The 144179-nt window shown below is 39.5% G+C and overlaps 1 protein-coding gene across 1 annotated transcript; it reads left to right on the top strand.

The window, feature by feature from the left end:
- The first annotated feature begins 46752 nt into the window (after positions 1 to 46752).
- On the top strand, positions 46753 to 130119 carry PREP (prolyl endopeptidase). The gene is made up of 15 exons (XM_056487077.1): positions 46753 to 47008; positions 48293 to 48367; positions 54006 to 54139; positions 56691 to 56821; positions 60294 to 60503; positions 61718 to 61839; positions 69877 to 69982; positions 85171 to 85362; positions 93913 to 94110; positions 96964 to 97067; positions 116593 to 116729; positions 120693 to 120787; positions 123871 to 124002; positions 128339 to 128495; positions 129283 to 130119. The coding sequence occupies exons 1-15, from the start codon at positions 46787 to 46789 to the stop codon at positions 129575 to 129577; spliced, it is 2310 nt and encodes a 769-aa protein (XP_056343052.1). The 5' UTR covers positions 46753 to 46786; the 3' UTR covers positions 129578 to 130119.
- The last annotated feature ends 14060 nt before the right edge of the window (positions 130120 to 144179 follow it).

The following is a 144179-nucleotide window of genomic DNA, read 5'->3' as shown; positions in this document are numbered from 1 at the left end:
CACGTCTCTCCTTCCCTTCCCCTTTTATCTTCATCTTGCTCCCCCTCACTTCCTTTTCCCATCTAACTCTTCTGCACCATTACCCTATCCCACTCTTCTCCCAGACGCATATTCATCGGCGGGTTTAAATCAGCATTGGTACATCGATGCCAATGAGAGCGCTGTCAGCTAAAAATCTGGCTGACAGCACTTGTTTGAAATGCAGGAATTCCGTCTTGCACCCGTGCCTCCTGTTGCGAACGCTGTGCTTGGCACAGCCTCTCCTTGCCAGCTCATCCTGCTAAAGCGTGAGCCATTCACACACAGGGCAGGTAAGCAGGACCTGACATCCCCAGGGAGCAGCTTGGTGCTGCTGTAAGGCGGCTGCCAGAGCAGACTGGGGCTGCTCTCTGGAGTACATCAGGCACTGTAACCTCTCACCTCTGCCCAGCACGGCAGCCAAGCTCTCAGGCTGCTGATAGCCTCGCCGCTATTTCCCGAGTCCCCAGCAGCATCAAACACTGATTGCAGGCTGGCAGCCTTGTCATGTTAAGAAAGCCGTGGCTCAGGTCCAAGCTACAGTGTTTTTCTTTCTGTGGGATGATCAAAGGGCTCTAAACAAAGGCACGGAGAAATTCTCCCAAACAAGTTTCTGCAGCGATTGCACGGAGGTTGCAGACAATGGGCGAAGTACGGTAAAGTCAGTGAAAGTGAGAAAGGACCGGCAGGGAACACGACCATCGCAGCTGACTGAGAAGCAAGCCAGAGAGCTAATGCAAAGGTGATTTAGTTATGTGCAACTAGCCCCCTCTAATTTCGGATTAACTCAGCGACACGCCTCATCAAGAGAGTTCGAGCTAGCCTGTTTCATTTTGATCTTTTTATCTCTTTTACCTTGTGACACCATTGTTCCAGCCTGCAGTCCCGGAGAGATGCCACTCACTCCACACCCCCATCCCCCCCAGCCATTGTACGAGGAGTGGTGGATCCAAGGGTGTTGGAAAAGCCTGCGGCATTGTTTTGCTGTCATGCAAACCTGGCTGCATTATCATTATTATCATAGACTGACATCTTTCATTGCCTTTTCTGTTTTCCAAGACAAAAGAGCCAGCTGAGACTGGAACAAAGGAGAATACAGGGAAAAGGAGAGAATATGTCAAGCAAGAATAGTTTGGAAAGGGCCAAAAGTGGAGAAGGAAGTCTAATTCTAGCCTCATCCAGAGGAAAAAAAGTTTTTTTGAGAAATGTAAACAAATCAGGAAATCCTGGCACTTACTCCAGTTCCGATTTGGCGAAACACACCAGCCCTTTCCCTATGTATGAGCTGCTGTTTGTGAATGAAATCCAGATTAGGTTATTCATTGAGCCCTGCCAGTCTCACAGTTTCCAGGTTTCCTTTTGCTTATGGCATAGCTTAAACCTTAAAATAATAATAATAAAAAAACATATGCATGTTATTAACTCTCCATATTCAAATGGAAATACAATGCTATCATAAATCTCTATTTTTTTCTAATGTAAATTCCTCTCTTCAGCATGAAGCTGCAGGAAAGCCATTGTATCTGCACAATCTAAACTTGAAAGGGAATTTTTGTTAAACTAGTTATGATAGGGGAAACATGTTTTTCACTGAGTTGAAAGATTAAAGTTGGCCATAAAAAGGGGTGGAGGGGCTGGAGAAGGATTATTGGTTGCTCAACTAGTGATTAGATACAGGACTTCAAGGACAAATTAAGGAGCACAAAAAGAAAGATTTCTAAAGATAAGTGAAACCAGTTCCAATAATATCAAATAAAAGATGCCTTGTTTATCATGGTTCTTAATCTCTCCCAGTTCTATTCTACCTCTATTAGTCTAATTAGACAAAGAGAGTGTAAACCCCAAAAGAGACAACCAATCTTTTTTAGACCTTGAAGTCTGCCCAGCCTATCTGTCTCCCAACTTGCCCTTCTTTTGCCTGTCTCCCAGCTCGAGTAATTTCCCTCTCTCTTGTGATTCCAGCTTAAACGGCTTCTTTGTAACATTTTTTTTTTTCTCCTCTTGATTTCGTTTTTGATACCTTACAGAAATAGGTCTCTGGTTGCCAAAATTCCCTTTTTCCTGATTCAGAACAGTTTCTGGCTCATTAACGCTGTCTGCTTAGGGCAGGGAGGGGGAACAGGGGGAAGAAAGGGAATTCGGTGGGGTTGTTCTTATGTCAGGCAGGGTTTATCTGTGCTGCAGGAGGGGACTTTTGGGGGCTAAACTGAAGTATCCATCAGAAGCCTTAAAAATAAAGGGCTTAAACAGCTAAACCAGGGTACCATGCCCATGGAGACACAAGAGAAAGTTTCATGGATGCCAAGTGGTAGCAATGATGAGCTCTCATTTGTCAGCACGATGAAGAGCGAGGAGTGAGGGGAAAAATCACCTCTATCCCAACTGATTTGAGACTTATGAGTGGCTTTGGCTGAGGATTGAGGAATACAGGAGAAATTCAACCCTGCTCTGAGGTGGGCATGCATGGAAAGATGCAATTGAGATGTTGGTTCCGTGGCTTGCCTGCTCTCAGTAAATTCCTTGTGAAATCCAAATGTCAGAAGAGCTGCTTGGATGGCTGAGGGCCTGGAGCAGATCTTGTGTTCAGCAAGAGCCTTGCTTGAATGTTTAATTCTGTCATGAGTGAGAGAAAGGCAGTATTTGCACAGTTATCTTTTCTGCAGAAAAATTATTGCATCTTCCACCAGATATTCAATGGCTGTGAGTCATGCTGAGATAAAATCACAGTGAAAGCATGGTGTCTTCATTTTTCTGTGATATTACCATACTGTAATTGAGTGTCTTTTCCTTGTGGGAGCTAGACTTTATGGGGATTTACATGAAGTGACAGTATTTGATTTTGGTTTCTTTTTTTTTCAGGTAGATGTGTTCTTTTAGAGGTAAGAGCTAGAGCTCCATTTAAAAGTGATATGGGCCTAAAATAAAATTATTCAAAGTTTCTTGAATTTTACTTTTCTGACAGTTTTTTTGTAAAACTTACATTTTTTTAGCACAAATATCTCTGTTGAGATAAGGAGAGCTTATTTCAGGTTATCATTTTGGGGACCATCTCTTGCATTTCAGTAGAGGTAGACCCCCAACTTCTTTCACATTAGCAGAGGGTTTTCCATCCCCTGCAGAGGCAGTAGCTGTGAGTCACCTGTCTTGAGCATAACACTGTAGATGCATGTCTACATCCAACACAGACATTTGTAGAACCTGTAAAAATGGATATAAAATGCACTTTTTTTTTGGTTTGTCTTTACTGCTGTCAGGGGTATAAAAACTTTTTCTTCATGCCAGGGCATGATCAATCATGAATAAAATAATCTGGAAAGAAATTACCTTACAGACCCGTCTCTGAATGCTTTCTGTTGATCTGGGGAAAAAAAAAAAAATTAAAACCCTCCAACACATGTGTCTGAGCACTCAGAGGAGAGCTTGCAAAAGCTGTAGATGGTACATCTCTGTTACCCTGTCAAGGGAAAACTGCAGCAGCAGTGCTATTAATGTCAGGCTGTTTCTGTAGCCTGCATAGTGCTGTATTCTCCAGTGCAGAAAAGAAGGGAAACAGGTGCTCCATCTCCTCAGCATCTGGTTTGGATGACCACAATACTCCAAACACCTGCACTCTGCAGTCCTGCCAAGCCTTGCCTGCTATTGTATTAAGCAGGACTGTCTGCCTATAGCAATAAAAAACATTGTTTATCAGTTGTACCAGAGGAACACAGGTTGTGAGGAGGGGACAGAACAAACAAACCTGGGGGGGGGGGAAAATTAATAGGAGAGAAAATCTGTTCTGTAGCTTGAATGCTATGGACTGTTAAAGGTTGGAAGGAGATGGTTGTGGATTTTTTTAAGAGGCTGGAAAAGGGACACCAGGTTTTTGGCAGGTTTTCCTGTCTGAACAGATAGTTGGCACTTGTGTTAAGAGGGTGATATCTTTTTAGTATCAGGTATCAGGTTTTAGAGCTTGAAGAGGAACTGCAGTTTCACATTTTAATACAGAATTGTTTTTACAGACTGTGCTGCGTTTTATCTCTCTCTAGCTCTGACTATAAACATGATGATTCACATCTTACTAAGAAAGGATTTAAGGCTATTTAGGATTTAAACTGAAACTTTGCCCAGAACCTTAGATACTGAAGCTTTTTCTATTTTAGGTTTCTTCTTCAGGGCTGGCAAAGCCATCTCCCTGGATGTGAAACAACAAAGACATTCAGAAAACCAAGTCAGGGCAGCACATTTCAGAGGATGCTGCGGCGTGAGCTGTCCCAGTGTAGTCACTGGTATCACTTACGTCCTTAAAACCGCGCACAGATTTCAGGACATTTTTAAGATGACAAATCACGTTTCCAAAGAAAATAATTGCTGATGACGGTCTAGATACCTGTAATAGTCTTATTTCCTGAGAAAGGCGCTTGATTTAGGGGTATTCTCCTTTTCCCTCGGTGCAAAGCAGGGATGGCAGCTGTGTGGGCTGTTTAGTGGGAGGCTTGGGGGCCCTTGTGGCTCCTCGGGGGGGGTTCTCCTGGGAGAGGCAGGCACGGCGCCCTGGGCAGAGCGGCGGGAGCGGCGGGCCGGTGCCTTGGCCGTGAGCCCCGGCTAGCGACGGCCGCGGGAACGGCAGCTCCCGCTCCGATGGGCCGGGAAAAACCTTAAAAACCGTGCCTGGGCCCCTTGGACCCTGCCCTGAAAATGTCCGTGGCGTTGGACTTATGTGCCAGGGTGCGCTCGCAGCGCTGAAAGCGTCCAGAGCTGGGCGAGGCAGGGAATGCTGCCCCTCTGCTCTGCTCTGCCCTGCTCTGCTCTGCCCTGCTCTGCTCTGCTCTGCTCTGCTCTGCTCTGCCCTGCCCTGCTCTGCTCTGCTCTGCCCTGCTCTGCCCTGCTCTGCTCTGCTCTGCCCTGCTCTGCCCTGCCCTGCTCTGCTCTGCCCTGCTCTGCTCTGCTCTGCCCTGCCCTGCTCTGCTCTGCTCTGCTCTGCTCTGCCCTGCCCTGCTCTGCTCTGCCCTGCTCTGCCCTGCTCTGCTCTGCCCTGCTCTGCTCTGGTCTTCCCTGCTCTGCTCTGCCCTGCTCTGCCCTGCTCTGCTCTGCCCTGCTCTGCTCTACCCTGCCCTGCACTGCAGTGGCGTGCTCTGCCCTGCTCTGCTCTGCCCTGCTCTGCTCTGCCCTGCTCTGCCCTGCCCTGCTCTGCTCTGCCCTGCTCTGCTCTGCCCTGCCCTGCTCTGCCCTGCCCTGCCCTGCTCTGCCCTGCTCTGCTCTGCCCTGCTCTGCCCTGCCCTGCCCTGCTCTGCTCTGCCCTGCCCTGCTCTGCTCTGCCCTGCTCTGCCCTGCTCTGCCCTGCTCTGCTCTGCCCTGCTCTGCCCTGCTCTTCCCTGCCCTGCTCTGCTCTGCCCTGCTCTGCTCTGCTTTGCTCTGCCCTGCTCTGCCCTGCTCTGCTCTGCCCTGCCCTGCCCTGCTCTTCCCTGCCCTGCTCTGCCCTGCCCTGCTCTGCTCTGCTTTGCTCTGCCCTGCTCTGCTCTGCCCTGCTCTGCTCTGCTTTGCTCTGCCCTGCTCTGCCCTGCTCTGCTCTGCCCTGCTCTGCCCTGCTCTTCCCTGCCCTGCTCTGCTCTGCCCTGCTCTGCTCTGCTTTGCTCTGCCCTGCTCTGCTCTGCTTTGCTCTGCCCTGCTCTGCCCTGATCTGCTCTGCTCCGGTGGGACCCAGAGCGCTGCATCCAGAGCTGGGCGAGGCAGGGAATGCTGCCCCTCTGCTCTGCTCTGCTCTGCTCTACCCTGCTCTGCCCTGCTCTGCTCTGCTCTGCCCTGCTCTGCTCTGCTCTGCCCTGCCCTGCTCTGCCCCGATGGGACCCAGAGCTCTGCGTCCAGAGCCGGGCGAGGCAGGGAATTCTGTCCCTCTGCTCTGCTCCGGTGGGACCCAGAGCGCTGCAACCAGCCCTAGGAACCCAGCATAAGAGGGACGTGGATCTGCAGCAGCAGGTCGAGAGGAGAGACGCGAAGATGATCTAAAGATGGGCTGAGAGAGCTGGGGTTGTTCAGGAGAATAGAAGGCTCTGGGAAGACCTTAGAGCACCTTCCAGTACTTAAGGGTGGCTTATGAGAAAGTTAGCAGGCTCTGCAGGGAAAGGACAAGGTATAATGGCTAAACTGAAAGGGAATCTATTTATACTAGACATGAAAAAGAATTTTTTTACAATGAGGATGGTTAAACACAGGCTGCCCAGAGAGGTTAGTGGATGCACTATCCATGGGAACATTCAAGTTGAAGATGACCCTGCTGACTTTGATTAGATCACCTTAAAACAATCCTCCCAGCCCAAACTATTCTATGATCCTATGAAGATAAATTCATTTTCTCTCATCTTTTTGAAAAATGTTTCAGGATGAGAGAGAAGTTGACACTTGAGAAGTATGGCTTTGCTGAGAAAAGCACCTTCTCTGACTGGCATTAGGAATACTTTACTGAAAGGAAATTCTTTTGTGGAGGTTTGGACATGACGATATAAACAGGTAAAGAAAATCTGACAGTGCTTATGCAAAAAGTAGAGTGCTTAAGTACTCAGCTCAAAAACATAAAGGGACACCTGCAGGACAACATATGGAGCACTGGATTTTGTTAGATAACAGCTCTTTTTCTTTTTCTCTGCAATGTTCCATCTAACTGCCCCATTTGCTACATCTCACACATAAATGCCAGTGTTTAAGATCCACAGCTATAGTGGAATCATGGTGTCGGACATAAAGTTGAAACAGACTGAAACATAGAGTGGGAAAATGAGAATAGACAGGAAGTATCATTTACTAGTCAAAGGGTTGATATATATAGCACGTGCACTTCATCCACTGCTGTGCTCCATGGGTATGGTTAAAGAGAGAAATGCGTGCTCAGAGAATTTAGTTTTTTCTACACAAGTGAAATTACACAAAAAAGTACTTGCAGATCCTTTTTTTTTTTTTTTTTTCTGTCTAAACAGATGCATCTTCTCAGATTTACTCTGTTTTTGCAGCAGCCACTATGACTAATTGCATATTTGGAAAAAGAATGGGGAATCTTATTTCCAGCACATGAAGCATGGTGATTAGCCATCACTGAATTAAGTTCCAAGCCTGAATAGGCAAAGCTCTTGTTGGCCCCTTTGTAAAAAATGATGAAATTGAAGGTTAAGAATATCCATATATTGTACATGGAGATGAAGATATAAAAATATGCATATTTAACAGATAGGAGATCATATCTTAAGACTGACACTCTGAAGGCTGCTTATAATATTAAAACTGTCATTGGAGGCTTCTAAATCTGTGGCATTGTTTTTCAAATTGCTTAAAGGATGCAGTTGCACTCAAAAAAGTAGCTAAACAAACTTCTGATCCCTAGGGATTGTGCACACTTACTATCGCTCGTGCAGCCAGGAAAATCCAGTTCTTAGCAATGACCACTAATTCCTGGTAATGATTAAATAGGTTCCACAAGATCATTTGAGAAGTGGTTTGTTTAAATATAATTTATTTGAAGGCCATTAAATCTCTCAAGTTCAAGGGTGGCAAGGGAGATAATGTCACAGCAATGATATCACATCTCTATTTTATGACACCAACCATGCCATAAATCTTACTTTGTGCATGATTTAGGTGTGGGGAAATGCTATTTTATTAATCCATCTTATCCTTCACCTCCTATCAAGGCAGCTCATATTAAGGAAGGAGGTTGGGAGGATAAGGAAGTTAGGATCTTTGCCATAAGCTGTCTCTGTCAGGTACAGTCACTGCACTGTGAGACCTTTTCTGCAGAGTGAATTTCATGTCAAAGTGCCATTATACCACAGACCCTAGATTCTCCTAAGAAACCAATTTGTGTATTTGCTTAAAATCAATCACCTGCTCTGTGATGATTTTGGATACTGTTTCAAGGTTCACTCTAGGAATGCTCTCCACAAGTTGTTTATCTAGCCAAAAGCAGCCAGGGTGGAAGCCTGGCTCCGTGGAAGTGGGTGGCAGAGCTCCAGCTGTATGAATTGAGGTCAGGATCTCTTTCCCCTCATGTTCCCATAAAGTGAATTAAAAAAAAATAATGTGAAAGTACAGAGTAAAGCTCTTCATGATCATAAATTTGCACCATATCCTGCCATTCATACACAGGCACCAATGCCTTTGAAATCACTGAGTCAATGGGAGACTTGTCTGACAAAGAATTACAGAATTACATCCTCAAATTGTTGAAGTTTCATGTGCGTAACTGAACAGAATTTCCTTTGCAATGAAGAAAAAACCCCGTGTAAGGTTAAAAAGTGAATCTGATTTTCATATTTTTCTGAGTCTGTAGTTCTTGCATTGGGTCTCATTTTTGGAAAAACAGACTTGGAAGTGGCCCAAGACTTTTTCAGCACCTCATCATTATTAACTCAGCATTTCTGTGTGAATGTAATTTTTCCAGACCTCACTGACTAGACAGGCAGACAAAGCTTAATCAGCTGGGGCATGCTTGCCATATCTACTACAGCAAAGGAAGAAAAGTGGAGGAGTTTTAAAACTGAGCACCAATACACAAAGTAGCTAAAATGAATGCCCTCACACTACCAGGGCAGTATCATAGAATCAATTAAAATGATGCCTGATAAGATAACTATAGGAAGCAGCACGAAATTAAGACATATACAAGTAATGGGATTTATTATGAAACAGTATTTGGATTTACCAGGGACCGTGTGGACTGAGACAGATGCTATGTATGAGAATGATACTCATCTAAATAGATGGTTTACCAGGGGTTTCCTTAGTTTGCCAGAATTTTGCAGTGTTTATAGTTCCTCTGTGGTGGCCACATAATTTCTGACCAGATCATCACATGCAGTCAGCTCAGTTTCTTTTTCACCTTAATGTCTTGCCCACAATTTTGAGCACATAGAGATTTGACAACTTAGGCAACTCAATATTTCAGGGATTGTGGCTGGAAATCTGTTCCCACTAGTTCACTGCAGCTGCCAGACCTTGCATCCTGTCCTGGGAATGAAGTGCATGGAACTGAGAGGGGAGTGGGACCAGCAGTTGGTGAAAAACCTGACAGCTCCCTTTTAACACTTACACTCCTTTTTGCAACTCTTCATATCCAGATTTCCATTTGCTTAAAATTGTCTTTATCTGAGAAAAAAGCAATGCCTCTGAGCGTGTCCTCTGAGCTTGTTATAATCCAGCTTTGACTAGGACGTGCTTTCTGTCAGGGAAACAACCACTGGCCCAGGCCAGTCCTTGTGCCTGATAGGTAGCCACAGGCTTGGCCATGAGTGGGTGTGAACACACACTGTCTGGAACTGTCAGTGAACTTTGTTCAGGGGCTACTGTTTAACACCTCCAGGCATGCATTTCATACCACAGGCTCATCACCAGCTGCCAGAAGAGAGGTGGAGGAAGCTGCTGAGCTGCCATCCTGCCCCAAACCACCACTCATGCCCTGGGCTGTCCCCTGCCTTCTGTTGGCTCAAACATTTGGGAGGACCCTAGTTCAGGGAGCCAGAACATATTGCAGTTGATCTGGCCCACTCTGTTGAACTGATCCATTGGCTTTTTTTAATTCAGTTTGTCTGGACAACTCAGCTCTCTGCTCTGGTCCCATGAAAGCCTCCAGGGAGCAGAGACTATTGAGTGGGAAGGAATGACTTGGGCATACACACAACCAATGTTAACTAAATTTGTTAGCTGTAGAGAGGTCTCAAAGGATGGGGAGGAGAGATTAAAGAAAAGAAAGACTATTTTCAAGAAATTCAGTTCCAGGAAGTCAGGTGTCATGGTTTCACCCTTCATGAAGCATTAGAGAATTCACGTGAGAGACAGCAATAGCAAACAAGTGCTTCTCTTAAAACTTCAAGCAAAGCTCACACCTTAATAGACATCAGAACCCAACCACAAGACACAATTCCTCGCAAACCAGGCTGCATTGGCTCTGCTGTTCACAAACCTACTCACTTCTTTTTAGTCTTTGATAAGATCTGGTGGTTCACTGCTGTCTAACCTCTACACAGTAGATGAGTGAAAAAGAACCAGGTGATCAGAGCATTTTCTGCTCTTGCGTAATGAAGCACAGTAATTCCTGCAGAGGTGTCAGGACTGGTAAGCAAACTGCTCAGGCTGCCACCCCTGCAGTTTAGGAAAGGTCCTGATGGGCTCTGTTTTCACCTGTTTCTAACCTGTCTGTATCAGATATGCCCTGCTTGTTCCCCTGCTTCCTTTTGAAAACAAATGAGACCTTTATGAGAGGAAAATCATGAAAGAAGGAAACAATCAATATTATGCAGGATTGCCATGGGGCCTGGTATTAGTCAGATCTAATGAAATTTACTATTATTTCACCAGTTATTGTGGGAGACAATTCCATGAGGAACTGTGCATCCTACTGTATAGAGATTTTCCTGCAAATCTCTTCCCTTTTTTGATATACATATCTGCACTACATAAAGGTCTCAGTTTTTAGAAATGGTCTTCTTTTTAAAAATACACTTAACACCTCCTATCTAAATCTTCTCTCATAAATTAATCCCTTCAAGTCACACATCCTTTTTCTTGTAGTTTAATCTAATTACAGAATGTGGTTTCAGTGAGCAGAGAGGGGAATTATTTCAATGACATGTCTGTGCCCTATGGCCAAAGTTTGATTTGGTCCTTTCTTGTGACTCCATTCTTGAAAAATCATGCCTAACATTTTGTCCATAAGGCTAGCCAAAAATGATAGGATCCATGGTAATTTTTGGGAGGACATAGTGACTAATTTCTGAGGTTTTGATCATCCAAGATTAAATTTTAGAAAACACTTGTTTTAAGGTTTTCTTACTGTCATCCCTACTCCTTTCCATCTCATGCCCTTTTAGAGAACTGAAAAAGAAGAAAAACTAGAAAGGGCAGAAAACCTGTTGAATTACTTGTCTTTTTCTACTCAGTTCAGAGACTAGAGTCTTCTTTTTCCCCATAGATGTAGTTACTAACCCAAATAAATGTTAATTCTGCAGCCTCTTTAAAACTAAATTATTATTCCCTGTTCTCATGGAGAAAACCTTTAACAAGCCCAGACTATTTTCCACCCTAATTACTAGAATCCTCTCCTCCTGGATCTTCTGGACCTTCGTCTTTGCCTGTTTCAAATTACCCAAAATACATCAACGGGACACACCAAAAAAATAAATGGGTAACTGAAAAGCTAATTTGTAAGTAAATTTGTAACTGAAAAGCTTTCTTAATGGTACCTGGAAATGACTGGTTCCTGTTCAAATTGGCAAGGGAGGTGACAGATATGTTGTCAGGTTGCTAGAAAGCAGATGGGGGAGTAGGCAGATGGAGACCTTCTGGCCTGCCTCATGAAGCAGGCTCAAACTGATGCTGCCTTGAGACCTTCCTTAGTCAGTGGGAGATTTGTACCAGTTCAATCAAGCCTCAACTGTGCAGCTGAAATACAAATAAGCTATTCACTGGGTATGCTGAGTTAAATACATGGATTTGGATTATGTGCCTACTAAAAAACCTGTGGAGATTGCCAGTTCCCATTATGTGTTCCAGAATCTGGCTCTCCATCCAAGGAATGGATTTACTTCAGCCCTGCCTTGGTTTTGGTACTTGAGTTGTCAGCCCTGGTCATCTCTGGCAGTAAAAGCTACCAGAATTTTGTGCAAAACTGATACCAGCCAAGATTCCCAGCCAGACGCTTATTTGGTTTGTAAGTATTTCTATTCCCCTTCTTTCTGGTTATTCCTCCTGACCTCTCATTTAAATTATTGACAGAAGGGGCGGGGGGGGAGGGGGGAAGAAAAAACCCAAACCACAAAATTGAAACACCTATTGTCCCCAGGAGAAATGCAGCAGAGCACATAAGCACTGCCTGAGTCACTATATTATCCACCAGTAGGTTCCAGCAAAAGCAGGGGATGGGGAAAGCACTGGCCAGACAGGAGAGCTGTGGGCCAGCCGCCTTCTGCGCCCTTTCCCCAGGGCTGTCTGTGCCTCTGCCCAGCCGCCCACAAGGACACAGCAGCCAGGCTCCACCTACACACCACTGGCCTGTCTGGCTGCCTGCATGCACTGTAGGTAGAGAAATCTCCTTCTTCTTCTCCCCAGGCTTCAGGGCCAGGAGGCTGGGCACAAGCAATGCATGGGCACGGGCTCTCTCTTGTTGTCATCTCCGAGCAGTGGTGGTGACCCTCGCTGGTGCTGCACACATCTTGGAGTGAGAGGAATTGTGACTCATCCTTTCCCACCTCACCAAGCTGGGAGATGAGATGCAGGTCAGTAACCTGACATAGCTTCCCAGCCCAAAAGCAAAGCCTGTTAATACTGCCTGGGATAAAACACAATAGTGTAGGCTGGGACCCATGAACTGGCAGCTTTATAGTCCGTCCCCATGGGTCAGGACATTTGTAGGTGATGCTTCACAGTCCTCCAAGATCCACAAAAATACTCTGAAAGGGGGAAATTGCCCTCACTTTCCAAGATCCTCCCAGGATCCATGGAAGACAGGCATTTGCAAGAGAAACTGTTCTTCCACATTGCAGTGTGCCAAATGCATCAACAGCATTTGGTCAAGAACTAGCTCAAGCCAGCCTTCAAATCAGGACTGGCTACTTAGCCATGAGACCTGAAAAAATGGCATAAGGCAATGCATCTTTGATTAGAAAAACCCTTTCAAAAAATAGTATCCCCAAACCCTCCCTATGGCCCACGCTGTTGGACCTGCTGCCCTAGCTCCAAAGGCTCCAAAGGCTCCAAAGGCTCCTAGCCCCAAAGAACTGTGTACAAAGAAATTAAAGAAATTTACTTTGCAGGCTGCCTGAGGCAGCTCTGGGAACATCTCAGACACACTGAAGAACAAAGTCAGTAATAACTTGAATTATTACTAGGAAAGCCTGAGCACCATTTTTTGAAAAAAAAAAAAAAAAAAAAAAAAAAGAAAAAGAAAAAAAAAAGGACTGGCAAAAGGGTTGCAACTCCCAGGGTGTTCCCTCTGGGCTGAGGCTCTCCCTCTCTAAGACAACTTCCCAAGACATCTCTCAGGATGTCTCCTCAGAGGCATTTCTTAGAAATCAAAAGAGCACAGAAGTATGGCTCCTTCTCTTGCCAACACAGCAGCCTGAATGAATTAGAGGTCCTGGGAAAGGACAGTTGAGATGAAGGTATCAGTAAGAGCATCTGGGGAGTGTTCTGGCTGCAATTTTAAGACGTGGAAGAAGTGGGGAGAAAGGTGAGGCTAGGAAGAGAGCACAAAATAGGTCCAGACTAACTGTCTACAAAGGTCAGATCACTTCTGGAGGATATTTCTCAGTCTTTTTAGGCTCTCTCCACCCTCTGATCACCAGATGTCTGCCTCTGCATACTGGTCCTGGGGGTTTCTGGAGGAATTGAGCCCAGCACCACCATGCTAGCAGCAGGAGGCCAACTGGCTTGAGGTTTACCTCTCTGAGATGAGACTCATGCCTCATTGAGCCCCACCAAGGCCTTTTCAGAAGCATCAGCATCACTTTTGCCTCTTCAATACCTTCTAACCTTGAAAAGGCTGATGCCAACACTACGACTACCCAGGTGCAAGTAGTGCACGCCAGGAGTCAGCTCAGCACCCTGCCCACTCCCTGGAAGATCTCCTGGCCAGCTCTCTGTCTCTCTACAGCACAGACAGGTTCAGAGCCTGCTTTTCCCAGGAATCTGTCTGAACCAAGACCACTGGGCTTGGCTGGCTGGTGGAGGACACAGGAGGCAGAAAGTGGAACCTCTGCCTGGGAGTGTTTGGCAGGACCTGGGGGAAAAGGATGAGTCCAAATGTCTCATCAAGGGTGAATCAAAGGTCCTGTGCTGGCTGGCAAGGAGAGAGACTGTCAGGTTAGGGTGCTCTGGCATGTGTTTGTGACAGGTCCCAGGAGCTGGACAATCAGGCTGAAGCACACAAGTGTGGGCAAAAGTTGTTTCACCCCTCTACAGACCATTCTTGCTGCTGCTCTGGGAGTGAGCTGGACAGAAGGCAACCAGCACGTCAGAGGACCATATCCCAAAATCCATACCTCATGGAGAGTATTTTGCATCCAGTGAAAAAGCACACCCTTTCATATTTTTCATTTGCTGCCTGCTGGTGCTGCAGGCAGTGCTTTTGCACATTCACAACACCAGGCTGATGGGACCAGCTTCTGCTGGGCATGAGGAGGGGATGCAGGAGTGTGCTTGACCAGCCCATGCCAGTGGAGCTGCACCAGTGCACAGGCACCCTGCAAGAATCATCCTCATCTCCATCCTCTCGTGGCCGGTGGCTCATCAAGCATGGAAAGCCTGGGAGGGGTGCAGAAGGGTGTCAAAGTGCTTTGCAAACCAGGGTCCAGGAGGGGAGTGGGCTTTCTGGCTGTGGGGGCCCCACTGCATGGTAATGGGGCTGAGGAGAGCCCTGCTTCCATGCATGGATTACCTTTGCAATGAGACTGGGGGTGCAAGCAGTAAATCACTGTCAGGGTGACTGTGGTTTCTGGGGGGTTGGCAGTGACCCTGGTACAGAGCAACAGGGACAAATCTGTGTGGATAAAAATAGCCAATGATGGACACGAGCTCAACAGCATCTTGGCCATGAATTCACAACAAATAAATCTCCTTTCAGTCAGGGGAGAAAGTCTTTTGTTTCAGGCCAGAGGCTGAAAATCTATCCATAGCTAAGGTCAAGTAAACATCCACTGACTTTCTCTTTTTTAAAAAGGTGTTTCAAAAATCATGTTTGAAAGTACCCAAGAATTTGTGCCAAGAAATTTCCATGGGGAAAACATTTCTTCATTCATTCTTTTAAATTCTAATAAGATATGTGCCATAAGTTTAATTTATGAATACAACTGATAAACACCAACACAACATTATGTGAACTTTGGCACACATCTGTTGGAGAGCTGAAACTTAGCTCCTCATGCTAGGGCTGAGTGCATGGGTAAAGCATTTAGGAATATCCCTTCTTATTTCACACCATTACAGAACTTCTGCCTGGATTACCAGTTTACAGAATATTTTAATTTCTCTGATGACTAGCATTTGAGGAAGGATTTGCCTGTTAGGGGAGAGGGCAGAGGCTGATCTGCTGACTCATCTTGTGAGATTCCTTTTACAGGCAAATATTTTTCTCATTCTCCAGTGACTAATTGCCCACTGACACTAAGTTCTGGAAATAGTAGATACAAGCATAACTGTGCTGTTTTTGTTTTGTGGATGTGCTGAAGTTGGGAAAACCAATGTGCATCCATCAGAGCTCCCCACTACCCCTCTAGTGACAGCTGAATCCAGCCTGGCCTTTGACCAAAGATCAAACAAATGGTTTCCAGCATTCTGGATAAAAAAGTAAGGCTAAAGTCACAAAATAATTGACCAGTAATGCTTTGTGTTGACCTTACTCTGATTTCAGCCCTTATAAGGCCTTTTTAACAGCAGTCCAAGCATTTTGATGGCAACAGGGGGTTGAGCAAACCCACTCTGGGAGCAGAGGAGGCTGGCCCCACATGCCCCTCGCAGTGGCAGCACAGGAGAGGCCAGGCTGGCTCAGTGAGGCTTTCCAGTGCCAGGGTGCCTTGGAGCCCTGTCAGACAGCCCTGCCTGGCGAGCCAGCCAGTGCATTCCCTTGGGGAGCAGGCACATGTGGGCAGGCAGCTCCTCTGGGGAGGGAAGGGCTGAGCTGCCCTGAGAACAACGTGGGTGCGTGACACCCACACCTTGGCATCCCAGGGCCAGACATACAGCCTTTAATCACCCCTGACCTGCGTCTCACCTTGCAGCATGCATTTACCTGAAGAAACTTTGGGTTGATCTGTAGGACGTACCATACCTGGCTAAACAACGGCTGTCAAAATCAATGCAACTCCTTCTGAAGATTTAGTGAAATCAGGGGTGAAATTTGTTGCCAAGCTGTCAAAGAGAGAGTAAACACTAGCTTATTTGTATGTAGCTGGATCAAAGATTTGTTAGTTTAGCCCCCAGGGCTATGTTCCTAACTCTTCTTTCAAAGCTGGGTGAACAAGGCAAAAAGAACAGTGTGGAGAGTTACACCATTTTACATGACATGAAATTGTACTCTTTGACTTATGTAGCCCTACATTAGAGGTCCCTATGACATTTACTTGCTATCCTGATAGAGTGTTGCTCAAAAACTGCAAGACGTGGGTATATCCAGGATATGTAAAGTGACTTTGGAAGGAAGAACGAATTAAGGGAAAAAATGTCTCCTATACAGAATAGTTTCTGTTAAGTAGCCTTTGGTTAAAGCGTAGCATCTAGTGCTTAGAGTCCTTCTTACTACGTGTTGCCACTCTGAAAAACCTGGGGTGTTTATAAAAATGCTGTTCTTCTTCATCAGAAAATAATCTACTGTTTCCATTAAAAGATTGGATTGTGAGAGCTTTGAAAAATCTTTCCAGGGGTGAATGAAATAAATCACGAAGGTAGGCAGGCTGCTGATTTGGATTCAATTATTTTTGTGTGCACATACTATGGTGGTTATCCATGAAGCCAAACAAGACAGGAGAGACTACTGAATAACACAGCTCATTCAAATTTATATTAATAAACTTCTTTGACCACCATATATTGTAATGGGATAAATTTGTTAAGCAGACTTTAATACAGGCAGATTAAAAGAGCCCAAACTTTGAAATGTGCTGGGTATTAGGATTATCTGGTCACCAGCGTGCATGAAGAATACTCTGTTTTCCATGTAAAGAGAAATAGGAGGTGCCTTTACAACATGAAGGTATATCTAAAAATCAAACACACATCAAAGGTTGTTGCTGGCACCTTCCAAAACCATCCATTTGTTCATCCCCATGTAGCTGAGATCTGTTAAAAATATTGCCTCAGAATAAAATAAACCCCTCTTTCAGCAGATTTAGTCCTTTAAGATGCACTAGGTTAACTTACCTGAACCATTGACAAAAACTGCAGTAGATCAAATGAATTTATTTAACAGGGTGTTTCACAGAAGTGATGTGCTAATTACCAGAAAGGACATATGGAACTATGCAAAATTAACAGGTTTTTAAAATGTTTTTCTTTCAAACTCAGGGAGGAGTGTCTGACACACCACAATCAGCTTAATCATTTGGAAGGTTTACATCTCATACCAAATAGCTGCTGAAAGCCTGTGAATGTTTTTTAACCTAAGGTTGTGATGGCTATTTTCCTGCAAATGATCTGATTAAGTAAGACATATTGCCTGCTGACACAGCCATCCTCCATTTCATTGGAACTCCATACAGAGAGAAGACCTCAGTATCTGGGACCTCTTCATCACTAAGAACATAATTTGCTTTTGCAATTACTCTCACTCCTTTCTCTCATGACCAGTGACAAGACCTGAGGAAACATCATGAGGCTGGATCAAGGGAGGTTTAGATTGGATATCAGTAAAAGTTTTTCACCCAGACCATGGTTGAACACTGGAACAGGCTCCCCAGGAAAGCAGTCACAGCACAAATATAATGATGTGTCTCCAAAAAGTAATTTTGCTGAAGTGTCCTTGAAAATACTAGGCTCTACTACCCATAGGCACACATCTTTGCTTTGTACCATGGCCATGACTCCATGTGGCTATAGCATCTCTCTTTTATTTGAACCAGTGCAGCTTCCATGTTATTAAGCCCAAGCTGCAGCCATTTATGAAGGTGGTTGAAGATCACCCCACCTAAGTTTGCACGCCTGCACACATAATTCCTCTGACTTTAGACACGAAAAGAGCTGAACCCCAGAAGTGCCCATTTCTCTAATAAGAGCCTTGACATAGTTGCCTACATGGTGGACCTCTAACTTTGGACCAGAAGATACCCAGTATAGTAATGCATCTGATTGCTACGTGGCTCTGTTCTGAGCTAGCCAGACACAGTAGACCAGGTCTACTTTGAAAGTCATGAGGCTGTGCTATCATGGCAGCAAGCCCAGCCTAATAAACCACATTGCTGGAAGAGTATGTGGCAATAATAAAGTGGCTACCTGATTTCTGGAACAGAGTGAGCTAGGTAGGCTGCTGTCTGCTCTAATTATAAACAGAGGGGAAAGGCAGCTGTCTGCACTTGTTTGTGTACCTCTTCTGCATTTTTTAGTCTTTATAAAAACTTGTGATTGGCACTGGTTCTGTTAGGGATGCAAGATTTTGATTTAAGCATCTGAACCAAGCGCCTTCTCCAGTGTGCTCATTAGGTAAATTCTACTGTATCATCTTAGTGCAAAGCAAGTCAAGAAGCTCACGCCTTGCCAACTAAAATGTTATCCTGCCTACAACTTAATAACCCTTAAAAGTCTTGCCAGCTTTGTTATGATGTGTGAAAAATTCACCTGAAGCACATAGTGATGCCAAAAGGACTCTAATGTAGATATAATTATTTCAACCAAAAAAATATCCTTCAGCAAGTGTAGTTTATTTACGTCAATAAAAATTATAGTTGCTTATAGGTATATTTAATATGCATCCTTGTGTACACACTCTATTATATATCATACATACATCAGCTGCTGTGGTATAGGTAGGCATACAGCAGACTATCATTAGTGAGCACTAAGATTCTGCTGAAGGAAGATTCCTGGGTTTGCTTTTTGAGATGTTTGAAATGTGAGCATTGTGTTTATGGAAAGAGTGTTCACTTTTCCTATTTTTTCTTAACATAATGTAGATATAGTGTTTCCAGGGCGGGTTTTTAACTTGTTGGGGACTTTTCATATAAACTAATTCAGTTAAATTTTCCTAAGTGAAGGGATCTAAGTTATTCATAGCTTTTCTAGTAAATGTAAAATGAAAACAAAGTATGGTTTGAGACTCGACATAAAACAATTCAAGTATATGAGTTTATTGGTTTGCCCTAGACTAATTAGGGCCTGATCCAAAGCCCATTTGAGGACAGTGGGAGTCTTTCCACTGGCATTAGTAGATTTTGGATCAGGCTTGGAGGGCTATAGAAAAAAATAAAGAATGTTGTCACAATTCAGCCAAATAAATTAAAGCGTCTGTCACTTATCATGATTTGAAACTAATTGCATGGAAAATTAGATTTATGCCCCTTAGAGATCTATTATTGCTTGAATCTGGATTCAGCATGTTCTTGTATTTTGAAATACTGTATTTTCACTTTGTTTTGCTCATTTTCAAGAAATTATCTCCGCCCCTTCCCGTAAAAAGAACAGCTTCATCCTATAAGAGCCAAAACTAGAACTGATATTAAAGATTTTCCAGAAAAGAAATTGAGTTTCAGCTTTGTTATTATGATAATTACAAGCCTGGTTTTGCGTGTGAAGAGGGAGAAGGGAGAGAGCAGAGTAAACAATGGGTGGGGGTGGGCGTTTGCTGCTCTTGCATGCAGTGGCACAGCACTGGCGCCTGTGTCTGAGCCCCTGCCCCACTTGCTGTGCCAGGGGCAGGGACCCTCTGCTCTGGGACCCTCTGCTGCTCCCTGCTGCCTGGGAGCCCCCACATCCCTGCAGCCCTGGGGACACAGGGGAAAGTGTCTCCTGCTCATGGCTCAGACTCCAGCACCCTGGCTTTGCTCGTGCTGACTCTGTTTAAACTACTTTCTAAGCAAATAAAATACACTTTGGACCCAGCTTGGATGTGATTTTTGAAGACAATTAAGGGATGGCACATGACTTTCTTAGGCAGCCTTAAGAAATTGTTTATAAAAAGCAAGAAAATGAAAACTGGGGAGTCCTTTTAATTTTGTTTTCTCGCTCATGAAAAAAAAGCTCTGTTTGGTTGTTTGGGACAGATTTTCAACTCCGGCCAAGCAGATTTGCCAACTAGTCTATTCATTACTCTAAAAAATTACTCCACTTAAGCAATCAACAAGACTCATCCTGCCATTTCCATGCTCTCACTATCAAAGAAGGTGAGCTTAAAAACCCTGTATATGAGATGTGTGTGGGGAATCCAGGGTGTCCTTCTAACAAACCATGTTGCAACAGGCTTTTTTGGTACCCAGCCACATTCCAGTGTTTCCCTTATGAAAGGGAGACATGCAGCAGCACATCTTTCTGCACACTAACCCAGGAGCTAGAGCAAGCTGTTCATCAGGGTCCTAAACAGGGGATGGGTGAAATTGTTTTGTCTAATTTCCAACCCACTTGAATGTCATGGGTTTTAAAGTTCACCAGTCTTGAATGGTTATTTGGTTTGCATTCCTCTGAGGTGAGGCTGCAAGGGTGGGGTGAAGCAGAGAGGTCCTGGATGAAAAATGGGGCAGAGAAGACAAACAAAAACATAGAGATAATGAGAACAGGAGCAGAGAACAGGAAGAAAAACAGTTTAAAAAATGAAGCATAGCCTATAGGTATCCCCTATATGGCATCTTATTGTATGGGGCTGATATGTGCTTCAAAGCCAAATGGAATTGTATTTATGTTTACAAGACTTGAGGCCTTAGGGGAAGTTAGGGGGTGAGAGGTAGAAAGAAAAAAGGTAATAGAGATTTAGAATAGAAACAGGGAATAATGGGCTTTTCCCACCTCAACAGATTAGGGTTTTTTTAGTGTATGTAAATAAACTAGAGATGGGGTAAGGGAAAACTAAAACATAAAACCAGGGAGAGCAGTGATTAATGAGTTTGGGAGTTTGGTTTGTAGAATAGGGTTTAATTAGGAAGAGATTAGTTACATAGAAAGACAAGGAAGGGAGCAGAATCTCAGGAGAAACTCCAAAGGCAAGGGAAAGAATGGGAGGGAAGAAGAAGGTAGAAATAGTGAGAGCTCTGGCTGAAAGTGGATTACCTGGACTGGCAAAGAATTGGCAATGAGCTGGACTAGCAATGAATTGACTGCCAGCTAATTACAGCATCCCCATTTCTCCTGCAAATTCTACTGTCATGTAATAATTGCTACCAGTCTGGGGGCATCATAAGGACTCTTCCATGGATGGTTTCTTCCTCTATATCTTCTTCCTCATGTTCTGCAGGAGAAATGAAAATCTGTGCTTAACCAGATGAACAAACAGGGTCAATCCACGCTTGCAGAAATGGTTTCAAATTCTGGGAAAGGAAAGCTCTAAATCAGTCTCCTGAACAAGCCCAAAGTGGCTCTTGTTTTCCCACTGCCAGGACTGTGACTTTCCAGGAAAAAAAAACCCCTTGGAATGCAGGGAAATGCCTTTCTCCTGCTCCCGGGGGACTCCGGAGGGCAGAGCCAGGACAGCAGAGCTGTCCTATTGTGTCTTCCCCTTTGACTTTCCTGCTCTGGAAGACCCACACAGCCTGAATGGGTGGCACGGCTGCAGACCCTGCCAGGCACCCTTGGCCCCTCCTGCATCCAGGAGTCAGGAGAGGATGAATCCTCACCCTCCTGTCTCCTTCCCCTGAGCTGCCCCAGCTCTGCACCACCCTTGTTGCCAGCCTGTGTTTAGGGAGAACATTATGTTCCTAGCTATTAGAGAGGGGTCTGTGGGTGTCGTGTGTGCTCTGGGACACGTCTATCACGAAATCACTATTCAATAGAAGGAGTACCATTAGCAGCAGCTGGCAAGAACATACACTTTTTTGGTAGGACCCGAGCAGAGCTCTTGATCACCGGCAGCACTTGGCTGTGCTGAGCAGGGCGTACCAGGCACCTCTCTGCAGCCTCACCTGCAGCCTGCACTTCTCCTTGGCGTGTGGCTGCCCTGGCTGACTGCAGCCATCAGCACCTTTCCTCACTCTGCAGGAGGGGCCGGTATGCAGAGGTGCTGGAGTTACCAGCTATCTGCTTTCTGCTAGGATGCTAATGAGAGCTGACAGCAAAGTGGGTGCAGTAACAGAACAAATGTTAATGGGATAATGCCCTGCTTTCATTATCTCCACCTGCCTTCTATATTCACTTACCTTCAGAGATAATCCCTAGCATTTAATTTAATGAGCTTTTGTGTACGCATTGTAGCTTTCCATTGTATTTTTAAAGCAGAAAAGCAAGCTTATCAGGCAGGATTTTTCAGTCTCTTGCAGCTGCAATTAAAATGTTTGCAGAAAAGAATAACCATGTGGTAAATTTCTGATTATTTGTTGTGGTCTGCATTGTTTTCTGGATTTAAAAAAAACAACACTCTCACCTCACGTCTCAAAACCTGACAGAGAAGAACATCTATGCACGATGTCTTCCATATTCTCCAGAGCAGAGATTTGGAAGCACTTAATTGTTTATTTTATTTAGCCTTTTGAATGAAAGTTTTTAGATTACCTTCACCTACTGAAAACATTTTAGGAGGCCCAATAAAATGACATTAGAGAAACTCTCTCTTATCTTTGTCCTGCTTATCAGTGGATATTTGGGTAACATATGTGTTGAGGTCTCAGCACTTTCCATTTCTGACATTCTTGTGCCTTCAACAAAGACCTTTGTTTTTTAATCATTAACTTCCAACTAGACATCAGAGAGGCTGGCAAAAGTCTGCTACTAAAAATGAAACTGATTATTTTAAAGATCTAGGGTTTGATAGATAAGTTCATTAATTAGCAGTAAGGCAGACGGATGGAAGAGTGTCTCTCTGTTATTGTTATGGCAGTGTGAAATCTAGAATTGCTGTGCCACATGTGGGGTATTAACACCCAATGTGAGACAGTGCCTGACACAAACCTCTTGCAGCTGAGTGTATCATTTAAAGGACAAGGAGAAGCAAGAATTCTAGTCACTGGTAGAAAGCTGAGAATTCCAAGGATTCAGTCAGTGTAATTCTGTATCAACACAAAAACCAGGAAAAGTCCTCTAACTTCCCAGTCAGTGCACTTGGCTTAATTTTGATCCCCACAGATTAATATTGCTTTAATGATTTGGGGTTATGGCAGCAAGAATACTGTCAAGTACTTTGACACCCTAAAAGCAGACCTGGGCAACTGCAAATGTTATCTGAATGTCTTCTGAAATGCATGACACCTCTTGGAATTATTTTTTGACCAAAGGCGTTGCCTCAGACAACCCAGAGAGAGGAAAGTGCTCACTGCTCCTCAAAGGAGCAGATGTCACTTACTGCTGCCCTCTTTGCCTGCTTCCTATTTCTCACAGCAATTGCAGAGGATTGCTCCTGTCCTATCAGGATGTGTCTGTGGCAGTGTTCCAGGCAACTAAACAACTCTGGACAGTTTGGGAATATCAGACCAGGAAGGGTTTAGGAGCACCATCACGGGCTGTCTCCTTCATTGTGTTAGCGGCTGAACCACCCAGGGCTGGTTTCCTCCAAATAGCAGCCCTATAATTGTTTCCTCTTGTCTAGTTCATTTTTAGAACTGTTTTAATTTTGCCTATTGTTGACCCTCCTAGTTTAGTCTATCAAGCTTTATATACACATGGAAAAAAATAACAGTACCTAACTTCCTGCCTTCCACTAGCCTCAAGAGTAACTCTCAGGGTAGCAAACATAAGGAACAAGGAAAGATATATTTTAAGCTGTGACATGACCACTGTGGTAATTTGGAAGGTTAAGATAGGCAGGATTTAAAGTATGAAAGGGCAGCTCATCTCGTGTATTGTTGACTTTTGTCACACATTCAATGCGTCTGGTCCCAGTATCTGCAGTTTGAGATGCTGCCCAAAGACTGGCTTGCTGCAGCATTGTACTACAGATTTATCAATCTGCTCTGGTTTTATTTCACATTCTTTTTTCCCCTCAGGACAAAAAACCCCAGGAACCTGGTGAAATTCTTGGAAGATGCTGCCTATTTCAAAATGTTAAAATATTTAATATTTTATCCAAGCTCTCTGAAAATTTCCTTTAATATGTATTCTTATCTCTACTGTAGTGTAGTCAATTTTAAAGATGTTTCTTTTGATTTCCCAATAATCTTCATGTGAAGTCTGTTCTAAAATTTTAATAGTGAAATGGCTTAATGTTTTTGCACAGCTGGCCTGTGCTGAAAAGAAGAGTTCATTTTTTTTCTTGCATCTAATGGAGTGGGTCCTTCACCCTGAAGACAGCAATATCTGTTTTGACTCTTATAGGCTTTGGGTTGGATTCTGGTTACTGCAGATCTGAGATTTTCTCTTGCAAGAGCTCTGTGTCCATCTGCATGTCTGGACTCATCCATATCCAAATGCCCTTCAAGGTGACCTCGTGGTGACCTTCAGCACTTGATGGCACATGTTATCCATGACAGAATGAGAATGTACAGAAGCAGCTGGCTCACACCAATGCTGAGTTTCTATTACTTTATAAGAACCTTGTTAAGGCCAAGGCACCAGAAGGAATTTCAGCCTTTTAATAACCCACACTACAGGCTGCGGAGGGGGATTTCTGGGTGAGGTATCTAGCAGGCTGAATGAAGAGAGGTAAGCACCCAAGAATTCCTGTCCGAGTATTCTACTCAGCATGACAGGACTTTCCAAACAAACTCCAATGAGCACTGAAAAAAAAGAGGTGTAAGGAATATTTTTCTCTTGCTTGCATTTGGCACCCTTGTGAAATGGCTTCAGAGCTTTAAACTATTTTCTGTGCTCAGGGAAGAATTGCTATGCCTTGTATTTCCTTAAGCTTGGATGAAGAAGAAAGTACCTGTGCTTACATTGTTCATGATGCCATAGTCCCTTCACCCAGGAAAGAGGAAATCTGGCTAGTATCTTCAGCCTCAGAGAGTTTCACTCCAAAACTCCCATATCCCAGTAGAACCCTGTAACCACCAGATGAGTTCTTCTGGGACAGATAAACCTCCATCCTTCCCACTGGAGATGAGTCAGGCTTAGCAATGACATGTCAAGCCAAAGGTCCAAAAGGAGAGTAAATGAGCAAACACTGGATGTTGTGCTCTCCTGAGGAGGACTTGCACAGCTGAGAGGGGGTGTTCCCATCTGCCAAAGAGCCTTGTGTACAGAGTCCCACAGCAGAGAGACCTAGAAGCAGAGGTTCACCAAAAACCTACTCTGTTCAGAGAACTGATTCCAGAGCAGAAGCATTTCAGTTGCAAATATTGTAGTGGGTTTTGTTTTCTTTCCCTAAGTAAAATCTGTTTTCAGTTAACTTCACATAAAAACCCTAGAAGAAGCTGTAAATTTTAGGGGTTTATTATGCTCAAATGAGCAAGCATGTAATATATAGACAGAAAGAGCAGGAGATGAAATATGATACATTAATATATTTAGCTCTTTTGTTGACAAAGCAATTTTACCATCAAGAAGAATTCTCATGACTTGTAACCTTAATGATTTTCCTTTTGTATACAGTAAGGTGAAAAGAAATACACACAAACCCCTGACTTTTGTTTTCTAAGCATATTTCTCTTTTTATAATTTCATGTCTTTTTGCTTTCCCAAAAACAGAAAGTGAAGTCTCCAAGTATTTTCAATCCCATTTTCCCCAACTCCAATTTAATTTCTAACTTTGTTTTTAAAATGCATCACAAAAAAAGGACCATGAATGTATAAAAATAATCAAGGTCAAATTGAGGTGCACTCTGTGAGCAAAGGCATGGATGGAAAGGAGGGACAAGTCTCTCTTCCATCTGACACACCCAGTGCTGGAACCATGGTTCAGGGGCAGTGGGAAGGAGGCTTAGCACAGCTTAGCTGGCAAAAGGAACAGAGAAAATATTGTGTCACTGCTTTGATTAGGAAATGCAGGAAGTTTCATTCATGGCTGTATTGGCTACCTAGCGCACTTTGGTTTAGTGCAGCTACAAGCTCTAGAGTATTTTCAAAAGACAGTTCCAAAAATACTCCTGTAGAAGAAGAAAAGGACACTTATTTCATGTGTTCCATTGGTATTGATGCCAAGCCCTGATTCAACAGTAATGCAAGCACATTTCTGAGAAATGGAGCCTTGTTTATTTCTATTTCAGGGTGCTGCATAAATTTATCATAAAATATGAATCATATGACACCAACATTTATTTGAAGTACAAGAACAAATCTAATAGCTCCCAAGTGCATTGAGCTATCTTCACTTTTTCGTATTTATCTCACCAAATGTTTCTAAATACTACTGTATACTTCATCCACAGTATAGACTTTAATGAAACATAGTACTCAATATAACAATGAATTCTAAGTCAACTCTGACATATATTTTGCTGTTATTAAACAACATGCTATCAACCCTATCAGAGCATCTAAACACAAAATAAAAATCTGGAAGCTTTCAAGTATTTTAAAACTGAATTCATGAGGCCTCATATTTAAAGAGGGACATTTAGCTTCTCTGCTCACTAAGAATGCTTTTACCTTCCTCATAGCTACATAGCTCTTAAGAAATCAGGACTTCTTGAGCTCTTCATAAAGATAGTTTATAATAGGTAGATACTTCATCTCTTTGAAAAATTGCAAGCACTAACTGAACTGCAACTTGTTAGCACTCCTGAAACTCCAGTGTCTTATCTATTAACCTGAACAATGTGAGTGATGTATCATGTAGAACAGAGTGACAGTGTTTGCTGACATTCCCACTTGTAGAAAGCAAGAGGAAACCTAATCCCTAGAAGATCCTGACAACACTGTTTGCCACACCTCTTAATTTTCAAGGGAGGGAGAGTTGGCAGGTGTTAAATTACCTGCATGCTGCTCCTTAGAGGGTAAGGCATGGGAGAAAATCCATTTACCAAGACCCAGCTGCAGGTTAGTGTGCCCTAGGAATAAATGCATGATAGCTTGTCTCTGCTCTCTGTGCCAGTTGGTACAACTACAATAGTATTTATCCACCTGCACGTGGCTCAGAATGTTATACAGCCTGTGCCATGATATCATAGCTGGTGCTGTGTCACTTGAATGCCATTCAGGGCATTAAATGGCACAATGAAATGAAGCAGAAAGACTGATGTGACATTTCTCAATAGGAAGTGTTTATCTCTGTTCCATCAGTGGTTTAATTGACTTGCAAACCACTCAGGACTCTACAAACATTCAGTGAAGAGATCTTTAGCAGATAGTGACACTTTACACTAAAGTGTCTTTAAGTACACTTATTTAAGTACCAACAGTCAATAAATAACATATTTTAGATACACATGCTGGGAATATTAACAATTACATTTACCTTTGAGTTCTCCTATCTATGCAGTTGAAAGAAATTTATGCTTAGCATGCAAAAAATACTTATGGTGTAATACAGTGACATCTCTGCTTTTCTGTGTTACTTTCCCATACTTTATTCTAGCCTGTGCTTTAGAGTCTTGCAGCTCAATCACCAAAAGTTTGCAAGTAATTGTCATTAATGCATTAAGTAGTACATAAAATGGCATAAAATGTTTTCTTGTCCTCTTCCCAAGAGGAGAGGCACACAGTGCATTGTTTGGATTTGGTACAGAATCCAGAACGTTTTTCTTTTTAATATACAGTGGAATCTAAGACTATCACACAGACTGGGGTTCATACAAAAAGCCTAAAAGGATGCTGAGCACATGTATTCCACGTGTCCCCATATCTACCACAAGCCACATAACTCCCAGTATACCATAGAAAAAAGATTTGTGAAGAGTCTTGAAGGATTGTGTAGTGCCACAAGAAGGGAGCAAGGGAAATCAAGGTCACTGGCTATGTTCTGTTCATGTTTGCTGTTTAGTTTGCTCACAGGGCTGCAGGAATTGATTTATTTGTGCCTCTGTAGAGAAGCCCTCCCTCCTTCCAGACACCTATGGGCCTCACCAACTGGGCATGAGGGAAAATGTGCTCCTGATCCCAAATCTGGTGGTTACTTTATGCACCCAAGAGAGCAGATAGGAGTCCCAGCACATCCTATGTGATATTCTTTTTCTTTCTGTAGGTAGTTTATTGCTGCAGAAAGGAGCAGGAAGAAATTATCTTCAAACACAAAACAAATTTGGAGTCAAGTTTAATGTCAAGAGAAAAAAGAATCTTTGGTTTCTGCTAGTGGCCAACAAAAAACCTTGGTTTCCTCAATGTGACACAGTTCATCTCATGAACTAAGATGTAATTTATTTTAGTACTGATCAGACAGTCCAGACATGAAGCTAACCAAGCCTGATGGCTTAAATATGCTTGGAGATTGTCATCATCATCTTTTGCTATTTAATCCCATTCACAAATTTCTCTTAGAAGTAATTTTGTATTCCTTCTCCATCAACTCTCACAACTATTTCAAAACCCATTGTTTCAATGGCTGAAAAATATGTTTTAATTTCTGTTCCAAATATGATTATGTAAGGCAAGCAAAAAAATGGGCATCCCAAGGTGCTAGGCCCTTGGAAGGTAAGTTAATGGAGTTCACTCACCCATGAATCTGATCATTTGTCTTCCTCAAAGACCATCATCCTTATTAGTTTCATTAGAGCAGGGGAAGGGTTTTGCTGCCCATGCTCTTCATGGGCAATCTTCATGGGAATCTCTTGGTTTGGGCATGTAATGCTTTGTAGAAGCTGAAAAAGAAAAGTTTTCCAATAGCTTTAGATAATTCATATGCTGTAGTGTCCCATGCCATTTGATGTTTCTTCAGCTTCAAAAGCCTGTGTACATCACATTGCTGTACCCCAGCAAAAGGACATTAATAAGCAAAGCTAGGTCATTATCTACTGAGATTAGATAGAAACTCTTCACTGGAAAGAGATGGCAGAGAAGTGGCAGCTGTGATGCCATGTAGGATGAGCTGACTTATAACAATATTTCTAGGTTGCAAGCTAAATCAAGGTATCAAAGCCAAGAGAATTATTCATTATGGCCATAATGCCATTAAATACTTTCTACCATTCATTCACACAATTTTTGGCATGACTTTATGTCAAATCAATCACTCTTTACTATAATTTCACCTGTCAAATAAATGGGCTTTCTGGTAGAAATAATGTAAAAGAAAGGTGGAAGAGATGCAAAGATTAGTACTTCTTCCAGTGAGATAATAGTTAAATCTATTGACCTGAAATTCTACCACTTATCTTACTGGAGACAACAGTGTCTTGGTCATCGTTTTTGGAAGATAAACACAGGATTTGGGGGACAGAAATGCATGTATATTGCTGTAAGTATGTATATTCACTGGAGTTATGAAATAATCCATAATTTTAGGCAATTATGATTTTTTAAAGAAATTTATGAGTTTTTTTCAGACCTAAAAAATTACTTGTCAGTAGATGTTCTTGTAAATGGCATGTTATTCCACCAGATTTATGAGAAGAGTGTTTATCTAATGGCATTTGACAATGGTATAGTCAGGCATCTATGCATTTGTTAAGGGCAAGGAATACTTGCTCTCTGTGTGAAAATTGACAATTTCCTTTCAGAGATCTCCCAGTGAAACTTTCAGGAAGGACACACCATGTCTGCAGTTCTTGAGCTCAGATTTGCCTTGAGTGTTAGTATCTTCAAAAGTAAATTAAAGCAATGCAGATGAATAGGTACCACAGATTAATAGGTACCATGATGTTTGAGAAGGCAACACATATGTGTAAAGAATTATTTACAAATATACTTACATATGTGTTCAGAGCACTACTTCAATGCCTGCTCCTGAAAGGCTGCAAGTACTCAGGGCCAAGACATAGTCTGTTAAATTCTGTGCACTGCTCATCGTATTTCTATTATGCTAGGAATTTTCACTTGGTTTGCTTGCTTTTTTTTCAAATATGAATCATTCTTCAGGTAGGAACATTATTTGGATGCCACAGATTTTTTCTTTGGTTTATGCTGTATTGCAGCACAACAATTTAGCAATGCAAGAAAGAGAAGATGCCATCAGTGTTGTGGTGTGACAGTGCACAGGGCGCTTTCTCTGCCACATGTACGGTCGAGAGAAGGGACTCAGGTACTCACCAACCTATCTCTCTGCAGACAGCCATTTGATTTGCACAGGACTGGTGTCTGTGAACAGCAAAGCCTGTCTCCCCCTCCCCTGCCAGTCACCAGCCTGGTGCCCCACCTGAGCAGGTGTTTAGGAGGCCCTGCTGGTGACAAACACTCCCAGCAGCAAAAGACCCACTGCTGGCACATCTTGAGAAGGAAGTGGGAAAAGGAGCCACAGGTGGCCCTGCAGCCCCAAGCATGGCTCTTGCAGCAAGGATGGTTTCTTAGTTTCAGAAGAAAATTTAATTGTGACTTTAAGCCCTAAAAGTACATAAGAAATTACTTTTCTACCCAAAGTTGCAGTTCGAGGTTAGTGAGGTTTCTTAGTACCTGACCTACCACATAATATAGCATGTTAAAGAAGCAGTCTTGTTCTTTCAAATACACCAATCACTCAGAAATAATTTGCACTGTAAACTTAAACAATTACTGTTTATTGCTTAAAACACCCTTTTCAACTTTCATTGTCACCAAGGCAAAACAGCTTCAATAAAAAAAATCTCTTTAAAACAAACAAACGAATGAAGGGTCACGAATACTCAAAAATAACAATGCAGGTCTATTTTGGTAATCCTCTTGGCAGACTAATATGGAAGTCTCTCTCAAATGAACTGCTTCCAAGTTTTCAAGGGTAGAGATCATAAATAGATTTTTCAGGAAATTCACAAAGTTTGGGTATGATAAGGAGAGAGTAGATAATTAAGGGCAATTTCTGATTTTTACCTATGTGACTAAATAACAGAGAGAGAGTGGATTTGTTCCCGAAACAGGGCATCAGCATGTTTCTTTTTCTTAACCCTTTATGGTGTTGTTTTTTTTCCAAATTATATCTCCATCCTTCTTAGCGGAGAATCCTTCTTTATCTCCAGAGCCAGAGATAGCCTTTGAGCCAGGGAATGAGAGGACACAGTACAATAAAGGACACAGAGGTCTTTGTGATGACAACAGGAAAAGCTCAAGGAAGAGAAGAGAGTGGCGCTGAAGGATGTGTGCCAGAGAAGGACTGGGGAGGGAAGGGATGCGGGGCTGGAGAGGGAGTAAGTGAAGGAGTCCTGGAAGTCGCTGTTATTTCAAGAGATGGAGCAGATAGGCGGAGAGCAGACTAGAGAGCGCGGCCGCTGACCTTTCCTGAGCTTCATGTTACAGCAGCCGCGGGCTGCCAGCCCCGACGGAGCTGGTCCTTCCCCAGCCCCTCGCTGCCCCTCGCTGCCCCTCGCTGCCTCCGCTCTCCCTGCAGGACCAAACTCGCCCTCTCCAGCCCGCTCCAAACCCCGGGGACTCCCGGTTTGCACGCACGCTGCGCTCGCTGCGCAGAGCTGGCAAAATACCTGACACTACAGCATAAGAGGAGGAAAGGACGCTGTGATTTCTTTACCAGAACATAGCAGTTTAGCTTTAACGATTGCCAAAGAAATAAAAATGGATGTCTGAAGCATTTCCAACTTCCCTTTTCTTATCAAGGGGAGAACGCACATAGAAATGATTCACAGATTTACAGAATAATTTAAAACGGACAAGAATTATTTAGGAATACTTTTGCTTTCTCTTCAAGACTTTTTTTTCTGCTAAAAAAATTAAATCTACAGATTTTTATTTTTTTTTTTTTTTTATAAAAGACATGGGAAATAGGGACTTTTCAGTTATTTCTCTATTTTAAATTTCATCTGAGCAAGGAAGGCTAGCCTTCTTCTGACCATCTCTCCTTATACAGGCATATTAAACGGGGAAAAGACACAACATGATTGGCATCGTAAAGATTTTATCATTAGTAGTGAAAGAAAACGGCAGATTCAAACTTGTGATTAATAAAGGAAAAATTTACATTAACCAGGTCACTTTCTTAAAGGAGCCTAAAGCACTGTGGGAAAAAACTCTAAAGGATAAAGGATGTGCTACTGACAGCCAATCATTCTTCTGTTGAAAGTCAGCACCTTGTTGGCAGCAGCACTACCCAGACAGGAAGTGAAATATATTTCATTTAATTGCAGAAATAATGTCTGTGGCTAGAGCAGTACTTTGATATGGCATTTGGTCACGTCACGCATTTAATAGCTGTGTTATTGTCAGAACTGCTATGCCATTCTCCATAGCTCAAGTGGTCAACATCATTACATCTGAATGAAACAGTATGGCTCTACCCTAAATATCAGCTAGCACACTGATTCAGTGCTGACTCAGAGGGGATATGCTGACATGCTGAATTACAAACATTGTTCTCCACACAGTGCTTGCTTGGACATTTTCTCCTCTAAGCAAATTCTTGTTTCACATCAGTTTTGAGAACTGAAAGGTACCGTAGGGTGTGAAAGCTTCCTTCAGAGAACCGGAGTTACCACTCATTCTTAGTTTGCTCTTCTGATCTAGGTAGCTGGAACCAAAACCTGAAAAGAGAAACAGTACGAGTTCTGTGACATTTCAGAACACTTTCTATTGAAGTCTGGATATATCCTCAAAACAACTTTCACTCTGTTTTCCAGAAATATTTCAAAGACTTTGCTTTGTTTAAAAGTGCGATAAGCAGGAAGTTTAATCCTGCAGCTCGACTTGTTCAAACCTGTATGCAATTGATCATCTCAGTAAATACACACACAGGCACCACGGAGAGCATCACATCAAAATGGTGCAATACAGCTTCTTTTATCAATAGAAAGCCTGTTGTGCTTGTTGTTTAGAATCTTTTTGTGCCTTTTGGGTGTCTCCTTGTCCTGGAACTCTTTTCCAGGTATGTGAAGAAGTATGGCCCCTTAGTTACTTCCCCCAGCCCATTTTGTGAGAGTAAGACAAGTTAATTGTGCTTGACGATATGGATGACCCTTTCAAGTCGTGTAAAATGATACTGCTCTGCTTATCACAGGTAGATAACCATTAATATTATGTGCACTGTCTATGGGAAGAGAAAGGGTCTTGTTTGTTTTGAATGTTTTCAAAGGTAGGAAACAAAGGGTCCTGTGGGGACACAAGCACGCAGCAGACAGTGCACCTATACAAATCAAAGTTAAAAGACAGGAACCTGCAGTAAAAAGTAAGTGAAAGACAAAAATCTGGCTGTTTCTTTATAATAAGACTCACCTGTTTCACTCAGGTGAATAGTGGTGAAGAAGTAACATATCATATTTAACTCATGCAGAACTCCTAACTGGAGCTCTCTCCTGGCCAGTCACTACTTTTACTGAATGAATTCCCCAGTTCTCACTCATTTTAACTGGGTTCATGTGTGTTAATAAAATACCTGTAAAAAATGGGCATCTCTCACAGTAGGGGTCAGAAAATAATTTGTCATTTTGTTCATATAAGACCTGAAGGAAAAGGGGTCTAGAGCCTGAAACCTTTGCATTATTGTATCATTAATCATTACAGCTTAGGAGCACAGGTCACTAAATCTAACTATAAACAAATTGCCTCAGTACAAGGCTCTTTCTTTGCAAACATGGGCACCAGTCAGCTTATATTCAATAAAAGGGCAGAGCAGGATGAGGATGGGTCTAGTCAGCTGGGTAAGTGATGGGTGCATTTATGAGCTGAATTTTGTCTTAGTGCAATATTAATACTCACAGAACAGAATCTTCAGCTTGATTCAGCCTTCTGAGTCCAATGGACTTTGGAACTAGCCTTTATACCGATTGTTTAAAAAAACTCCACACCACAACACCCCAAAAAGCCTGAAAGTAAAATACACCTATTTCTTTGTAACACATAACACGAATTGCACTCTGAGGAACAACATTTTTAAGCCAGTGGAAAATGTCTCATTAGCTTGAGCTGGCTTTGGATCAAAATCCTGAAGGTTTTCAAAAGACATTGCCAGCATCTGTGGACTTCAGACAGCCTCAGTTTTGGAAGCAGAATATAATAGTTTCTAGCATTGTTTTAGACTTGTATACCATGCACTGCATCATTTGTGGTAAAACAATATGATAAGAAAGATCAAGTATATATTTCATTTGACAGATTTTGTGTTATCTGCAAAACAAGAATGCAAAGTATAGAATTGCCAGGCAGGCAAAGAGCTGATTGAGGAAAGGGATCTCTCAACAGAGCTCAGTGGAAACACCGCATTTTGGAGAATAATGAAGATCCCAGATCCCCAGTGCCTCAGTCTTTTGGAATAATTAGGGGTTCACTTACTAAGGGTCAGACCACCTCATTGACCTCTAAACTTTCTGGTCTTTAAGAAGCTCCTCAAATGAGGCAAAAATCAAACAAGCAGGTACTATCTGCCTTTCAAAGTGAGTTTTCAGGAAATCAAAAATATATTACTTCTCTGAAGTTAATTAAAACATTCCAAGTATTTTTGGGTTTGAAGCCTTTCAAAAAGGAAACTATTGCCACAGCTGAGTGAAAACTTAATCTATTGTTGTATGCTACAGAGAAGAGATGCATTTTTTAATGACTCCAAATGAAAATTGCCATTGCTAGTTTTAAAATAAACTTTTTTAGGACAATTTTTTCTTTACATTTTGATATTTAGTTTTTATGATGGAAAAGCTCTTAATTTCAAATTTCTTGGAAAAGTGGAAATTTGGGGTAAAGCAAGTTATTGGGACTCATTTGTTTTGAAAATCTTGCTGAAATATCATAGTATTAATTAATAGATTTGAAATAGTAGGTATATATTAAACGTATGATTAGTCAAATGTGTCTTGATAATGGGTTAAGATGATGAAGTGGGAACAAATGGGTGAGTCAAAAGATTCAGTACAACTTTCATCTTGGAAATATGGACATTGAATGCTCTGAATCCCTTTGATTTTAACAAAATACCTATAATTTCTTTTTACCAATAATATAAAAACTCAACATCATAGTGACTGAAACACTTCTGTAGCATGTCAGTGAAAAGAGACATAAAAAATGGCATGGTTGAAAGTGTAATTATTTTTAATGCTATAAATGCATACAGAAAAATATGTACTAATTAATAAATGATATATGTTCACTTTATTTACATGGGGTTGCAAGAAAAAACTATCACAATGGATCTACAGGGTGATAGAATTCAGTATTGATACCACTGTGTTGTATCTGAGCATTAATGTACCATAATAGCTACACAATTTTAGTTCACTTGTAGCATGAGACACTAAAGATTTTAATTAGGAAGATAATAACACCATTATATGCTTATATATTTTCCTTTGTTTAACAGAACAAAAGGATCTGATTTTCATCTGACCCCTGATACTGCCATGAAACATTAAAATATTGCATGAAAACTTCTTTTTAAAACAAGTCTTACCATTGTACCAATTGCTGTAACAATGTGCTTATCTTCCTCTGCTGTTAAACAGAATATTAAACCAGCAACTTCAGACATATTAACAATTTCTCTGCTACTCAGAGAAAACCTCTCACAAAAACAAGTGACAGAAACATTACACAAACCCCTTGACCTTGCAAATGCCCTTGATTTTAGGTAGAAGGTATAAGATTTTAAGATGCTCATGTACCCAGCCTCTTTGAAATAACAATACTTGTTAGGTACTTAAATACTTTCAAGTATTTAAGCTTTACACTGCAGTGATAGGCTGTAGTGTGCAATTCTTAGACAAAAGCAGTGCTCTTCCAAATTCAACAGTAATAGGAATAATTGATTACTTTTGTCTTGTGAAGTAAAACTTCTCCCTGTAATAATATTCATGTAAGGTTTCATTTGATCTACATGAAAATCCTTAGATATTTTGCTGAACCCTTTAGGAAAAGCTCTTTTGACCTACATGGAAAATAATTTGCAAGAAAATAGTGCAAGCATAAGTTTTAGAGCTCTCATAAAACATCATGCATGGGACAAGTGAGGCCATGTTACATAGAAGAACGGACTCTGTCCATGGAGTTATCAGTTAGGTTAGTGGTTAATGTGTAATCTTCAATCTACAAACCCTGAAAAACGAACTCTCCGCACTCCCTATCACCTCGAAAAATGTGTGGGTATAGTCACTTTCCATGATCTCATAACTTAATTACTGATTTTCTTAATTTCACAGTCTTTTAGCAGAACCAAAGTTCTCCTTGCATCTATTTTTCTGCAACAGAGAAAATTTTCATGCTAAAAAGCTACTTTCAAATTCTCCTGTTACATGCAGTTTTATTATATTTTTTGCCTAGATAGAGCATTAAAACTATTTTAGGTTTTCCTATGTTATGTGATCCAGAGCAATAACACATAGCTATATTAATAATTAGAAGATGTATTTCAATTAGCTTATTCAAGAATTTAATACACCATTTCATATAAGAAGTGGTATCTGCCATCCTATGAAATTGATCAAAGTTCCACTAATTTTAAAATCTGATTATTTTTGTTAGCATCTTTCTAAAAGCTAATCTGTATTATGCCAGCCAAGCTTCTATGTCAAACCTAATTTAAATGCAGATTTTTTTACTGCATTCTCTTCTCACAAGCCATAAGATAGACACAATGCAGAGTTTTGCAGATACTTTTGTAACTATTTTGTTTGTTGCTACTTCGCACTAGAATTAGAAGTTCCACAAAAATACTTTTCGTGCTAGGTGAAAATGCATTTGGCTTTGTTATTTTCCTTTAGCATCACCCAAACTCAGAGGAAACTTACTCAAATAGAAATGAGATTCAGGGGGACATTGTGTTCCCTAAAATCCCTAAATAAAGACCTTTTCCCTAAATTATGTCCCTGTTCCCTAAATAAGTATCCAGCCTTCGGAAGTGATTGAACTTTTATTGAACCCCAAAGTTTTGGCTTATCTCTTAGGCAATGCCTGCGCTGGTTCTTATTTATATCCCTATTTAAAATAAGCTGGTTAATTCTTGGGTTTGCTTTCAAATTTAGTCGCACATGGAATGCCTCAATTGTTTGTTAAAGGAACAGCAGGTTGTGGTCAGGGTCAAATGTCCTTGTGCTCAACAGATTTTAACTTTGCATAGTACTTACTCTTGAGACTGTGATAAGCAAACCTAGAGGCAGATCAGGCTTTATGTGAGGAAAGTGCTGAGTGTGCAGGTATGCAAGGGCAGGGGGAAGGAGGAGGGGACCTGGGCTCATGGGACTGGGCATTTTTTACCATATCAGACAGCATAGCATGTACTGGTAAATGAGCTTCCAGAGCACACTTTTTGGACAGCATTGGATTCTGCAAGATTTGTAGCAAAACAATGCAAGATGTCTCCACTGCACAGTTCAGCTGGATGTTAGCAGAAAGGTTTAGGTATATGGGCTGGAAACTTGGTTATATGTTCAATCCTGCTAGCTACTCCTCACCTGCTTTATAGGTGCAAGCTGGATAAAAGATCTGCTGATGGTCCTCCAGTAGTGCCATTCCAGAATTCCATTTTCCTAGACCAGGTGGGGTCCTCCCTGAGTCACTCCAGAAGGATCTTCAAGTAATTTAAACAACACAGCATAAGATAACATAAGATTTCTGCTCACATATGGTGAAGATGTCCTTTGATGTACTTGAGGAAAGGCAAGGACTTGGTGGAGTGCCAGAAGGATGAGGTTCCACAGAAGATCTGCCTATAATCACAATCCCAACAATTTGACTAGAGCAGTCATGAGCCATGGGCTGGTTGAGTGGTTTCTAAGGCAGACTCCCAGGTAGCTGGGCAGTCATTTCCTTGCTTTCATTCCAAATCTGATCTTGCCATTCAGGGAGAGGGCAGTGAGGAAGAAACAGATAAATCTCCTTTTTTTAAATGTGATTTGTGAAGTGTCAGGCTCAAATGTAATGCTCTATCTGATCACTGACTGCCTTTCCTTATTGGTGAGCAAATCATCCTGAAAAGGAGAAGTTAAGAAGGGTAAATCAGGGGGAGTTTACCTCCCCTGGCTATGGTGGGCTGTAGAAAGTAGGTGGCTCAGTAGGAAATCCTGGTGGTTGGCACAGTATCTATTTTGCATATCAGGCTGCCTCCAGGGAATAAAAAAGGATTAAGTCAGACAACCATGATTTCAGCTCTGTGCTCTGCAAAGAGAAAAAGGAAGACTGCCCTGTGTTTCCAACCAAGGGACTTGCTCTGTTTGATTTTCCTTGGAGAACACTGCTTGCCAACTTTTCCACTCCCTGGAACAAGGGGTCTGGCTGAATTTATTTTCAGCACCCTCCAGGAAATGAGGCTGTTAGGTTTATTACCCTGAAACTAGAAGACAAATTCAGTTTCTTTAGTACGTGTAGGGGCATGGTTACTAAATTTACTGTGCTTTTCCCAAAGGTTTGAGTCTTGGAGCAAGTCTGTCTGATGCTCCAATGTGTCTTTGGCTGAAACCCCTCAGTTCAGAGCTGCCAGTGTGAGCAAAGATTTTACGTAGGCAGCAACCTTCAGTTAGTTCCGGTAAAAGAGAAATCCTAAGAGCTGTGTAGAAATGTGTCTTTCTCCATGTGAGTGGTATCAGGAAAAGGGCAATGAGTGCACAAGTGATTAAGAAGGCTGGTTTACAGTAACATGCCAGTCTCCCACAAGACGAAAAGAATAATCCAGGTAGCATTACACAAGAGAAAGGTACATTTCTTTCTCTGATCTCTTTAGTGCTTACAAGATTTAGATAACATGCTTATCATGAAGCAAACGGAGATATTTTGCAAGTTTTACTTGGTGTGGTAACAACTGTTACCCTTTATACCTCTGTAAATACCCTGAAGTTTGCAAGAGTAAGGGCATAAATAAAGTGAACAAACACAGCCTAACTCCAAATACCTCTTGGCTTTTCACATACATCTCTAATTAAATGATGAGGATGAATTTTTTGTGGGGTTGTAATAAAATAAAATTATTTAAATAAATAGCTGACAAAATAGTCATACAGTCAGAATAAATTACCATGATGTTTTTAATTACTAAAGTAAGTTTTGGTAGGAGGGAATGAATAATATTAAAAGACTTAATTAGTGAATTCAGAGAGGGATTATTTACAGCACTAACATCAACAACATAACATCTAACATAATTAGAGATCAAAGAAAGTCTACCAGGCAAGCAAGACCCTTCTTGTAGAAGATGTGAATGTCCTAGTCTTTAATTCTTGCTTTTCTCTCATTTAGGTTTCTTTCCCAAGTACTTTTATTTCCTCTAGGATATTTAACTGTAGATAATTAAATAATTTTTGTAAAGGATCAAATAACCTGTAACGTTGTCTGTTGGTTCTACAGAAACTAAACATCAGAAATGGGTGAAGAATATTGACATCACAATCCCACTACATATGAGAGGAAAGGGGTGAAGGGGAGCTAAATAACATCACTGTTATTTAGTACAAATGCTTGTTTAAATTTTTTTCACAATATTCATAAAGGGTTCTTCTGACCTGGATAATTTCAGCAGTGCTTTGGAATAGCTGGCCTATGAAATTATAGGGCAGAAGCCTTGTTTTACCTTGGCCCCGTCCTGTGCATTTGGTGACTCTCAGGCATGTGCAGAATTTAGAATAGGAGACCTGCCAAGAGGCAAAAATAGATTAGATTAATTAGATGCAATGAATTAGAGGGAATTTTATGAGGAATTTTCTGAGGAATTTTTTTTCTACTCAAATGTGTCATATTTTTATCTGCAATTTCTCTGATTTGCTCCATGTTTTCTGGCTGTACTCAGGAACCCGTTCCAGGCACTGAAAAATATCTCCTCTGTCTAGACTGAATGCAAAGGGAGACCATCTAATAAAAATATTCAAAATAGGAATTTATTTCCATGACATTTGTCTCAATTTCTCCTTCACATTTTCTGTAAGAATTTAAAACTATTGGGATAAAAAACAAAAACAAAACCAAAAATTTGCAAAAGTTGGATTAAAATTTCCAGGTGAAGAAAAATGTTTAACTTGCTCTAATATGCATTGGATCTTTGAAATACCTGCACAATTCTCCAAGAGAAGGAAATAACAGAATTTTTGAAAGTGAATAATTTTCAGTGATATTGTTGTAATTTGACAAAATTCAAATTCTTCTACAAAAGTGACTATTGACTGAATGAACTACATAGGGCTTCTTACTAGCCCCACATTACATTAGAATGTATCTCTTGAAAAGTTTTGGTTGTAGGGTTTGAAATTAGTTATTAAAAGCTTTTCACATCAACAAATTGCAAATTGTAACAGGGGAATAACATGCCCTCATTTTTCTCCAACTTTCTGTGAGCTCCAGAGAGCTCTGTCCTTGGTTGGCTTCTCTCCTCCCTCTGGAAAGGGCACCTCCTATCTGGGGAAGGTCGTCTGCAAACACAATCTCAACTGCTCACACTGATGACTCAAATCCACCCGTCTGCTCGTCTGTCCAAAGCTCAGTCTGCTCCTCTCTGAATGTCTCCCCATCAGCTCAAGCTCAGTATGGCTCACTAGAGTTCTTAATCTGTCTTCTAAGTTACCCTTGCTACTGCTTTTTACAGTCACTGTGGTTAACATCACTGGCTGTTCTGTTGCTCTGTGCCTTGAGCACCTTCAGTCTAGGACTCTGGAGGCTCTCTGTAAATTTTGGGGCTCTTTGTAAATTTCTCTGTAAACTTCAAAGCTTTGACCTTCCTCATACTTCCACACAGCTAAAATTACCAGTCCAGCTTTCATCCTTTCACCACAAGATGCTTCTCCCTGATTTTGGCAGAGCCCATTTCCTGCTCATTCCCCCGTGCCCACAGCTGTAAGTAGATTTCCCCTCTCCTCCCATGTTCCCATCCACTCCCACAACATCAAGCACAACATAATTATCCTGTGTACAGACTGCAGACACTCTGCCATCTTGGACAACCTGTGGCACCATCTGTCATCTCACATTCAGGAACCTTTCACATCAGTAATGCCTTCTTTCTACATTGCTCTGTCAGTCAAAGTGAAGCTCTCTAAAAACCCACACAACTTTGCCATTATGCACCTTCAGCCTTTCCTCAGGAGCTTTCCTTTTTCACAGTCTGCAAAATACCATGGACACGCTGCAAGTGTCCATGCACAATAATGACCTGTAATACCACATTATTTTCTTCCATGTCTCTGAATGCAAGCTACCTGCTGTCTTTTGGTCTTCACTTTGATTGAAAGTAGTAGATCATAAATGCATGGAGCATCTCTACCACCTAGCCATATGTGGAAAATGGCACAGTGAAGTCCTGGTCCACATCTGAATTGCACAGAGTCTGCAATACTAGAAATACAGAGATCTGATATTCAGCATTTTTGGAATGTGTTATTCAGTTTCAGGATTAGGTTTGACTCACATCCCTTCAGAGAAGAGGCTAAAGTTATTCTTAAATATTTAAAAAGTGAATTATAATTATTATCATTATTTAGCATCTACTGAAATCAGGTGCCTTTCTTAAAAAGCACTTCTGTAATTGAATTTTTTTTATTCTTCTTATTTTTGCCTTCATTGTGGAATTGTAGAGGTTATATTTTAAATTAATTGCTATACAGGGTGGCTAAAGCACTACTTTATGGGATAACCTTGCACAGTATTCAATTTAGTTTGAATTTCAGATTTGGTAATCACTAACTGCATATAGTTTTCTTTCTCAAGATTGTGAAGTTCTTCTTAAAGGCATGTGCAAGCCTCACTTGGAAGCACATTTCTGGTGCTCTGACTTCTTTCTGCAGGAATCCATAGTTTCTATATTTTTATAACCAAACCAAATGTTTTCTGAGTCATAACAGAAAGCTTTATTTCTAAGCCTTTGAACACCTACATTCAAAATATATTAAACATGGGTAGATGATGACTTCAGAAGAAGAGATTTCTAAATGTGGTGTCTTTTAAAAAGAGCTTTCCAGTTTTCTTTTCCAAGAAAAATATATCAGATTCCCTATGTTTAGTGTATTTCAAATTCTGTCAACATGTCATAATCTGTTAACAGGAAGCTGCCTATTGGTTTGCTCATTGCCAAGATTAGGGGTGACATTCACACACTCTTGAAATCGGTGGCAAAACTTCCTTTGACTGCAATAGGCAGATTTCATCCAAAGCAAGAAAATTTTTATCCTGACATTTTTAGAATTGAAAAGAATGAAAAGCTTCATCCAATTCATCTCCATTTTCAGATACTACCATGTAAGAATTATTTATACTGTCATCCTTTTCTATATAAAGATTATCTTAGTTGCTTTTGACACTGAAGTCAGGAGTTAGCATACAAGGTGTTTTTGCAGCATACAATAACAACAACAACCACTAAAGATACTTCGGAAAGGCAAAAGCAAACACTAAAAATTAACACTGATATTTCCATTTTACTAATATGGATTTGCTACCTTTCTGCACAAAAGAATGAACATAATTTCTTTAGATAGAAAAATGTATTTGTAAAGATAGTTCTTTAGTTTTTTCAGATAGTTTTTTCAGAGTGATTTTTGGTGGGAGGAGGTGGAGGTGGAGGTGGAGGAAGGGCTGATTCAAGATTCAATGAAATAGGTGCCGGAAAAAAGTGGACACAAAAAATTCTATTGACTTTGTTGAGCTTTATGTCACACTCTTCTCCCTGTTAAATACTGTGCAGCAAGAAAAGTTCAATTCCTTCTAACTTTTCTTCTGCAAGAGCCTTCTTAAGAAGAATTTGGGAAAATACTTGAGCCATGACTCCCAGATGAATTACATATGACCAGGATTAGTTTCCAGAAATGCTGAAGTAAATATAATCTAGGTATCAGGAACACAGTGATTTGGTGCCTAAGTAGGCACCAGGCCTACAAACCCTGCAAACACTGAAGGTCTCTGTGAAAACTTATTAAATGACCCAAGCACACCACATATAGTGACACCTGAGTATTGATTGTCTACCCAAAGAGACAAGGACACAAGGGCACAGATTTTACTATGTGATCTCTGGTTTCTGGTAAATCCTTCTTTTAATGACAAATTATATGTTAAAATTAAATAATAATAATAAAAAAAGTGAACTAAAAAATTTTGTTCATCGGTCTTGCCTATCTTTAGAATTTTGTTTGTTCTTCACCTCAGGTCACCATACAAGGAAAAGGTGAACCTCAAACACCTTAACTTTCACCTGTTTGAAAAAGTTCCTTCACAGAAAAGTGATTTTGGATTGGGTGTACTTATACAATGATCTCGGTGTTCATCCTCCGACAACAGTTTAGATATGTTGGTTTAGATTGCCTACCTGATAAAACACCCTTTAATAGTACTTGGTAATTGCAATGCCATGCTAATGCTTCGTGGAGATCACTACATACTGAACTGACTTCACAGCAGTGCAAGCACATGTAAGCACACCAATGCACATACCCAGGGCAAGCTAGAGGATGATCCTGCAGTGACACTGACATCAATGAACACATGCTGTCCCATGGCGTACAGAGAAGTTTATCACAACAAAATATTGTTTTGCTTGATTGCACATTCAAATATTGACCAGATGTATGTCAGGTAGAATTTTTTGTGACTGAGATAATAAAACCATATTTTATTATGTAAGGCACCTCATAATCCAGCTCAAAAACGAGCAATCCTTTAATTACCCATAAACAATACAAAATTATCATAATTAATGTGTAGACTAGATCAACATAATCTAGAAATCAAAGGATCACTGAAAATCAACAGGACTTAGGCTCTTGAGTCAGTGCTTCCAAAACAGAAGCCCATCAGGGCAGACAATTTGAGTCACATTCCTCCGAAACTGGAGTTATTTGTACAACTCAGAGCAGCTCATCATAGCACAAGACTGAGGTTCTGCTGACACCTGTTGGTAAATGTCTGAACAGCAGAACTGATGTCACACCAGTAAATGAAATCACAAACATTTATAGAAAACAGGAGTAAAGGTACAGACGTGTCTCCATTCTGTAACAGAATAGTTTCCAGTTATTGGTAAGTCATAATGCGAGTGAGGTTGGGGAAAGGGCGACAAGGAAAGGTAAAAACAAAATTTGCTGCTAGATTTTTTTGTCAGATCTTCCCTGACCAGGATGATGAGTTCACTTCCTACTGAGTCAATATACTACTTGCAGTGAGTCATTGTGGAGATGCTGACTAAGCTGAAAGAGATTTGCTAATGACTGGATGATCAGCAGAATTATAATTAATATCAGCAGAGACCAGTATCTGTTTTGCAAATGATCAGAATCACGCTAACATGGGAGAGCGATAAGATGACAAACACTACTGAGAGATTTTCAAACTTTTTGTTTTATATATAGGAAGATAATTTTTTGCTTACTCAGCAATTTATCCTCAAAACACAGCTAATATCAAAGCTGAACTCTGTTGGTGTTGGTTAGATCCAAGAAAAGGTACATTTTTAGTAGAAATTTACTTTCTGCTACAACATTAACAATTAAGCTAGGCTCCAAATTTTCAGCCATAGCACAGTCCTGACGTGAATCACTTTTAATTTTGTGTTAAGCAAACATATTGAAAAAGGCAGAAGAGAGCTACACCCTTCATTGTAAGGATTTCTGTTATCAGACAGCACATTGCACTCTCTTTCTTTCACATTGCACTTTCTTTTGTATAGGGGGTGCATGGTGCCAGGTAAGAAAGATATGTTTTGGGCAGTGTTTTAGACACTATGTGAACCTGTATTAACTGCTTTCCTGATAAGAAAAGATCCAACAGTGTAGATTTGCTCCTTCTGCAGTTATTCACTTCCTTCTACCCACCACCACCCCTCGAAAAACAAGGGAGAAATTTACAGTACAGAGAAAATTCTCTTTCTGTCCCTGGTGCTCACCTTTGAAAGAAAATTACTGGTTGTAAAATTACAAGTTCAAAGATCTCACCTCGGACCGCTATGTGCTTGGGGTGTTTTTTTTGTATATTCCCACCTTCATCCTGTATCCAGGATGAATTGTAAGGTATTGTGATGGACAATTGCTGTGCTGATAGGATGCTTACCAGCCTGTTCAGGAATTACCCTGCCCTGCTCTGAGAGCACTGCTGGAGCCTGAGTGCTGCCGTGAGGAGCCGCAGAGCACCCGTGTGGACAGGCTGCCCTCTCCTGCCAGCTCAGGCAGCTCCAGCTGTGTGGAAGAAGCACAGCTGCCCAAAACTTCCACTACAACTCAGACTGGCTGCTTTTACAGCATGAAGCTGATCCTTGGAGACGTTGTGGAAATGCCCAGGATATTGAGATGTAGTGCTGTTCAGTCAGAAAGATGATAGATAACCTTGCTCAAGCTGCTAAACAGTCAGGCATTCTGGACAAACATAAATGCATTCATCCCAGACAGCACCTTCATGCTGAAAAAGACATTTCCATGAGGAAAACTGCAGCTCTGAATCAGATGCATGGCCTCTGCTGTCTACAAAACAAATTTTCAGTCGATTGCCCAAAACTCCCAGACAAACTGTGCACATACAGCTTGTTTGTGTTGCACACTGGCAAGCAGAACCCTTGACAGAGATATTGAGCTACTAATTTTCCCCATGATGCAAATTTGTGTGCATATACAATTCTGTCTGGGAAGCTTTAGACAGAAACAGTCTTGGCTTGCCAGTATCTACCTAAGCAAGTTGCTCAGACAATTAGCAAGCTTTTATCAGCATCAGGCATGTCAAGGCATTGACATTAACCTCCTTGCTGGTGGCATGTCCTTGAGCTCCAGAGCAAAAGGTGTAGCTGTTGTCAGCAGCTGTCCTGCTGCCTTGCAAAGGGAGAAAATCAACAAAGAAACAAGGTAAGAAGGAAAAAATGAACAAAAAGGTTGAGAGAAAAGAAGCCACACAGCTGCTGTTTAGGATGTAAGCAAAGATGATGAGCATGGTTATGTCACTTAGTAACAGTGACCATTATGGGGCTGCAATATTTCATACGTCCACAACCATCAGCCTCTACACAGGATGGTAACATTAAGAGAAGGCAATCAAGACACAGTTCTGAGCTGGTAACTATAGTTTAGATGCCATTTCCAAAATGTTTTATGTCATTTTCGTTCCAGGTGGTTACTTTATTAACAACCATGAGCGCTCTTTGGGCTGAGCAGACCTTTAAAGACCACACACAATCCTCTGTGTCTCCAGCTGGTGCCATTAACCACACATACACACCAGTTTACCCCGGATAAAGAGCTGCAGTGAAGTCCTCCCCAGGCTGACAGGACAGCTTGGCAAAGGCTGCATTCAGAAGAAAAGCACCTGCACTCAGAGGAAAAGCAGTTATGCCATGTTGCCAAACCACCTCCTGTCCCCTGCGTGTTTCCATTATAAAGGAGGAGTACACCTGGTCTCTTCCTGGAGGAAAAATATTTGCACATTTTCTGATCCAGGAAATCCTATTGTAAAATAAATGCCCCACGGATGAGCGTGAAGCACCTTTACTGGGTGCCCTTTCCTGCAGACTGGCTGTGCAGTGGGCTGCCATGGGACTGCACACCATGACAGTGGGGATGAGGGAACCAGCACCCGCCAGCAGGGCTGGCGCTCTGCAGGGACCATCTTCACTGGGACCAGGTGGCAAACTCGTCCTTCGCTTTTGGGGCAAGGGGGAGTCGCTGGTAACTTGTGGAGTTTGATGGAAATACAATAAAGGTTTGAGGAGCAAGCCAGATTCAACCTGCAGAAGAGAAGGCTCTGGTTTACCTTATCGCTCTTCACAACTCCCTGGAAGGAGCTTCTATCCAGGTGAGGGTCGGTCTGTTCTCCCAGGCAACCAGTGACAGAACAAGAGGACACAGTTTTACAGTGCACTAGGGGAGGTTCAGGTTGGACATCAGGAGGAATTTCTTCACAGGAAGGGCGATTAGACATCGGAATGGGCTGCCCAGAGAGGCGGTGGAGTCACCAATCCCAAAGCACGTAAGGAAAGACAGGATACGGCACTTACTGCCACGGTTTAATTGACAAGGTGGTGTTCTATCACAGGTTGATGATCTCAGAAGTCCTTTCCAAACCTAATCGATTCTGCGATACTGCGACCTGGCTTCGAGCTGCCTGAGTCACACAATCAGAATCCAAGAACCAACCCCACCCAGGACGCAGCTCTGTTTTCGGGCCAGACCCGAGCTCTTCCCTCACCGTGTGCCAAGGCTGGGGAGCCGAGCGGAAAGAGGATGAAAGCCTGCGAGTGTATTTCTTCGCAAAGGTTTACTGTAAGGAGCACGGTGACCAGGCGCGGGGCGCAGGCCCGGCCCCTCAGCGGCGCGGTGGCGGCGGGAGCCGGCAGGGGGCGCGGCGCGGCGCGGGCGCTGTGCTGGCAGGGGGCGGCCGTATGGCGGCGGCGGCGCTCCGCCCGTGCCGCGCTGCGCGCCTGCTGCCGGCTGCTGCCGCCGCGGCCCGAAACACGGCCCCAGCCCCGCGGCCGCCTCCGCGCCTCGCCTCCTCCTCCTTCTCTTTCTCCTCCGTCTCCGCCTCCTCTGCTTCCCGGCCGTATCCGCCGCAGCCCGCCATGCAGGCTTTCCAGTACCCCGAGGTGTACCGCGACGAGACCGCCGTGAGTACGGCGCTGGCCGGGACAGCCGCGGCGTGCGGCGGCCGCCGGGCCCGGGCGTGGGGCGCCATGCTCCGCGGGTCGCTGGGGGCGGGGGTGCCGCCTCGGCTCTCGGGGCTTTGTTGGGCTGCGGCCGCGGAGCGCCCGGCTCAGGGCTCCGTGCACGGGGTCTCGGTTTGTCGCGCCCGCGGGCCGCTGCCGCTGCCGGGGGCTCGTTGGGGCGGGATTGGGGCCCGTGCGCCGGTGCCTCCGGGCGCGTCCCGCGTGTGCGGGGCCCGCGGGGCCGGGAGCGGGCCGGGGCGGGCGGCGGGACCGGGGTGCGGGAGCAGCGGGCACGGGGCGCATCGCGACCTTCGGTGCGTGTGTCGGGGAAACCCAGGCCTCCGCCCGGGCTGCAACAGCGCCAGCAGAGGAGCACACAGTCTATTTATATAGGATGGCACATCTCTAACGTAGTCCCATCTCCCTGCGTTTCCACCGTGTCTGGATACACAAGGGGTTACGGTGTCAGTTTGGCTAAAATGGGTTCGATTTTCTTTCCCTTCCTCAAAGCACTGTGCATTGTGCACCAGCCAGGAAATATTTACATTGCCTTTAAACCAAACCGTTTGCCAGCATGAGGCAAAGCCTGAAAAAATCCTGAAGTATTTACTTTCCTAGTTGACTGAAAGGCTGAGCTGTGCAAGCCCTAGTAGCAGGTATCTAGTCTTCTTTTGTGTACTAGAGGAAGGAAGCAGGTAGATTCAACCACGTGGATTAATATTTTGTGGTTTATTTGTTTTGTTTGTTTGTTATTTTGGGGGTGGGCTTTGGATTTTTAAAAATTAATGTGTATATATATATATATATATACACATTATGCACATATTTGTGGCCAACAGTAGTAGGGAGGGCTGAACCAAAGACCGTTTGTGTAACCAGGAACCATATCCTGTAATCAGGTTTTATAATTTGTCTTGAAAACCTTAAGGGTCTTGGTTTGGTTGGTGGGGTTTCTTTTTTGCTTGCTGATCTATCTTGTGGAAGGCATTTATGTGCATTCCACAATTTTTCTGGTGCTCTTTGTTTTTTTCTGAGAACTACCCTGCTGCTTTGGTGCCGTCACCAAAGAATGGCAATACTAGTAATTCACCTGGGAGAAGCGTGTTGGTTCTTTGTTTGCTCCTTAGCACTGTGTGCTTTTGTGAAACTCCAAATGCCTTTCATCATGCTGACTATCATTCCTTGATGGATAGAGTTTGCTTGTGCGCACATCTTTTTAAAAATTACTGTCTTTTATAAATTCAGGTGTCGGATTACCATGGATGTAAAATCAGCGATCCATACTGCTGGCTTGAAGATCCTGACAGTGAACAGACGAAGGTAACCTTTCTTTGCATGGGAATGGCTGTTTTCACGTGGTTCCCTTTTATACACCAGGTGCATTGGTACTCTGAAGAACCTGCTAGTACTTTTTGAAGGTGAATGAAGGTGTAGTTCATGTGATATCTCATGGCAGCAGCAGCAATGCCATTATTTTCACTCTATATTTTAATGGGGGAAAGGTTGAATGGGGCTTTGAGCAACCTGGTTTACTGGCAAATGTCCTAGCCTGTGGCAGGGGCATTGAACTAAATGATCTTTAAGGTCCTTTCCTACGCAAACCGCTCTGTGCTTCTGTGAAAGTCTGGAACACTTGGTATAACTTAGATCACAATATTTTTAAAACTAAACCAGTGCTTATCTTGCACTTAATTTTCTTGGACAGTTTGAATGCTTAAGGTGATTGTGTCATACTGAAGAGAAACATTAAAATTTTGGGGTGCTTTGTCCATTGTCCTAGTACATCTAAAATCTAAAATTGCCATATTAAAATAGCTAGGAAAGAATAGAAGGAAAACTTGGGCTTGCTTTCTTCAAAAACTGATAAAGTGTGTGTGAGTACATTTTTTTTTTTTTTTACTCCTTTTTAAAGGCAAAACCAAAAACACTTTCCTCCTGAAGTTAGGCTTTGGTAGTGTCTGTTATTACAGATTGCTGATGTTGCAGTGTTTTCAGCCTGCAGTCTGCTATAGTGAGAATTTGCTGCTGGAGCTGGTCACTGAGAGAGAATAATGAAAAATAATGACTGTGAGCCATTTCCTCTGATATTCATGGCACAGGGAGTTGCAGGGATGATGGCCAGAAAGTGATAGGTGATAGCATGGAGGGGATTTCCTCTGTACTGGCTACTAACATAGTGATAATTGTAGTTCCAGGTCCTAAACACCCAGTATGCATGACTGTGATCAATCAAAGTATGCATGAAAGCTGATGAAGGGCATGATTCCTGTTCAAAAATATCTAACAGTGTGGCTTTCTATTAGTGAGATTCCTTCTAGGTTCTTCTGTGTATGTGCTGACCTTATACATTTTCATGAGTCTGGTGTTGGTCAAATAGAACTTACAGTAACTGCCAAGAGCAAGATAAAATGTGTGCAGTTAGGAACTGATTCCCTACTTACAAATCTGTCAGCATATATAAATACTCAGATGGATTAAAAAGGTTGATTTGGGATCAGGTTTTAGTGAAAAACTTTGCCATGGACATTAATATTGAAAATGAGCTGTTTAGAAAGCTGGGAGAAGTAAATAGAGGATAATTTTTGCCAAATTGAGAGGAATGTGTGTGGGGGAGGTATAGTTATGTTTTTGTTTTAGAGATGCCTTACAGACACCTATTAAAGTGTTTCTTGGGATCCTATGACAGATTAGGGATTGAAACAATGCAAAGACCTGATTTCTTGTGTCCCTATATTCAATACTGTAGCCACATACTGTGAACAGGTTGGGCCAGAACAGTTGTAGGACACTGAGTCACATTCTCTGGAGCTTGCAGTTTATATAGGAGGCAGAATAAGGAATAGGGAGTTATAACAACCTTGCAAAAGTGCAGCAGCCCAGGCACAAGTTGTCATATTGGTGGAATGAAGGTCATTACATCTTGCTTGCCTACACTGTAAAAACTACTCACCTTGGCAGAATTTTGCAGTGCAAAATTGCAATAGTAGCAGTATGACAAAAGGAGTGGATAGCGTTCCTGTGTCAGTAAGCATGCAAGTATATCATCTTATTCCAAAGTTTCAGAAGCTATTGAACAAAAGGAATTCAAGTATTTTTCTGGTTCACCTCTTTCATAGAAGTCAGGAAAAAAACTGCTGTCAAATAGATACACAAATACGTTGGAATTCTGCTTTTCTAGGTGTAGCAGGAATAGACATGTCAAGCATTGGTGTGCTCACAGAAAATAAATGAGTGGGCTTCACTTAGTTTCTCTGTTGAGTCAGTAGAATATAAAGTTTGCTAATCCCTGAAGCATGGAGAAAGAATGTGATCTTTCCTTTTCTAGCCACCCACAGTCTACTTTTAATTAGGTGAAAGTCAAATATATCTAGAAAATTTTCATCCAAGTCACAAAGATGATCTTATTATGCATGCAGTGCATTTATCTGCTACAGAAAAGATTTTTGAAATCTGCAGGTGGCTAAGCAGGTCCTATGCACATTCTTAGCGCTGATAAAGCCAATTGTTAAGTCACATCCTCAGTCTCTTGTAGAAAAGCTGTTGTTCAAGAAGTATGCACTTCCATGTTCACAATCTATGTGCTTTGCTCTATCTCTTTTTTCCCCTTGTGTGTGCTTGGTTGGAGTAGTCAGGGGCAGCTGTAAGCAAACTCCCTTCTCTCCAGCTTTGTAAATAAAAATGTACCCTTGGCCAGGTGGGGAAGTTCCTGTCTCACTTTGGGGAAAGGAAGTGCAGAATGTGAGTTGGTGCTCTGCTGCTTTTTGGACATTGACTTCTGAGACACATCATGGAGACATCCCTGGCATAGCTGAAATGTGCTATGCTGGTGAAACACTTCTGGTAATGACATAGGCCACAATGCAACACCACACTTTGACTGTTGACTTTGGTTCAGTTGGACTTTCAACTTTGTGGTTTGTTTTGACACTTTGTGGGAAATAAGCTCATTTTTAGACTGCAGCAAACCCTTTTGCTGCTATGTCAGTCATACCTTAACTCACTGACAGTGTAGGCAGTAATGCTGAGCTTGTTCCAGACGTGAGGGATGGACAAGTGATGCAAAAGCAGGGGTCATGCTATTCTGACCATGTCTATATTTGAATAAGGACTAGAACTGAAACACATAAATCTACAATTAAATGGATTTGTAGTTTTAATAGACCAGTGTTTTGTTCATGTTTTGATAAATTTTCCAATTGCATTTTGAATATTCCTTTGTTAAACACTAAAAAAGTAAGTGCTCAGGGGAAAGTTGCAAGAACTCTGCTAATTTTTTTTTTTAAAATAGTTAGGAAAGGTATGTGCTCTCTTGTAGGAGTTGCACTGAACTAACCTTGACTGAATATATATATGAACTGTAAATGCAGAGTAATAATAAAGACTGGTCATGTTAAAACAGTTTATATTCTGAGGCTTTTTTTTTGGAAAGTATACTGTCAGTGGAATATTTATCTTGATAGAGTAGCTTAGTAGAATGTAGAAAGGTGATAGGTTGTAAAAAAGCATGGTTAAAAAGAATTTGTGGCATGTGTTTCTTGGATGAAATTTAGTTTGACTATTGTTTTAGAATAACAATTGGCCTACTTAATGGCCGGACACTTCAGCCTTAAATAGACCATATCTACTCTTAGTACAATGCTTTAGAAATCGTTTTGCTTTTCAAATTACCTTATTTTCCAAAATAGCCATAAGAAGTTGCCTTACTTGAACCCTTATTCTGTCCTTTCTGCTGATAGCAAAGTCTGTCCTGGTTCAAGGCTTATGATACATAAGTCAGATGCAGAAATCTACAGGTACAATAAAAACCTTTCTCTCTAGGTTCATGAAGATGTACAGTTACTGTTAGCCCTGTAGCCTGGGTGGCATCTGTATAGCTCATCATGGTGGATGGAGTTGTTTACTGTGAGAGTTTCTGCTGACGTATGTTCCTGTACTTTATCTAGACCAATATTTCAATTACGTATTGCTTCTTAGACATGAGTACAGCCTCATGCTCAAAAGTGTGGAAACAGAAAATTTCCCAAATGGACTGTATTCTTCTCCATAAAACTCTTTAAAAGATCTGTAATTCCTTGTTCCTTTTTCATACAGCCGTGGCATTTCTTTTACAAAATCTTGGAGTCTTTGGTGCATACTAATTGGAAATGAGAAAAATATATTAAGTTCCTCTAAAAACAAAATTATGAGTGATACAGTTGTGAGTGTAATAATTAGTCTGTAAGCATGCTCATGAGCAACAAATGCTTGTGAGGAAGTTGTGTTTTGTCTTTGAATATTACTGATGAAAGCAGATGTGGTAAGATGTGTCTGCAGTTAAAAGTGAGTAACACACACTTCCAGTATGCCCTTGCAGCAATGTTGTCATTTTGATGGATGAAACAAAGATGTGTGCCAGTTTCTGTTCCCTATGTGTAACTGGAAAGTGCTTTTGGCATCCAGCATACTGGATGGTCTTACACCTGTTTTCATAAGTCATTGTTTCTCTGAAAATATCACAGGACTGGGAGAAGTTAGTTTATTTGTGTAGGATCCATGGTCCATATTTTTGTGCATGTGGTCTTTGAAATCCATGTACTTCCATTTAGAGAAAACCAGTTCAGGTACACATAGTGCTCAGATTTGAATAAATTCTCTCACCATCTGATGGGACAGTTATAGTGATAAAATGTGGAGGCTGCATGACTTACCACTGGGATGTGCTCTGCACATATTAATTCTTCACCTGAAGAATTAATACATGACTAAACACTGATAGGAGCAGGTGAGTGTGTGCCAGGTACTCTGCCTGTACAGCTGCTGGCTTTTCTGAAGATCTGTGAAGCACAAGTTGTGCAATGTGGATTGTAGCCCTGCTGTTTGTGTAGGTCATGCCCTGCAATGAAGTGTAACTCAGATGTTACAATGTGTTGATTTGACTGCTCTGTGACAGATTCAGGATAGGTATAAACAATAGGCTCTTTCAAACCCTCTTCTGGGAAAGAGCCCTGTGTAAGCAAGAGATGAGTGGTCAAGATTTAGTGCTGGAGGTAAGAGACTGGAGTCCACGGGTGACACTGCAGCTGTGACTGTGACATTTGGCTGTGAGTTACAGCCACACACGGTGTCCTGTCCTACCTCCTTTATGTTAGAGACAAAAAAGCCTGCATGTCTGCTTATTAGCAGCTATGACTCACCTTAAGGTGCTTAGGTATTAATTTAATTTAATATACTGTGCTATAAATAGGGATGATGAAACACTAGCAGAGCACCAGGTTTTCCATGCATGCAACAAACAGCTGGAGTGGTAATGGTTTTGATCACTGTCTTTAAGTGTTCCTGACAGGGAGCTGGAGTGTTTTAAAGAAACCAGACTTCCCAAAGTTCTCAGAGATTAGTACTTTTTTCCTAAGAACTGATCTGTGAACAGTCCTTTGGGCTTCTCATGAAATACTGGCTGGGAGTTATTCTGTGTGTTATATCAATAATATGAACAGATGATGCACATGATATTTTGTGTTATCTTAAAACTCTTCCCAGATCCTGAAATAATAGTGCAGTCTGTAGGAAATATTTGTCATTAGGCAAATATGAAAGTTTTAAAAAGCATGATGTGCTTTTGGAGGTTGTTACTTTAGTTTTTTGGGGTGGGGTTGTGTGTTTGTTCGGCTTTTTTGTTTGTTTAGGGTTTGTTTGGTTGTTGGGTTTTGTTTTGGGTTTTTTTAAGGGGAAAGGCAGGACTGTCTTGTGTTCTGGGTGGTTGCCCCAGTGTGTGCCCTGGAGAGTCATTATTCAAGATAGAAGTTGAGTCTTATTGAATAATTGTGGCATAATGCAAACAAGTATGTAGGATTCTTCATGTGTGACACTGCATAATCTGTATGGGGGAAAGATGTCTGTGATGCATTCCTTCTGAAAAATGTCTTCTGTAGAAAATAGCCATTTCTGCTTGAGTTTATATTTTTTGGTTGTTTTCTTTCAGGCTTTTGTGGAGGCTCAGAACAAGCTCACTGTACCCTTTCTCGAGCAGTGTCCTGTCAGAGGACTGTTCAAGGAACGAATGACTGAACTCTATGATTATCCTAAGTACAGCTGCCACTTCAAGAAAGAAAAAAGGTATGTGAGGAATGTCTTTGGAGGTGGTGGTGAATGTGAAGCAAGTCAGAAGCAACTACTAATTAGGAAAATAAATTATATTTGTGTTTATTTCTTTATAGTTGGGAAGTAAGAAAACTAAGCCAGTGTTAACCTGTGTGGTTGTGTGATGCAGAGCACATGGTGCTTCCCTCTCTCCGGTTCCCAATCATGTTATCTTCTTCCATTGTTGAGGCTTTTTTTATTTAGTCATAGCCAGTGAAAAGCAGTAGGAATTCCCTTGTGAAAAACTGTTCCTGTAGCTGCAGGGTACATGGGAAAAATCATTTGGAGCACTTAAAGCAACCAATGGAAAAAGATCTGTTTTTCTAGATACAAAGAAATCCTGCTACATTCCAGTGCCTAAGCTGCTCGTATCCCTGTTTTAATTCTGTGGCTAGGTGAAGAGATGGTGTTTCTGTGTCTTACCCAAGGTCTGGAGACTGCTACTGAATTTAATGTGACCTCTTTTAGAAACACTAACAAGCTTCTAGAGAAAGGGAGTAAAGGGACTTAATTACATCTAAAGATTGTTTTAGCAGTTGAAAAAGAGGTGATGCAAACAACCAGCCACTCTTAATCACAGGAAACACAGATAATATTTTTCAATATTTTCTAATTTTTTGATCCTTGTTGAATGGGCACCCAGATATGCCATATATGTGTTCACCATCATCCACAGATTATGAGAAAGAGAGGATATCTTGTTGCCTTAAGATTACACAGATACTGAGAGGGATTTGTTTTAGTGATCTGTGCTGTGAGGAAGGCACTGATACTTGCTACTAAGGGAGGGAAATTCTGTACTGTGTGAGGTACTTGGTGAAAGTCTATGGTGGGGAATGAACCCAAGCTGTTGGTGGATTTAATGTGGATTTTAGTTGTCATGAATGTGGCACAACATGTCGGTATATTAGAGGTGTGAGGTTTAAGCCTAGAAGCAGTAGGGGTGTTTAGGACAGTGCTGCATCTGGAGAAGTATGCCTTATTGAGTGAGTCAGGCAAAGCTTGGTAGTTTGTATGTGATGCTCATGCAGATGTAGCAGGCGACCAGGTCTTGTCAGTGACTGCTCTGCATTCCCTGACCCAGTCTCCCTGTGCAGTGCACACATGTCTGCATGTTGTTACCTTCTGTGCTATTAAGGCTTAATGTTGCAGAAGTGCTCATGGCAGTGATAAATACAGTCTCTGCTAAGAGATACAGATTCTTAATTTGATGCAGCTGACTGTCCTCCAGGAAGAACATTTGTGCCAGCAGCTTAATGTGCTTGTAATTTATGACATGTTACTTTGACTTCAATAGATTTGTTTTTAGTCTTTCTGAATGATACTCTATTTCTTGGCATGTGCTGGATTTAAATCAGAGCAGTTCAAATATAATTCAAAAAAGCCCTATGTTTTGTGTTTGAGGAGATCAAGAAGTCTCTACCAAGTTAAATAACACTAAGTAAGGTGTGAGGTAAGGAACTATTCTATTTGAAGAATTTTCTGAACTTCTCATGACACTTAGAAATTTTTAAATTTAACTATTCTGGTTTTCTGATGAAGAATAGCTGCTAAAGGACAGTATCTTAAGAGTTGTTCTGTAGAGTCTGCAGAAAGGAAGTGTGTCCAGGGAGGTGCTGTGTCTATCTCACTGCTTGGCCTTTGCTTCCCAGCTTGTTGTCTAGCATTGCAGAGATGAAATTGGCAAGAAAATGCCTGATCAAATTGAAAATTACTTTTCTTTTTATTCTATTTCTTTTAATCTTTCAGTTTTGCACTTGCTGAACATTACTGTTTTGTCATTACTTGAACAAATTACTAGCTGATATTGTTAACCAGGCCTTTGTGAGTATATTTTCCCCTTCTGGCTTTACCAAGTTCCCATGTTTGTACCCAAGTACTTGTCAGTCTTAGGGAATATATGAACTTCTTTTTAGATTTGAATGGTGCTCTGTAAATCCCCCTGTTGCCCCAGGTGAATCTGCTGTCTGGATTTTTTAAGTAATTTGTTTGTGTAGTAAAGTTCTATGAATATGGGTGTTAATTTCTTTGAGCTCTGTAGTATCTTAGGATATGAAGAGTATCACTCACTAAAGACAACTCTGTAATTGCCTGTTCCTACAACTTTTTCAGACGTGTTTGTAGGGACATTGAAACAGTTTTGGTTCTGTTTGATTTGTCACCCAGTATGGATGGAAAGCAGCTGTATGAATGACAAAGCTGAGAACATAAGGGATGGGAACCTGTGCCAGTACTTGTAACAGAGACATGCTGCAGCTGCCAGAGATGTTTAACATAGACAGTTATGTAGAGTTTATAGTATACTTAGCATTCTTTGAAATGCACTGTGGCAAATGCAGCTTTTATTTTTAAAGGATATTTTGGGTGCATCCTACCCATGAGTCCTACTCTACTGTGAAACTTGTATTTCCCTAACCTATTAATCTGTCTTTTATTTATTTAATGACAACCTCAGTCGTTTTTTGTGCTTGCCTAACTGAAAATCAGAGTTCTTCCTACTTAATTTCTCCCTCTTGTGTTCTTTTAGGTATTTTCACTTCTACAATACAGGGCTCCAGAATCAGCGAGTTTTATATGTACAAGACTCCTTGGATGCCGATGCCAAAGTTTTCCTTGATCCAAATAAGCTTTCTGATGATGGCACTGTGGCCTTACGAGGTTAGTGAGACAGCAGTTCCTGCTGAGTAAGTCTCAGTCTTCAGCAGAAGTTGAAAATTTAATGTAAGTAATTACAATATCCCCATGTGGATTGTAGGGAGTTTCAGAAAAACACTTCTAGATCTACATTGTATCCACAATTAACTTGGTTCAGTTTCCCAGTGCTTTTTTTCAGAACTTTGTAACAGGTTTCCAATGGAATATGAGCAGCTCTTCAGGCCATCCGTAGCAACGGAAAAGAGTTTATGCATTTATGTTGATTGGTTCTCTTAAAATTGTATTTTGCATCTTTAACACAAGCCAGCACATTAGAGACTACGAAGGAACATGGCATTAACTTCTGTGATCACAAAATTGTGTTGACTAGGGCTTTAACTTGTCTTAGCTGTCTCTTTTTGCACTCCCTAGTTGCTCATTTGTAGGAGCAGACTCTTGGACCTAATAAGTCCTCTAAGTCTTAATTTTTAATTAATAAAAGCAGAGGATGGAACTAGTGAATGTTTCTCTGAAAGTGACCTAGATGAGAGGAATCAATATGGCTTTTTCTATGGAGAAGTCCTGCTTAATCTTTGTATATTGCATTCATATAATCTCTGTGTATTTCTGGAAGTCTTACTGCATAGTCTCCTTCCAAATGCGCTTAGAAAACCAGCAGCTGTGTAACAAGAGGGGAAACTCGTGGTGTTGATTAATAATTGATTTAAGGGCAGGGAAAGGAAGAACTGATAGGCTGTCAAATGGAAATCACCAGTAAAGCCCTGTCAGGGACTGTGCTAGGATTTGCAATGTTCATATGCTGAACATACTAGAAAAAGGAGTGAGCAGTGAGGTAGCAGAGCTTGGTGACAGTAAAAAATTTCTCTTGCTGAAGAATGACTGAAGAGTTGCAGAAAGACCTTAATAATAATAAGCAGGCAATAAATTAACAGCTAAAAGTCTCTGTGCAGATAAATTAAGTGATGCACAGGGGACAAACAATCCTGACCTCATGTAAGGAGGAATGAATGGAATGAACTCTTGAGCTCACGATGACCTCTTGGGAACAATGCATGGAGTGTAATACATAATTCCATGAAAATGTCTACTTGGTTCTTAGTAGAGGCCAAACAAGTACATCAAATACCAGTGTATTCAGCAGGAAAAAATTTCTCCCTTGAAGTGTTCAAGAAATAAATCAATGTGGCACTCAATGCTCAGATTTAGCTGACAAGGTGATGATCAGTCAAAGGTTGAACTCTATGATCCTGGAGGTCTTTTCCAACATTAATGATTCTGTGATTCTATGAAATAGAGAACAAAACAGGAGACACCATTACATTAGCAACCCAGGAGTTCGTACCATTGAACACTAAATCAAATCCCAGTCTCCTCAGCTCAAAAGGGGCTCTGAAATACAGATTGGAGGAGAGCAGTAGGAATAATCAAAGCAAAACCTGAGTTTGCCTGGATTAATCAGCTTAGAAAAGGGACCATTTAGCAAAGATATGAGAGGTCTGCAGAATCATTTGTGGCATGCAATAGGATGAAGGGAAGGAATAAGTGTTAATTGGTCATAATTTATTACAAGAATGACAGAATATCAAATGAAAGTAGTGGGAGTCAGGTCCCAAGCAAACAGAAGGTGATGGTTCATGCTGCAAGAAGTAGATCTGTAGAACCCATTTCCAATGGATGGTGGTGGTGGAAAAAGCCCAGGTGGACATAATCAAGGAGAAGGAAAGCATTCAGGAGTATTAGCCAGCCACTGCATGGAAAAGGAATCTGCTAAACTAGAAATGGTTGGAGGTGATAAGAATATTTGAGGCAAATATTACATGTGCTTGCATTGTTCTTGCATTTATTCCTGCATTTTGTTCTTTTGCTTGCGTTGTACAGTATCAACACAAGTTGGGGAATGAAGAGATTGAGAGCATCCTTACTAACAAGGACTTGGGGATCTTGGTGGATGAGAGGCTGGACATGAGCCAGCAGTGTGAGCTTGCAGCCCAGAAAGCCGATTTAATCCTGGGCTGCATCCAAAGCAGTGTGGCCAGCAGGGCAAGGGACAGGATTCTGCCCCTCCACTGGAGTTGTGTGAGACTGCCTGGAGTACTGCATCCAAATCTGGGCCCCCACTGTAGGAAGGACATGGACCTATTGGAGGGGAGTCCAGAGGAGGGCCATGAAGATATTAGAGGGGCTGGAGCACCTCACCTATGATGAGGGGCTGAAAGAGTTGAAATTATTCAGCCTGGAAAAGAGAAAGCTGTAGGATGACCGTATAATAGCTTTCCTGTATCTAAAGGGAGCCTACAAGAAAGCTGGAGAGGGACTTTTTACAGTTGTAAAATGCAGTGATAGAACAAAGGTGAATGGTATTAAACTGGAGGAGAATAGGTTTAGATTAGATACTAAGAAAAAATTTTTTACTGTGAAGGTGGTGAGGTGCTGGAACAGGTTGCTCAGAGGAGTTGTGATGCCCCATCCCTGAAAGTGTTCAAGGCCAGGTTGGATAGAGCTTTTAGCAGCCTTTGTCTAGTGGAAGGTGTCCCTGTCTACAGCAGGAGGGTAGGAATTAGATGATCTTTAACATCCCTTCCAATCCAAATCATTCCATGATTTTATGGTTGTTTTTACTTGCATAGACATCACATTCTGGTTTCTCTTGAGGACAGCTAGATGGAATTGTGTTCTGAATCAGAATGGCCACTTTTATGTTGTTATGGGAGAGAATATATTGGTGTGGCACAGTGGTGCCTCTCCAAACTATCATGTCCAGGAAATGCAACTTTTTCTTAGGTCATTTTTTGATAGAGTAGATACTTTCAGGTCTGTACAGGCCTATGAAAATTCAGTTTCTTCACCTGTCTTGATTTACAAGCATGAATTTGATCTTTATCAACAACAATGGAAGCTCTTTATTCCTCACTGTTTGGATAAAGTGAAATATATATCACAGGTCTTAGCTGAGAATATTGCTAATTAGCCATTTGCATGCTAGTGGCAAAGTTTTCCAGTTACTGCAGTTTTCAGGGTTTTAAATGGTCTCGTTTTCAGCAACTCCATTTTTTAAGTGGTCTTTACATTATTTCAGGATACATAGCTTGCACCTTTGTTAGCTTCTTTGGTACTGTTTCTTTCTTAAAATTTCACTCAGGTTCTCTACCTGTGTTCGTTTTCATTTTCTAATTCTTCCTGCCAAGCTCAGGGCAGTAGAAGAAATGTGATTCAAACCATAATTCTGATTTTGGGTGTAAATTATGTTGCTGAACATGGATACACTTACAGAGAACCTGTGCCTAAATTTGGATCTGTGAATTAATTGGAAAGTCCACAGAGACTGAAAAAATGCTGTGAATCCCAAATGATAGCAGATGTCGTGTCTTGCACTGCTTTTTAGAAAATAAACCTTCTCTTAGTGTTTGATGAAAAGTTCCTTTAACTAGTATCCCAATTTAATCTCTCTTCATTTTGTTTGTTTCCAATTTCCTAGGTTATGCATTCAGTGAAGATGGTGAATACTTTGCATATGGCCTGAGTTCTAGTGGCTCTGATTGGGTTACTATCAAGTTTATGAAAGTAGAAGGTCCTGAGGATCTCCCAGATACACTGGAGAGAGTTAAATTCAGTTGCATGGCATGGACCCATGATGGAAAAGGCATGTTCTATAACTGCTACCCAAAACAAGATGGAAAAAGTGATGGTAGGTATGACCATTCTAATTGCATGTTATGTGGAAGCAAAATCAATTTTACAGTGAATTGATGCAACAAATAATTAGCTGTACATATCTATATTGAAATAAGTAGCTGTAGTGGTTGTGCAATTAGAGATCAAATTATGTCTTGTATAGGCAAAGCCTATGTTCAGTTAGGGTGAGTCACTTCTTGTCTGCTTGCCCCTCTTTTTCTCATGAGTTTACTGCTCGTTTTTCTCTGGAATGATTTACTTAGGTTCCCTATTGTTGGTGGTGTTAGCTAGAACTTGATGTCTGGTGGCAGCTTACTTAGATCTTTCCCCTTATGCATTTGTGTGGGCATAGATAAACTGCATTGGGAGATTGACCTGATGAGTAGCAGTGTGAGGCATGAAAGGTTTTTGTTGTTCAACCAGGTTAATTCATGTGTGGTTCACAGCAAAGCAAAACGAAATGTTTATGCTAGCAAAATTCAAGGAGCACCACACAAAGTGGAATAAATTGTGGAGGAGCACCAGTGGGGAAGGAATTTAGCAGCTTTTATTATAAGGCAGAGCTACTGAAAAGTTTTTTTCTGGAGATGTGTTCTTTGTTAAACTGGCAAATGCCTGAATTTTGCCTCTGTATTTGCTTTTGAGCCTATAATTTTGCCAGACTTGCAAGATAGATACCAACCTTGTTTTGCTCAGATTTTCTTTACCTCCTGTTTGTACTTGAAAAGCTAAAGTATTGGAAAATGTTGCATGAATGAAATTAAAAAAAAAAAAAATTCAAGTGGCAGCTCATGCAGTGCTTTAAAATGCATCACTTTTATATTTTCAAAGGAATGTTAATTAGCAGTAAAGCTCCCTTTAGTTGCTCTAAGTGAAATGGAAATGAAAATGTCATTAGAGGGTGGCAGGGATTCTTGTTTTTCTTAACTTTACTTGCTTTTATTTCTAGAAAGCAAAGCTTGATATGATATATCTTCAAATTTAGGAAGGTATTATCAATAATAAAAGGAAAGGATTACTGTTTAACCAGGTTTTCAGCATGAAGTTTTACCTTATTTTGTAGGAGGTGTTTATTTGGAGGAGAATGGTTGTAGCTTGGAACCGGTCCTAGTTCTCTCTTCTGAATTTCTCTTTTATATACAAAAGAATACAGAAGTTTCTAAGGGTTTCATATGATTGTTGCATTTCTTTGAGATCTTACTGGTTTAAATATCTGCAAATCTCTAGGCACTGAGACCTCCACTAATCTGCATCAAAAGCTGCATTATCACGTATTAGGAACTGACCAGTCAGAAGATATCCTGTGTGCTGAATTTCCTGATGAACCAAAATGGATGGGTGGAGCTGAGGTATGGTAAATGTCCTGCACCTTATCATTATCATGTTCTGCTTTTCATATTCTAACAACTGATAGTGGATATTAATTTGAAAACATTTTCTTAAAAGAACACTTTTTATTAGTGTTTGTAGTTGACAATTGAACTAAGAATCATTGATTAAGAATTCCTGAAAATAAGACTTCCTGATTTGCTTTAAATCACTCCTCCAGCCTGCAATGACACAATCATAAACCCTTTTTCGTCACTAAGGCCATTCTGCCTGATACACATTCCAAGACTGAGAAGATCATTTTTTGGACAATGTGTCACTGTTCTTATTTCTTCTTGGTCAGTGTTTATTTAGCCCCACCTTCTACTTCCTGTGCAAAAGCTTATTCTAATAGTCAGCATGTCTGGATATTCCCTGCCATGTATTTATTTGGTTATGTTTAGTTTTGCAATGTCTTCCCTGAAAAATAAATATATCTGTTCTGCTTAATTGAGGAATGGAGACATACAGTCAAAAGCTGTTAGTACTCTGTGTATAATTGGTGAACTCTAAGTTTCCCTACAAGTTTTATCAGGACACATGTGGTACAGACTGTGTTATTGGAAATGGAATTGATTTCCTGAGCTTATTTTGTTGAACTACTACTATGTCATGCAAAGTCCCAGTAAACCTTTTGTAATTAGTGTGTTTTATTCCCTATATTAGATTAAGCCATGTGCAGTCAAGGGCACTGTTTTGAAGTGCTGCTGGAATGTAGTGATGATCATTCCATTTATGAGGGAACTGGCATTTTTCATATAGATGAATACTTGTAATACTCTGTACTCTTCTGCCTGCTATGTTTGATCAGTATATTTTGTTTCTATATTGGTTTCTTTTTTGTCTGACACTTTTGATGAACATGAGGTGTTTTTAGCCTGGTTTGGGGTACTCAGTTCCTGCAAATACTTTTCTCTGCGAGAACCTTTTTGAAAAATGTGGTCGTCAGCTTGTGTCACTTTTCAGTGCATTAACCCATGAAAATGTTAGGAGTGTCTTTACTGTGGGCTGAGAGAAAAGAAAGGTTCTTTTAAGGAGGAGAAAAATATTCTGCAGTTAAAACAACAACAAAAACAACAACAACAAAACCCAAAATAATCTCAGGTGCACTGTAGGGAGTCAGAGTGGTGTGTTCCTATTCTCAATGGAGATAGGAAACTAGGTCATTCATAAGGACAAAAGAGGGTTGTAAAAAATTTTGTCAGCTTAATATATTTAAATACAATATGCAAACAAATAACTTCAGGGTTCTTTTCTTTATTATACATTCAACACCAGCCTCAAGTATGCTTGATTTGAACAAAATCTGTGGTGCTGAAAATGGTGTTGGCAGAGAAATATAGATGTCTTTCCAGCTCTTCACTTGGATGGATTGTTTGTGAGGAAAAAAATCTGTTTATTGTTAGTCAAATATGTAAGTTTTGAAAAAGAGGGTGTTAAATCTTTTCATCAGTCTAGAAAAAGCATATGAATTTCTGGTACAGGTTGTAGAATGGTGGGGGAGTTGTGAAGAGCAGGGATAGAATTTAATTGAATAACAGCCCAGCAGAGGGCAGTCTGGTATGAAGATGCTTAAAACCTTGGTAATGTCATAGGTACTCTGGGAAAGCAGGAGCTTCCCATGCTTCTCTGTTTAAGTGGGATTTTCTTGCTCCTTATCCAGACTGACTGAGCATATCTCTCTTTCACAGACTGTTATTCTCAAAGTTAAACAATAAGTTATGTAACAGTCTTTCACAGTTGGTAGTGCAAGGAGTCCCTGTGGTATCAGCAGGAAAGTAAGCAGAACAGAAAGGAGTGGGTGAGGGGAACCCTCTTACCCAGTTCTGCCAGCAGTAAAATAAGTACAAATGTTTTCTAACAAACACTGTGCAGTGTCTCCAAATTGAGATTTTTTTTTTTTTTTTTTAATTCTTGATTTTATATTTAGAACTGTTGGTTAACATCAGTGGTTCTGTACCAGGGAAGTGATCTTGCACATGAAATTCAGAGCACAGAGTAGTCTGTGCCAGATGTGTGCTGGCTGTAATGTTTTCACTGCAGCAACCTGGAAGCATCCACAGGGGAAGAGTGAACAGCATGGAGGGGAAGGGCTGAAAACATTATCAGCTCACTGAAGTGAGACACACTGCTGGGTAAAACAGGGCTGTGGGAATTTTTCTGAAGCCTTACACTGTCTTAGTCAAGGATGAATCTTGAATAGAAGCCTAGTGTGAGTATCTTCCTACAGCCCTGGCAGTAGGCCCAGAGAATTTTACTGTTCAGAAAGAGGCAGGTAATCGTGGCTGCACGTGGGACTGTGGGAGCTGATAATCTCTTACATAGCCAGGTTCCACATGCTTTAGTGCTTTCATTCAGCTCAAAAACAAGCTGAAAGCCACAGTAAAAATTGTGTGTGATGTTTGTCACCCCAGAAGGCTACTGATTTTATTCTGTGCTAGACTTAGGAAAGAGAATGCATGTAAATATATGTGTACATATTGCTGTGTTCCTCTTTGAAACAAAGCTGCCTGGTGTTCTGTTGGAATTGTAATAATCATAAGCACAATGATCTAGGGTTAAAATCCCTGTTCTCTGGCTTTGGTAGGGCTCCTTTAACCCAAAAGTTAGCAAAGGCTCTAAAGGATAATGGTCAGAATAGAAGTGCTCTTTATACCAGCACATTGTATCTAGAATCCAAGAAGAAAAACCAAACTGGAATAAGAGATTTGAATTAATACCCAGAGCAAGTTTTCTGACCTGGGTAGTGGGTGGATAGGAGACATCAGAATGTTGTTTGCATATAACCATGTCCAGGTCTTGCATAAAGTGTGTCAGCCTGTGTCTTAGAATGTAGGAAGGGGATTTTGTTGGACCTCATCCTAAATTAAGTGTTGCTGTGATCACCCATCATTAGGGTTCTGAGATCTGGTTGATTCTGAAACCAGTACTCTACAAACAGAAAACAAAACACCACCTTTACAGGCTGAGGGTAGCAGCTTCAGGTGGCTTGGGTTGTGCAGACAGTCCCAAGAGGTTGCTTTGTGAGAGGGAGTTCATGCCCCAATCCTCAATGTCTCAAAAGACTGTGAGAACATAAAATGTGATAGGAGCTATTTGCAAGCTTCAGTGACTTTCTGGCACCACTGCAAAGATAATATCAGAACATAGCTTTATGTTCCCTTCATTGAAAAAACAACAAACCAGTACCACACCCCACAACCCCCATAAAAAAAAAAAACAAAACACAAAAACCCCACAACCCTTTACAAACAGGAAAGAAAATAGCTTGAATTTTTCTAATAAAAAGGGAGATAATAAAAGTGAAATTTGAAAAGCTTGGAGACTACTCTGGGAGTTCTTTGTCATCGTGCAGGCAGATCTTTGTGGCACAGGGTTGTGCACATCTGTGATAGTAGAACACTTGAAGCTGTTCAGACAGTGCTCTTTACTTGCCAAATGTTTCAGCAAATTTTACAGTAATTTTTTTTCTCTGTAGAACCCATGTGCTTTGTAGATTTTTGTGCTTAATATTTTCCTTTGTTCATCTGATGGAAAGCTTAAAAATACTCATAAAGAACAAAATAGGTAATTTTTGCAGGAAGTGAAAGGTTTCTTGCATGTAAATTCTTCTTAGTGGAGTCATATCCATGGTCAGTGGTGTTATTTAAAAGTCTTTGTGCAGCATATATCTAAAGTTAAGGAAATAACTGCTGTCATGAGTCTGTTTTATTGTGGTGACTGGGTACATTCTTGAATAAGTATTTTTTTAAAACTGTTCAGTCACTCTGGGTGGTGTTAAGCTGTTACATCCATAGCATATAGTGAAAACTGTAGCAGTGTTAAAATTCAGCTTATTGATGCAATGAGTTTTTAGTTCCTAGTTATTAATACCATGCGTTGCATGATTGCATCTTTATTGCCACACATCTTTCTTTTTCTGGATGATCTGATCTTTAATGGCTGGATACATTACAGTTAGTAATTTGATCTTTTAGCTCATTTGGAAAGCTTTGATTCTTCCTGTGATTTTTGTGAACTTTGATTTTTAAATTTTTTTTTTGTGCATGATTCATTTGCTGTGCTTCATTGGAAATGCATTACATAGCAATGACAATTGCTCAGTTTCATATGCAAAGGGCAGCAGTGCATGAAGAGCAGTAGTTTGTGAAATAACTGCAGATGCAGATCAGGTTGTAGATTACCGTGGTGTTAATGCCTGCAGTTAAGAAGAGAGTTTATCTTTTTCTCAACACAGGCGTAGAATCTAATAACTGAACTTCATTTATTTAATTTTTAGTACCTTGTTACGCAGAAACAAATTACACAGTGATTGATTAGGTTTTTTTCACCTTGATAATAAAAAAGGACAAAGGTAGTAAAACTTCTGATTTGTTATCTATAAAGGAATGATGTGTATATATAGTTACCTTAACAGAATACGACGTACTCTCAGGGCCCCAATTTGTGAACTAAATATAGAGAGCTATTCCTTATCCTGAATCTGGCAATGGTAACTGTCCAGGTAGTGTTTGTTCACAGAACTTGCATTAATATTCACTGTTGGTATGCACATGACTTGAAAGCATTCTAATATCTCTCATATTGACCTTTTAGTTGAGTGATACATAAAGCCAGGAAACCCAAAAAACCAACAGCTTTCTTGTGTTTGTTCTTTTTTCTTGTTGTTTGTTCAATTATGTATGAATTTTTGGTGTGAAATCTGCTGCTGCTGTTTAGACAAAATATTGCACTTTGTTTTTGCTGTGGAGCCTCATAACCCTTTGCTGTTCCTTATATGGTTTGTAATGAATTAGTTGTATTTTGTAACAGAAGATGAGATTTGAGTGGTTAGAAGATTCTTTTCACTAATTAGACTTCAAATAATTTTTCTTACTTTGTTGTTCATTGATATATTGAATTTACCAGTAAACTGCTGCTTCTCTTAATGTTTGTATTGGCAGTGGTTACTGTTCATCAAAATGGAGAGAACAGGTAATATTGAAACAAATCACTAGGCAAGAAAACAACCCAATGAAAACACTCCACTATAAACCAAAACTCTGCTATAAAGGAGGATTTAAAGATTTTGATGCTTGACAGTACTTAGAAGTACAGCTGTTTTAGTGATACTGTTGTGTGTGTTTGTATGGTGTAAAGATAGTCACAACAAATATGTAAGAAATAGTAGGTCTAACAACTCAAAATTGCTAATTTACTGTAGTAGTGAAACTAAAATCTATATACTAACATCATCTCTTTGAAATAATCATTCCTTTACTAGTGCTGAATTAGGGATTAGTGCTGTGTTATGCCAGTAAAATCATTGTTATACTGGAGATTTTTAAAAGCTCCAGTTGAAAGGCTATAGGATTTCTTCTGTCCTGTTTTGACAGATACTAAATATTGTTTTAAGAGGTGCAATTACTTTGTAGCCTGCTTACCTTTTACCAGTGGGTGTTGTTTGAAATGATAGTAATTATTTTAATGAGAGATATGTTCACTGACTTTTCATCTTAAATGTGGGAAACCAGGTCTGATACTGCAGCTGTCCCCCTTATGCTGAGCCATGAATGCATTCTGAGGTTTGGGTGAGGTACTAGTATGAAATTTCAGTTTGTAGATTTGTGAGCTAAGAGCAGGGATTGCAGCTCAGCTCATAAAGATGATGTAGCAGTATAATAATCATCCAAATGATAGTTGGTAAATCCTACTTCCTTCTGCCATCCTGAAACCCATACTCTTGTCTGTTTACAGTGTAGGGTCAGTGGCTTCTGGGCTGTGATTACACATTCATCAGTGCTACAGTCTGAGCTGCCTTGAGCAATCTCTCCCCCTGTTATTCATGTTTCCAGCTGTTTGGTGCTGTGTGTTAGCTTGGCCATTTGTGCAACTGAACAGTGCACTGATTGAGACACTAATCTGGCAGAGGGGCTTCTTTTAGTCTTCTTTTTATTGTGAATTGTTTAAGTATTTTTCCTTTTTCTTTCTCCTTCCCCTTCTGGAGTCTTTATTTTGTTTGACTGGATGTTTTTTCCCTCTGGATTATTTCTTCTTTTCTGTTTCCTGGAGGTTTAAATTTTTTTTTTGTTTGCTTGGGTTTTTTGTGGGATTTTTGGGGTTTTTCTTTGGAGCTTTTGTTGTTGTTTTTGTTTTTGTTTAACATGCCACTTTTTCAGTTGGATCAGTTCTCTGAACTGGTTTATTACACAAATGGTGGGTGCTTGTACTGGCATGACATGGGGAATGAACTCACATGAGCATAGGCAACTATAGCAGTAGGTAGAGCTAAAGGTGGATAGTGCATAAGTTGATGCTGCTGTTAAGATTGCTTTTCAAACTGTAACTTTGTGGATGTCTAAATCTGCAGTATTTACCGAACATTTTAGCATCCTGCATCAACTGTCTTGTCCTGTTTCTGTCAAATTCCTTTAGGTTGTAGAACTCACTGTTATAAGAATAGCTTTAGTGATAGAGACACACATAACTGGTATCCCACCAGCAAGATGCCTTGGGAGTTCTTAATTCAAATTAAACATAAACTGCTATCAACTCTTAACTAGTCCAGCTGGGAGTATGGAAGGAAAAATTAGATGTACTCGGATTTGCTGTCATCAGAGATTCTGAATCACCCTTGCAAAAACATCAGAAATTTGCACTTCTCTGTTCTTTCTTGGAAAGAAAGTTATTAGACTTCTCTTAACTGTTTTATTCACAGAATCAAATAATAAATTTATATGGGTTCTGACTATGACTAAAAGAGTTTTGTGTGTCATAATCTTGAATTTAACTTATATCTGTATTTTTATACACAGCTTTAAATTATTTGTTATGCTATTTCAGTTGGTGAGAAAGTGAAAGGAGCTTGGTGCTTTCACAAGTATGGACAGATGTTTAAACAGCATATTGCAATCGTTTTCTTAATGAAAATGTACACCTGCAATTATTGCTTACCTAAAACTGCTGAAGATGTATATTTCAAGAAAGATCACCTAATCTTGGTTTCCATTTCTATATATACTTGTTTCTAGGAAGGAGAAGGCAAAATATCTCAACTTTGCAGGCTGCCCTGTTAAAGATGTCTTTGCTGTTTCATATAATGGAATGTTTTTTGCTACAGAAGGAATCTTAGATGTTATTTTCTATTTGTCTTGTGAGCTTTTGGCTGTATGGACAAATTGTGGTATAATTAGCTCTTAACAAAATGCCTGTAAAAATATGATTTGGAAACACTCATTTGGGGATTATTTTTGTTTCAAGGAGTGTTTGTTTTTTGGGGTTTTTTTTGTAAACTCCTATATACTGAAATTTATTTCTGTTCTGCTAGGCCCCTTTCTTGTATCTCTAAGATTGTGGATCTGTTGGAATAGCAGTATAATTAGAACCTAATTCTTCTGAATTTTTTTGGCACAACTCATTCTACAGATATTTTGCATAACAAATGTTACAAATATAAACTGAAATATATCTAAGAAGTAATTACAATATAAGAATTGTTTTGAAGCTGTGTATAGTGCCAAGTGGAAAATTTCCAGAACTCGGATTCGTATTTTGTGACTGGGGCTTTAAGTTTCCACTAGATACGGTCATATAAGAATGTGAACAGTAAACAGCCTTCTCTATCAGCTCTGTTAATAAAATGTCAAAATTTGGTAATTTTGGAATATGCTCAAAACAGCTCAGTCAGGAGAGGGAAACTTTTAAGCTGTTGATTTCTTGTTACTTTCTGCTTTTTCTGGTTGGACTTACACTTTCAAAAGCTTTGTCAAGAAATGTAGTATGTTTGCAAAGCCTGAGTAGCAAGAAGGATTAATTGACGACTTTCTGTACTAACAGACAACATTTCAGAAATTCTGTTGTGTGTGTACATGCATGTGCAAAAGCGAACCAAGAGGCATCATCAGATAATTTCTAATGTGGTTGTAGCTTGTAATGTTTGTTTAAGAGCAGCACTAGATTTTTCTGCATGTGTGAACTCCCTTTTCAAGTTGGACTTCTTTTTTGCAGAGGGTGCATTATTTTTCTGTAACTTCTTATAGGTGTCAGATGATGGTCGATATGTCTTGCTGTCTATCAGAGAAGGCTGTGATCCAGTGAACAGACTGTGGTACTGTGATCTACAGAAAGAGTCTCAGGGTATATCAGGTATGTGTTGCTTTCCAAGTTTGCTTCCTTTTAAGACAATATAAGATTTGAAATAACTTAAGTTTGAATGAAAAAGCGTATATATATGTTTTTAAATACATATATATATTCAAATACATTTATTGCTTAGCCATCTTAATGCAGAAATTAGATAAAACAAACACTGCTAGCATTCTATTCTTTGTTATGTATCAGCAGATGAAAAACTATTCTTCATTCTGTAGTTTGTTTAAAAGGTCACAAGGAAAAGTTGGTGTAGTATGAGCTGCCATACCAATGTATGTTCCAGTTCATTCTATACCACTCATACTGTTTAATGTTTAAACTTTTTTTCTTATTTTAAGTATTTCACATATCTCCCTTCAAGCACTGATAGCACTTTTTTCCCAAAAAGTGACTGGCTTATAGATAACTTTTTTTTCTATGTGTAGTACCAGGAAATAAAAATCCTCCAGTGTTATTTGGTAGCACCATTGTTGTTACAGTATCAACCCATATTTCAAAAGCACTTTCATGAAGTGCTCTTTCCTTTTCTTCCAGTTGTAGTAGCCTTTGATTTTTGTGTATCAGGCTTTGTAGCCACGATGGTATGAGCTGAAAGAATGGCACTTTGGACTGTTGGTAATGGTTGGCATGGTTAGCTGGTTTACTCATTGGTAGATTTATATTTCCAGAGTATTGGATTGTTGAAAGGTATTCCTCAATATGGGTTTTGCATAGAATACAACTTAGCCTTTTTGATTCTTGCAGCTTCTCTCTTCAGAAATTTCAGAAACAGAATAAATACTGCAGTAACTGTTTGTTGAATTGGATCTCAAGAAACTTGTTCTCTTGTTTATTAACCTAATATTTCAGGCTAAAGAGGGGGCACTACTACTGACTTGTCTACAACCAAACTTCAGTCAAGACTGTCAGCAACTTCCACATGCACAGTCAATTCTTTGTTATTTGTACATACCAGGTCAGGCAGGGCACCTTTATTTCTTTGGCTTCATGATCACCTTGGGAAGTTATCATGAAGGCACTGTAGAATTCTGGATTGCTTGAGCCCTAGATTACCACACAGAAGACATCACAGTAGCTAGAATTCCCACTGTGAGGAGTATGGCCTGTGAATGAATCTTCTTCCAGTTGTCTGAAGAAGGCATCATCTACTTCTTCCTAATTAGGAAGTCCATAGCATGTAGTAACTACTACATACAGTAAACTACTACTCCATGCTCTATAGCACATAGTAGTATATACCACTACAGTAGTACCCATGCTAATCTCATGTTAATCTCAACCTATGAGCTATTGACCATCTCCTGAATTGTCCCAAGGCAGAACTCCACACATAAAAGACAACTCACCTCCTCACCTTGCCATCCTGTCCTTACTAAACAACCTTGATCTATCTGTGGTAGCATGGCAGTCCTGTGAGCTGTCCCACCATGTCTCTGTTATCCCAGTGAGGTCATAGTCCAGAAAGTGCACACAGACTTCTAACTCCTCCTCCTTTGTTCCCATGTTGTGTGCATCAGTGTAGAGGCAGTTCAGGCAGGCACCCAAGTGTGCTGATTCCTCACTACAGGTTTGAGAGCTTTCTCCATGAGGCTGTTCTGCAGGCACTTCCTTCTTTATGTGCTTTGAGAGACTCCACTTCAGCTCTGTTTTGTGTCTCATTTTTACCACCCAGGCCCTTGGCTTGCCTACCCCATCCACATCTTCCTTACTTGTTCAGGAACTTCTTTCTCCTGTTTTTTTCTGGTTTAAAGCTCTGTTTACTGGGTTGTCTAACATGCAAGGATCCTTTTGCCTTGCTTAATCCAGTAGACTGCAGTGCACCAATAGTACAGAGCGGGGTAACCTAGAATTGCTGCTGAATCTTTGGTTTTTCTCTTGGATGGACTATTATCTCCTGTTCCTTATTTGCAGCCTGCTTTCTATGGATATAAGAGATGCTTAATCCCACTTTGCTGTTGGAAGTGTTGGCTCCCAAATGCAATCAGTGGTAATGAAAAAGCAGGAGACCCAGTGGTCCAACCCTCACAAGAATGTATGGGAGATCAGTTGGCCAGGCAGATGTGAGAACATAAGCTTGTGGCATAAATTTAATCTTGTTACACCTTGAAGATTCACTCAGATGGGCACCCATAAGGCTTCAGAAGAAATTTTTATCATCTTAGACTTGAGCCACTTTCAGTCAAAGTTCTCTCCCCTGTGGATTTTCAGAGATATGAAAGTCAATGAAGATTTGTCTTCCAGCTTTGATATTCATAACAACTGTCTCCTGTGTGAATTCTCAGATAACACTGTGTTTATGCTAAATCTTAATATAAATTGAGTTAGAATGTCAAATGACCTTATACAAACTGATACATCTAGGTTCCACTATTTGCAGTGTTCAGAGACTTGTGTCTCTTTGTTGCATACAAGACTCTGTCTGAGTGTTATACGCACTTATAAGAGGACTTTTAAGATGCACTTTTCCTCTACATCTGTTTACTTGATCATTATGATGTTCAACGGGGCTTTGTCATCACTGGGAGGTTGTGGTGACCTGAGATGAAGTTTCAGAACCCATCTGTGGATTTGAAGGAGCAATTATAAGCACAGTTACATTTCTATAGAGCCCTTAAACAACGTGTTTTCTATTCTGATTTTTCCCAGAAGTGCTAACTGTAAGTCATAGATCAATTCATAGTGTGTTAGACAAGTGTATTCTCAGAGTTGAAATAAGGTCTAACAGCTATAACTGGGAAAATACACTGGAATATCATAGGCAAGTAATATTGGCTGATAGGGAGGTGTGTGATTTAAAGGACTGATAGGATGGACAAGTGGAGTAATTCTGTTTGGTTTTAAATTTGTAAACCCATTTCTTTGAATGGGCTATTGGCTGAGTTGAGTATGTGATAAGAAGGCTAAGTTGCTCTAAGCCACATGTCCATTGAACAGCTGTTACATCACTGACTGCTTTGAGATCCAAAGTGGGGAGATGATTAATGATTATTCCTACATTATGCTGTAAGGAAGGACTCTGCTTGCTGGCAAATTCAGTGTTGGAGGAAAAGTGAGAATCGCCTCCAGGCTGTAGGTGTGATAAGATGAGGGGCTAAATGTACCTGTTTAGACCATTAGCTGAGGCTCCTGCTCTCCTGTACTCCCTCAGGATGATTGAGTCCATGTGAATTACAAGTATCTCTCTGTTCAGATTTGGACCCTTCTGCTGATTGCAAAAGGTGCCTATGGCTTGTAGCTCACATGGTTCTAAGATTAAAGGGAGAAAAATAAAAGATAAATACCACAAAACTGAAAGCAACTTGAAAAAAATTAAAGCAGGAAATCTGGAAAAAGTACTAAGTTGAGGGGAGAGAGAAAATGATCTGATTAAGGCATAGATGTTTGTGAAGAAGCTGTCAGAAAAAAAGAAAACTAGTTGCAGGACTATTTTGAGTGAATATTCGTTATTTCAGAAATTGTACTGACTGTAAAAGAGGGAGTGAGGGAGATTGAAAAATGAAAGAAAATGGATGATATTATAGCCTAGGATCTAGCAGATAACACATCTGGTATAGATGCTGTTTAAAGGACAGAGTGATTTGACAGTGGAGCTTCAATTTAGTAACCGTAAAGAAGTGAAATAACATTGGAAAGTCTCTGATTATTCCAGTCAAAATGCTTTTGCCTCCTGGAGATGCTTGCTGAAGACAAAGGTGCAAGTAAGTCTAAATTTGCAACTGAAAGCTGAAAATGACCATTGAATTCTTAGTTACTTATGTTTTTAACACCTTATTAAGGTGATATTGACTAAACTACTTCCTGGATTGTTGAAATTGATTGACCAAGGAAAGCTTCTGTCAAGAGACAGGACTGTGGTTTTGTAATGAAGAGAAAAAAAGTAAAAGAGCTAGTAATCAAGGGAAAGGATCTAATATATGGAATGTACCTCAGAACTGAAGGGACACAACTGGTATTGCAAACAATCTTGTAGCAATTTTGTACTTATGTTGTTCTGTCCCCCTTCTTGTTTTGTTTTTTTTTTTTTTTTTTTTAACTTCCTTCTGTAATAGGCCTCTTATATTCATGGTCCTTATATCACTTCCAGTGTTAGGGCCTGTCCTTTAAAGGAGGCTAGTTATAGAAGTGTCCTTTATGCTGTTCTATTTCTTAGAGATGCATCAGAATTTAAGTCCTATTTGAGCATCAGGTCAAGATAAACATATGTGTGTATTTATGGACTAAAGTCACACTATGATTGTAGAAGCTCCTGTGCTCATTGTACTGACTGTCATTCTGCTGCAGTGTCCTGGCTGTAGCAGCAAGGATGAATAGACATCTCTGATTTCTCTTGTGTGGATGGAGCAAAACAAAGTTTAGGACTTCCCTCAGCTATGAAGGGATCATAATATTAAACTACTCCTGTCATAGGCATGTTATAGGCTAGTTACCTGTTACTAGCTCTTCTTGTACTGAATAGCAATATTGTGGTTTTTAGGTTGAGGCTCTTGGATTCAGTGAAAGCCATTTGTGTTTTCATGAAATGATTCATAGTTTGGATCCCTTTCATAGTATGCTATCTTTAGAAATTGTGATTGTTTTTATAATTTTTCTCATTTCACTAAGGACTTCAGATTTTGAAAACTTCATGCAATCTGGCAGTATTGCATTGGTTATATAGAGGTTGGTATGTGGCAGGTTTCATATGGTCAAGTAAAAATTTAAGTCTCTTTCATGTATAGACTTTATTAGACTAAAACTGTATAGTTTTTCATTATTTTTGTTTTTGGGGACTTGTTTGATTTAGCTGAACTAGTCTACTTCAGCACACAGCTGGCCATATGAAATTATATGTTCATGAAATATTTCAAGTCTCGTGTCAACAAATTTCTCATACTTCTGAATTTATTTGTATTGTAAAATCATAGTTTAGAAATAGCAATGTGTTGTACTTAAGGGTTGTTAGAATTAAAGTTGGCTAGCTCATTTGTGGGCTTTGTTTCTAACCTACTGTAGGTTAGAAATGTGGCACAATTTTTTAAAAGTATTTTTACATATATGTTAGGAGACCTTCTTGTTCAGAATTAAAGTTCATTTTGTCTGCCTGAGAGACAAAAGGCCTTTTCCCTCAAAGAGCACCGTAGCTGGTTGAATTATTTTGCTTAAATTTGCAGGCTAGAGTGCAGAAGGAGAGTTAGAAGGGGGGGTATTCATCTTGGGAAAAGAAAGAAGAAACGGGAGTGCAAAATTTAACTGTATGTTTTATGTGTGGAAATAGAAGATGCTTAATATCTGCCTGATAGAACTTGGAAGATGACTGTAAATTCAGGGATGAGTCAGCTACTGTGGGAATCATCAAGCAACACAATATAGCCCATAACAAGCTTACAGGAGCTCAGATATTTCTTTCCCCAGTAGGTTAAAGGAACGTGTAATCTTCGGTTTTTACTCTTACTTATAATGTGGCATGTTTTTATAGCAAGAAAATACTTCCTTTTTAAATTTAAAATTAAATTTAACAGTTTGTGGCTGTTTTGAAAAGATTAATCCAACCAGATAAGCTCATTCAGTTGAAAAAACAAAGCTCTAAAACCATTTTCTGCCTTCTTAAATTGTGAACTTCTTCCATATTTATGCTCAATTACATGCCTATCCCATTTTTGCTGTCTGTCTAGACAATACAAATAAAAAAGTAAATTTGTACCTTTTCAGTCCGAGGCAGTGAAAGGGAAGATCCAGATTGTTCCACAAGAATCGTCAAGAAATGGAACAGAATTATTTTGCTAACAATCTAAAGTAAATTTGATGAGGAGAAAGCCTCTGGTGTAATTTTCTCACAAGTTTTCTTTTTATGAAACATGTTTGTCCAATATTTGCCATGTAATTACTGCTTTAATAATCTTGAGTTAATGCATTTCATTACCTTCCTGCACAGCATCAGTTGTTGCTTCTTTTTGCATATACTGCCTTTAAATAATAAGTGAGGTGCTAATGATGTCACCAAAGACTCTCTGGAAGAGAAAACATTATATTAGTTCTGTTGTACTGAAGGAAGTTGTGTTCTGTGCATTCATTGATTGCTTGTGTATTTCTCAGAGTGTGATTCAGTGGATGTTAACTTGCCCTGTGTTGAGTGGGAAATCATCTTAGTCTCTGAATGGAGATCACATCTAATAAATGAGAGTAGACTATTTATAAATGTTCAGGAAACTTAACTTGTCTATTCCTATATCTGAAAATTTAGGTGTGTTGATGGATCTTCCCCCCTTACTATATGTCATGATACTTTTGTCAACAGCTGTAGATTAATCAGATTTGCAGTGCTGTCTCTTGTGATATTCCTTGTCAGATTGTTTTCCTCAGAAGAAAATCTACACAGCAGTGTTTCTGTTCCTTTCCATGAACAGTACAGGGAGCATCTGAGCATCTTTTCTGCCTCCCAGATTAGATAAAATATTCTTCATGCTTCCCTTCCCCCCTTCACAGGGTTTTTACTGTGTACAGACTGAGTAATTTTCCTTTTCAAATGTTCAGGTTGTTTGCTAGGTTTTTAAGCAGGCCATTGTGAACTACTTGTGCCAAGAGTGCTCCTTTTTAGAACAGAAAATCACTGTGGTAAGTAACCTATGACAAGTATGTAGTGACTTAATTTTAATGGGGATTTTAAATTACTCTGAAAAGGTAAGAGATTTGGGGACATATTGTTTCCCTTCCTCCCCTACTACCATAGGCTTCTTGCGAATCTCACCAGATTAACCCAGTTTATGGCATAGTTTTTGTGACAAAACTCTGTGTTAGGAATGGCTGGGTTTACCAATTAGAATTTTATTTTGCAGCTTAACCAAACAGACATTTTAAAAGATTTTTATCTCATAACAGTCTTTTGCAAATACTCCATTTCTCAAGACCTGTGGTCACAATTCACAGTGTTGTGGCAAGACAGTGCTGTGAAAAGATCCCACTGGGAGAAGACAATTGGCTGCTCTTTAAGCTTTTGGGGTAACTTCCTTGCTGTACCCTGTTTCAAGTAACTGTGGATATGGGAGCTCTTCCCTTTGTGCTTGCCTCTTTAGTTCCTTGTGGCGTGAGGTTTAGAAGGATCAAGGACAAAGTTGTGGAATTCTTGTTCGGATTTGACCACTCTGTCCAACAATTGGTATGACTTAACTTTGCTTTTTGAATCAGTAGCAGGAGGGTGGTGCCTGTTGGGTCAGGAAGGACAGCACTGTGGGTTCATGGCCAGAAGATTATTCCCTCATTCAATACTCCAGATTTCCCTACTTGCTAAGCTGCTAGTAGGCTTTTCAACTCTTGGCTTCTGTAACAAACATTTAAATTGACCTAGTTCTTGGTATACCTGAAAATGCCTCATAGTAGCCAAATAGCTGGATACACAGTAATCAAGCAATTATTTACTAGCAAACCTTGTTGTACGTCTTATCAAACCCCAAAAACCAAAAAAACCCACAAAAAACCTAACCCACAAAAAAAAAAAAAAAAAAAAAAATCAAAACAAAAAAAAAACCAACCAAACCACAAAAACAGTGGGTTTTTTTTATTTAGCATGTCTCTTCATGCTTCTGTTCCTGGTAATAATTTTGTTTTTCCCTTTTCTTGAGAAATAAGATTGCTTCTTTTTGATTAGATTGTCAGCCTTGACTGTTTACTCTTTTGAATATGTGATTTGATGCTATGAAGAAGGAATTTAGCACCAATCTGTTGGTACACAGCAAGAAATAAATGAAAGCTATTTAATCACCCTTGGCTGTGAACTTAGACCAGCATGACATGGCCTATTGGTTTTGTTGAAGTTGTCCTTAATATTGACCTTTATTTTGTATTGTGATAGCAGCTAGGAAGCCTAAGGAAAAAATCAGGATCCTCTTGTGAACACTACAGAACTGTTTTATGAGTTTCTGACTCAGAGCTCTGGGTAGAGCCCCACTTTGCTCTTCCTGAGGGACCTGAAGCATGAGAGCAGAGGGAAAAAAGAAGGGATATAAACCCAGCATGAGGAGCAGAAATGGTGGATCTTCTTATGACTTTTGGGTGTGTAGAAACATAGCTTTAATGAAAAGCTGCAGTGATTTCTGGAATGCAAAAAGCTGAGGGGGTTGGCTAATTGGAAAGCACACCTGAGTTGTTGGATTGGAAGGGAAACTAAACACAGGTTTGTTTTTAATAGGAGGTACAGGGGCTTTCTGGAGAGAGAGCAGTGCTAGGGACTCTTACGCTTGGGTGCTGGGCTGCCTTGGAGGTTGGTGCTTTGTGTCTGATTGGAACAGTGAGGTGGTGGGAGGACACAAACAGGGGAATAGGAGCTAGTGAAAAATACTTGAGAACCACTGGCTTGAAAAGATGTGATAAAAATGGAGCAAACACAGAAGTTCACAGCTTGCTGCTAGTTGCTTAGTCATTGTCAGCTGGAACTGCTTTTTACTAGACTGCCAGAGAAAGGTTGAAAGAAAGAATTGAAGAGCAAGGCTATCAGTCAGAAGTTTTTTAAACTTTGTTTCTTTGTTTAGAATGCTGTTCTTCCCCCACCACCCCGCACTAAAAAGGCATGTATGTGACTTGAGGGCAGGTGGAAAAAGGTAACATTCTTCCACTTCAGTGTTGAAAATAGGATTGTTTGGCCTTTTGTATTTTAGTTTAGTCTTGAAATATATCAGGCTCTCTTAATAAATAAATAAGCAATGAACAGTGCTATATACAGTAACATCAAAAGGATGAATCAGTATGTGCTGTGTAGCCTGAAATAGTGGATCAGAGCCTTTGCAATGAAAATGAACAAGAGACAGTGAGCTGTAGACATCAGCTATAAAGTGGAATGTGGTGAGAGGGAGAATACTCTTCCATGTTTTGTAAAATATTTCTGTGATTGAAGGAACTTTTTTAAAGTTTCAAAAATGAATATCAAAACAAGGCTGCTGTATCCTAACTAATGGGGAGGAAAAAAAGTCTTGAAAAATATGAGGAAGGATCAACAATAGAGTGTTAATGAAAAATGTTTAATATCCCTTAAATGTCAACTTCAAAGAGTTTTGCTTTCACTGTATTTTTAAAATTTATTTATTATACATAAATATAAGTATAAGTATAAATACATATTTTATATGTATTCATTTTTGGAGGCAAATTATTAGCAATAAAAGTAACTAAAATTAGTGACAAATCACTATGGGGTGTCATCTGTTTGAATTTCTGTTAGGCCTTTGACGTGATCTGCCACAGTATCTGTCTCTCTTAATTGGAGAGAGATGAATTTGATGGGCAGATTGTTGGGTGCGTGAGGTCTTGATGGATGATCACATCCAGAGGATAGTGGTCCACAGTGTCCCAATGGCCACGGGTGACAAGTGTCTGTGGTCCAGTTGGACCATATGTACTCAGGGGTCCCGTACTGGGAGCAGTGCTGCACAGACAAGGGGATCGAGTGCACCTCCAGCAAATCTGCAGACATCACCAAGCTGAGTGGTGCTTCACACCTGAAGGACAGGATACCCTATAGATGGACCTGGACAGGCTCATGAACTTCCATAGGGTCAAGTGCAAAGTGCTGCACCTGTGTTGGGGTAACTCCTTTTATCAATGCAAGCTGCAGGATGAAGGGATTGAGAGCAGCCCTGCTGGGTCTGAGAAGGATTTGGTATTGGTGGATGAGAGGCTGGGCATGACCCAGCAATGTGCACTCACAGCCCAGATAGCCAGTGGTGTCCTGGGCTGCATCCAAACCAGCAGGATGAGGGAGGGGATTCTGTGCCTCTGCCATGCTCATGAAAGCCCATCTGGAACTCTGCATCCAGCTCTGGGGACCCCAGCACAAAGCGCACACTGACCTGTTGGAGCAGGCCCAGAGGAGGCCAAGATGAAGCTCAGAAGACTGGAGCACTTCTCCTATGAGGAAAGGCTGAAAGAGGTGTGGTTGTTCAGCCTGGAGAACAGAAGGCTTTAGGGAGATTTTTACCCATTCCTGGAAAAGTTCAGGTGGAATGGGACTTTGAGCAAGTTGGATCTAGTTGAAGATGTCTCTGCTCATTGCAAGAGGATTGGCGTAGATGATCCTTAAAGATCCTTTCAAATGCAGACTATTCTATGAAATTAAATAGCTTGCTCTTAATTTGAGCAAGGACATAATGCTTTAACTCTCGGACTGGACATTACCTTTACAAGTCACAAAATCATAGAATGTTGAGGGATTGGAATGGGTCTTAAAGACCATCCAGACCCAACCCTACATGCCATGAGCAGGGTCATCTCCCATTAGACCAGGTTACTCAAAGCCTTATTCAAGCTGGCTTTGAACACTACCAGGGTAAATAGTATTCATAATGAAATTATTTTTTAGACGAGATATTTGTGCTTTTATCTGTTTATAGTAGATAAAGTGTAGTGTGAGGGAGAGAGATTACCTTTGATGCCTGCTTTTCTTTGCTATGTTCTACTGTCTGAGGGCATGAGCTATAACTCTCTCAAAATGAATCATATATTCTCTTCTCCTATCTCTTGAGTGATTATCCCAGTGGAAGTAAAATTGGAGCCTTGAAACTGATTGAGAAATGTCTGTTCATAAAAGTGCTTGATTTCTTTCTTCTGGATTAATCTTTGAATATATCTTGACACGTCTGAACTTTTTAACTCAAAGGAATGAATATTGCTTCCATCCATTTATTTATATTTTAGATGGCAAATTTATTAACTTTCCATGATCACTGAGTAGCTGTCATCCATCATCTGCAAAATGAGTGGTGCCCTCTCAATACAAATACAAAAGTTGTACTCCTTTCAGGAACATCTTAACATCTCCTTTACAGTATTTCCTCACTCAGATGTTTATAAGTTAAGTCAGGTCCCAACACATCGAGAGATCTTGCTTTTAAAGAGAGTCCAAATTGTTTAAAAATCTCTCTTGCCTTTGGAGACCAGAGTGAGGCAATTAAATATTTGTGTCTTTGAAGAAAAAAGAGGGAAAATCCCCTGAGTTATTTTCCCTAGTTGCCTTGCTCAGAACAGGGGCATGAGAGCAAGCTGAGTATTGCACAATTCAAAAAGAAATCAGATTCTGATGGGGAGGTAGATGTCTGAGTGAAGAGCTCTGCTATTCAGTTCCCAGAATATGTTATGAACGTGCCACAGGGGCCCTGATGCTGTGCATCAGGAGATTATCTGTCTTCTATTGGATGTAAAACCCAGTGTGGATTAGTACTGTGAAGCACCATAAGAGGTTGCCTAGAGAGGTTGTGGATGCCCCATCCCTGGAGGTATTCAAATCTGGGTTGGACAGGGCTTTAAGCACCTGGTCTAGTGGAATGTGACCCTATCCATGGCACTAGATGGCTTTTAAGATCCCTTCGAACCCAAATCAAATCATTCTGTGATTCTTTGAAAATCTAGGAGGTAAAAAACAATCATCTTTCCTTGGGTAGAAATTTATTTACTTAATGCGTGTACTGTAATAAAATGCGGCGTTGTTCTTTGGGTTAGAAAGCCTGTCCTATTGTAATGAGCCAAGCCTCCTGAGCTTTCTCAGCACTCCCCCATCTCTAGAAAAGCTGTCTTACAAAAAATGACAAAACAGAGTGGAATTTATAGAGATGAGCATTTATATCTTCACCTGATAATTTTGACTGTTAGAGCACATGAAAAAAGGCCAAATGCAAGTGTTTGCCTCTTGAAAACTTTTTTCCCCAGTGTCAGATAACCCTGCCATTAAACCCTGTCTCTCCAGTAAGCACAGACAAGAGGTTATTTGCCATTAATTGATTGTTTGGCCTCTCTGTGAAACATGAAATATTGAAGTATAAAGAAGATTTCATGAAGTGATTAACAGTGACTCTCAGTCACTCTATCCTTTCTGTCTAAAGGTGATTGGTAACAATTGTAATAATTCATGCTCTTATCAATTTGTTCAAATTAGCTTTTCCTTCTCTTGTAGTTAGCATCGTTCAGTTACAGACCTGTTTTATCACCCAGAGCTCTCAGCAGACCATGGAATATTTTACTATGTTCAGATGCCAGTACAAGATTGAGGGCTTATTTTGTGATGCTTACTAAAACAATTTCTCTCTTGATCTTCTCTGCATCCAAAAACTTTGTCTAAAAATTCTGTCTGTAACTGAATGTTGTTTCTGTCTTTTGCAGAAGCCTAGCTCTGTAGGATTATGATTTTGTGGTGTGTGGCATGCCTTTATTGTCCACTGAATTCTACCTGCAGTTTCTATTATAATGCAGTTATGGGATGATGAATAACAATGATTGGTATAAAACATAAAGGCAAAAACCATCTGTATCTTTTCAGCAATGTGTTTTAATAGAAGGACTGGCAGAGGAAAGGATTAGGGTATAGCAGCAGTATACAGGAGACTGTCATGCTTTTCCTGTACATAATAAATCTGTCTCATTATATGCTTATGTGGACTAAACAGAAGTTTTCAGAGTAGCCTTAGACCACAAATGCCACTTCTCAGTAATTCTTTTCAAAGACACGTGTTCTCAGAGGGCTGCTGGTTAAACCTGTAAATGTCTTACCAAGATCCCGTTCTCCAGTTCTTTTCTCATCCTTCACCTTGTATTTCAAGTACTTTTTGAAGTCATAACTTAGAGATGTACTTTTTTTTCTTACTGAGGGGCAAGGCCAGAGTGCTTGACATAGGGGCAGCGCCATGCTAGTGAACTGTATGGGCCTGCCCCTTCCTCACTGGGGAGAAATGGTGTCTGTCCCCATCATCTTCATATTAGTGCCCAGTGAACTGCCTGTGTTTGTCATCAGGTTGTTATTTCTAGCCCAAAGGAGAAGGCTGAACAGGAGGATCTGAAGTAATGCTAGAACATACCTTTGAGTCACAGCCACAACTAGGTCACCTGCAACCAGCCATGAAGAGGCATCCTCTTATGGCTGATGTCTGTGTCATTGCAGAGGATTTCTTCCCCTCACTGGAGACCTGCAGCACATACCCTGTGCAGCAGTGATGTGTCTGAGGTAAGGGCTGCCTGTAGCTGCCTCATTACAGCCTCTGATCCTGGATTAGATGCTGGCACATTTAACAGTGATTTAGAGGTAATTCATCTGCAATATTTGTCTTCTAAGGACTACATAAAAGCCACTTTAATAAGATGGATGCTCTTGTTTTTGTAAACAAATAAGTGTGCCCCTGCAGAGCATCAGCTCTCTCACTTTTTTACTACCTGCTCATTTAGGAGTGGATGAATGAGTTGCAAGGAAATAAATTCCTAGGGTTAAATTATTGTCTTTTTTCTTCATGGAATCCAGGTTCTGTTGCACTCATGGAGACTACAACTATTATGCACATTTACCATTAAAAAAGTGGAGCTTTTCAACAGTCTGGCAATTTCTTTTTATGAAGTCTTGTGCTTCACTGTGATGGTTTTATTCTGCCAGATACCAGTATTGTTATGGTGTTATTCTGCAGTTAAAGTTTTTATTTTTTAAAGTGCCTGTGCATATGACTTGGGATCTTGAAATAGTTTCACTGGTGTTTATCAGCATTCACTGAAGGCTGGATTTGCTTTGCTTTTGCTGGGCATTAAAGCAGGTTTTCTCTGTGGAACTCACAGCAGCTGGAGTGATTTAGCAAGATTTTTTTTCAATATGCAATCTCTTGAGAAGGGCAAAACTTTGGATCTCAGGAAAAAACAAAATTTAAGGAGCAATGTATTCACTATTAAGTTGACTAGATTGTCTGGAAAGTTTGTGTTACAGCAGTACACAAAGTAGAATTTAATCACTTTGCATGAAGAGACAGGAAGGTTTTCTTTCAACTAAAACAGCAATTAAGAGATACAAACTTTATGAATGTACTAGGCCTGACTATGCTCTGTTATTACATCTAATGGGTTTAAAATTACCTTAGTCATCTCACTACTTCCTCAATTATTCTTCTTTTAAATTTTCAATAATTACAGCTTGGCTATGATCTACTTGTATTATTCTACTCAGCTTTTAATATTATAAAATAAGCTGAAATGGTTTTTTTATTGATACAAGTGTAGCATTATAGAGTTTCACAAACAGATTTATGAACAGTTTGTTTATACTTAAAAGCAAAGACCCAACCTGTAGCTTTAGGAAAGGGCAGACAATGCACTAAATATTACTTTAAGATATAAGATCTTTAGTTTCCCATATGAATAAGGATTCTGATTTTTCAGTGTAGCTAATGTATGATGCTTGCAATAGGAAGTTTGGATGATAGGTTGGGCTGTAGATATAACTAGTACATCACATATCTTATCTAGCTTTGCTGCTTTTTCTTTCTACTAGCCTCTCAACCTATTGCAAAACAGGAACGTGTGAATAAAAAGCAGTGGAGTCTTAAAATCCTATCTTCAGGTTGAGTCAATACTACACACTCTGTACCACAGTCTAAAACTGGGGTAATTCATTTTTGAGAGAAGTCAACTTCTTATACCGAGTGTGGTATTCTAGGGGTTTGATAGGCAAAATGCAATTTCATTCTTCAGAAACCCAGATGTTTTTGCTTACTGTAGTTGTCCTTTGGTGGTGACAGATTTCTGCCAAACAGCAGTTCAAGACTGTTGCTTCTGAGGTGAAAGGGAAATTCCTCATGTTGAAATTTATTGTAGTCATTCCAATAGCATCATTTCTATTCTGTGGGAAGTTCTGGGCTTTTAAGGAGAATGGAAAACTTTCCATTCCAAGTAAAATTTTTTTTCAGGAACTAAAATCCCCAAACATTTCTTTATAATTAAATAGTAATTTTGGAAAAGCTGTTAAAAATAAAATTGCACTGGAAAGCTTAGTGCAATCTTTCAACTCAGCTGCAGCCCTTCATTCTAAGTCTGTAGAAGGGGCACTTGTGAACTCCCTTGACGAGAACCTGATGTGCTTGGTGGCGCTGGCTTCACCAAGCGTGGCAAACATCTGAGCTCTTAGGAAAGCTGGTGAAACACCAGCCATAATTCTGTCAATAGTTTGCTAGAAATTCCTCCAAACCAGTTATGTAAAATGTCTGTGAAATGGCGTTTTTCCACTGCAGCCTATTGATCTGGAGCATTCTTCAAAAATCCTTAGTACCTGGTGCACATTCTGGCCTTTCCATGGCTGTGCTGCTTCTGGTCACCACCATTGTTCAAGAAAGAGCCTACAGCAATTGTCAGGGAGGCCTTGCCCTCAGGTGTTGAAAGGTTTTGTCTGAGGAATTGACATTCTATGTTTGATCTTGCAGGAATTCTTCAGTGGGTGAAGCTGATAGATAACTTTGAGGCTGAGTACGAGTATGTCACCAATGAAGGAACAGTGTTCACTTTCAAGACAAACCGCCATTCTCCAAATTATCGGTTAATCAACATTGACTTCAGTGATCCAGACGAATCCAAATGGAAAGTTCTCGTCCCTGAACATGAAAAAGATGTTCTAGGTAAGAGTTCATGTCAAGTTAAAGACATTAGGTTCTGCTTTTTCCAAATTAATTCAGTAATTAGTCCATTGAATGATCTTTTACAGACTTTCTTGCTTTTTTCCTGTGTTTAAACTTTGTTTAGGATTTGCAATTAAAAGACTTGCTGAGATACACGCAATTCAAAATATCCTTTTTTCTTTTTCCAACGTCCTGTGTGGCCCTAGTGAAGTTACTTCATCTGTCCTTGTTTTAATTCTTTGTTTGTAGGAAATAAGGGGAAAGTATTTTCCTTCTTCATGTCAGTGAAATAAATGTTTACTTGACAGTCAGAGATTACAAGAAGAGGGACTTCATAAGCAGAAGGAAGGGAAATAGTAAATCTGACAGTACTGAAGCATGTTTCGAACAGAATTGGTCAGAATTTGAGACAGGATTTCTTCTGTTCCTGGAATAAGAGGAATAAACAATATGTAAAAAAAGCCTCAGGAAAATATAAGGGCATGGAATTATCAAAGTATAGAAGCAAGTTCAAAACATAAATCTTTGGTTTTGATATAATTAAAATAAAGGTGTATTTTTTAATCCGATTGTTTTGCAGAAAGTTCTATGGAAGCTTAGGATTAGTTTCAGATAATACAGAAGAACCTCCTCTGGGCTGTTTTTTGACAGATGCCTAGTGTACTATTATGTGGTTTCCTCTCCATACACTACAAGATACAATTATGATTTATCTGACTAATGTAATTAGTTTTTCAAAAATACTCTGAATTTTTTATTAACCAATTTTTATACAAATTCCCTCATGCTTACTACTTTTCCAGTGAAGAGCTGCTTTGTAGAATGAGTAGAATTCTCTTTGTATATATGATCAGATATGTGCATAAACAGTAACTTCTGTCTTTCCTCACTGGGACAAACCTATTTTACTACCATTTCAAAGTCATCTTAAGGCTTTTTTGTCACTTAAAAGAAAGTCTTTATTTCTCTCTGCAGTTCACAATGTGTCCTGTGTGATTTCTACCACAGCCTAGATGTCCCCAGTGTGACATAAATGTTGGTTCTGAACATACTCAGAATCATAGTGATGTTGCAAATGACTGGGGTCTAGAATATTGAGAGACTTTTGGTGCATAGAAATGTAGCAAATTAGAGCCTGATGAAACACAAATCTTTTCTTAAGATTGGGAACTGTTTGAATCAGGAGCAACCTGCATCTTAAATGAAGTATATTTCAAGTCTTAAGCAGAGAATTAATAATAGATATAAGTGAAAAATTGCTTACAAGTCTTAATTTTGGTCATGTGCAAATTCACTGACAATGTGTTAAGCTATGCTTAAGTCACAAGGAGCAGCAGTTTATAAAGTGGAACCAAATTGAAGAATTGGCTTGGACATGGTGAATATATAAACAGAATGGGACAGAAACGTGTAACTGATACGAAATGTGGTTGCCATGTGTGAATTTACCTGGAAAGTGGTCTAGGCAGCCAAAGGAGCTTTGACCAGTGGCTCTGTAAGCACTGATTATCTATTCCTTTCCAGTAAGATAAATGCCAGATCTGCTCTTCCCTTACACTGTGGTATTTAGGTCAATACCATTTTGGTTTCATTCTAAAGGCAAAGTCGTAATGAGTTCATGTTCATGCACAAGCAAAAAAAAAATTAATGCATGCAACATTCATTTAATGGCTTATACATGACAACCCTGACAGTACAGACTTAACAAGAACTGCACTAAAAAAAATGAAAGGTCAGATGAATGGGTTTGCTGAGGACACTGGCCTATAGACTGTAAACCCAACTGGCATTCAGCTCATAAACATCTGAAAGCAAACATAATCTGTCATATAAAACCATCAGGGTGACTTTCAGGAATATGTTGTGTGTCATTAATATTTCACTGTAGTAGAATGTGAAGCCAGAACAGGCAATCAGAAGTCTACTTCTCTCTTTAGCTTTTTGGAGCAGTATGTAAAGAAATTGGATTAAACTAATAAATGAAAGAGTGTCCATAAGAAGATAAGTTTTAATTAGATCTTAATAAATCCATAGTAGATCTTTCAATAAAGTAAATTTAAATTGTTCAGTTGCTTCTTTGTTACAGACACTTAGCACCAAGATATGGGAGTTTTATCATGTTCAGGAAGTTGTATAAATAAATAAATAAATAATTAATAAATAAAAAAACCTCACTCCTTTGCTTCATGTAAACATCAAGCAAGCCAGTCTCCATGTTAGGCTTTTTTAGTAATCCCAAGTTTGTTAAGGAAGATGTAATTACAGCAATGACAGTTAATAATTCATTCCTAAAAACCTTTTAGTCAAGTGAATTTGATTTGTGTGATAAAGAGATGACAGTGTAATGAGGCTTCTTCTGCAAAGGTTAAGACAGAGGGTGATTCAGAGGGTAAATGGGTATTGCTACTTGTCCAGTTTTACTAATGTGTGGGAGTGACTTTAAAAAGATGTAATTTAGCTGAGTTAGTATTTCTTTATAAGCATTATAGTTAGTGATATCCTAAGTCACAAATGTGTTTTATTAGGATATATGGATCCTATGCTGGTGTGACGTGCCTAGAAGCCATAGCCTGCTCATATCTGTGTCTTAAATTCAATTTGATTTCATAAAAGCTGCAGTTACAGAAATAGATTTATTTACAAATAAATTCAGGATTAAGAATTAAGAATCTCTTTCAGTGTCCATCACTGGCATAAAGAGATGTTCCACAAAGTATCATTGTATTTTTATAAAGGTGCTAGAGCTAATACAATCTAACCAAGAAATAAACACACATGCCCACGTGGTGGTATTAATGTCATTTGGTTTCCTCAACATATTCTTTAAGATAGACTTTTCTATTGACGTTGACCCTTTCATTTTTTCAAGAACTGTTTATAAATGAGATGATTTGGGAAATAAAAGGAAAATCAAGTATTTCCCTCAGTGAGGTTGTACACTTCATTTTAACAACTGTCAGCAGGGATTTTACATAGAGATGAGGTAAATTTAGATCTCTACTCTGTGTGCTGAGGGGAAGGAATAAATGACAGCTATTTTAAAATGAAATTGAAGAGGGTGCCTCAGAGCATATTGTAGTATGATCTCATTTCCTTCCCTTTGGTGTTTGTTTATAAATTGTTAGTTTTAATTTTCAGGGAGTCTGAAATAAAACCACAAGAGAGATTCACATCTGACATAGAACTTGTTCTTTAAATATCCTCTTAGCTGCAAGAAGCCTGTTGTATTGAAGGACATCTATGAAAACCTAAATGCAGACTGACCATAACAGACCTGCAGCCCTAATTCTAAGGCACAGGATAAACTGCTGGGTTTAGAAGGTGAAATGATTCTTTCTGAGAACTTTGACATCCCCCACTGCACCCAAAGTGCTCAGTACTGGTAGAGCAGAGCAACTGGAGATCAGCAGTTAGTACCCAGCCCTTCCCTTGTGGCAGTGAAAAGCAGAATAGACCTCCTAGTAAGGAGGGCTGAGAAATAAGACATATTCCTCCCTGTGTTGTAGAGGAGGAGAGGATGTTAAACAGTGCCTTGAACCTCAGTTGACAATTTAACAAGCAGAGGCAAAGCTAGCAATGCTCCCTGTACCTTGTACACGTCTGCACACCTAAACTCACTGCATGTAAAATGTTTCCCTTCCCTCAGCTACAATTCCCAAGTGGAAAACGGTATTTTTGTTTATACCTTTAACCTGCTAATTAATTCATAAATGCTTAGGAGATGGGGAGGGGAGTTACTGCAGCTGAAAATTGTGTTTTGGCACTGGAGTGAAGCCAGAAGGGAAAGTCTGGAAGGAGCACCAAATCCTTGACTTGTTGAAATTGGATGAAGCTTTCCCATTAACTTTAGTATGGCAGGCTGCCACTGAGGATGAGGTCTCAGTGAGAGGTAATATATATACTATATGTATTGTGAGGGCTTGTCAGCATTTACTGAAACATTTCAGAATTATTCATGTTTTATTCTGTAAATTGCTTGTGCTTTACCTTCAGGTCTACTTTTAAGTAGCCTTGAGTGATGATTACAGGTCATTCTAATTGAGATCAGCATTGGTACCTGGTAATCTGCAGAGACACTGAAGTTTATAGTCACTGTCTGTGATGACCAAAAAAGCCACCATGACCTTCCAGGTCTGTCTTGCAGCTGCAGCTTTGGCTGTCCATTGAAATACATTAATTATTCTCACTCAACAACACATGCATTGAGTGGACACATAAGCACAGCGCACATCAAGTAACTCAGCAATTCCTGCTGAAGCTGTATGGCTGCTTGGCTCTTCTAGCATGGTGTGTTCTCCATCAGCATTTCAGCCTGCATCTGTCAAAGCATGTTTGTACATTCAGACACTCCACATGCTGTAGTTACTGCTGCAGAAAGGAAAGGTCAAAGCTGTTTTACATCATTAAGGTCATTGCCACAGATGGTTAATGTGAGGATTTGACCCTTTTTTCCCCTGAAACAATTTCAAAAAGTTGCTGATAGCAACATTGAAGGTGCCAAGTTAGTGGCTTTGTGACTAATGACAGCTGTCAAAATAAAAAAATCAACTTTTGGAAAGTAGCAGTATATGAATTTCTGGAAGATTGAACTAGAAGTTCTAGACACAGTTGAGCTCAGTTTTCTATGCCTTGTTAAGAAGTGTATCTCCTCTAGCCCAGATTTGGCTATTGAAGAATTGTGTGTAACCTATTGTACTCACCAAAGTGGTCACTGTACTCTTCAGAGAGAACTGGCCATTACCAAGCATAATTCTTCACACCTGCTTTCAGCTCCAAGTGTGTTCATCTCTCTTTGATGCCTGAAGCAAGATGCTCAGGTTGGAGGCAACCTCTTAGTGTTTATTGTGTAGTAATATAAATCCAGTGCCTGATGAATGTTGGAAGTAGGTAGGTTGATAAATTTAGCTGTAACCAGAAGATTAACTGCTGTGTTCATTGGTATTAACTGAAAATAAACTGACCTATATTGGGGACAGGTTTCAGATAGATAGCGTTTTAAAAAACACCACTTGTGTGCGTGAAACTGCTCAGCAAGCAACTGACAGTATCCCAGAACTGGGTATCCAAAATAAATGGTTCAGCTGCACTCTAAAGGTGCTTATTTCTTCTCCCCATTTGTCTATAAAGGGTGCCTACAGCAGTGGTGTCAGGCTCAGACAGGAGACTTGAAATCATGCCGTCTTAAAAATTTCTAGGAAATATAGAGGCATGCAGGATGCATCCTGCAATGCAAGGGCAAAACCAAAAGGTTGGCTGCTAATGCAACACACTCAACAGTATCTGTGGTTCTCAGTGCTGAGCATGAGAATAACAGAGACTCAGCTTGAAGCTTGCAGTCAAAAAATAGCTCTTGTTAATAATTCAGCATTGTTTTAGCTTGCTGTGTATATATATGTGTTGGTTCTTGATGTCTTTTTCTGGTCTTTGAAGTCTGCTTCAATGTTTTGCTCTTTTTTGATTTTTGCATTTCTTTGTAGCTCCCATTACAGTAAGTTTTGGAGGCATTTAGCAATGCACCAAAAACAATTATAATACAGGTACTGTACACAGAAGCTGTGTTCCTAAATCTTGTGAAATGTTTTAAAAACATTTTGCATTGGCTTCTTCTCTGTTATCTTCACCTGAAAGCATCTAATTTGTAAACCAAAGAGGTTGATGGAAAGTTGATATTGCTGCTTCCTAGGCAAGTTCCTTAGTAGCAGAAATCCCCACATAAGCCAGCAGCCTTACTCCTGAGCAATTGAATCTTTTTAATAAAAAGTGTAATACTTCTTCATAAATATATAAGTCAAAGTAATAATGTACATCCGCTCTTAATGAAAAAATTTATTAAGCTGAACTGTTTAATTAAATAATTAATAAGGAATTAAAGCATCACCACAACATAATTTTAAAATAAAAACCCCTTAATTTTTTTGCTAAGGCAAAGCTACATATAATACGCATTTTAAGCTGATCTGAAAGTGTTTATAATACATTTTATGAAGCATTTTTTAAGAAATTTTGAGAGTAAAACTGGGCATTTTAATTATAGATGTTGCTGAGAATACCAGTGGAGTTCATGGGATCTCCTACTCATTGCAGAGGCAGTAATTCTGCATGCAAAAAAGGTGTGTTATTGTTGGGATGCTAACTTCTAAATTGATATTTTATGTTAATAAACCACTTAAAAATGGAAAATTGGTGGAGTGAGAATGTTAAAAATATTTTAAATTATTACACATTTTTCTTATGTATACAGGCAAAAATGATTCTATATTTCAGAATACATAATTGAATAGAATTATTAACTTGCAATGTTTATTATGTTGTCCAGCCTCACTTAAGAAATTTTTGCCACCCTAGAGCTAAAATTACACATCAGTTACTAATTTATAAACAGTGTCATGTTATGCTGTGCCTTATTATTTCAGGTCATGGCTGAAATTTCAGTTAGTGTTCTCTGGGACTTTGGTTAGAAAATTCCCACATTTAGACTAGAAGCTCATGAGGGAGTTGGAAAGTTTGAGGGTAAAAAAAAAGGTGAATGGTAGTGTTTGGGAAGAAGGGAGTAGTAAAGCTTTCTTTAGGTGTTTATGAAACATGACTTCATATGTCTGGAAAGATAAGTATTACATTTCACTGGTCCTTCAGAAACAATCTAAAAGAATCTGAACGTCTTTGAGCTCTAGGGGGTCATGACAGACCTGAACTCTATATGAAAGCATATAGGATGCTTCCAGAATCATGAGTTTTGACCCTCAATTCAAAAAAACTTGTTATCCTTAATGAAAGGGGCACATCATACAACTCAGAACTTTTATTCTGGGACCTGAATATGCAAAGATGCATTTATAAGACTGTCTTCTTTATTACTCTGAATTCAAATTATTTTGTTTTACAGGACTTTGAGGAAACTGGAAAGAGCTATTAAGATGTGAATAACATAAAATGGCGTAAAACTGAAATTCCATCAATTTTTATATGCTTGTGTTCTGACATTTTTTCCTCCAATGTTGTCACATTAAACTCTCCCTCTCACAGTGCTACTTTGGCATTACAGTGTACCTCTGTCAGTCCTGCCTCAGATTTCTTGCTCATTTGGTTCCATCTTCTCATTCTTTGCTTCCAGCAGATAAAGAAAGCCATTGTCCAACACTGGTATTTTTCCCATTATTTAGACTTCCAGTCTGAGTTGTCAGAGAAGAAGTTGTAGTTGGAAGAGAATAAGAATCACCTCCTCACCTAGTCTTACAAACAAATGAAAATGTCCCATATTACCTCCTTAGGATATTTTCTTTAATTTTTAACTTTGCTTGTATTTTGTCTTGCTTGTATTCAAATTGTGAATTAATGAGATGTTAAAATACTTTTGTTGCAAAGTAATTTCTTAAATGACAGAAATACTGAGAAAGATTAAGATGTTTTAATCTCTCTCCTGTCTGTATGAGTAAATAAATATACTTGTCACTAGAGATCTAAAGCCAATGGCACAGGAGAAAATATGTTACATGATATATCATTGATGAACTGGAGCTCCAAAGAGTTTCTGCACTTTACAGGCTATAGAGATGGAGATTGAGAGATAGCAGAAACATAGAGATTTTTAGAAATTGCCAGCCTAGATATTTTATTTTAATTAGTTTTATTTTTCTGAAGTCCAGTTGAAAAATTAGCATGCCATGAAGTAAAGGTTCACCTATGTCTAGTAATTATTCCAAGGAACAAACTCAGGATGGGAAAAGTTTTGGGGAGCAGAAGCTCTCATTCCTGCACAGCTACACAGACAGGGTGGGACTAGAACTAGGACTGCCAGGAGAGAGAAAAAGGCAATATACCTCTGCAGAGGGATTTGTTCCTGGATCCTTTGCTGGATTGAGTTCACTGTACTGCATCCTGTTCCTGTTACCTTACAGTCTCAAGAATGCTGTTTAGCAACATTAGCATCTTAAATAAGCACATGGGGATTTTTTTAATGGCATGATGAGATTAGTGACCCCAGAATAGCCCTTCTCTTACACCCTTGCTTGCTTACAAGAATAGTCTCTTGATTACTTCAGCAATAGAACCAAGTACCTAGTAAGAACCAAGAACCTAGTAATGTCTAGGTTCTATACCTCAATGTGCAATACAGGATCACATCTTTTTTTCCTTATGAGTTTAGTTTGAATATAAATCATAATGATTGTTTTGATTTTCATGAATTTCCATAACTGGCAAAAGATAAATGTTTTGCTTGGGTTATGCATTGAAATATGTGATATTTAAGAGCAGTATTGATCTATAAATATCCCAAATGCATAAACATATTGACTAAGCAATTCTTTATTCCTGTGTCTGCATAAATTAACTTTAAGCAGCATGGTTAATGCATTTCCAGAGAATGTCAGATTTTATTTTGGGTTCATTTACAAAGATTTAGGAGTTAAAGGCAGTGTGTGTCAGAAATTTTGCTGCATGCGTTTAGGTATGCTAAAGCATTTTAGGATCAGAAGATGTCTGATTGTTTTCTTTCTTACGTTTTTTAATTGTATTTTCCATGGCTTTGTTTTTCTTTTCCATGCTGTGTAGAATGGGTTGCTTGTGTGAAGTCCAATTTCCTGGTTTTGTGCTACCTGCATGATGTGAAGAATATCCTGCAGCTTCATGATCTAGCTACTGGTGCACATCTCAAGACTTTTCCCCTAGAAGTTGGTAGTATTGTGGGATATAGTGGCCAAAAGAAGGACACTGAAATATTCTACCAGTTTACTTCCTTTTTATCTCCAGGTAAGATTTTTTTATCTCATGTTATTGCTCCTTTTCCTGAGAACAGTTTCTTTCTCATTTTCTGTAGTTTAGTAGTTATTTGGTACATTGGTATAAAACTGCTTCCACCCATACTAGCAGTGATTGTGCACATAAAAATGTATGAGTCTTTGATTCATCAAGACTAAATAATGTGCCTACTAGTATTTGAAACACCTGCATTAAGACTCAAGACTGGCTTGTATTGGAGATAAAATTTTAGCATTCTCACAGTTCTTGCTTCATACAGCAAGATAGAATGTGAAAAATTCAGTAAAAGATAATTGTTAATGTGTTTTATGTGATTTTTTTTTAATCACAACTTTAAATAACATTAATAAAAGTTACAGAAATTGTTCTCTGACAATTTTATGATTAATTGATGCATAGCCTTATTTGAGCATCCTTACTATCTGTCCTTACAGTACTTGGTGCTGTGGATCACTGTAGAAAATTTCTTTATACAGTCCTGCAAAGCTGGAGCTGTCCAAAGCATTATATAATACAGGTGTGGCAAAACAGTAGATATTCTAGGATTTTGTATAGGAAGGGAGTTTCTACACGACTTGTCAATCTACTATATGACAAGAAAATAGATTTACTGTTCACTCTTTTATTTGCTACTTCTTTACAACTCAATCAATCAATACTTATACAAGACAGGATTCAAATATGAAGGGGCAGATAGGTTTCAGGATCTTTATCTTTTAGTAAGATTTTGTATCATAAGGGAATAAAAAATATTCTTATAGCATCTGACCTATGATTTTGCTTGTTTCAGTTAGAGCACAGTAATGTTACATTATAAAAGAGCTGTAAAATCCTTTAGATAAGTTTGCTGGTTTTGCTAGAAAGGATTATGTCAAATTATAAAAATTAGGTTTCAATCTTAGCAAATCAGAAGTGTGAGGAATTGCATATTATCTTACTGTTTACATAAAAAGAAATATGATATATTTTCAGTTCCTCTTTTAAACAATATTCAGATTGTTGCAGCCGCTGCTGCTGGTGAGTAGCTTGAGGACACTCTTGCATTTATCTCTAACATCATCCAGCTTGATGGTTCATAGTTCACTTGCCCACACTGTGGGCCAGAAGTTGCCAGTTTTACAGGCCTGCACTATTTGTCTCAGCTGAGCCAGTAGTCTCTGCAGCTGCTAAAAATGTGTAGGGGGAAGAGGCCAGATCTGTTTTAGCCTGTGGCTTTCCAGCTGGCCAGCAATAGCTGCTCTTACTGCCTGCTGGTTGCTTAGGCAGATTGGTTTTCTCCTTTTCATTCATTTGCTTAGCATCTACAAAGAATTCACTATAGCACAGCTCTGTTAACTCGGGCAGAGTGACCTGGAATCTGGAAGAAAAAGGGAAGGTAAGAAATGTAGGCAGACTGCATGAGGATAAGGAAACAATGAGGAAAGCAGACCAGAGGGGTAATTTTTAGGTAGGTTTATGGATCCTTTTTAGTTTGTGTGCAGCCTCCATTCACCTTATCAGTGGAATAATCATATAAAAGGTATGGGGCTGATCCTTGGTTAACCTTGATATTCCTATTTACTACTGGAAATGAATAGAATTTGCACCTGTATTAAGTTGGACTATTCTTTTTTTCTAATAAAAAACAAATTAACATACTCATATTTAATACTTACAACAAAATAGTAAATATCTATATGAAATAATGAATAAAGCCATTCTAAACCCATATATATTGACACCGTAAAATAATTTTTGTTATTCCCTGAAAAATATGGTTATCCTTGCTGTCCACTCTAGTCAGATGCTTAGGTGACCACTCTGGCATTTTGCATTTATTTAGCACCCAGCAAAACAGTTACAAATATTACAATGTAAAGGACTTACTGCCATACCTTGTAGTGTTCTTTTCTGTAATATATGTTCCAAATTTTGCAGGGACCAGCTTGTTGTAGAGGAGAACAACAAAGATAATTAACACTCAAATTAGTTTATGTATCCCATGTAGTGCAGCCATGAATATTAGGATTTTTTATGCAAACCTGATAGTCATGTTGTATGACACATATTCAAATGTTATTGGGGTTGAATGACAGGAAATACATTTTATAGTTTAAATGCAAAATTATTCTTGGCTAATTGCACATCTGTGTAGTGTCTACATGGCTGCATTCCCTGTGATTCGGCCTCTGCTGCAACCTAGAAGTTTTATACTGTTTATAGACATAAGTTTTCTCATGTGCACAATCCTTTGGAAATCATACATACAACTCAAGTGAAGTTGTCTTCAAAGCTGCAGAATCAGGATGTAAAAGAAATTACTCAAGACCAGATTTTGTTCAGTTTCATAGGTAACCTGTGCTAGTCTGCCACAATTTCAAGTGGGTGTTTAGCTCTTTCTGTTATCTGGGCCCTTTGAGTTTTAATTTCAACTATTTTATCACAAGGAGAAAATTGTTTATCTCGGTGAAATTCTTGATATATTTATTCTCAGTCTGGTGGGTCTAAAAGGGAGTGTTTTAAATTTGTCTTTACATTTCTTTTTTTCAAAATTATTGTTCTCAATAAGTCCTTTCTAACTTTATGTAAACGTTTTTTTCCTATTTTGCTTAAGCCCCCTAGCTTTGTGTGAGTGGTGAAAATTACTCTTTTTGCACAGAAAGCCTTTACACCTTCACTAGATGAAATGCATATATGTAAGTGTTAAACTGTATTATAAATTAAAAAATGTGTCCAGAACTACTGTTTTTCACCCTGCTGAATTACTTTTACCATTCATGACTTCATCACCGTGATTTAACTGGCATCTTTTTAATGGTGGATATATACTAAGCTGATAAGCTTGCATTGCATTCTGTATTTTAGGTATTATATATCACTGTGATCTGACCAAAGAGGAACTGGAGCCAAGAGTTTTCCGAGAAGTGACTGTTAAAGGATTTGATCCTTCGGTTTACCAAACAATTCAGGTAATAAACATGAACCATGCTGTCTTGCTCTAATCACCTATGCAACAGCTCAAGATAATTGGACTTGGCTGTTGGTGAGGAGACTTGCTTTAGAACCATGCTTTGGTTTTGATATGGAATACTGTTGTAGATGCTCTAAAGGCTCAGACGAGTAGCTCAGTGTAGTAACATGGAGACTCCTTTAAAGGTGCCTATTACACACAGTGAAGGTGTATAAGAATTTGCTAAATTTAAGGTTTATAAGGTTAAGAGAAATTACTTGATTAATTAATGTGGTTTAGGTTGAAAAAGACCTTTTAAGAGCAAATCCAGCCGTAAACCTGATATTCCCAAGTCCATCACTAAATGTGTCATTAAGTCTTTTAAAAACATTCAGGGATGGTGATTCAACCAAAATCATTAGGGGTCTAGAAAAACAGTCATTATATTGGGGTACTTAGCATATTTAACTTGCAATTTCTAGAATAAATATTGGAGGGTGGATTCATTTTTTTATATGTAGGATTTTTTAATCTTCTCACTAAGAGTAAGAATGGAAGAGAGGCTTTTTCTTTCTAAGACAAAGGCATAACAACATCTAGTGCCAAAAGCGGAACTTAAATAAGCTTAGCCTACAAAAATGTGAAATTATGTAGAAGGTAAGCAACATGAAGCCATGTGACAACATGGCTTGGAGTCTTCAAAAAGGGATTAAATACTTCTCTTAATATCTTATTTTTAATTTTGCCTCTAACACACGCACAAGGCACATTCTCTAAAAGCGTAAAGATAGTAGTATGTATACATGAGGTATTGTAAACAGCCCCATCTGTTTGTCTCTGCATCTCCAGACAAAAATAGGAGTGTGGTAGAGAAAAATTTGCTGGAAATGTTCTCACAGAGAATGCATTTTTGCTGCTTCACTCAAATTCATTAAGGGACTTCCTCAGGATAACTTTAGGGCAGAGTGAGCTGGATAAGAAAAAGAAAACTATTCTCTTTATGAAAGAACTTGGTACAGTTGTAATGCTGCCATCAGCACCAGAAGGATAATAATGAAGCACAAATACCCATGTAATTAAAAAGGGCATAGAAGAGGTTGCTGTAAATTAGAAATAATGTTTTTTTCTAGTAAATCAAATTTTATAAAATAGATGTCTGGAAAAATAAAATCTTGTTTTACACTTAAATCAATTGCATGCTAAATTAAGGTAAAGTAGAACAGTAATACAAGTAATTTCAAGGAGGAAGCATGCTCTTGGAAGCCTTTACTTTGTAAAGCAGTGGCAGAGATTCACTGCTAGGCTATAATGTGGTGGAAGTCAGTATCACTGTTTCTGGTTTTCTTCTTACTTCGCTCCTGCTCAGTTCCAGCTCTAGGGAAATGTGACCTGTGTAGTTACACTGGGATCAGTGCTTATAAAGAGCACTCTTGACTCACCAGCCATCCAGTTTTGCCTTATACTAACAAATCATCTCACTATGGCAGCCTCTTGGAAATTAGTTTTTTATATCTTTCATTCATTCCATGGAGAAGTCTCAGTTGAGCTATAAAAAAGGCTGTTTGTCAAGGCCAGGGCAGGGACTGCCTGCTCAAGTTTGTAGTAACTGAGCCTGTCGGTGGTGCATAGGTCATATGGACTCCAGTCTTTGTTTCCATTTGTGTGGTCCCACTTAGAGCCTTGATGGTGCTTCTGCTTCGAGGAGGGAAAGAGGATAGAAGGATCTCAAAGCAAGGTATAAAAGGCTGTCAACCTAGATGAATATATAACCATTTCAAAACACAGGCAACATTGCAGGGAATTATGAAAAAAATCAAAAATAAGAATGTAAGAAATACACTGAAAGTAGGCAAACCTCGATTATTATAGGAGAATGAACAATGCTGCAGAATCTCTTTAATAATTTTAATTTCCATTAGAATTACTAAGTAGTAAAGGATAATGTTTCTGACTGTCCTAATCCATGTCCTTAATGAAAGGCAGGTCTCTTACCAAGGTTCTTTCTTTATTCTCATATACTTGAAGAAATACCTACTAATACTGGCAATCTTCCCAGCTTTGCTGTGTAGCATATATGAAACTGTGATGAGTTGTACTTTAACAGTCTTTGAATATAACTGAGTCAAGATTTGAACTGAAATATAAGGTGTCATGTATATGAAACCTGAATTAATGTCAATTGGAAAATTACCACAATGCCTGTTTTTTGGTCTTTCAAATCCAATCTACAGTATTGGGTATATGTTGTAAAGTGCAAAGGTGGACTAGTGATAAAGTTCACTACACTGAGAAAATTTGTGGTAGAGCTGCTGCTTTTTTTGTATCTAGGGTTAAGATCTTAAACTTTGAGAGCCCAAACTAAGAACAAATTAGCCAACTTGCACTGAAGGGAGAACTTTCAGCATACCTGACTTGCACCAGAGTGAGAGCATGTGACACCCTGCAAGTACACAGTCTAATTCATTGTGCTGTAGCTTATGCTTATGCCCTTACCTTGAAAGATTCTGTGACCTTCAAGAAAAAGTCAAACTGTTTAAAGTGCTTGCCACATATCAAAAATTTATCCTGGCTGCTTTTGTTAAATGGTACATTAAGTTGCATTAATTACTCTTCCTCTGCCAAGCAGTTCTTGAAATTTGGTTTTGCTTCCTTGCATACTTCCATCTATCACAATGACAGACTTTTTCAGGAAATAGCTTCAGGTGGGCTTTACAAAAGGAAAAAACACTTTTGCAGGAACCTAAAAGCAACACTTGCCCTAAGATGTTTACTATGTTAATAATCAACTGTTGCTTTAAATAAAAAGCCTTTATTTTATCTCTGTAAAGTTGCCAACTATGTTCTTATATGCTTCTCCATGTTAGCACCTCACAGTGACACTTAATCATGGATAAACGGTCTTCTGGTGTGGCTCACAGCTCACCTACTTTTAGGCTGATGTGTAGGCTTTTAAGTGTTAAAATTACAGCAATAAAAGTGTTGATTGGCTCCTTTTACCATTCTTTGAATACCATCCAGTACTTAAAATACTTTGAGATGAACCAAAAATAGATGTTGCTATTGACAGATGCACTTTGGATTAGCTCTTGCAGAAGGTGAAATTCATAACGCAGCTTGGTTTTACAACTTTGTTTGATTAAAAAAGCAGCTGCTATTTAGATATTGAGACACAGATGCAAGAAGCCCAGGTATTAAAAAAGATATTTTTCTTTGGGCTGGAATGAATTTCCACCTTTCTTTTGCAGAAATTACTTTTGCAGGTGAAGTAATTTTCATGAAAATTTTATTATTTTCTTGCTCAGTCTTTCACTCCCATCACCAAGCCCTTGCAGTACAGATCTCAAGTTATGAGGCATTGATAGGGAAAATTTGTCTGTAGTCATTCTCATTCCAAGTGGAACTTTACACCATACAGTTTGGCACAGTGATTAATGTCTGCTTCAGGAAAATACAACACTGAGAGAAGATGAGTCAGTCATGAGCTTGATTGGCAGAGAAACTTGTGCACAGCACCTGCCCATGCTATTCCTGGATCTTGCTGTTGCCAGTGGTATCATTCCATTAGCATTAGATTCCCTCATTAATATAAAAATAACAGAGGAAAGCAGTGTTCTCTGAAAACTGTAGTAAGCTCAACCTGCTAAGCAATGCATGTGCTGAGACTATAATTATCTCTATTTTTTTCAATGTGCTTATAGAGATGGTCTTAACGTCATTTTTTTCCCCCTTACCCACATATATATCATAGAATCAAATAATGGTTTGAGTTTGAAGGGATTTCAAAGATCATCAAGTTCCAACCACACTGCCATGGGCAGACATCTACCACTAGACCAGGTTGCTCAAAGTCACATCCATCCTGGTCTTGAACACTCCAAGAATCGTTCATCTGCATCTTGTCTGCGTAACCTGTTGCAGTGCCTCACCATCCTCACAGTGAAGAATTTATTCATACTCTCTCATCTAGACCTTCCCCTGTGCAGTTTAAATGGATTTCCTTTTGTTCTATTGCAATATGCCTTTATGAAAAGTTCCTCTCCTGTTCTTTTATAGGACCCTCTTAGGTACTGAAAGGCCACAATTAGGCTACCCCAAGAGCCTTCTCCAGGCTGAACAACCCCAACTTTCTCAGACTGTCTTCAAGGAGGGGTGTTTCAGCTCTCTGATCATCTTTGTGTGTCCCCTCTGGGCCTGCTCTGACAAGTCAGTGTATTGGGCACCCAGAGCTGCATTCAGTGCTCCAGATGGGGCCTCACCAGAATGAAGTGGCCATGCTTCTTTAGATGCAGCCCTGGACACAGTTGGCTTTCTGAGCTGTGAGTGCATGTTCCTGGGACACATTGAGTGTCTGGTCAAGCAGCACCCCCAAATATTTCTCCTCAGGGCTGCTCTCAGTCCATTTTCACCCAGCCTGTATTTGTGCTTGAGATTGTCTCAATCCAAGTGCAGGAGTTTGTGCTTGGCCTTGTTGAACTTCATGAGGTTCACACAGTTCCCATTCTCAAGCTACCAAGGTCCCTGTAGTTGATGCTCCTTCCCTCCAGTGTGTCCACTGCACTGCACAGCCTGGTGTGAGCAAACTTGCTGGGGATACTCTCAATCCTGCTATCATTTTGGTGACGAAGGTGTTACACGATGCCAGCCCAAATGCCAGCCCCATTGACCAGACCACTGAGTGTGATTTTCTATATGAATACGTCATTGTAAGTTGGAAAAAAGTTCAGTAACTTTGAATCTGCACTCATACCAGAGAACTAAAGGCATGTACTTTCAACTGATTCTGAGCAGAGACAAATAATTTTCCCCTTTTCTACAGAGGAATAAGTAATTTTGGTATCATTTTCATCCCTCTCCTAAAAATCCATCACAACCAGAAAGAGTTGTGATTTTTGAAGAGTTGGACTTTCTTTCTTCTCACAGTATTTAGGGTTTGAATCCTGTCTTGGTCTCATGGGATGGAATGAATGGGAATAGAATTAATGCTTGGGGAAAAAAGTTGCTTACTGTTTCTATTTTATTCTTTTTATTTCCTTGAGGTTTTGTATTACAGTAAGGAAGAAAATTAGTTCAAGAAGCATTTGGACAATACTTTCAGGCACATGGTGTGACTCTTGGGTCCTGTGAGGGCTAGGAGTTTGACTCAATGATTCTGGTGGGTCCCTTCCAACTAAGCACATTCTGTGAGTTACTGGGGGAAGAAGGAATGTGACAAACATCACAGTTTTAGTGCTTGCCGCAGTATGGCAGATACCTGCTGTCTTGCAGGGTTGAAATAAGCTTTGAGCTGCTTTTTTCAGAGCTCTCAGGAAGGAGGTTGAAGGCTTTGGCTCTGATCTCACCTAGTGTTTTGGCACCAAGGCACCAGTCTCACTCTGGAGGGCATAAACAAAATCACAGTGACAACTGTGACAGCGCTGGCAGCTTGCCTGTGTGCATGTAGTATCTTACACTGTTGGCATGTGGTTGTTACAAACACCACATTAGTCTGCCATTACCTCTTCCAACTGGAGGTCAGTGAAGAAACACTAACTGAAAATGTAGTGCTCTAGTTTAAAGGCACTTGGAGTTCTTGAAAGTTAAGAGATTGTATATTAAATATGTTAACTATTTGCAGCCACATTACACTTCTTTCTAAGGCAGGAAATTGTCAGAATCAAGGACTTTATGTCTAGATAGAGTATCAAGAGATGGATTTTCTATGATGACCTTAAATGCTCTTGAACTTTTAAATCCGTATGCCAGAGAAGCAGAATAGCAGTTGGTTCTATATCCATTATAATTTAAGTAGCCCCATCCAATGCAGTTCAGATATTCCTTAGGTATCTGGAGTAGGAGCCACACCTCTATTCCAAATAAGAGGATAAAGCAATAGACTTTGCATTGCTTTCCTCATGCAGTTCAAATCCTGTTTTAAGGTCTAAGTGTCTGGATTTGCTCTATCCCTTTCTTATATACAATTGGGGATTGATGCATAGTTTAGGAAGTTGGGAGCTTTTGTTCAGCAGAATGCAGAACAATGGAAATGTGGTTTGGGATGGAGGGGAGTGCAAGACCGCTCCTTGGAAGAATTTGCACACTACTGACCACACAATGTGGGGAATAATACTAAAATATTAAAAAAATACCCTCTGTGTTCATTTGTATTGTCATATAGGCTTTGTGATTCCTAGTTCCAAGCTTTTAATAGTAAATTGTTTATTTTTTTGCAGAGTATGCAGGGAGTTAGAGAGCATCTTAAAATGGAAGCATCTGTAGAACCTTCATGCTCTAGACTTTATAAAAAAATGTTCATTTGTTTCAAGCCTACAAGTTAGTAGTTTAACTAAGCTTATTATGAAATACTATTCTTACACCTTACTCAGTAGAATTTTTGTTTGAACTTGCAGTGGTTTGTTTTCCACTTTTCTAGTGAATGGAGATGTTAGTTGGTTTACCTAACCCCAAGCTGCATTCCATGCTCCATTTCTTTCTTAGAATTCATTAAAACACAAGGCAAAATACCATGGACTGAAGCAGACCTGTAACCATTAAATGTAGTGTAGTGAATTCCTTTTTGCACAGTTTTAAACAAGAGCTTAACAAATCGTAGTGGAGTGTAAAGGATTGCCTCAAATGTCTTAAATGATTGCATTGTTGATTGTAAATAAAAAATAATTTTGATTTTTAATGGGAAAATAAAGAGAGTAAATGGGAAAATACCTTTTGCCAACAAAAATATTTAAAAAGTCATTCACTCAGACACCTTAAATGAATATATGTGTTGAAGTCTTCAGGAATCTCAGTAGGTAGATTCTTCACTGATATAGAGATAATAAAATGATAATGTTGTAGTAAAAATACTTGGGATTTGTCTTCTTTCTAAACAAGTAACTGAAGAATTTCTTCCCTTCTGTTTTTCCTCCAATTTCATGCTTACTCCTCTGATTGCACTCAACTCCAGTAATTAAGCATGAACACATTGTTATTTTAATTAACTCTCTTACTCACAGAATAAGTAAGAATCCTGTTTAATGTTCTCAGTGGGAATCTACTTCCAACTTTTCTTCTCCCATTTGTATAGGCTTATCAGTGTTATTTCTCAAAGGTAATGAATATTATTAACTTCATTCTACAGGAACAGAAACATTCAAAATGAAATTTGTCCGTGGCTTCACATTGATGAGGTGTTGCTCTGGGGATATGGTTTGCTGTTCTAATGGCAGTGGTTTGCTGATCCTCAGAGTTGAGGATGTGGATGAAAACCTAATCAAGACGGTTATTAAAATCTTACACAAATAATTCAGAGAACTTCAGCATCAATAAAAAGCCCCCCTCTTGATAGGTCTAATAGTAATAAAGGCTGACAGCACAGTCTTTTGATCATTATGGTGTTTGTGTATCTTGTATAGTGCAGATTGAATGGCCAATACCATCCATGGTGGAGGTCAAACACAGAATGGTTCCACAAAACAAAAAAGCTTAAAAGCTTCTTTACAGCTGTTTAATTCTTGCTTAAACCAAGTAGTCATAAAAATGGGAAATTTCAGCATAGTCTTCTGCTGAAAGAAAAAAGTGATAGCTGCCCCTTCTCTCACTAAGAGGATAAATGTCAAACTTTGGCATACCAGCATTGTTCAGAATGAGAATGTTCCTCTGCAGAATGGGAATACTTCTAACCTTCTGCCCACTTGTCATTTTTCCTCATGGAGCTTGGCTGGGGGGGTGGGGTGTAATTGTAATGATAATGCTGCTCTGAGGACAGATTGCTCTGGGACCACAGTCATGAGTTTTGTTCACACAGCTGGCAGAAGATCATTAGATGATTGCAGTTGTCATCACTGGCATGGGTCAGCATTCAGGCCACTAACCTAGCAGGGGGACACATTGATGACTGCCACTTAACTAGGCCACCAAGAAAACCAGACTTCTCTGGTTGCGTTTTTCAGTTCTGTGCTAGCAGTGTCACATAAGTGCATTTAGGCAGTAGGTTTCCAAGGAAGGGGGTTCACTCTTAGTAAGGGTAATATATCCAGGTATGTATCTGTCTGTGCCATAGGACAGTGTTTAAATTCAAACAGTTTTCCAGAACAATTATAGTAGCAATTACAGTCATTTATTTGTTAGTGAAGCTCATATTACTTGAAAATAAAATGTTGGCCACTCTGTTAATAGGTATTTGCACATCTGTATTATACATATGGGCAAGTTTTGAAAATGTTTTCTTTGGTTTTAACATGTAGAAGTTTAATACTTATATTTTTAAACCATTTTCTCAAGTTTAACTAATACAGATCCTTAATGCAAGTGGTGGATTTTTGAATAGATCTCTGTTCTCACCAGCTGTTCCTGTAGATTTTGTTACATATGTAAACTCCCTGGAAGGCCTTCACATTTCTCAGTCATGTTTTTATGAAAGGCAAAAGGCAGTAAGAAGGGAAGCACTTGTTCTGTTTTAAAGTCTGTCTTCTCCCATTCTGCTTTTGAAGCCTCTCTTCTTGAAATCATATGTAAAATCTGTGTAAGAGCAATCTCAGAAGTTCATCTAGTCCATTGCAGTCCCAGGAGGTAGGCTACTGGCTTTCCCTGCAAGAAAAGAGGAACCTTCTTCTGCCCAACAGGCAGCTGCAGCTGTGAAGAGAAAAACCTGTAGCAGGGCTGCTGTAATAAACAAGGAGCAGGAAGACTGGGAAAAGGAAGAAACTACTGTGCCTGAATATGTTTGGACATGGTGGTGACATGGGTATGACTGATGTGTCGTGGGCACTATGGCTGGTCACTTCTGCCTCTACCATTCCTGACTGGTTTCTGTCCGCCTTGTGTTTAAAACCTTCGCACTCTCTAGGCAATCTGTCCCAGGTTCTCACTGAGTTCGCTGTTAAAAAGCTTTTGCAGGGAATAGGGGTACACAACATAAAGGTCTCACCTGTATTCCCTTCTTGAGTTCGAAATGTTTTGGTTTATGTCCCTCACTGCTGTGGAAGGCAATTGGTTCTCTCCTAGTTACAGCCAACTTCTGCATATTTAAGGACTGTCACTGTGTGGCCCTCTGTTTTATTTTCCATTAGACTAAAAAGAAAAATCTGCACTCTGTTCAGTTTCTCAAGTGGATTGTATTTCCTGGCCTCCTGTCACTCTGCATCCTCTTCCTGGACTCTGTTTAGATGCTCAGCATATGGTGTGCCATGGTTTCAGCTGAATACAGCGCTCCAGGCTGAGGCTTTGCAAATGTGAATGCAACAGGAGGGGTTACTTCATAACACCTTGTGTTATGTTTGTATGTCCTCATGTAGGGTTTGCCTTTTCCCTAACAATTCATTGCTCGAGTTCAGTTTGGCATGTCTACACTCCAAGATACTTTTCTAAATAACATTCTAGTGAGTTGTTCACTATTCTTTATGTGGTTGCATCTGTCAGGTTATATAGTGTGTTGTATTTCTGGCATAGTTGGATTTCATTTTACTATTTCAGGTAGTTTTGCCTTTTTGTTGTTACTCCTTCCAAAAAGCACTCCCTTGTCCCCTCTTTTCTGCAGTGTCTCAGTGTTTCCTGTTAGCAATTAAGCTTCCCCACAACTCCATACTCCCATTTAAATACTTTACAGTGGATGCATCTCTTATTCTGAATAGTGTCCCTGTAGGCAACTGGGGAACTGGAGTTTTTTCAGAATAGCTGTGGCTCTGGCAGAGCTGAGAGGTTTGTGTTTCAGAGTTGAGGCCTCCAGGCACACACAAGTTCATAACTACTTTAAGCAGTTATTTGTTAGGCTTGGCATGCTGCTGTTACAAAGAGATATAAGGAGGTAGGGCAATGGGCAGAGAACAAATCAGGAGGTTGTTGCTCCTTTATTTACTTGGTTTTTGCAGGACTTGAGAGTCTTAATCATGGACCAGATTCACCAGTGTGATGGACAGCATGGAAATGCAGACCATCACAGGGCCCTTACCAACCCCAGTCTGAAGCAGAACAGAGAAATAAATTACATTTGGAAGATTAATAATCGTGGTTATGCATTAGCTAAAGGAGACAAAACCAAATTAGAACTGCTAAAAAAAATGCAAATAAACTCTGTATAAATATACATATATATATATATATATATATATATATACACAAAATCACTGCAGCCCAATAAAATTATACTTGCTGTCTTCAATGAGGGTCAAAACTGCTTGGTGGCTTCGGGTTTTTGTTGTTATTAATTACCATTCATCATCATGGTGGAAAGCAGATTAATAGAGTTGAGAGTGGAAAACAACAATTTCAGATGTTGGTGAGATCTTACATAGACATATGTAAGATGAAAACCTTTGCAGAAATGATTGAGTCTGTGTGGCCACTACTTGGAGCAGACTCTGCTATTGAAAGGGGAAGAAGGAAGCAAGTTATAGCCAGTCTTGTAACCCAAAATTACAACTCTAGCATTCACTGTGAACGTGATTACCTTAGAAAAGGATGCATATTAACCCAGATGATCATGTAGTGGTTATGATGAGTTCAGTTTATACTGAGAAAATAATTTTTGCTAAGTAGTAATAAGGAGATTTGGGAGGACCTCTGTTATCAGTGTTCAATTGCACAATCACACCTCTTAGTAATATGCTGGTGTTGCTGGCCACTTTGAAGTGCATAGTCTCCATTTATACCAAACACAGAAAAAAAAATTTATTATTAACAGTGGGGCAGATCTTAAAAAGCTTAGTCAATAGCTTTGTCAACAGACTTGGTGGGTTGTTTTTTTCTTAAATTGGATTTACTGATAGAAAAATGAGCTAAGGTAAGTAACCAGAAATACAAAGTTGTGAACTTACAGTGTAAGTGGACCACATGAATGGAATTGTTCTGCAGACCTCTCCTATTTGTCCTCAGTATAAGAATTGAAGTAGTAAAAACTTAAAAATCACAAAATCTTGGGGTGTTCTGAAAAAACATTTATTTGAAGGAAGGGGTGATAGTTCTTTTTCAGTTCACTTTCTGCCCAGAAACATTTCAGTTGCTAATTTTCTCTGGGCTTTTGTCTGCTTATGATGCTGCACAAATTCATCAGTTTGCAATTTTATTGATGCTAATCTAGGTCGTATCTTCATTTAGCAGCTGATTTGATTTTATCAACATAGCTCAGAGATAGAAGGGAAGATAAAATATTATCTTCCCTTAGATTAATTATTTCTGCTCTGTCCTTGCGTCATCTCCCAGGAGACTTATGGGACAAGAGAAGCCTCTGAGAGCGATTATTATTCACAGTAACTAGTATTTCAGCTGTGTATATGAATGATATAAAGAGATTATTTCCTTAGTTCCAGCTTCTATTCTCATAGACAGGGAAAAATTGCTACATAAATTCTCCCTGACAACTCCCTGAACTGCTTGCTTTTCATCCAATTTGTCAATTATTTTTGAAAATACCAGTGTACAGAGTTCCCTGCTATAAAAATAGTCTGGATGCAGAAAAGCTTCAAAGCATAGTCCCTGAAATCAGGGAGTTGTACTTTACCATAAGGACACCGCTGACTTTTTCTTTCTGCCTACTGGTGGTTTTTGAACTGATAGCACTTATACTAGTTGATCTGGCATCATTTGAAATTTGATCTGTTGATTTATTGAGACTTGTTTATTAGTGGTGGATTACATAATGTCCTATCCAAGTTTATTGGCTTTTGCTGTCTTGTTCATGTTTTGCCTAAGAAAGGAAAGATTGCTGCAAACTGTCCTTACTCTTAGGGCTTTAAAACACAAAGTTCCTGTTTTGTTACTCTTTTTTCTCTGCCCTATTCCAAGAGTATTACAAAGGTGCTTCAGCATACTCCTTGGTGTTCCTGGTATGAAGTCCCTTCAAAGTCTTGGTTTTGGCATCTGTCTGGAAACTATGCCATCCGTTCAAATTTTTGCTGGGTTGCTTTGTATTAGATTTGGAATATTTTTTTCCCTAAGCATTGTTACAACAATGAATGAAAACTCATACTTCTCTTCTTGTTACTCTCTGAGTGATTTTTCTCCATTGTACAAATGACTACTACAAATCTGAAAACAATAGTACTGTCTCCACTGGAAACTGTTGAAATCAATAACGTCTGAACCTTAGAGTTATTTTTTTCTAAGATAGCACCCAAGATATTTTACAGGACTTTAATTTTTCATTGACCATTCTCAAGGGATTTTTTTTTTCTCCTTCTGCTACAATTTTGGTGGTTTTTTAATCATGATGGGGCACAAATGAGGAAATTCAAGTTTATCACAGAAAGTAAATTATATATAGCTATAATTTGAGTGAGAAAATTCATATGGGACTGCTTCACAATACTTTTAATGACGTATGTATTTCAGGAAGTACTTCAGAATATATATTCACAGGAAAGTGATTTGGAACTGATTTTGAAACTTGCACTGTCTGGTGTGGATCTGTCTTTCCTTTCAAACCAAAAAAGTATGAATGAATTTTTAATGTTCTACTAGCCACAGGCAGATTTTTGTAGGTGTTTGGTGATTTATAGTGCTTCTGATTTTGGGTAGCCAACTTGACCCCTATAAATATGGTATGATTCTTTAAGGAAGAGAGAGCAGAGTCCTCTGAAATTGCCTGGCCTTTGAAAGTTATGAACAAAGTTTCTTGGCCATGTGAGCATGGATCCTCTTGAGGCTTTGACAAAGCTGAACCTTGACATCCCCATTGTCAAGATTGAATTTTCTCTGTGCAAGAATTTTTGAGTATGAGTTTACAGGTGACATTAGAGCACCCTGAAGTGGATAGATGTCCCTACATTAGGAAGAAAATCCAACAGTAGTTGTATCATTTTCCTGAAGCTTGTAAACACTAAGCAGTGAGGCCATGTTGAGATGACCAAGCAAATTTGAAGCAAGATGGAGTCAAAAACAGGAAAGATGAATTAGCTAGTTGCTAGTGAATGCTAGTTAGTTAGCTAGTTATTAGCTGGTTTGAGCAAATGTATCTCTCTCAGCACATTGGATTAGGTGTGTGCATCTACCACATCATAAAACCATAAACAAGAATAGGTATTGTGAAGTAGCTTGAAAGAAGTAAGTTCTCCTTCTTGATTTACCCATGGTAAGTTGCCTCTACATTTTTGTTTTTAAGAGTTTCTCATTACAATTTGAACTGACTTCCTGCATGATAAAAATGAGTAGTGTTTACTTTCTAATGCCTACACACTACTGCAATGAGTTGTCTCTTGTCAGAGCAGTTTACTTAATGAAGAAAAGCTTGATTTACTGAGAGAAAATGGACTAGCCAGCAGCTGTTATGATTTTATTCATAATAGTGTGCTACTTCCATCAAGACATCCTTTTGCTTGTCTCATGCTATGCTACTTCACAGTAGTACAGTCTCTGAATGCATAAACACAGAGGTAATTCAGAAAAGAGGCTGTAACTTACAAAGGCCCCTGGGACATTCTTCTTTTTAACATGACTGCAGTGTATATTTAAATGAAAAGGTAAATTTATCTGTCTCATATCTGTCTCTACACTGTACACTAAGTCATCTTCAAGGCAAATTGATGAAAGACAAGGAATAACTGTACTTGGCAGATTCTAATCATTCTGCTGCAGGCTGCTCGGAGATCTCACTGAAAGGGGGAAAGGACAACAGAAGAGGCAAGAAGCCTCTCTGGTTGCAGAAGTAGAGGGTGTGTGGGCCTCACTGGATCCCATTTACCACTAAGGCTTTATGTAAGGGGGAGGATACCTTTTAACTTACCTAGAAAAGAGTGATTTAAAAAGCCATTTCTGCCATGCCAGTGTTGCAGGATTTCTCATCTTTTCACCTGTATTTTTCTCTTGTCTTCCCCTATCCTCCCACCATCCTGTGAGATACCTCCCTGCAGTCAGTTGCAGTTAGGCATCTGAACCTAGTAGCAAGGGGACATTTCTTCTAAAAGACCATCTCCTGGCACTTTGCCTCTCTCAGCATGAGTCTGCTTTTTGTGCCCGTACGTGGGTGGGTGGTAAAACAATTTCTTCTGAGCGCTTTCTTGATTATTTTCATAGTAGTTTTGCAAGTGTCTGTGGTGGGTGTCCTTCTTTCTGGGTTTTACCTGCATGAATTTTTACAGTACTGAGTTACTTTGGCCCCTCTCCAGCTCTGTGTTAAGTGAGCTTTGCAACCCACACAGAATTGCTTTGAAGCTAATTTAAGAGATTTAAAGAAGATTGATGAGGATTCCCCTCTGGAGAAAGGAAACCTCAGATCCTGTGGATTTGCTCTGTAGTGATAACAGCTCTCTGTTTTTGGTTTTTTTTCCTGACTTCTGATTCATGCTCTATATACGAATACAAAAAATGGTGTTTAGTAAGAACTGTTCTTATGTGTGGCCATTGGCTGGCTACCAGAGCTGCCTATGGGGCCACTGCAGATCTTATTCTTGGGTCCATACCACTGCTGCAATAAATAGGGAGTTTTGCTTGTGATGTGCTATAGTCTTTAGCCCCAGACCAGTGTCTGTTTTGTAGGGTCAGAGGTGATGAGAGATGGGATGAAATGGACTATGGACAGGTGGTGTGGAAGGCAGCACATGATTAGAATCAGTGAGTTTTCTGCCCTGGCATCTTAAGAGAGGATTTCTCCCTGCCTGCCAGTGCTGCAGTGTTAAGGACTTGCTGATGTGAAGGCAGGGTATTTGTGGCTTGCCTTCCTGAAGCACCGAGTGTTAGGATTTGTCAGTGGGAGATGTTGCAGTGTGGCATTGTTCAGCCTCGGGCACTGCCATCTCTATACCTAAACATAGGTTTGAAAACCTGGATGCCACCAGTGAAGGAAGACTTTCTATAGAGAGTATTCCTTTTAGTTTACTGTTCCAGTCACCTTTCAAAGATACTGGTGTGGGATTTTTAAAACAGTGAACATTTAACAAGGCATTTGGGACATTTGGCAAAATGTGGGCAATGTTATGTGATTGACTATGAATTCCTTACACTTTCCTTCCCCAAATCTCGAAATGCAAATGTTGGTGTAAGTGTGATGGGAGATCTTCACGTAACAAGGGAAATACTTTATGTGAAACTGGATGTTTGAAACTCAGTTACAGGAAATAAAACCTGAATAATCACTCCCTGTAGCCCCTGAGCCAGGGGTTGCTGGGACTGAACACTGCTGTGTGTAATTTTGTGGTGGCTGCAGCAATGTGTAAGGGCAGATGTTCTTACCTGGAAGCAGAAAAAAATTGCTAAATTGTACAAAACTACTGAATCCTGTGTTTGTTTCAGATGAAAAGGAGTTGTCTCAGAAAAACTGTAGAGGAAACATTGTAAAAAAATTATTTTAAAGGCGTTGTGGTGTTAATAGACCTAAATTATTGAACAGAAATTTTTAATAAGGAGCACTCCAGCTTGATCTAGATGCCGTTTTAGTCGCTCTTTGAAAAAGTTTTTGGCATTTCACACAATGGGTGTCAGTTTAATGACAAGTATGGTTCTTACCTGGTTTTGATCAAGCACACATAGACATGGAAACAATTGCTATTTCTGGTATGTAATACCTAATTTTGAAAGAGAGATTGGGAGAGACATTATTAGAATAACTACTGGCTTCCTAAGAATAATTAGCCTGCTGTGACTTAGGGGATGTTTCCAAGTCTCAGAAATGAAAGTTTTATTCTTGTGTATAAAATTCATGCTTTATCTACAGGAAATAAGTCTTTCTAACACGACAAACTAATCACTTTTTAACTGGATTTTAATGTTTTGCCATTAACGAGCAAGTCAGGCAAATGATAAAAGATTTCTGAACATTCAGATAGTGTGCAGAGTTCAAAAAATATATGCACTAGACCCATATTGACAAGATTATTTTGGATTTGTGTTTTACAGCAGTATTTCAAAATCTGTGTTGAATGTTACCTTGGAAATTTAATTTTAAATGTGTAAAGATTTGGGGTTGGTTTTTGTGTAGAAGGATTTTAGGTCTTGTAAAAGTAAGATGACTTCAGGTGCACATTTCTTACCCAAACAATTATAATTACATACATATTTTAATCTCTCCATTGTATAATCAGAGAAAATAGTTCTGAAAGGGAGAAAAAGTGAAACTAACTACTCAGAAGTTGCTGAGGTTTTTAATTTTTAAAAATTGAAGTCTCTATTCAATATCAGTAATTTTAGGTATTTTTAGTTATTTGGCATAATGTGAGTATGCAGACAGATTAGTTTTATTTTTTTATTTGGATGATTGTGTCACTTTATTTAATATTCAAAGATACTGATTTCATATTTATTCACAAGGGAAGTGCATATTGAATGACTGCCCAAATTATTTTTAGTTCTTTTTATAAGTATCAATATTAGGCTATGTTATCTCTGCAGATAAATGGAAGAAAAACATCATCTGCAACCTCTGTTTTTGAAACCTTCTGGTTTTCTAAAATACTTAGTTTTGCCTCCTTGTGACTTGAGATGGAGAGGATACTTCTTGTCATTGCAGAGGGAGAGGTGGATAAATATAGAGCCTTTCTGAATTTAGGTCTGTGTCTACAATGCCAGCTGATAGTTCCCCTCTTCCCTAAGTGAAGATTCATCTAACAAAAATACTGCACATTTAAAGCAAACGATAATTAGGAGGACAAAGACCTCCCCAGGAATGAACGTATTGAACATTTTTATCTTGCTTAAACCCTAAGTAAATTTACAAGCCACATCACAGAACTATTAACTGTATTTGCTTGTAAAACTTACTCTGTAAACTGTCTTTGATGTAAGCATCCATTGACTTTTTCTGGTAAAAAGGGAGTGTAAACTGCTTTTAAAAGCTAAATTTAAAAATGAAAAAAAAGTAACACACCACTCTATATATATATAAATATATATGCACTAAAGAAGAATGATTAAGATTGGGCTCTGTTTTGCTTATATAGATTAATTTTCATGTAATTTGTAGCAGTGAGTAACTGTGCAAACAGTGTTGCTTTCTCCTTCCATCTCAGTAAGTAGACTAGAGGCTATAAATGTATGCTTCAGGCTCTGCCATCTGAACTGAAGGTAATTCTGGCACTGAGACCCCACTGCTGTGTGACACAGGGACATTAGTGTGAGACTAATAGCTACAACTATTCCAGGGCTGCTCTGCTGCTCCAGCACTATGGTCTTAGAATAGCACCAAGGGTTGCACGCAGCAGGAGTGCCCTGTCAACCACACAACATTGCTGTTGCATTCCTAAAGGCTGAAGATACTTATTTTTAGCATGTCTCTCCTTGAATGGTGAGTTTCAGCATTTATAATAATATTTCTGAATTGTTTTGCTCCATCCCTTTAAATTCATTTTCCTAAGTTGTCCTCTTATATATGCTAGCTTTAGTGACTTAAGACCATTTTGGAAAATACATGAACAATGAGTAATATAATGTGACTGGCACAAGTGGATCTCTCGTATCTGTGATAAAGCAGGAAAAGCTAGTACCCTTTTATGAGCATTTACCACTGTAAAAGCTGACAGCATCTGAAGTTAGGCATGAAACACCATCTTGGGAAATCCTTTTTAGGGCTTGCCCTTTGCAGTTTACCTTAATGTTTGAGAGAGAAGCATGTCCCTTTATTGTTACATGAATAAACCATTGGACTTGCTTCAGAGATAACAGCTAATTTAAAGATGAGATTGAATCAGCTGTTGAAAATAGTGTATTTGGAGAAGCTTAAACAGCTTCACATGTCTTAGTGTCCCGCTGAATTGATTTCCACCCCTCCTCTCGTGTGTTTGTCTTGGAGAGAGAGGTAATAATTATTTTAGCAAAGATAGGACTGAAAACCCTTAAATTGCAAATGTCGGCTTGACATGCATCTTTTTTTTCTGTTGAGATTTCATTTAATGGTATGTTATTTTATCTTAACTGACGACAATAAAAGCCCTACAGAAGTCATTTTTCATTGAGTTGTTACATAAAAGATAAAGTTCTCATTCAGAAACCAGCAGTAAAATTAGTGGCATGCTTTATTCATCAGGAAGGGACTGGCCAACAGCAGTAAGTTTCTGGAAATGTTTAGAAAGGCCAGGTGCTTGCTTCCTGAGAATTGCCAGCAACAGCTGAAGTTGATGGATGGCGTTGTAGGGAAGAGTCTCTGGAAGTCCTCATCATCAGCCTCAGCAGTTCTCCTGTTCATCAGTTATTTTATTCGTTTATAGTTTCAAGTAACTATTTAAAGTAAAAATCCTACAAGATATAGTTATGGCAGCAGTTGGAAACAGTGATTTCATCTGTGTAAAAACACCCTTAGGCTTTTTTTTTTTGTTTTTTCCATCTACTGGGCACTGTGAAAAAATGAATTTTTATCTGTAGTATGTGTAGAGGTTTTGGTATAGCCTTTGGAGGTAGATGTGATTTCATTTGAAATTCCTCACGTTTCCTTAGCAATGATTAAACTAAAATTAAAAGTGATTACTTTGTTTTCAGCGTGCCGTGTGGATTTACATGTTTCACATTACAGGCAATGCTCAGAATAAGTGTGTTGCATAGGTTCATATTACTGATGAGGTTCATGTGTTGTAAAAATAGATTGTGTGCTTTACAAATCACTGTAGGACTCTTTCCTTTAAAAGCAGAGATTGTAAACATGTGACTGAATTATAAGAATGCACCATTCTTCGTTTTTTTGTTCTAAGTAGAGTAGAAACTGCAGTGATGTAAAAGCAAGGCAGTGAAAAGGAATCAGCCAGAATTTTAGGACAAGCAATAAACTGCATTCACAACCACGTGTTTTGCTTGACTGGCAAAATATGACACAGTGGATCCCAAATTAGAGTGTGCAGGCAGAGACATGCATCAAAACAAGAAGATGTGGGAACTGTGTTAAGCAATTATAGTTTGTGTACATAGAATTCAGCTTTTAACTTCATTGCTGTGGCAGCTATAGAAAGACATATGAAACCATGTGCTATGTGGATACTTGGTGTTTTGGGAGCTGGTTGCCTTTCAGTAAGAAAGCCAGTGTGCAGCTCAGTTGTCTTACTTAATGGACTGGGGATTCTGCAGGGTTGGGTCTCCTCCCAGTTGCCTCATAATGTCTGAAAATGCACCAAAACTTACAAAAGTTTCTGTCATGGCTTGTGTTAGGACCCTGAGGATGTTGAAGTGTTCCCGAGACAGCCTAAAAGACTGGGCAATGCTTAGTCCAATTTTGCTGGATACAGACTTTCCTTGGTGAATTCATCTGTGCAGGAAATCTGGTTTTAGTTCTGTTTGCTCTCTGCACCTGCTCAGTCTTTGCTCCTTTCACATGTGATGGACCATGCAGCCCTTGTGTTTTCACAGTATTCCCTTGCAGAAATCTGTATTGTTTTTGTAACATTTTCTTAAACCCTCTTGTGTATAGAATTGATGGATTAGATACCTAAAGCTGATACCATCATACCTTTTGAATTGTCTCATTTTGATGCAATTTCCAGAGCTGCTAAGCAGCCAAGGGGGTGGTGCCCCTTACTGAACCTGACCTGGGCAGTTGGTGCAAGTTTCTCGAAGGTTTTACCCATCATACACCATAGATATGGTCACCTCTGATTCTTGTTAACAGCATTTGTAAAGAGTTACAGCACTAAGAGTGTTTCACATTTCTTTTTCTCTTGTCTTAGGTTTTCTACCCTAGCAAAGATGGCACTAAGATCCCAATGTTTATTATTCACAAGAAAGGAATTAAATTAGATGGTTCTCATCCTGCCTTCTTGTATGGATATGGAGGCTTCAACATATCAATTACACCAAGCTACAGGTAAGCAGAGTGATTCACATCTCCTTCTGAAGTATCTGGTATTAACAGCTGTCACAGACTGAGGGCAGGGCGGACCCTGAATCTGACAGGATGTATTTCAGGTTCCTGAAAAGCGAAATGGGGACCATAAGGGCTGCCCAGGCATCAGTTTCCTGCTTTGTTAGTTCTGAATTCCAGGGTTTTACCCAGGCTCACAGAAGAAATTATATCAGAGTAGAGAAGTGCTCTGCTCTTCTGAGGTTTACAACAGTCACCCTGTCCTTAGGATTGCACCTCAACCTCTTGCTCTGTCACTGAGTTCAACAGAAAAACATGGACATATATATTAAGGAAATATTTGAGCCCTTTGCTGAACTAATAACATAGGAAGCTTTCTTTTTTTCCAAGTTAAACAATTACCTGTGTCTAAATATTGTAGAAAATCACGTTTGGCTAAATTAATATAAATAATTGAAATTTGGCTGTATTTTCATATTATACTTTTGAGATTACACCGGAAACAAAATCCTTCCGTGTCTCATATGATCAGGAAAGAGGACTGTGTCTTGATATGCAGATGATACTGTCTTCACAAATGCAAAGCAACACATTGTAAACTAAAAATGTTGTGTTCAGAACAGGCTTTTTAGCTCTCAAAAGCCAGAAGCTTTATTGCATAGGTGATCTTTTTAAAGAAAAGGCTTACTTCTTAAGCAAGGCAATTTGAATAGACTTGCCAAGAGGCAGTGCTTGAATACCTAAGAAATGCTCCTAGGTGAGGCAGAGGAAAACAGGAATGGAAAGGGCTGAATAGAGAACAGTTTTTTAGGAATCAGAAGAGCAGCTCACCACAGAAAAATAATCTATTATGAAACAATCCTATTAAGTTTAGGTACTACCAGTCTTGTTTTAGAGTTAGCACATTTCAAGAAATCCTTTGTAGTGCTTGCCTTTCTCATTTGCTATGATTGTATTTCTGTGTAGCATTTACAGTTTCTTGTCCTTTTTAGCAAATACCTTGTCTAACAATGGACCTCCCATCTTGTGCTCTGTGATTATTTGTAAGCTTTTAATCTGCCTCATAAAGCTACACTGTCAATTTCCTGTGGTTCTTGAGAGACACAATAACTAGCATAGTTTTAAAATTCTCTTTTACTTATGTTCAACTACTGATTTATTACGGTTTATTGTAGAAGCTGAATACTGTGATAAAAGTTACCATGTTTTTGTTTTGAAAGAATTTAAAATAAATATTATATATCTGTTGATTTAAGGTAAAATTTCAGATACTGCGGAGCTGACACAAGCTGGTTGCTGGCAAAATAAGAAGGTATTTCACAGTGCTTACTTCTGCCTCCCATCCATTGGCCCTGGTTCTTGCTGGAGCCTTTGCAAAGCTGATTTACCTCACAAGAATGACAGAAAACTGTCCCAGCAAAACAGAGTGGGTGGTTTTCTGCCATTTTGGCAAGCTAAAAATTAATTCTCGTAGGAGTCCAGCAAACAGCAGCAAGAGGGTGCAGCTGACATTTAGAAGAGAGGAAGATGGGAGGTAGGAGCAGTGACCTATATAACCTGAACCCTATGAAACCTTCATTATACAGTTCATAAATCAAGACTATAGATCTGTAACAGTCCCTTAAAAATAAATGCACAGAGAACAATCAGTGACCTCCAGATCAAAATATATTATCCCACTGACAATGTAAATAAAACATGATTTGCCACACCTCCCTCCTTACTCTCTCCATGTAATATCAAGATATGATTTCTCAGCTTTCTTCTTCTAAAAGAAAAAAAAAAAAAAGTCAAAGCCTTCAAATACATATTTATGACTAATACGTTGAGAATTGAGTACTTGGTGAGGGAATGTGTCCCAAAAATAGGCAGGTAAAATCAGGGAAAGGAAATTGTAAGAGGGAAAGAAAGGCAGGATGTGCAGTTCACCCTTTACCTGACAGATTCCTCTAATGATTTACTCCATCCCTGTTACTACGTACTGCAGTACTCCACAAGGAGTTCCCAAGTCCAGGTGCTGTTCCATCCACAGCCCAACAGGATTTGGTAGTTGGTTTCTATCCACAGCCCAACACCAGGATTTGGTAGTTGTTATTTTTTTTTTGTTTGCTTTGCTTTGCTTTTGTTTCTTTTGGGGTTTTTTGTTGTTTGTTTGTTGGATATTTTGGGTGGGTTTTGTTGTGTTTTTTTTGACCACAGGCATGAGTGCTAGAAAGCAGCCACAGGTTGGCTAAAGCTGAGGCTTGCCACATCACTCATGTAATCCTGAGCTGAGATGTAGCCATGGAAATGTAACCAAATAGTAGCCAGCTTACCTTTAAAGAAACAAACAAAAAATTCGTGGCTAAATGCTCCTGAGCATTTTTTAATTTAAACTTAAGGCTCTTTAAACTTTCCACAAAGCACTCCATCTTCTCCTTTCCAGTGGTTTAATTCTGTCCTGTATGTCTTTCAGCCAGTACAGTATTTGCTTACAGGTATTTCACACCCATTAGCCTGAGCCAGCTCTTTGGTTTGGGAAGCTTATTTCTGCTTAAGTCACAAACCAGTGTTCCTTTTCACATAAAAAATGAGAAAAATCTTTGTCACTGAAAGCAATATAAACGAACCAACAGGTTACAGGATCCAGAAATAACTGCAGGAATGATAGGCCAAAGTCATTAAGTCAGTTACAGTAGTGGTTTATTTTTGAATGCAAGCATGCATCTTTCATATGCTTCTCTGGACTGGAGAGCTGCATTTGATGGCATTTTGAGATGGTGCTTGCTAGAGCACTGTCATTAATTATACAGCCCACATAACAAGGGCAAGTGAAGGCTGATGGAACTGATACCAGTGGCTTGGCAGAGCTGCTGGGGAAATGCCATCACAAACCCACCACTAATGCCTCAGATTTGTCTAACTACACTGTAGGAACCAACATGTTTCCCTTCACTGTTCTGTGTGTGACTGCGTGGGTACAGGAGGAGCAATTTCTGTCTCGTCCTGGAATACAGCTGGTTGTGCAGCCGACTGTGAAATTGCATTTCACTGACAGGTTGTTCCCGGAATTTAAGCAAAAAGGTGGTGCAGGGAAGAGAGACTGTGAGCCTGCAGAAAGGCAGGCAACAGAGCAGCCCTCAGTGTAGAGTGGAGGATTACTCCTTTTGCTTTTTCTGTTGCCACTCTCTTCAGCTCCACAAAAGCTGAAAAAGAAACCAAATCCAGTGGCTCAGGACTTCTTCCCCATCACCTGTGCATTAGCCTGCATTTTTCTGTCAACTCTAATACGTGACAGCAGATCAGTAATTCTGGGGAAGTGTTCTTGCTCTGTGAAGCACAGCTCCTCACATTGTTCTCTACTGTAAAAAACAATATCTGATTTTTTTTTTTTTTTTTTGTTTTATGCTCCTTAAGAATGATGAGAGGGTCTGGAAGGAGCTCTCCAGGGTGGGAACTATTGTCTGATCCCTCCACTGACTACATCTTGACCCTGTTGCCCAAATATTAAATGCTGATCTTAAGTGCTAATCCTTCGATTTCTTCCTTTGGGCTAAACCTTCCTTTCCTCTCTGAAGAAGTGGAGGAGGAAGCAGATGAAAGAGGAATAATTCAGGAAGTTATGGTGGTTTCCAGTGGTACTGCATAACTCTAGTCTGCAGACTAATGGCTTTGAAGATAATTTTTGTAGATGGTGACACATTCTGAGTGGTCATCTCTTAGGTGAAACCACTCTCCTCCAAAGGGCAGAACTAAGTGAGGAAGAATGGACCAGCACAGGTCCCTTCCTCTCCTAAAGCTGCTGGGAGTTTCATTTCCATGGATAACCATTGAAAAAATCCTCAGGTTCGCCATCAAGAGAGACTTAATTCACAATTTCATCATTGATTTTAGGAGAGATCTTTCCCTCAAGGTATTTTTGCAGAAGTGGTAGATGTATAAGAACTGGAAAATAAAAATAATCCTCTTATCTGTGTGCTTTTTCAGTGTGTCCAGACTTATTTTTGTGCGGCACCTGGGAGGTGTTCTAGCAGTGGCGAACATCCGGGGCGGGGGCGAATATGGAGAGACCTGGCACAAAGGTAAGTCAGTCTAAGCACAGGAACAAAACTGCAGGCTTAACAATGAAAATTGCAACGTTTTCTTTTCACTCCCTCTTCCATGCTCACATTTCCTTTTGCGTTTTACTTATTCTGGGAAAAAAGTAGATATTTTTCCTTATTTACATGTTAGATCTGTACGTTGTCCAGTGTTAATCTGATTGTTTTTGTTAGATTATTTGCATTTTGCAGCCTACTTAAAAACAATTTTGTACAAAGACAATATTTTCCAAGAAAATGGTTGTTTTTTAAGCAAGATCAAATTCCCTGGACTTAAACACAAGAAAATGCAGCTATTTATCTTGAACTGATCTTACAAAAAATGTTTGACTATTGCAAAAGACATTACTTGCTTTCACATACCTCTTTCATTATTGCAGGTGCCCAATTCTAAATCCCCAGGACAACACTGACTATTTAGGCTCTCTTGGTATCACACACACAAAAAAATAATAATTTGCAGAACTTTACAGAAGGTGTGAACTCCTGAGTTCAGAGTATAACTCATCTGTATTATTTTTGCATAATTTATGAATAGACCTTTTTTTTTAATATTTGATGAATGTGACTGAAAAAATGTCTTAACCAGAAGGGTTGTCAAGCACTGGAACAGGCTGCCCAGGGAAGTGGTTGAGTCACCATCCCTGGAGATATTTAAAAGACACATAGGTGTGTCTTAGAGACATGGCAGTGCTGAGGTAACAGTTGAACTTGATGATCTTAAAGGTCTTTTCCCACCTAAATGGTTCTGTGATTCTGTGATTGAAGTTCATATGGAAACCATCAGCTCCAGAAGTGCATTCTCATCATCCCCTCCACACTCTTGAGGGATCCAACTTGTAGGCAACCATTTGACCTTTTAGGTTTTTTTTAAGCTGTCATGCCACAGGGAAACTCAGTCAAACACTAAAAAGCTCTGTCAATCTCTTTTCCGCTTTTCTTAACACTTTTGAGATATTTCTGTCCATGTTTTCCCCATTAAGTCCTTGTCTTAATCATTTAATTGTCTTTGTATACTTGCCTTATTGTTGACAACTGTCCACATTCCTCCACCAGGAGAAAAAGCTTGAAAAAGCCCTTCTTATCTCAGGAGCATCCCTATCCTTATTTAATGGTGATGCTTTACTCATGTTCCAAGAATCTGGTGCATAAGTTGATGGGAATGTTGTCAGCAAGGCAAATGTACCAGAACAGTGGTGCTTATGATCTAGCAATTTGCCATGGCAGTAATCCATAATATCTTTTTATCAGACAAAATGATATTTCCAGATCATTGCATCTTGATTTTACTGTTTCATCTGTGGTAACTATTTGTCTGGGTCATTTCCTCACAATTGAGTTAATTATGTAATAGTTTCATAAATAGAAGCTGTATGTGCTTGCAGATACAGGATATTATTGCTAAAGATGAAGTATCCTTCATTAATTTTAATTTGCAGATTGATTTGTAGTAGATTTTAATAAAATTTATCTTAACATGATAATCCTTCTTTGATCCACCTATTTCCTGCTTGATTTTGACCCAAGCCTTTTATTGCAGTTTGAAATAAAATATGTATCAGTTCTTTTTTAATTCCAGAAGCAATTACAGAAGTTTTTTTCACTTAGGTTTAATTTTATAAATAGGATTCTGACCTTAGACCAGCCTGGTGTTTTGAGCAAGAAGTAAGATTTATTTCTCCTTTGTTGCCCTGTACTTGAAGACTTTTTTGTTGTCCCAGTATATCTCTCTTCAATGGTCCTGTTAATGCAAGAGTGGTGTGTATTTGTTAAAAAAAAAAGACAAAAAATTACAAATGTACTGGTTTCAATTCTACAAGGTCTTTATGACTAAATGTCAGACTTATCTTGCTAAACTTCTGTGACATAGAAACAAAGCAACCATTGTAAACTGGTTGTCTAGGATCACTTGATGGAGAATGGAGACAAAGAAACATCTCCAGACTGTAGGTCATCTCACTTAATTTAGGGTCAAATTAATTTTCCTGGAGGTTCCTGGACAATAGGTGGAACCTTAGGCAATCAGCTTGGAATAAACATCCAGCTCTTAAAGAAAGAGAAGAAACTGGACTTCCATTTCCATCCTTTAAGCCCCACTGTCTTTGCTACGGGAATGCAAGGATTTTCTTCTTGGCTCCCATTTCTTACTAGCATTTAATGAATTGCCTGAGATTGCCATGGTCTTTGGGTAGGATGACCTTTGAGGAAGATCTAGTTTTAGTCTCTTGCCAAACAAGCAGGATTTGGACAACTGTGAGTTCTCTAAGCTTATACTCTTCTACTAAAATAATTGAAAGATTGTAGGGAAAACCATCCTTTTCCTTCCCTGTATCACCCTTCAAAAATGTTTTTTTTCAGACCTGGAAGTCTTATTAATGATGTCATCTGAACCCAACATTTTCTGCCATTATTTATTCCTGTATACATCTGATGACATTTGGAATTTCATTCAACATGATGGCAGTATCTTAAGCATTTCCATATTGAAAGTTAATTAATAAAATTTCAAAGCAAGATGCAACTCTGAAGTCCCTTTTTCACCATAGCTTTATATCATGAGGTTTGAAAACAACTAATAGGGAAAAAAAGTAAAGTGTTAGCCACATATTATGTATCCAGGAAATTAGAAGTGCTTATTTTATATAGCTTATTTTATAAGCTGAATATTTATTACCTTAAGAAACTGTCACTGAGTTTAATGATGTTAAAGTCCCATTAGCTCAAACCTCAAGTGGATTGTATGTGGTCATTTTGTATATATTTTGCTGTGCAAAGCTTTTAGCTTTCCTTTCACTGGTTAGGAGCATTACCTGGCACTCACTCCACAGTATAGGTATGTATTATTCAGAGTTTCTGAAAGCATCAGAGTTATTGACAGAACCATCTTATAGCCTCTCTATGTTGACAGAATCTTTCATTTTTGCTGTCTTTCTGAGCTGCATCAATTATTAAAATGTTCATGAAACTGGAATTGTTCCCAGGTATTTTTGCACACATGTTTTTCTGAGGAGATGGTATTAAAAGGATTTTATGGTATCAACTGATTTGTTTTGTTTCCATGCTAGGTGGTATCTTGGCCAACAAACAAAATTGCTTTGATGACTTTCAGTATGCTGCCAAATACCTCATCAAGGAAGGCTACACATCCCCCAAGAAGCTGACTATTAATGGAGGCTCAAATGGTGGCCTCTTAGTTGGTAAGAACTGCTTGTCTATTTCCCAGATTTGGTGCTGGGCTTATTAAAGTAACCTGACAAAAATTGATGAGATGTGCCTGTCAAAAGTTGCCAGAATGTCAATGCATTAATGTCTACCAGGTATTAAATATGTACGGTAGTACTTTATTTACTGTTTGCATAGGACATTGAAATTCTGCAGTCTCTAGCAAAGACTGACTGTTGAAAGCCACACAGTCTTGTGTGGCAAGAGCTAACCTTGTGGTAGAATCACAAAAAGTAAGAATGGCTATGAAAACATGTTGGGTTTTTTTTCTTTTTCTTTTTTTCAGGTTAACCATTACAAAATAACTGCTGAACTATTAATTTATGTAGCATTGGGAAACTGTGTGTGGTCTGTTAAAATGCATCTTGTTCACTTAAAATTCACTGCTGTGTTCTTAAATTCAGGGAAATTAATAGCCTTCTCTTAAACACAAGTCTTGTCACAGAAAGATTGGTTGTTCTGAGCAGCCTAAGAGCTACAAAATAGATTTCTGATAATATACCTATCTGAAAGTGTCTAAAAGTAACAAAAGAAAAAAGAAGGTGATTTTTTTGTGCAATTTTGAAAGGAAAAGGAGACACAAAGTAATTGTATCAGGTTGTGTTTGCCTTTTTTTAAGCAGCATGAAAGGTGACAGTATGACAGATTTGGGTTATTTTTGTGAGAAGGGGGTAAAAAAGGCACCTCAAGTTCATAAACCATTGAGTTATGAAAAATTACCAGTTTTACTAGGCCCACTCTGCTTGTTTTCTTTTTTGTATTTATCTGCTGCTGTATACTGACTCTATTGATTTTATTCTATTTTTCAGTGAATTAGCATTCAGTGTAAGAAACAGGATTTGGAATTATACGGATCTTTGGTTTAAGCCATATTGGCTAGACCTGCATTATGATTTTTTAAAAGCAATTGTTTTAAAGATCAAGTAATAAGTACTTGTAAAGATCAAATAATAAGTACTTGTAAAGTTGTATTTTGGTTTTTGCTTATATGCTTCTCAGTAACAAGTGGCAGTAGGTGTTTGTGCATTGAAAATAGAAATGAGTGAATATGATAAAGATTTAAAGGGTTTGTACTCCATTTGGGAATGCAAGCATTGCACAAGTGAATTTTGTGTGAGCCTATATAGTTGGATATATATATATATAGTTGGAAATGCAGTTAAACTTTGAATATATTACATAGCTTCTGAAAATACTGTTTATTGTTATGTGGACTTCAGCTTCAGTCAGGATGAGGTTCATCCTACCTAGCTTCAGTAATAAAACCCCCTGGTTTACTGGCTGAACCATTCAGCTGAGCTCCTTGTGTCAATTAGGGGAAGCAAGTGACAACTGAAGGAAATACATCAGTCTGGTAGGAGAAAGGTGTTAGGAATCTAGACTTCCCTGCTCTGAAAAATCTTGTTAGAATCCTTCCCTTGAATTTACTGGTAGATTACAGTCAAGCAGGATTTCCATGCTCTTGATGAACCAGATAGGGATTTTCCTTGACTGAGTAGAATTAGGTGAATTCAGAAAATTCTTGTAAGGTCTTTTTTATCAAAGCAAGAATAAATCTTGCAATAGTTGTTGATGCAACATTAGAGATCATAACTCATCCTCATGGTTCAAGGACCCATTGCCAGATTTTCTTCATTCTTATTTATTGAAGAAAAAGCTGACAAGGAAGAGCATTGTCACTCTTCCAAAATACTGTTTCCTTTCAGTCAGACCAACAGGAGGTGACTCTAAGGACTGCAGAGCCCTGAGCTCATCTTGCCTCATTCAACTGCAAAGCAAGTCTTCTTTGTCCTGTAGTGTAATCCCCAAGCTGAGCAGAGCAGCACAGCTGTGAGCTGAAAACCTTCCTGCAAATGCAGTGTTTGACCTCTCATGTTTGCCTGGACAAAACCAGCTCTGACGTTTTGAAGGCTTCTTTTCATGCTGAATTTTAAAGCTCAAAGTTATGTATAAAGGGATAAAATTCACAAATAAATTGTTGTTACAGACTACACTATATTAATGCATATAATTAAGTATTATGGCTAATTAAAAAGGTGCAGTGTGCATTGATGAGTGTCTCCATAGGTGATTTTTTACTGCATTAACTACTTAAGGAACTAGCAAGGAGCAATTTCTTCCAAAATCCTGAGCAATAGACAGTGCTTCAAGAGACACTCTGAAATAAAGAGCAGTAAAATAAAATGTTATGGTAGTTGTTTTGGCTTTTGTTCCTACCATAATACAATTTATGTTCATAAAAGAAAATAGCTTGAAGGGGAGGGATCTGATCAAAAGCTTCCATTAAAACCTAAAGATCTTTTACATAGCATCCCTTTAAGGCTCTATATATACCTAATGGAAATGATGCATAAATAAGACAGAGTTAGCATAGTTACATATTAAAGATGACCAGAAGTAAAATTTCACTTTTCAAGAAGTAAAAAATAATGTTTAAATGAAGAAAACAGGGTATAGTGTAAACTCTTGGCAAAGACAGACAGAACACAGGAGACTGATGAGCAATTAGCTTCCAATATTAAGATTAGCAATGACATTTTTCTATGCACATCAGAGGCAGGAAGCTGGCCAGACGATCTGTGGGACTTGCAGGTTAGTGAGATGTAAAAGGAGCATTAAAGAAAAATAATGGCAAAGCAGAACAACTAAATGGTCTGTTTGTATTGATGTTCCCTCCTGAGGAATGGGTGGGGAGGTGGGTTTCCCTGCACCAGTCTGTCTTCATGGGGAGTATTCTGGGGAGCTGACTCCAGTTGAAGCATCAGCAGGAGAGGTTTTGGAATGAATCAATCCAATGAAAAGTAGTGTGTTGCCAGGACCAGATGGTGCACATGCAGGATCCTAAGTGAACTCTGATATGAAATTACAGGCTACTAAGCCTGAATATCTGAGGAACAGAAGGGTGCAAATATAATGCCAAGTTTTAAATGGTTTATGGTGATCCACAAGCTGCAGATGAGTAAATCTGACTTCTCTAATGGGCAAGCTAGTTGGAACTAATAAATAATGACTAACATAAAGAATTCTGCAGGCTGAAGTTGCAGGTTTCAAATTTATTAGAGCTATCTGAAGGAGCTGGGCTGCATATGGGGCTTGTAAGAGTAATCTAGGTGAGGAGCTATTCTTGGATTTCCAAACTCTTCCTCACATAAGGCTGTGGAAGAAAGTCCTTGCTGAGCTGGAAGCACAGTCATGTCATAGCAATATCATGGTTAGCAGGAGGCAAAGAGTCAATCAATCCATTTTCACAATGAACAAAAATTTGGAGATAAGAATTTGGGAGAGATTATATCTACATGTGGGCGTACAGAGAATAGTTCTGACTTAATTAAGGGGTTCTGGGATCCATTGTAGTATGTGAAAATTTCAGTGCTCTCATTCCTTAAAATTCAAAAAAAAAAGACAGGGGAATTTGTAAAATCATGAGGGAAAAGGTTTAAATCAAGAAACAGGAATTGGAATTGAAGAACTTACTGCTCCAGGATATGGTGAACACTGGATGAATAAACATTAAGAGAGGAAACACTTGTGTTTACAGGGGATGTGTGTTTTAATGGCTTTTTTATAAGATGGCTGGAGATAACTCTAACTCAGAGAAAACTGAAATAACAGTTCATGAGATAATAATTTACAGGAGACATCTCCCAGTTGCCAGTCTTACACACTGAACACTGAGCTTGATGGGCCTACTGCAGTTGTTTTTAAAATACATAAGGCAAGCATTATTCTAAAGAAATTGTCCCTTCTAGGTGTAGGAAGATAAAAATCGTAAAACAAGAGGACACAGCAGCAATTCACTTTGTTAATTTGAGGTTATTCCACTGATTTTGTAACAGTCTGCTTTTATCAAAACACTTTCCTTATGGGTTTACATTATAATTATGGGAGACAGCTTTCATCAGTAAATGGAGGGCTTTTCCTTCTTGATGATGTTTTCTTTCTTGAGACTAATATTAAAAGTTTAAACTGCAAATGGTTTAGGTACCTTCAGTTCAGTAGTTCAAAATCTCACATGCTTTAAAAGTTAATTTCTCCTTCAGTCCCAGTTTGGTACTTTGAAAGGCAGTTTTCATAGAATGACATGTTTGGTGTCTGAAGAGCACAGAAATGGCTCTTAAGTCCTTTTCAACATAGCATCTTTAAAAGTTATGGTTTTTGTCCATTTGTGTATTTGCTTACAGTCTTGCTTGAAAGTCTTTTTGACTTCATATTCACTGACAGCCTGTTCCCAGTACAACTGTAGTGAACATTGTACTGTAGAACTTAATTCTTTAAGATCTAAATACTAACGGAATTGTTTTCCTGCTGAAGCTGCCTGTGCTAATCAGCGCCCTGACCTGTTTGGTTGTGCTATTGCCCAAGTGGGAGTGATGGACATGCTCAAATTCCACAAGTACACCATTGGCCATGCTTGGACCACTGACTATGGTTGCTCTGACTGTAAAGAGCAGTTTGAATGGCTGTGCAAGTAAGTGCCTTTAAATATTTCTGTGGTTGTTAAAATGCCTAATCTGCTCAACAGTTTCTGGTTGTCATGATCAAAATCTATTCTAATGATTACTTCATCCTTTCCCACACTGAATTTAGAGGGTTCAGCATTTCGTTACAAGTCAGTTTTAAATCACAGACTGTCTTCAAAGCTCTGTTGAATAAAGTGGTCTTATTTTCAAAGAACTTGTTCTCCTAGCAGCTTTTAAAAGTTCATATGGTTTTCTTTCTGAATAATTACTCTTTTAGGCTATTACAACAGAATATTCTCAAGTGGACCACTACATAAATTGTATTTTTTACCATGAGGGAGAGATAGTCACCATTGTGAATTGTGTTATACAGTGTGGATGGGATTTATTTGTAGGAATTGAATGGCACTAGACCATAATAGGATCTTAATTAATTTCTTAGCTTCTGTTGAGAGTCTCAATTTCCCTGTTTCCAGCAGGATGGATCCTGCTATGGATTTGATAGGTTTAGCTGCAGTTTCCCTACTGGCTACTCCTGATATTTTGGACATTCCTGTGAGATGTGCACATACATCTCTCTTGAAAATAAAGAAATATGTTTGCTTCACATTTCAGAGCCAGAGATCTGTGGCCACTACTGCATGTCAGTTGCCATTAGTGCAATTCTGATTAATGTAACTGAGAACTGTTCTATTCTGAGTGCTGACAAATGCCACTGTGATGGTTCCAGTAGGAAAGGACCTTCTTGTTGGGTCTTGAGGAAGAAGATACAGCAACATTTGTGTGTTTTCTCAGGTACTCTCCACTTCACAATGTCAAACTACCAGAAGAAGATGGCATCCAGTATCCCTCCACGCTGCTGCTCACAGCAGACCACGATGACCGCGTGGTCCCCCTGCATTCACTGAAGTTCATCGCTACCCTGCAGTACATTGTGGGCCGGAGCAGTAAACAAACCAATCCACTTCTCATCCATGTTGACACCAAGGCTGGGCATGGAGCAGGAAAGCCAACTGCTAAAGTTATAGAAGAAGTGTCAGATATGTTTGCTTTTATAGCACGATGTCTAAATCTGGAATGGATTGAATAGGCAAAATGCTTATTACTGTCTCCTTTAGAAAACAAGGGCTTTAACATCTAAGAACAGCCACACTACTACTTGGTGTAGTACTTACATTTAAGAACTGCAGTTTAATGTTTTATTGATCCAACCTGCTATGGAGTTTTGATCTTCTGTGCTTCCCTCTTCTTGGCATTTCTTTTGATTTTTTTTTTCTACTGCATTCCAAATTCCATTTTGAAAAGCATGTTCAAAAAAATAGCTGAGCTACTCTCAGTACTGTTGTGAAAATTTAGATTTTAAAATTAGTGCTAGTTGAGCTTATTTCCTGTAAACAATTTTAATGTATTTCACCTATAAACATATCCAGATCATTTGTAATTAAATGTAAGTACTGTTCACATACAAGAACTCTGAGCATATTTTATTTACACTGAAATTTATTTAAGAGTGTAAATTGAAGGTGTTGAGTGATAACCATGAAAAACTGAAGAGACAGTAATCCAGTTACATCAAATATTATTAAAAAACTTATATTACATTCTGTTCATAAATGTGTTACAATCTATAATAATGATGTTGCTAAATTGTTCTTTCTTTCCAAAGCGACTTCAAAATGTCACCAGTTTTCTCTTCTGCCTTTTATTTCCACACAGTAAGAGAAAGCTGAAAGCTGAAAAACTTGAAGAAAACTTAGATTCTCACTGTAATCTCAGTCAAGATATACAGATACTCTCCAACAATCCATGTGAAGTTATTTCTTTTACTGTTTCTAAAGAGTAAACCAGGCACTGATTTAAATAAATGAACAAAATATAAACTAAAACAAAACAAAAAAACCCACCCCAAGACAAAGCTACAGCTTTGTCTAGATTTTTCAGGTTTGTTTTTTTTCTGATGCTTCTGACAGGACGTTCTCTAACAAGGCAAAATCTGAACATGCATATGTAACTTAGTTTTGGCTGCAAAACAGCAAGAGTTCATAGTCAGACTCCCCTATGATTTGACACAGGCACATTATTTGAACTCTCATGTTTCCCATCTAGGCTGTAGAGCTATAAAGTAGATGTGAGTATTTGCCTACTGTTTAATCTCTGATGCACTGCAGCAATCAGAGTTTGGTTTCGCAGAGAAAAAAAAAGTATTCTATTATTAGTCTTGTTGCCCCTCCAGAAAATATCAGTGTTTCTCATTTTTGGATGAACTAATACAATCTTCCAGAAGTGTGCTTGTCATTACATTCATACTTAGACCTTAAGGACTGTATTTTAACTCTGGCTCAGGAGTTTTATCTCTAAACAAACAATGTCTTGGTGCAGGAAGAGGAGGGAGTGGTATTTAAAAGAGAGGAGGATGCTTTAAAAAGCAGCAAAAAAAAAAAAAAAAATTGTATCAGAGTCACTTTGTGTTTCCCTCATGATCTGGACTTCTTTCGATTCCCTCTGGAGTCCAGGAAAGATCATCTTCTCCAGGTCCTTATTATGTATGGCTAATTTGATTTTAGGAGAAAATAAAAAATGATTTTTGCTTTCATATGAAATACCACACCTAAAACCTGTATGTTATCTGTGGTTTGTTTGGGATACAGGAGCATTACAGTTGTTTACAAGGTACTCTGTAGACTTTTGCACTCTGATGACAGCATTGAATTAAACAATCAGAATAGGGAGTTGAGGGAGGGTTGATTTTTTTTCCTTCCAAGCTGTGAAAACAGGTGCAGGTTCAGCACTGCCCTTTTCCCAGAGGTATATGAACTGCTTTCTTTGATCATCTAGAAATTTTCAACAGCTTCCTCACATGGCTGAAACAAAGGTGTGCCATCTCCATTTGAAATATTCATAGTTGTGGCACGAAGCCTTCTATTGAATTTATAGTTATTGTCAAGAGGGGAGAGCTTCACCTCTGATACAGAGCTTTGCAGGATATAGTGTGTGGAAACATGGTCCTCAGACATTCAAGAAACAGAGCTGAACTGTGTTGGTACATTGAATTGCAAATGCTTGGGTACAGCCACCTTAGTCATCTCGAGGTCTGTTCCTAAAAATGCTTTTCCTTGTTCTTCAATTGCTCAAGCACAAAACTTCTGGCACAGGTTAAAAGTAACTCATTTTCCTTCTGAAGCCTTCTGTTGAAGCTGAGTTCCCTGAGTGACTCAGTGTCTTGACAGATGACCCATAATCTGGGGACTCTGGAAACAAGCATTTCTCTGAGTGGCAGTCTCTGAAGGTGGAGCTGCTTGCTGGAGACCACTCACCAAGTAAGTGTTCCAGAGTATCCCTTGTGGAATGCTGGTGTCAGTATTGGGAAGGCATTGTGTTTATGTAACAGGGTCATCATGTCAATGTTTTTTTGATCTTAATAAGATATGCCAAGGATTCAGGTGCCAAAAAAATGATGCTGCAAAGCTGTCCTCTTAGATCTGAGTTGCAGCTTTTGAGGCAGACAGGGTCATACTCCAACTGGAATCTGTAATTAAGTCTGAGTGAGTAACGCTCTTGTAATATAGTGACTTAAAGGGATTTAAACCTTTGGGGTTTTGATTAAATAGACCTGGAGCCAAACCATTCCTGCTGTATAAAACATAATGAAATTTCTGTTAGTCTAGTTTCAAGGTTAAGTTATTTTCTCTGTAGTGGAAATACTATTTTATGAAGATACTTTTGTGTTTTGTGATGTCTTTTTCCAGTATGTGAAGCAAAATTCACAAGCTGGGCAAGGTAACCTCCCAACTATCTGCTTTTTCAAAACCATCTTAGAAAAACAGATACTGATGTTTTGTGCCAAGATCCAACCCCCCAAACAAAGCCCTGTAAAAGGCTTATGTTACATAAAGAAAAATTCAGTTTTATGTGGAAATAAATGAACTTTTACATATTTCTCCTAATAGTCTTCACAACTGATGTAAAGATATCTTAGTTGTCTTTCCTCCCATGAGTGTACATTTGCATCAGAGTTGATTTATGTGAAAAAGGTCAGAAGTATTTTTAAAAGCTGAGTCTTCATATTCTTTACAGAGAGAGAGATTTGAATTCCTTTGCCTTGGAGTTAATTTAAATTTCCATAGCTGCAAAAAAAAAAAAAAAAAAAAAAAAGGTAGATAGATAGATAGATAGATAGATAGATAGATAGATAGATAGATAGATAGATATAGATGTATATGAGCTGCACTCTAGTCTAGGGATGGAAGAGGGCAGCTGGCCTGTGGGTGTGTAAGAATAAAGGGTGCTCAAGACAGAGTTTGGAGATAGATACCTGTCCCTGGCACCTAGAGCTTCTTGACCAGGATTTTCTTGACTTGGCTCTGCTTTGCCATCTGTCTGTAGGAAGGCAGAAACATGAGCAGCAGTACTTCTGGATTCAATACAGCAAGCAGCAGCTTTCAAAGATCAATGTTGCCAGGTCATGTATTTATTTTTAGCCTGAGGCTGCCCCTCAGGATTGCCTAAAGATCTGCTTATAGACTTCCTGACAGTCTCTTCTATGAAAGGGATTTTCCAAGGAGTAGGATTTATGGGGAGGTTAAGGGAGGGACTTGGAAGCCTGACTAATAAACACACAATTTTCTGCCAAGCTCTTCTACTTCAAAAATCTTTAGTAGACCACTTTGTCCAGACCTCTCAGAATATGGATAGGTCCTACTGGTTTTAACAGCCAGATTTGGCAAGTTTGTTCATTTTTCCTTGTGTTAATTACTTCTGCCTTCAGATATGGCATGCCAGGAGGGGAAAAAAAAAAAAGAGGCATTTCTCAAGCTTTTTTTAGCCTTCTCTTGCAGAAGAATGATGTAGGGTAGCCTTCCAGTTCTCATGTCCCTGAAGACAACTATAGTGTGTCCTCAATATAACATTATCCATGAATAGAAAATTCTGAATAAGCTCATGTCATCAGTTTACTCATGGAAGAGCAATGCTAGTGACAGAGTCCCTCAGTGGAAGCTAAACTAGCTACTGGCACAGAAATTAACTGAAATTCTGGACTAGGAGGACTGTGATTTGACTGTTTCTCCTAATTTTCCATAAAAATAACTGAAAATTCAACATTTAAGACCAAAGCTAAGCAGTAACCTATTAGTGAGAATTTCTTTTCTGTAGACATCCCTCTGCCTTGTTACCAGGAGTAAGAGAGGCAAAGGAACAAACTTGGTGCTCATGCCCTTACTCATTGCAGTGGGATGCCTCTCAGGCCTTCTGTGTGCAAAAAGAAAGGAGCTACTATTCTTGAAGCCCCTAAGTGAACCCCGAGGTGGGGGACACATGCTGCTTTAAGTAAGATGTGTACTAGGTAGGTGTCTGGTATGCTAGCTAAGCATTAATTGTGATACTTCTCTATAACCTGGACAGGGCATTACTAGGCCCAAAATATCTGTAATTTTTATCTTTGCCTCACTCTTAAAAGTACTGGGGAAATAATCAGAAAAGCAGAAGTTCAGCAGTAGCACCTGAACTAGTAGGAGGTGGTGATTTCATTTAGTTCCTAGCACCATGATTTCTATGCTGTTTTCCTTTCCCTGTGAAGAGCTGTGTTTTAACTTCTGACATGTCCTCAGCAGAACTGATGAACATGAAGATACATTGCATTTCAGTGATGCCATCAAATATATTCTGCTGTGGGACATTGAAACTGTCAGAAGACAAGAGCAGGCAGAAAAAAAGAAGTTTGCTTTGCCATCTAGCAGTTACTGAACAGCCATGAACATACTAAATAACAGAGGAGTTTATTCATTAGTTTTATACCAGTTAATGCAATGTATTAGAAGTTTGGGGAGTGCTTAGCTGGTGAAAAACTAATCCATACTGATTTATTCTTTTAGGCCATTTCTGGTGTGCAACAAGAGCATGTCACTGTGACAGCAAGTGGCAAGATGCTGTGACTTGGACTGTTGTTTCCTTCATGAGGAAGAAACTGAATAAAAGGCTTGGGCATTTCACTCTTGAGAATCCTTTGGAATAATAACAGTTGCAGATAAACAATACTTATTGTCTTCTGATTGTTTCAAGTGAAACAGTGTCATTTCTCAACAAACTACATTGTTTTCTGGTAGTACTGCTGCTCTAGAGGAAGCTCTGCTGTAGTAGGAAAAGCTTTGTGATGTAGGTATATGCCAATATTTCTTGGGCATTATTTGTAGCTGGGCCAAGTTATTTAATACTTCCTACTTCATATATGTAGTGTTCATAATTAACATTCTGCTGCTGAAACCACTTTTTGGTTCAGTTTAAAGCTTCTCAGTATTAAAACCATGTTTTCATCATAAATGGTGTAAAGCTGTAGACATAACACCATTGATAGGGGACCCAAGCTTCAGCTCCTGAATGGTTTAACTTTCATTTTGTGTTTCACTGAGTAGACACAGGTAGAATCATAGAATGGTTTTGATTGGAGGGGACCTTAAAGAACATCTAGTTCCAACTATCCTGCTCGGGGTAGGGACTTCCACTAGACCAGGGTGCTCAGGGCCCCATCCAACATGGTCTTGAACTTTAGAATGGGGCATCCACAGCTTCTGTGGATGACCTGTTCCTGTGCTTCACCATCCTCATAATGAAGAGTTTATTGCTAATATATAATCTAAACCTGCACTCTTTCGGTTTGAAGCCGTTCCCCCTTGTCCTGTCACTACATGCCCTTGTAAAAAGTATCTCTCCATCTTTCTTGTAGGCTTCCTACCTGTAGTATACTGAAAAGCCACAGTTAGGTCAGCCCAAAGCTGGTTTTCTTCCAGACTGAAGTAGAAAAACTTCACGTTACAGTAAAAAAGTGAAATTACCATAGATGATCACTGCCTATAAATTGAAGATCTTGAGAAACCTGTATGGCTGACTGTATGTAAACAAGCCTCCAGCTGTATTTTGAAATTTTGAAAGGGATTACTTTTCTAATTAGAAATACTCAGCCCTCCTTGAACTTCAAGGAAGTACAGAGCCAAATCTGAACTTCATAAAAGCACACATCACTCAGAATGCCTAAAAGCAAAAACAGTTCTTGAAATTCCCTGTCTTTGTAATGTGGCTATCCTTCAGCAAAGCTTCAGCTGCCAAGAACAAACTGGAAAACATCCTCCTCTCACAGATGACAGTCACTCTCACAACAACCAGTCATTAAATAGTTTGCTGCCATGGGCCTGCTGCCCATTCTTCCTGCTGGTAGAGCCTTCCAGGGCTGCTGTAATTGCCAGAGGAAGTCAAATGAGGAGGAGGGGTACCAAATTTACAAAATTGCTTCCAGCTAATGAGTTAGACAGTTACTGAGAACATTTCATTGGAAATTTTGGATTGCTTTCATTATTTTTGATACTTGTTCCCTGTTAGGATCCAATTAGTGGGAGGTGCCTCTCCTGAATTAAGGTTCAAGAAAGAAGTCGGATGTTAATCATTTTTGCCTGGCTGCCATGGTAAAATTCAGAGGTTGTTACCTCAAGCTGTGGCAGGGGAGGTTCAAATTGGACATCAGAAAGAATTTCTTCACAGGAAGGGTTGTTAAGCATTGGAATGGACTGCCCAGGGGAGTGTTGGAGTCACCATCCCTGGAGGTGTTCAAGAAACAGCTGGACTCAGTGCTATGGTGTCGTTGACAAGCTGGTGATTGGTCAAAGGTTAGAGGTCTTCTCCAACCTAGGTGATTCTGGGTGCTTGATTCTGTGACCTTGGTCTTGGCTGTGGAGAAAAATGGGCTTACATAGGAACTCAGGAAATAAAATTTGAAATTTGAGGTCTCTAGGACCACCTGCCCTGCCTCAGCAGAGGTCATGAATGCTGCCAAATTACAGAGGCTACCTTTCTTTTCCTGTAAACACCTTCACTCAAAGCTATTTTTTCCCAAGTTTATTAGCCTGTTCATCTCATTTGTGGGTTTTCTCCACTGTTCAGGATGACAGCAGACATCTAGGGAAGCTAATTACTCTTCTGTCAAGCCTTTGAAGGCTGTGTAAGCCTTTTGGGAGAGCATGTCATCTTTATCTCAGGCACAGATTTTGATGAAAATACCAGTTTAGCTTAGAAGCCAGCTTCCCAGGGGTCTTCCTCCCTGCAGCAGAAGCAGGAGCTGATCTCCCTGGCTTGCCAACCCAGGACCCATGCAGACCTGTAGGTAGGGGAGATGCCGCAATCAAGGAGACCCCTTGGACCAGCAACATCAGCCAAGGCAAGGAAAGCTGGGGACCCCAGTTCCTACATGGTTTACCAAAATTCTACCACTGGCTCATTTGTTTAACTGTCCTTCTGCCCTGTAAAGCATGAAGCTGGCAGGAAACTAAGCCTGGCCTGTCATTCCGTGCAGAGGAGAAGTCCTGCACAGGTCAGGACTTTGGCACAGCAGAGACCTCCAGCTACCAAGAGAGATTTCTGACCTGCATGAGAGATATTTCTCGAGGGAAGCAATGAATTAACAGGGCTTTCTGAATGACAGCTTTAGGCTTAAAAACCTAAAGCCTATCTGACATAGATCCTCCTATTGATTCTGAACCCATATCTTAAAGCAACAGCTTTGTACTTCTCATTCTCCCATTCTCTCTCTACACTGTTCTGCACATTACAGGAATACCTAATTTTCTTTACCTTTGAGCTCCAAAAGGTATTCTCATTTTTCCAAATCACATTACACCTGATCACTTTTAATTCTTTGACATTCTTGCTATTTAACTTTGTCTACTCTGAATTACCCGGAGCTTCAGCATGTAAGAATGTCTACAAAGCTTAGGCAAAATGAACAAGCTGCAGGAAAACACACACATGCATATGCAGAGAGACCTTTCCTTGGGGTTTTGCTTCATTTTCTCTCTTCTTTGTTCCAGATCACTTGTTAGAAATTGAGAAATCCCTTGAGCCAGTTTCTGAAGACTAGCTATTCTCCTTGGGTGACGTATGGCTGCCACATACATGGCCCTCCTAAGAACTGTTTCACTCAAATCTTAGTTCTGGGATGCAACAGGAACTGTGACAGCATGCTTATTATCCTCAGATGACTGAATCTCTCCCGTCAGGAATGTTTGGTGCTAGCATTACAATTCCCGTTTTGCCCTCTGGTTGTAATCCCTGCTTTCACTGTGCTTTCACCATCTGTTGCAAACTCCAGCTGTTGCCTTTTAAAGAAACACTTTTGGAACATTAGTTGTGGCTCTGAAAAACCTCTCCAGTTTTTTCTGTGAGAATTTGATGTCTTTAGTTAACAAACAAGTAATGCCCAAGACAAATGCTTCTCTGAACTTCCTCCTGGTCTGTTTAATCAGCTTCTCTAGCTGGAACTAGCTGTGATTTAGCTTCTGTTATTTTTTCCTTTCCCTCATTATTTCACCAGGGAAAGCTGTCCCCACAGACTGCTGCCTCTTCTTATGCATCTCCTCCATCTCATTCCTTGAAATTGCTAATGAAAAGATGTTACCTGTGTATGCTTTCCACACTGGAAAATGGGCAGCTCTCAGAGCTTTCAGCCCTGATGGTGATCTCACTTCTACAGCAACCACTTGTCCAGTGGTTATCTCAGAGACACAGGCCCCCCAAGACAATGTGGGCTTTTCCTGCAAACTCCATGCTGCTGTCATTGCAGCATCTCCTGCAGACACACAAATGTCTGGCACTGCATTTCCCTATTCTCATGTCAGGAAAACACAGCCAGCAAGGTCTAAACCAAACAAAATCCAACAGAACGGAGGAGTCTGGGGATTCCTCAAAGTGAAACACCATCCCCTCAACACAAGGTTTTCAGTACTGGAAGCTGAAAAATGACTGGCAGCAGAAGGCAGTTCTCATCCAAAGCACAACAATCCGTGTGAATCTTCCCATTTTGGCAATGAGCTTTCAGACCAGACCCAAAAACAGCAGGGAAATTTTCACACTAGTGTAATTGTGAAGTTGCAGCATAGATGGTATGAAAAAGCCCTCAAATACCTGTTGAGATATTTCAGTATGCCTCACTAAGGTAGTTCTGCCACTGCTAATTTTGTGCCTATATTTAACTGAGTCCTTGAACAGTGTGGGAACTGCAGGTCATTAATTATCACAGCCACCCTCAGTGACAGGCAGGTGAGAACACATGTCAGGGACAAGGCAAAAGGACGAGGCCAGGGAGCTGTGCCCTATCCCCAGGAAGGTCCCACCTGGCTCCCTAGGGAGCAGTTCACCATAGGGAGCCCTGCAGGCATTCCTAGCAGCATCTCCCTGTCAGCTGTGCTCCAGGAGGAGGCTCAGCATCAGAAAAGTGGCAGCCTGAGACTGTGCTGCACCTGCTCACTTCAAGTCTGGGAAGTCTGAACCTTACCACAAAAGTGTGGACAATCCCCTCTGAACTGGAGCAAATCACTTTTATGTAAAATTTACTGTTGAAATATAAAGGGAAAAAACCTCCAAGCGTCATGGTTCTCAAGTCTCCATGACACATCCTGAAGATTGTTCACACTGGAAAGGTGGTGGGAGAAAAGTGAGGAAATGGTTGTAAAAGGAAACATTTTCCTTCATTCTTAAACCCTTCCTAACTCTTGCAGTCTGAAGTCATTTAATATATAAAAAGGAATAAGATTATAAAGACTAAGATCACATGTTCTCTGAATGTGACACCCCACCACTGCTGGGATTTTTCAGCCAAGGGAGTGCATTTCTGTACTCAGTCCTTGTGTGTCTTCATCCCCTATGATGACCTGAGGTGGCTTTGCTGGCCTGTAGGAAGGTTGAGCAGCACAGTGTTTTGAAAGAGAGAAACAGATAAAATGCTCAGAGATGGTTTTATGAGGACCATGTATGTGCCTGTTTATCACTACTTGGATTCATGCAATGGTTATCAAGGAGTTTTCTGAGCTCTTTGCTTTCTGATCAAAACAAAACTAAGCTTCTGGTGTCAGCTCAGGTAGTCAAGCTGGCTTGACAACTGACAATTAATCTGATTTCCTTTCACTCTTCTTTTCCTTTTCTCTTCTAGCTTAACTGACTGCTGTAGATAGTGACATTGATGCCAGTGGTCTCTGCCTTTTCACTTCCATTTTCCACCTCTGCTATTTGTGTAAAATGTGGTTTTCAGTTTTCTGGTCAAACTCATATATAATGGTTCAATGTCTTGCTGTTTGGTTTTTTTCCTCACTGAAATGCATGTCCTAAAATTCATATTTAATTTCAGAAAATTTGTCATTTGTCCAGGAAAAAAAAAAAAAAAAAAAAGATTAAGCACATCCATCACAAAAAGGAGGAAATTTGAAAATGAAATTACTTGATTTTGCCAACATTTTGTGAGACTCTTTTTTCCAACACTTCACTGAATGTGTCATGAACACATCACTGTGTGGTCCTAAAATATGGAGTCCTGTTTGAGCATATTTTTGTTCACTGTCCTTCATGTTCTAAATAATCCTACATTACCATAAGACTCCCATGCTTTTTCTAAAGCATTTATATACCTGTGAGAGTTTTTTGGTGTGGTTCCACCTTTACCTTTATAAGGTTTCTTCACAGAACAGGTGTGCTGCTGCTCCTCTGCTTTTTTCTGCCAGATTGTAGCTGAAAACATATAAGCTCTCAACAGGAGCTAGAGCACAATAGCATTAATCAGTGCCTCCTGCCAAATTCTTGCCTGTTCAAAACAGCACTTGGGGGATTATTTGTCAGCCTCCATTCATAATCAGTGACCTCTTGCTTATTATTTTAACTGCAGTGACAGTTCTGCTGGCTCAAGAGACTTCCTCACGTGTCCTCTGATTTGTAGCAGTTACATTTTAGTATTCCTGAATTCATATTTGGATTCTGCCCCATTGTAAGTCTCATCTTCAAATGGTTTTGCCCAGTGAATCTTTTCCCCTTTCTTCATGCTTTGGTTTCCCTTTTTCTTACAGCCTCAGACAGAGGTAGCAGGGAAAACTCCAATCTTTGAGGACAAGCCTAAAACAGTAGTAGAAATTGAAATTAATCTCATAGACACATCTTCAGAGGGAAATGGAAAATATCTTTTACTTTGCCAGCTGCAAAAAAAAAAAAAAATTAAGATTAACTGCCGTTGCCAGCTCTGTTAACAATGGCTTTTGCAGATTTGTCCAATCTTTGTATTATTTTCATGCACAGTGAATTATTAGCTATTGTCTCTGTCAAAAGCAAAAAATTCCATTTCTTCAGCAATGTGAAAAACCTGAAAAAGAAAAATTGTGTTTCATAATTCCTGACAAGATTCCATTATGCTGAAAGGAAAAGGTTTTCTTCAATTTTATGTACTCAAAAAAATGATGTCTTAAAGGCTGTGATGCTTCTGTTACACAAAGAGTATTTTTCCATATTGGTACAGTTACTCTTGGACCACACATCCATTACTGCCCTCCAAGTCTTTATTTCATCAAATATGGGAGTGTGTTCTATGGAAGACACATGATGACTTCCATATCACATCAGAATTAATCAAAATATCATCATTTTTTTTCTCAAAATCTTTAATCAATTCTGAACAGAAATCTGTGATTTATAATGAACAGATAAATCAACCATCTGAATGAACTACACAATACTGTTTCATCATATAAATTTGCACCTCTTGGATTTTACAGCAAAGATAGCTGGAGAAACCCATGACAACTGAAGATGAAATGGCAAAATCCTTCACTAATAAAAATTCTTCTAACTTAATTAAATTCAAGCAAGCTACAATGATTTGCACTTCACCAGAGTGTTTTCAGCACACTTCCTTTCATAAATAGAGCAGGGGGGAATGGGAATAGTAAAAGGTAGGATTGTGGAGAAACAAATTGAAGAATGGAGACTTCATGAAGTCTGCAAGGGCACCCTGTTAAAATGTAATTCAGCTAGCAAGTGTGTGTGCTTTATAGTTCTGTGATATTAAAAAAAAAAAAAAAATCCACAAATACACATCTTTAAAAGATCTTTAGAAAAGTAACCTATTAAGTCTGGCATCGCCCTCGTGTCAGATGAGCTCATGTGTGATTGCTGAAAAGTGCCTGATCAATGCTGTGTCACTAGCAGAGCAGTTGCCCACATGTCTGGTGACACTTGAGGTGCTCCTGAGCATTGCCTCAGCCTCCAGGGGCTCTGTCAAAGGGGACAGCTTTCCCAGGCATTGGGAGGTGTGTGAGACATCACAGACAACCCTTGGGTATCTCAAAATGAACAACCTTCTCACACTGGGACCATAATGGGAGCCTTATCTAAGCTCATGTAAGTGCCCTTTATGTCCACAACATGTAAGGCTGATACACTTCTGAAGGAAGGTCTTGAGTCACCCAAGAATTAGACACCCTTCTAAAATAACTTAGCTATTTTTACCTACTCATAACTTTACAATCCAAGTGTTTAAATACGTTTTGATACCACCATGCTGCCACAAATACAGAATTTATACTCACTTGGTTTCAAAAAGAGAAACTGTCCAGCAACTACAAGTATGAATACAGTCTTTATTAGGTGACATTTTGTTATTTTCAAATGTTTTTTCTCCTGAGATGACAGTGAATTAAAGTGGGATACTGACTCAACTCTTTTCAAGGGCAAAGTCTCAGCATCTGAAGCTTTGTAGGGCAAAGCTTTCTGGTTATTGGTGTGAGTGTGGATTTCATGGTGGCTTATGAGTTACTTCAAAGATTGGCAGCTTAGTTCAACTATCCAGATGCTGCCTCTGCAATCAGAGTTTTTTCATATGCCCATTTTTCAGTACAAGCCATCTATGAATGCTTTCAAGACCTGAAAACTGAAGTTGCTGTGTATTGGCTTCCAAGTGATAACTGGCTCCAGTTTTTGAACTCATGTTTTCTGCATTCATCTGTTAAATCAGAAGTAGACATCTCATCCTACACCTGGTTAAAAGTCTTGTGTACTCCACACCTGCTTTGATGTGATACACAGAAGGCATTTGGGCACCAAGCTTTGTCTATGCCGACCCTCCAGGTGCAATGCTTAGACAGACTGGAAATCTTTACTTGGATTATTTCCAATTCTATCATATAAGCATCTAGATTTAAAGGCACAAACTCCTTAAATGTCATCTTTTGGACATGCAAATGCAGGTTCTGAGTTTAGCCCGTACCTAAAGTGCTGTGTCTTACAGGCCTGGCACACAAACCCTTGCATGAAAACACACCTGGGACATGGTACCAGAGCAGACACCTGCCCCATCCCAGGTGTAACGTGAGTGAAGCCAGCTTCCCAGGCAGCATGCTAGGTTTGCCAGCATGGTATATACAGCAGTGATCCCAAAGAAGGCTTTCTGACTGTTTTCAAAGAGATTGTCATTAGACAAAGAGGAGTCATTAGTCTGTTTAATAAATAGTGCAAAGTACATGTAGTCTATACAGGAAAAAACCCAATGAGCTAAAATATAAACAATTTTGTCTATATCTCCTATTCCAAATTTCTGTAATTTCTTATCTGATTTAATTTTGTTCTAGTATTTTTCTCAGAGAACTGATATCTTTGCTTTAAGACTTTATTTGCTCTCACTAGTCATAATTTAGAAGCTAATAATCCTCTTCATGACATTCACACTCACTGAAACCCATTATGCCAAGGACAAAGTATTACAGTCTCAGGCGTGGGGAGGAGGAATAACAAATGAGAGACAGCAACAGATGTAAATTAACTGCTAAAACCAAAGAATTGTATTGTACCCTTCCACAGGAAAACTCTGGGAGGAAGGCAAACAGCCCAGCAGGGCTTTCTGTACCCTGGGGATGCTTTCTAAAATCCCTCACCCATCGTTAGCAGCAAACGAATTGATCAGACTGCAGCCTCTCCTTCTCAAAGGAAATGCAGTGGGCTAACAAATGGCAGCTAAAACACAACGTTAAACACAGCCTAGCACTTAGTCTAACCAACTCATGGTTAGCCTTAGGTTGCTTTTAGTTCTAAGTAAAAGCATGGCTTTACTCCAATTCATAGTGTTATCTGTTTTCCTGCACAGCTTGAAATCATGCTCAGTAGTTTTTACACAATTGTATTTTCTTGGATAATTTCTTAAGGATAGGTAGCACTGTGCACTGAGCTGGGCAGGAGTGCTAAAAATGATCAGGACATTTTGATAGCTCCCAGGCTGATTCAGTGTCATGTTTAATGTGGTTTTGACCAAAGGAATCCCACCTTTATTGAAAAACTGAATGCTTTTAATAGCATTGCATTGTACTACAGTTGAGTGGTGGAAACAAGTTCAGGGACCACAGTGGCCACAAAGATGGCTTTTATTCAAATAAGGGATTCCCCATGAGTGGTCACACCAGGTACAGATGGGAAACGAAAGCAAGCTGGAAGGGTGCAACACCAGGCTCAAATGTAAAGGGTCAAACAGGGTCAAACAGCATTTGTCTTTTCACTGTAGGTTTCTGCTTCCAAATTTCAGATCAGGAATCACTTTTCTCAAAAAAAAAAAAAAAAAAAAAAAAAAAAAGTTCTGTTTTTCTTTTCTGTTTTTTTCAACATTTAAAGCTGCTGATTGCAACATAGAACCAGAAAGATTCTTAAGGCGGTGCCTTGTCTCCAGAAGTGACTGCAAGTGACTCATAGCATCCTCAGAAAAGTTCTTCCATGGGTTTGTCCTGAGTACATGCAAACTTTGGACATCCATGTCTGTGAGCAGGAGCTCACAGGGGGGACACCCTGAGTGTGCTGTCAGCTGAACCTGTTTCCTACTACTTCCATCTGCCAGTTCCCCATTCCTCTACCAGGAG

The sequence above is a fragment of the Oenanthe melanoleuca genome, chromosome 3 (genome assembly GCF_029582105.1).
Source record: "Oenanthe melanoleuca isolate GR-GAL-2019-014 chromosome 3, OMel1.0, whole genome shotgun sequence".
NCBI lineage: Eukaryota > Metazoa > Chordata > Aves > Passeriformes > Muscicapidae > Oenanthe > Oenanthe melanoleuca.
Note: the sequence above shows the minus strand (reverse complement) of the source record. Positions and strands in the feature narration are given on the sequence as shown.

Bases quoted from the DNA above. Each gene is read 5' to 3' on its own strand.
- PREP (XM_056487077.1), top strand. From the start codon at position 46,787: ATGGCGGCGGCGGCGCTCCGCCCGTGCCGCGCTGCGCGCCTGCTGCCG. The intron at 48,368-54,005 runs GTAACCTTTCTT...GTTTTCTTTCAG, and splicing joins CTGACAGTGAACAGACGAAG to GCTTTTGTGGAGGCTCAGAA. The intron at 120,788-123,870 runs GTAAGTCAGTCT...TTTCCATGCTAG, and splicing joins TGGAGAGACCTGGCACAAAG to GTGGTATCTTGGCCAACAAA.